Source organism: Furipterus horrens, unplaced genomic scaffold (genome assembly GCF_987537825.1).
Source record: "Furipterus horrens unplaced genomic scaffold, mFurHor1.1.pri manual_scaffold_2, whole genome shotgun sequence".
Lineage (NCBI taxonomy): Eukaryota > Metazoa > Chordata > Mammalia > Chiroptera > Furipteridae > Furipterus > Furipterus horrens.
Window position 1 is genome coordinate 125,796,174 of NW_028327172.1, and position 120,933 is coordinate 125,917,106.

Sequence of the window (120,933 nt, forward strand, 5' to 3'; positions counted from 1 at the left end):
TTGCGGCATACCTCTTCAGGGGAAAGGCTAAGGGAGTAAACCCCGACAGAAAATCCAGAGCCGGAGTCCCTAAGGCGGTTTGACGTTGTAGTCAACACCGGCAACTCCTGCGGCGCACCTGAAGCCAAGCTGTATTGACTCCGTCTTTCCCTTGGACCCTTCAGCTGCGAAGAGAGGGGGGGTCTGCTGCATGGGCAACAGCAGACCCTCCATATCACCCTGCCCAGGCTCTGTAGCTTCAGCTTCACTGGAGAGGACACTCCAGCGCCATCGCAAGATGTCGATTCAACACGGGAGGAGACAGATACCGTGTCACTCCCGAGTCGGACTGCACAACCATTCTCGGCGGTGCAGATAGACTCTTAAGAAGCTACACCATCGTCTCTCGAGACGGACGGCTGCCGACCGGCCGACCTTCCATAAAATGGAATTAATGCCTACTTTTCATAGGAACTAAGATGAAAGCTTTTCTTTCAAATCTTCCTCCTGATAGTGGCTCCTAACTGATGGCAAGCAAAGATAGTTGAGATTTTAGGGAAAAACAAACAAACTGTATTATCTCTTAATTCTACCTCTGGTATTGTGGATTCAATAAAAAACTCCTTATATAATAAAATATTTAGCATGTTTGCAGGATACAGAGTCCAAATGTAAAATTTAATTTTATTTCTATGAAAGAGCAACAAAGAGCTATAAATTAAAATTGAAGAACTATTTATTTATAAGAGCATTAAAAAAATATACAAATAAATGTAACAAAAGATATGTAAAGCTCTACACTGAAAAGTTAAAAACATTGATGAGATTAGGAAGACCTACATAAATGGAAAAAATATATAATGCTCATAGATTTGGAGATTTATTATTGTTAAGATGTCAGTTTGTCTCAAGTTGAACTATATATTTAGAGAAACTATATTTGGAGAAAAATTAGCTTCAACTCCAATCTCATGTAATATATAAACATTAATAAAGATGAATTACAAATTTTAACATAAAAGCTAGAACTCTAAAAGTTTCTAAATATTTTGGAGAATATATTGAGAGAATGCAGTTGGCAACAATTTATTAGGGAGAATGCACACATAAATGTAATCATAAAGATAAAAATTGGTCATCTGGATTTCATCAAAATTATAATATGTTCATCATTAGACACTTTTAAGAAAATGAATAGACAATCCAAGGTCCTGGAGAAAATATTTGAAATACATAGATCTGACGTACATATTTATATATTTCTAATACTTAGATCTGAATCCGTATCCAGAATATATATAAATAATTTTAAAAAGTCAATAAAAAAAAGAAACCCAATATATAGAAATGAGCAAAAGATTCAAATAGACATCTCACAAAAGAAGGTACATGAATGATAAGCTAGCACACGAAAAGCTGGTCAAATGGCAATATTCATCAAGGAATGGCAAATTAAAATTGCAATGTGATATTAAGACACACCTACAAAAATGTTTAAAATTGAAAAGACTGACAATACCAAATGTGAGTGAGGATGTGGAACAACTGGAGTGCACATACATTGCTAGTGAGCATAAAATGGAGTAGATATTTTGGAAAAAAAGTTTTGCAGCTTTTCATGAAGTTAAACAAAACCCACACCCATAGAACCAGCAATTAGACATTAACTGAAGAGAAATGAAAACATTCATTGAACTTAATCTTATTTTTTCATACCAAAGAATACTTTCCAACAACAACAACAACAAAAATAACAATATGATGACTATCAAAAACCATTATGTTGAACAAAAGTCTGACACAAAAGTGAACCTAATCATAATTGCATTTATATAAAGTTAAAGAACAGACAAAACTAATCTACGAAGGTAGAAATCAAGACAATGGTTGCCTGTGGATGTGGGTGAGATTGGAGGGAGCGTAAGGGAAATTTTAGTGGTAATAAAAACATTTTATACCTTGGCCGAGATATTGGTTTAATGCGTATATACATTTACCAAAACTCATCAGATTTTATACTTAAGCTCTGTTCACTTAATATCAAGTTTAAAGTTTATTTTAGTAAACATAAATGAATGCATCTGAGTCCAGTCAGGTTAGGAAAACCAAATGAAAGCAGCTTAATTTATTTTGTTTTCCTGGTATTTGAAATTCATAAATTATATCATTGACTCAAATATTTTCTCTCTACTATCTATTTGATACATCTTTGCAGTTTCAAGTGGTAGACCACGATTATTTTTACTCAAATAATTTCAGTCCTTGAAATTTAGAAAAGAGAAAGAAGATACTATTTCACATTTCTATAAATATAATGAGAGTAAAGGAAGAGTATCAAAGTTTTTACTAATTTCCAGACATAGTTTTAATGATATGAAGTTTATAGCACCTCTTGTCACACCTTCAAATGCTATGTATTTAATGGAATTATGGTTCTTACAGATTCATCAGAATGGACGTTGAGGGGAAAAGTTGCATTGTGGCTGACAGAAAAGCAAGAGTTCTTTCCCTACACATTGACGTCTTTAGAAGTTAAAATACCTGAGGGAATGATGAATGAGGCATTCTTGGAGGACCTGCAGTTGACCTGTGAGCTAAACTCCTGCAATCAGAGGGTCTTCACCACTGCTCCCTGCCCCTATCCTTAAATTGTGCATTCCACTCACCATTTTTACACAAAGAGCTGTTGCAAGGCCACAGCCTTGAGAGAGTAATGTGTTGTTGAGACAATCTGGACAGTAAAAACGACTGAACCTGGATAAGGCCTCTACACAGACTTTTACGATTCTGATGGGTGAGTGCAGAGACCAACTCTTCTTGCAATGGTCAAGCCTTGTCTGTAAGTTCTCTTGATTATTAAACCTGCCAACTACCTAGCTTGTACTAAAATATGTGTAGAAAGTAGGTATTTGTGATAAAATTGTTGTGTGGAGCATGCTTCATGTGGAATTCGGAGGACAACCCATATTCAGTGATTAACAATGCCAAAAAATGCAAGTAACTAGCCATTGTTCAAATGAGTGGCTCTTTTTCTCTTTTGTGGCCTTTTAGACTTCTACTGGCCTAAAATTTTATTTTACTGGGAACCCATTTTCTACCTGGTCATACCTGCCAAGGTTTCGTTTTCTTACTTTAAACAGTTTCTAAATAAAATTCTGTATTTCAAGAGTAAAAAATAAAAACAAAAACAAAACCACCACCTACCAATCTGGGCTGGCCTGCCTCTTTCTCTGGTCTCTCCCTGTCCCCTGGGGGATGGGGGTCAAAGGGTGGGGGCAATTTCAGGTTACACCTGGTGAGAACTCCCAAGGTTGAAAACCCACAGACATGCTAAGATTATGTAAATAAATTCAATGTAGTTTGAAATGCGCTTTAAAAAAAAAGATTTAGTTTTCTTCTTTTTTCGCACTCATCTACTGATGGACACTTGGATTGCTGCCATGTCTTATAAATAACAGTGCAATGAGTATAGGGGTGCTTATGCTTTTTTTTGAATTAGTGTTCTGGGTTTCTTCAGATATATTCCCAGAAGTGGGATAGCTGAGTTCAAAGGCAGATTCATTTTTGAATTTTTTGAGGCATCTCCATACTGCTTTCCACTGTGGCTGCACCAGTCTGCCTTCCCACCAACAGTGCAAAAGGGTTTCCCTTTACCCTTTGAGACAGTATGGATGGACCTGGAGAACATTATGCTAAGTGAAATAAGCCAGTCAGAGCAAGATAAATACCATATGATTTCACTCATATGTGGAATCAAATAAACAAACTGAACTAACAAGGAAAATGGAGACAGACTCAGATGGAGAGCAGAATGACAGCTAAAGGGCCAGGGAGGTTAAGAGGTGGCAGAATTGAGCAAAAAAGGAATAAGGACTCATGAACATGGACAACAGTGTGGCGATTGCTGGAAGGAGCTGGGTATAAGGGGACTAAATGGTAATAAATAAAATACAATAAAAATTAAAGGTTAACAAAATAAAAATAAAAAAGATTTAGATTTTGTGGCTGCTTCATAGAAGTGCACATTATATATTATAAATTATGTCTTCTTTTATGTATCCAGTTTCTGAAGGCTTGTTTCTTCCTCTTGGTCAGAGGAAACTGTCTAGGTACTGGGGGTGGGCAGAGCTGAAAAATGGAGCATGGGCAGGATTCCTCTTCTATGTCTTATTTAGCAAGTGTTTTTAAAAATCTGATTTTATTTGGTAGAAGCATGGTATTACTTAATCTGTGCATTACTTAATTGGACAGTGACTCTCCTTTTAAATAAATTGGTAGACTATTTTTTGTAAAAGCAGTTTTAAGTTTACAGAAAAATTGTGCAAAAAGTACGGAGTCCACAAATATTGCCTCTCCTCCTCCCAACTTTCCCTGTTATCCATACCTGGCATTAGTGTAGTACATTTGTTAATTGATAAGCCAATATAGATGCATTATTAAAGTCTGCATTTACATTGGAACTTACTCACTGCACATTCTATGGGTTTTGATAATTTTTGAACCACTCGTATCCTCTTGTACATACCACACAGGATAGTTTCACTGCCCTAAACATTCTTTGTGTTCTGCCTGTTCATCTCTCCCCAACACCAACTGTCTCCATAGTATTGTTGTTACAGAAACAGGGGAGTCCAAAAATCCCCGGAGTTTGCGGCTGGGGGATGGGGAGAAGGAAGCAGCTTTCAGAAAGCCTCCACATGCCTGAGGCTGGTGGCTGGTGTCTTTCATTATGCAAAATTGCTTGGATGCTTCCAAGGCCTCAGGTGGATGGGAGGAATCTTGAACCAGGGGACGGTATGGAAAGCACACAAGAGCCTACGTGGGGGTTCTGTGAATGGTCAGAACTGTTGGCAACACCCACTGCATCAGAGGACACAGTCAGGGATATATAGGCAGCTGCGAACACTTTAGGGAGGGCGCACTCTGGGGCTGTCTCCCTCGCTGGCGGGTGTTCGCAGGGGTGCTCTGGAGAAGGAGAGGAGATTCACGTGTTTACAGAAAGAAGACAGTTTGCAAGGAAGCTGAGAATCCAGGCGGTTCTGCATTGAGAGCTGAAGGGCACCACAGCACTGAAAGGACCTCCCCAATCAGATTGAATGATTGGCAGCTGCTTGTAAAGCTGAACTGTTTTTGGGAAGTAGGGAAACGGTGTTTCTGACCTTCCTAAAACTGGCTAGGTTTGGTAGGGGGGAGGCAAGGATACGTGTAACTGTTAAATAAACAATTTTCTTTTCACTCAACTGAAGTATTAAGAGTTGTAATTCTGGCGGCAGGCAATCGGACCCCTAACTGAAGAGCCCGTGGGTTTGTTTTCAATTGGAGCAGCCCAGGGGTCCTGTAACATTGTTTTTTTAAGAATGTTAATAGTTTGAATCATACAGTAGATAGTTTTTCAGATTGGCTTCTTTCACTTAGCAATATGCATTTATGATTCTCTCATGTCTTTAGTATCTTGATGGTTCATTTAATTTTATCCTTGAGTGATATGTCATTGTATGGATACCAAAATTTGTTTATCCATTCTTCTATTGAAGGACATCTTGGTTGCTTCCAGTTTTTGCAATTATGGATTAAGCTGCTATAAATATTCATGTATAGGGTTTTTCTTTTAAGTATATTTTATTGATTATGCTGTTACAGTTGTCCCAATTTCTTTTCCCATTGCTCTCTCTGCCCAGTACTCCCCTTCCCTCCAGCAATCCCACCCTCCTTAGTTCATGTCCATGGATTGTGCATATAAGTTCTTTGGCTTCAACCTTTCTTATATTATTCTTAACTTTCCCCTGTCTACTTTGTACCTATCAATTATGCTTCTTAATTCCTGCACCATTTACCCATTTCTTCCCCTCCCCCCTCCCAGCTGATAACTGTCCAAATGGTCCCCATATCTATAATTCTGTTCCTGTCTGGTTGTTTACTTGGCTTGTTTTTGTTTTTTTGTTTCTGCTGTTGATAGTTGTGAGTTTTTTGTCATTTTAATGTTCATAGTTTTGATCCTCTCTTTCTTAAATAAGTCCCTTTGACATTTCATATTATAAGGGCTTGGTGATAGTGAAATACTTTAGCTTTACCTTGTCTGGAGAGCACTTTATCTGCCCTTCCATTCTAAATGATAGCGTTGCTAGGTAAAATAATCTAGTTTGTAGGTCCTTGCTTTTCATCATGTTGAATACTTCTTGCTATTTCCTTCTTGCCTGCAAAGTTTCTTTGGGAAATCAGCTGATAGCCTTAGGAATCCCTTTGTAGGCAACTCTCTTTCCCTGGGTCTAGCTTGTTTGGGACTCTCAGTGCTTCCTGGACTTGTATGTCTATTTCCTTCACCAAATTAGGAAAGTTTTCCTTCATTATTTTTTCACATAGGTTCTCAATTTCTTGCTCTTCCTCTTCTTCTTCTAGAACCCCTATGATTTGGATGCTGGCATGTTTAAAATTGTTCCAGAGATTCCTATGCCTCTCCTCATTTTTTTTCAATTCTTGTTTCTTTATTCTGTACTGTTTGACTGTTTATTTCTTCCTTATATTCCAAATCATTGAGTTGAATCCTGGTTTTCTTCTCTTCACCATTGGTTTCATGTGGATTTTTTCTTCTTTTCACTTAGCATAGCCTTCACTTCTTCCCTTATGAGTTTGCCATACTCAATCATATCTGTCAAGTCTTTGAGTATCTTTATCACCAGTGTTTTGAATTCTGTGTCTGTTAGGTTGGCTATCTCCTCATCTGTTAGGTTGGCTATCTCCTTGTCACTTAGTTCTCCCATTGGAACCTTGATCTGTTCCCTCTTTTGGGCCATACTTCTCTGTCTCCTCAACTTGACAGGCTCCTGTGTTTGCCTCTGTGTCTTATGTAGAGCTGTCACACCTGTTATGTTGTAAGGAGCAGAGCTTTAGGTATTCTTCAGTATAGGATGACCCGTTTCACCATGTTGTGGCCCTATATGTGGGGGAGGGGTCTGAGAGGAAACAATGCCACTTGCTCAGCACTCACCCTTTTTCCAGGAACTTCTCCCACTTCCTGTATGGAACTAGTGTCTCTTAGCTGTTGTCCTGGTCATGTTTCCCAGAGTGGGTGGGTCTCCAGATGTTGTAGAACCATGGGGAGGCGCTCTAAACATGCAGACTCTGCTGAGCATATAGCAGTTTATTCCTCCACCCCAGGCTCCACTGGTTTACACAGTCAGATTCACCAAGACTTCATTTTCCCTGGCACTGGAACTGTGAACTGTGTGGTCTGATCTGGTGCTGGGAGTGCTCCCCAGGTGTCGCTCCCTACTTTTTTAAAATGTGTGAATATGCTTTTTGTTAGCTACAGCCACTGCTGCCACCTCTGCTGCCACATCGCGTCCTTTCCACTCCAGCTCCACCCCTCCTACCTGTCTGGATGAGTATTTCTTCTTTATATCTTTGATTGTTGGACTTCCATGTAGCTCCGATCAGCCTGGGCGCTGGAAACCTGGCTGGTGGCTCAGACCATGTTCAGAATCTTCTTCTTGTCTCCTGTTTTGAGGTAGTTGTATTCTTTCTTAGTTGTGGAGGGAGATGCAGCATGTCTACCTATGCCTTCATATTGGCTGGAAATCTGTGTGTAGGTTTTTTTGTGGACATAAGCTTTTGATTCATTTGGATAAATACCAAGGGGAAAAACTGTCCTTATTTTTTAATAAAACTTTTACATCTGGTATTCATATCTTGATAAATTATAATTTTCCTTTTGTACCTAACTCCTGTGTCCTCCCAATTACTTTCCCTTAGTACCACTGCAGTTTCTGCCACATATGAATGACAGGAATGCCACACACATGTGAACAAGCTTGTCTCTAAAAAACAAGAAAATGTTTGAAAATCTTATAGGAACTGTCCTGGTACACTGGACATTCATTGATAGATGTGGCCTATGAAAACCTGTATACTGCTTTTGCAGGTGGGTATTAATGCTAATAGTTACTCTTACCAAAATGCAGTGCCTTGTCACTTCTGGTTCCTATAGTCATAGCCATATGTATAGTATAAGTTCTGCTATTTTAAATGATGCCCCAGTCTGTTTATTCTGATCAAAAAACACTGCCTAATAAGGAGAGAATAATGACTTCAGAGATCATATGCTTTATAAATATGTTTGATATTGGGAAAATTTATTAGCTTCCTGTGAAATGGGCAATAATATCCACCTTGCAAGGCAGTATAGAGGGTTGGAAGGGATGTGAATAAAACCTGGCACATTGGGGGCAAACTGTTAATGCTGTGATGGTGGTGATGTTCATACAACAAACATATAACTCAGGAGAATAGCGTGCTTTGTGCTTCAAGAGGGAAGTTTTATCTGAATGATAAGAAGGATGATCAAGACACATAAACATGTCTCCCAATAGCCTCCTTTCTATTGATGTCCACTCACAAGGAGAGCTGTCTCCTTGTCATTAGTGTCTAACTCCCTTACTGACCTGCCAGCAGGATTTCCTCCCATCCAGCTGTGTCCCCTTAGAATCTAAGGATATAATAAATAAACATTTCATTTCTTTGTCCATTCCTGATGCACATCCATGGTCTTCTTTCTTCTCCATGATGATGTGAGGCTTCCTAATTATTACATGAAGCTTTGCTGCAAGTTCCAGTCCACAGAATTTGTTGCAATTCCCCCTTCTTTTCTTTCTTTCTTTTTTGAACATTAAAACTTTATTGTATTTCAAATCACCATTATAGAACTTACATTCTGGCTTCTGCCCAGTTTGGGAATAAGATTTATCTATACATTTAGGGAAATGAATCAATTAGGAATTGAAATGAAACTCAGCTACAGTTAATATCATAGTTGGAAAAACCCATTCAGAACTGAACTGGTCTGGTCCTTGATTGTCAGCAGCCACTCTTTTTTAATCAGAAACAATGCCAGCAACAGAATAGAGGATCTAGAGAGTGTATCACAGGACTGACCGGCCCGAAGGCTGGAAACCTGGCTGGTGGCTCAGCCCATGTTCAGGACCTAAGGGGAGAAGCGTGGGCTGGAAATGTCCAGAGGTAGAATGGTTATTTCATTCCTTAATCCCCCTTTTCCAAGCACCTTGGATGCTTTCCTCAAACCGAGTCCCCCTTCTTTTATGACATCCCCAGAATATTTGATGAGTGGCCATTCATTAGCTGGTACTCATAAACTATTTTTTTGCTGTTGTTAATCAACTTGAGCAAACTCTTGAACTTAAGGAACCATGAATTCTACTTCTTGTACTCCTCACAGTGTCCTAGCACATATAACTGTTCCATGAATGAATTCATTAATTTGATTCAACCTCAGAAATTAAAAGGTATTTGGCAACTCAGACCCATAAAGCTATAATAGATTTCTGAGCAACTTTAAAATAAGAAAGATATTCATTTGCCTAGGACAGTTTCAGCTTAATCTGGAAGTAAGAATGTGGACTTATTAGGTATCTCTGGAAGTCCTTTCAAAGAGGATGTTTTTGTCTGTTGATTTGCTATGTGGGTAATCCTGAATTGTTTGTGGATTAGCTGGGATTGATCATTTATATCACCAGGCTCAGCTTCTACCACAGCTGTATTGAGTCCATCATCTCTTGAGGGGCATGTATGACAACATTAGTCCAGGTGACATGTAATTAGTAAATGGTGCCTTTTTACAACCCCAAATAAGAGGAGAGATTTCAGATTCAAACAGAATATAGTTGTGGATTATTTTGTATTTGTGTTCCTGTCATTCTCCTCACTATGGCTTGATGCTTGACTGTCCTCTAAGCCACTTCTATGGCTGTCACCTGTGAAACTGGCAATGACTTTTGCTGAAGGCAAAGATTATTAGCAAGGTTAGTAATGTAGTGCAGGTTATTTGTAGGACACTCATTCTGAGTCTTGAATCTGAGTGAGTCCAGAACGCAATGGAATATTCCATGTGTCCCCCCCCACTCCGCCCACATGACTTCTGCAGCCCCCAGGGTCTGTTTCTCCTATAGGGGCTGGAAGCTGACTGGCAGAGGCTGGCTGAAATCATATAAATCCTGACACTAGCTGTTTCAGAAACGTGACCCCAGTATTTGAGGAATGATGAGGGCAGAATTAAATATGAGTAAAAGGCTTGGAGTGGTTCCCGTTTTCCTCCATAATGGGTGTTTACTGGTGTGACTGTTATTTTTGTGACTATCACTCTATCTGCGTTTTGACCAGTACTTGGAACACTACCTCTGGGAAACTTAAATGAAAGGTTGTTTTCCAGGATGAAGTAAACTGGCAGAAATTTCCATTGGTCATCAAATCTGGTGCCAGTGGTTAGCCTGAGCTAGATATTTTGGGGTCCTGGGTGTACTTTTGAAGAAATAAGTGTGTGACTTGCTCCAAGTAAGAAGGTGGTCATGGAGACAGATAATCAATACTGCAAGCTTTTATTTTCTGTCACCATGTGAAAAGATAGCCTACATTGTTTGGAAAGGAATAGCAGTCAGCGCTGCTGGATTTCCAATGCTTCCTAAATTTTGCACTATTAGCTTATTTTTTCCAACACGGTTCTATAATAACAATCCACTGCTTCCCTTGCACTCCTGGCCCCTCATGGCATTTTATTATGCACATGGTGAAAGAAAAGGTGTCTGTGTATACTGTGCCTCTTCATTTGGCTCCAGGGATTTCCCTTTGATTTGGAAAGAATAATCTCTCAAATTCCGCTATAAAATATACAGCAGAGAAAAAAAAAGATTAAGCTCCAGGAATGAGCACCAGTGTTGACATTTAGTTCAAAAAATAAACTGAAGGTACATTTTCTTTGCTATTGCTCTAGTGAATGATCAATGACCGTAAATCTGAATTATCAGCAGTGTTGCTCACCACTGACTTATACAGCATGGTTTCACTTTGTCTCATCCTTCAAGATACTAAAACACAGCTAAAACTCAGCAGGTGCCTACAGGACACCAGGAGCAACTCCACAGCGCCCTAATTGCTCTCTCCCTGGTTCTGCCCAGAATATTTATGGTGAGTAGCCAGTTATCTCTTCTTTGGCAGCCGGCCCTGCTTTCCTGTCGGGTGGAATTGCCTGCATTCGCATTTGCAAACAGAGGCTCACTCAAGTGTCACTAAAGGAAGAGGAGGTGGAGCCAGAAGGACTTTAAAAAGGAAAGGGGAGTCATTCCAGTTTTCAAAAAGAGAAACTGTGTTTGGGGAGGAATCGGATCTCCATTTTTCTTCTGTTTGCTTCATCGAGGGTCGTGGTTGGAACTTTCCAATTTCTTTCCTTTTTTTCTCTCTCAACCCTTTAGCCCCTGCTCTCTCCATCTGTCACAGAGAGGTCAGCAGCAGGCCTCCAGGGTGTGTGGATGAGATTGCGAAATGTGCCCTAAGAGTGTCAGGTATTTCTTACTGGTCTCCCAAAAACTTAGATAAAGAAATCTTTCCTAGAGTGTCCCTTTCAGTTTGCATTTGGACACTGTCTTGAGTTGAAGCAGAAGGAGGTGGAGGGCAACAGCAGAGAGCCCAGGAAAAAATGCCCCAGGGCTGCAGGCCGCGTGGGGTGCGCACGCCTGGGGTCAGACAGACCCACCTTGCTATGGTCCACCAAAGTCAAGTTATTTTCTATTGAAGTTCAAGCCCATCAAGATCATGCTGCTCTTCCCTGCCATTCTGTTGCTGATAGTTTTTAAATTTGGTTTTGTCAGTCTCTCAGCACTCCAGCGCTGGAACTGTCCCTCAGGAAATGGGGAGTCTACTTGTGTGGGTAAGTAATTCCACTAAAAGGAATTCACATCTTCCTGGAAACTGCCCTCAGCTACCTGTTCATTTTGTCTTGTAAAGTTGTTTTTTTTTTTTTTTCCTTTCCTGATTTGTCTTTGAGTGTGTATATTTGCTTAATTTTTGTTTTCTAATGCTTGTATAGTTTCTTATTGGCTGTTAGAGTTAATCTGCCACTGGCTATAAACATTCTTGGTTCTCAGATTATCCTACCATGTGGTGGTGAATGTGTATCATTTTAAATTAGCTAAACATTTTTTTCATGTCTTTATTCTGACATAAAGAGTAACTAAACAGTTGATCAGCTTTTTATTGGAAACTAGGGAAACAGACGGTGCTTTATTTTAAAACTGTCTCTTTAAGGCATAAAGAAAAACATCCTCTAATAACTTTGTAAGAACGGAGAAGCTGCTAAAAAGTCAGTGAAAAAAATGGATGAGAATTGGGAACAAACGTGATTCTATTATGAAAGCCGAGCTAAGTTCCACCTTACACCTCCTTCCCTTCCTCCCCACGCTTTCCTTTCTGAAGCTCTGACCCAGCTCCGCGGTTTTAGTAACAGGTGCATTGAAACTTTTGAGAGCTGCTAAGAAATGGCAATATGCCACATGACCCTCCCATATTAAGTGGGTTTTTAGTTTAGGAGAAGTGGAAATTTTACTGAATGAAGAAGAAAAATCCTGCTCAAGGACGTTGCCTGAAAAAACCTCTCTCTCTCTCACTTTTGATTCATTTTATTTAGCTCTGGGTGGGGTCTCCAACCTGCACTTTAAACCAGGCAGCTATTTTCACCCATTACCGGAGCATGGACTGCCCTTACATTCCTTTCTTGCCACTTTGCCCTTTTGAGAAGGGATCTGGCTCTCAAAAAGAGATAAATTGAGGAAATTATAGCGAAATTTCCAGGAGAGATAACTCTGGAAGACAGCACAAAGCAGAGGGAATAAAGAGAACAGTTCTGAGCCAGACTGCTGATGTTGGGCTCCTGCCTGGGCTCCCTCGTGAAGGAAGCTACCGGTGAGGAAGTCAGGTGCTCTTGCTCTGAATCTCAGGCCTTTGTCTCCAGGTCATATTCCAGTGCTTGTACAGTGTTTTACTGGCTGTTAGATCAGACCATGTGAGCAGAACCCTAGGGCATTGGAAGAAAGGGTTAATTCTTACGATCTCAAGGACCACAGCACCCGGAACATTTCCACGTTTGGGTTATGTACTCAGTAAAGGCTTGCTGAATGAATGAGGAGTCTTTCCTTGACCTGCTGGTTAGAGTTTTAGAGAACAGCAACAAAAGGGAGTGACTTAAGACAAAAATGTCCTCCCAAGCCTGCTGCTCAGCAGTTGGAGGCAGAAGTAAAAGCTTTTGGACCCATTATGTGGAATGGACTGGACCCTGCCTGGGGTGGGTGAACTGTTCCAGGAGTAGCTGGCAAATGACTAGAATCAGGCACTGCCATTTGCATGGAACATGAGATGAGATGTGGGAGCCAACAAGGAGTAGAGCTTGAGAGGGAAAAAACCCAGAGAAATAAACTTTTTTACACATAGCTTTAGAGTCTCTGGGAACAACCTGATTCCTGCTAGCAAGCAAACCTGTGCTCCCTGCCACTCCTGCCCATGGCTCAGAAGTGCCCTTATGGGGCTGAATGTCCCAAATAAACTTGAAGGCCAAGACAGAGATAAGGAATTCATGGGACTGTGTCAGAGTGGAAGGAACACAGGTTTTTAGAAGCAAATACATGTCATTTCAAATCCATGCTACCTACTTAATACTTGAGTTATACTGGAATATTATGGGGAATATTAACATCCCCACCCTTTTAGGATTGTTGCAGGGATCACATGAAATACCACGTGAAGTGCACCTAGCACAGAGGCTAACAGACTGTGCTCAATAAATGTCCTCTTGGCTCCATGTCTTGGCCACATTTCTTTGATCAAACCACACCCTGAGATGCCTCATTTGAACAGTGCAGGGACATTGCACAGACCTCACGTGGTGTGGAATGTCTGGATGCCATGTTGTGACTCAGCTTCTTTGCTCCCTTGATCCTTTCATGTCACTGGTTTAACCCCCCTACTTTACACTCCACGTCTCATGTTAGCTGATAACTGCCTGGGTCATACCCTGTGCCCCTTGCATTTCAGAGGATAGTATTTCTCCTTTTTAAAAAGATATGGTGCCATCACCGCCCCCCCCCGCCCCACTCCTTCCTGCCCCCCCACCCCACTACCATTAAATTCGACTTGCCTTATTTCTTGCCCTTGCCATTGAGACAGACCACCTCTGGCCGGCCTGACCCAGCAGAAAGAATGCTTTGTGGTCTGACAAGATTCAGGTAACTTTATGCAAGGTTGTCACTCATGTGACTGCTAGCCAGATAAACCAAGTGATAACACAGAATTGGGTTTTCTTTTCATTACCCTCCTCCCTGCCCCTCCTGCTTAAAAAAAAAAAAAAAAAAAAAAAAAAATCAACTGAGTATTCTGTTAGCTTCTATTTGAGCTACAGTAGGCAAGGGGAGCAGTAAAGAAAACTGCTGGCAAGTGGCTTTAGAACTAAGCCTATTTGCCCTGGAGGAGAAATAACAGTTGTAAAAAGGAACTGTTCCTGTTTACTGTCTTTACCTGCATTATTTAAATGAACTTTCTTGGTAAAATAAAGGGCGAAGAAGAAGTTCAGGCCAAGCCTCAGAGAGCTGGTTGCAGGAGGGATTGTGGGGCACTAAGTTCACCAACTGACAGGCCTCTGTGGTCCAACACTTCCCCTGTGCCCCACAACAATCCAGTACTGGAAGGGAAAGGGAGGCGTGTTAATGCCCTTGGTGGAGCAATGCTATGATTGATCCTCCAGGGTGTTAAGCTGTAGCTTCCTGATGGAGCAAACAGGCTCATGCTCCCCAGTGCATTAAGCTCAATGTCTAAGTCCCTTTGCTCCCCTTTCCTATTAATAATTAGTTAAATACTGACCATAACACATCTGGGTCAGAGTCTCTCCTAGGGATGGAATCCAGGCATCATTTTCTCTGTTATCCTTCCTTGATGTTTCTAATGGGCATAATGGGCAGCCTCAGTTTCAGACCACTAAGCTAATACAAGTAGAGTACATAAAACAGAGCCTGGCACCGAATAGGCACTCAGTAAGTCTTAGCTGCTATTAGCATTTTTATCAGTGTTAAAATTATTTTTATTGGTGGTAATTGTATGAGTATTTTTTAAATGTAGCTTGGTTTCTTTGATAATAATTGAATTTTTAAATACCTTTGTGGAACTACAGCTCCAATGTTTGTCTTTCTGTGACATCAACTGATAAAAAATTCCACTCACTGCAAATTAAATATTCTTGTTAGATTTCTTACCTATAATAATTTTATTTGACAACAACAGCAAAAACAAGGCACTTGATAGTGATAATTTAAATTTCATATGTATTTTGCTTTATATTTGGAACCAATTTCTCTAAGATGTTATAAAGATGTCGCAGGCATATAAAATAATTCTTTAAGTGAATTTATATTTTGCAGCTAGTTGGGAGTTTTTCAAATATATGGCATTCAATTTAGTAGTCAGGAGGTGAAAATTCTTTGTTTGTATTCAGAGTAGAGCAAGTAACTGTTTCCCATCAAAATAAATGAACTAGTACTTCGGTTTAAAATTTGCCTTCATGAATATTCATTTGAAATACTTTTTTGTTTAGTATAAGTGGTTTTTATTTTTATATCAGTAGTCTCCAAACTCCATTCCATTTATAAAAAATTAAAGTGTGAACATGTGCTTTCAATATGTGTGTTTATCAGTTACATGTTATATATACTAATATTATGAACATTATACTACACAAAATATTTCTAATATTTTCTTTCCATACAACAGTGAATCTTCTTACAGCCTATACGTGGTACACATCCTACTTGGGAGAGACTGTTCTAGAGAAGTAATAAAATAATGGAATAAATGCTCTCTCTTTCTTAGCTCCTTTCACTTAGGGATGAAGAGATAAGCAAAAGGATTGCTTTTTTTTTTTCAAAGTAAAGGGGAGTTCTTCCTAGCGAATTAATTTTCTCAGAGTGTATAATGGAAGAAATAAAAAGGTGCTGAGATTCTTTCATAAGGAGCAGAAGGAGAGATCACACTCTTAAAGATAGGCTGGAGTTTCAGAAAGTTCAAGACTCCATGGTGCTGGAGTCACTATATCTTAGGATCTTTAAATAAAATGCTCTTGCCTTCATGCTGTGTCCTGAGGAAACCCAGTGACCCTCCTAAGACAGAGGATTTCTGGGCGAGGGAATGCTGACATGGAAGGGAAGGCTTTCATGTTCCTGCTGGCCCTTCCACCGAATTACCGGCCTATCGCGTGCCTCGCTTCCGTCCTGCGCTGTCCCTTCCCTGCACTTCATAACCTCACGCCCACACCTCCCTGGTTTACTTCTCAAAAGAGCCAGTGCTGTGAACCATAAGGAGACAGACTTTAACCCAAAGTTTGGGGCCAAAAAAAAAAAAAAGTCCTGGCCTGATCCAACACATCAATCAACTAAAACTATTTTTCATTCCTGTTCTTGGATTTTAAGAGGTATGCTCTCTGTGGGAAGACTTACTGGCCATCTCTCTCGGGTGCCAGCTGTCTGCCATCTCGGCTGACTTCTGTGAGGTTGACCTGCACTGAGCTGTCTTTTCTGAGCCCCCTTAATCTGTTTCACATGACCTATATACTTGTGCTAAACATTTTAGAATTTTATCTTCTTCCTCCAATTGTTTTCCTGATCATATCCTGGGCCTCCTTTTTTAAATTAAAACAGAAAAACAACAAACCTAAAATTTACAGAATAGCATACTGAAGTATTTTAATAAACAAAACAATTGTTTCTTCGAAGAAAATTCTGGCCACAGGTTTTAAATCAAATTTTTCTTTTTTATCTCCACAATGGGAGAATCCTAATTTTGAGACAGAAGCAAAGCTTTTGAAGGTAGGTCCCAGGTGGTGGGAAGTTATCTGGAGAGAAGGCATGAAGACATTTTTCTGTATGCTCAGGCTATGAAGGAGTTCCACAGTTGGGGAGGGGTAATCTTTGGCCCCCTGCACACATGTCAGAAGTGAGGCAGGACGCTGGCATCGAAGTAGACAGTCACAGATCTGGCGTTAGCTGGAGATTGTAAGGTATTCTATGTGTTGTTCTTTCCCATTATACCCGTCCCTTATAGAGGGTCTTATTAAAAGCTAGAGATTGATCCTGTACTGAGGAAAATGAGGAGGCCAGTCCATGTTTTAGGTGAAATGGTACAATGAATGGCAGGCAGGAGGGACCATCTCTCAGAAGCACTGTGGCCTTGCAGTGGTGTGGCTGAAGGTGGAGGAGGTCAGATGAAAGCCACCAATGGGAGAGGATGAGAGAGGCAGAATATTCCTCAATCAGAGGTCAGCTACTAGGAGTATCAAACAGTTTGGACTGGGAATCACGTACTAATCCCCTCTCTTATTTTTGTCATTGACTTGTAGATCTCATTGCATTAGTTTATTTAGATTGATTTATATGTTCTCTCTAAATCCAGATAGTTAAAAATCAAACATTAGCCTTCAGACAAAAGGTAACAAAAATGTCTTACCTGCAAAATAAGCCTTCTAAAATCTGTTTAACATTCTTAACATTTTAGTCACTTTGATTAGAGTGGAAAAACTAGGAGAAGAAACTAGTAACTTTCCAATATGTGTAAATTACCTGATCTAAGATATTTCAGCAATTATTTTAATAAGGTAGTTTTTGTAAACTTTATGAACAAAAAGATTTAAAGACTCTACAACTAACTTCAACAGATGGGAACTACTGTGCTGGAGAGCTTTTTCAGAATGTCCAGCTTAGTTTTAAAGAAGGTATTTTCTTTCAAAGAATTTCTAAATATTTTTCAAGAAATTCTCAAATTTTATGTAGCAGCTTAAGGTTGAGTTTATTTTAGTTATTACTCCAAATTTGAGAAATTCTAGAGCTAGAGAACAAAATGTTAGTTTAATTATGTTATAGTTTCTAATGTTAGAATTATAATTAATCTTAAGAAGGAACCAAGAACAACAGCAACAGAACAACAACAATAACCTTGACAATTGGAACGTAATTGTCCCCACTGTCTATTTCTTTCTTGCCCTCACATCAAGACTGATCCAGAATGATAACACTACTCACCATGAAGGAAACATTACCTGGGTTTTAGGTGAACCAAGAATGCAGATTCATTTTGCAAAGATTCTTTATTAATAATAATGCTAATAAATAATGGCTTTGCACCAGACCATTCCAGTCCCATTCCCAGCTGTCAAACTTGCTGGGATCCACAACAAGACTATGACTAAGATCCAGGCCTCAAAGAATTAGCAATGTTTTTGTCAGCTGCAGGAAAAGAAAAAAAGTTACATTAAATAGAAGAGACTTTTACACTTCTTGAAATATCTCACTGTATTTGAAAAGACATTTCTATTTTATGTGGACAATGTTACTAACCTTTGAAAGCAATTTTGGAATGATGCATGTAAATGTCTTTCTTTAGAAGGTTTTTTTTTTTCCTTTATGTTATCATTCAAAGTTTGCCTTTGATGCTGAAATTAGTAATGTATAGAAACTTCAGTCATTTAGCCAAATATAAGGTAGACTCTTCTACTCTCATCACCTTTGACCTTCTTTCTAAGCCTAGGGTCTGAATTGGTGTGTGAGTCTTTCCCACATATGACCTTGATTTTCTGATCCTCCCAAACTTGGCCACCCATACTAATGTCTCTCAGTGTCCAGGCTTTCTAAGTATTTCCCAGGATACTTAGTACACTGGAATTTGTGTGAGTGTGAAGGCATTTGAGAACCAGCAGGATTTTGTGACAGTGATCCATGGTATGCACTGATTTGCAAAACCTCCTCTCAGTGGCAGGAGAGAAAAGGCTTTTCAGAGAGGAGGCCTGCCTTCTTCTTCCATTCAGAACAGCCTGTCATGGTGCTACAGACCCCCTTTGTGTGTAGTAAGTGGATTTCATCATGAGGTGGTTCTTTCTGTGAGTAGGTGGTTGCTAGGATACAGAGTGTTCTAACAACATCATGGCAGCTGCCTTGTTCTTCAGCACATGGTGTGTCAGTGGAGAAAGTGCTTTATTTCATTCACTTCAACACTCTTCTGGTTAAAGTTTCTAATGTTTGAAGGAGGATCTTTTTTCTTCCTAGACTCCATTCTTGTATAAACAGATCAAAGACAAAAGGTAAATGAAACTCAGCACTGTTGTAGTATATGACTATTGACACCAATCCTGTGTATTTTGGGCAATTCCCTTATGAATTTAAAAATATGCCCAGAGGCAGAAGCTACCACACATCTTGTGGTGTTTTCTGCCTCCTCTGAAGCATGCAATTATTCTGTTCATTATAAATTTTCAAAACAAAGGAATTTAAACTCTACTTGTTGTGCAGGGAAGTTGTGATGGTTACTGTTATTAATGTTAATTTACCCAGTAGATAGAAATGTATATCTTTTAGACTTAAGCAACATCGTTGAGAAATTTAAAAACTGCAAACGGATTAAAAGGCTTAGGTTTGAAAACAGATCTGAAAAATTGACTGAAACTTATAGTTCTTGGTTATTCTAATGAATTGTGGTGAAGATAACATGTAAGAGGGAAAAAAGTTATATGACAAAAACTTCAGTCTAGAATCTCAATGCCTTTAAAAAGTGCCCAACAATATTCAAGAGAGAATGATAGGTAATTGTCTTTCAATATTGATATACAGGGGTGGGCAAAAGGAGGTTAATTAGTGATAGAAGAAAGAAAGAAAGAAAGAAAGAAAGAAAGAAAGAAAGAAAGAAAGAAAGAAAGAAAGAAAGAAAGAAAGAAAGAAAGAAGGAAGGAAGGAAGGAAGGAAGGAAGGAAGGAAGGAAGGAAGGAAGGAAGAAAGAAAGGAAGGAAGGAAGGAAGGAAGGAACAAGGAAACAAAGAAACAAAGAAAGAAACAAGGAAACAAAGAAACGAAGAAAGAAAGAAAACAAAGACAAACTGTGTTTTGTGTACTTAGAACTGTAAACCTACTTTTTCCTGCCCCTGTATTATCTTCTGGAACAGAAAGCTAAACAGAAGCACACTGTGAATGGATCTCTTTCTGTGACATAAGCTATGTTGATACATATGAAATGACCAGGTTTTATTACTTCCAGCAGAGAGGATGAAATGTCATTTTTGAAACAAAGGATACATTTTAAACAGAATAAACTGTGTTTTGTACTTTACGTAAATGGATTGATCTTGTAACAGGAAAAAGTGGAGCAGTTCTGGGCAAGTGGTTCTAATGTCACACTTACTTGTTACTTTAACTTTGCATGAAAGAGTCCTCTCACCCTTAGGTGAAGCACTATGCTCAGCAGGTTGTGCTAGGCTTCAGCTTCTCAAATTAATCAGGTCCAATTATATAGCTGATATGAGTTGCTAGTTCATAGGATTGGTATGAAGATTAAATAAATTAATTCATGTAAGGTGCTTAGAATCTTATCTGACACACTGAGTTCCCAGTAAATATTAGCTGATTTTCTCCACCAAATTTCATAAACTGAGATATTCAAAACACCTCTGTTTTGTGTAATTTTTCTAACCTTACTTTTCAAATTTCAATGATGCTTAGAAAGATTGGTTTATTGAGATAAGGCAAGTCCTAACAATCATCTTACCTAGGGTGTTCTCTGTGACTTGTTATTATCCTTTTTTATTTTTATGTGGGTATGTATGTACTTATTTATTTGTTATTTTTATTGGGGGTGACATCTGTTAATAAAATTGTATATGTTTCAGGTGTACTGTTATTATCGTTGATGATAAACTATGGCACTATGATAAACTTCAATTAATTAGTTTTTCTAAGTAATTATTTTTACTATTTATCACATTTGCTCTCAATATTTCAAGAAAATTATATGAAATAGTTTTTTTGATATTTATATAGCTATACATACAGTTGGGGCACAGAATTCAACACTAGTCAGGGTGGGATTAATGAGAACAATGGAATTGGATTCAGCAAACATCTAAACTCCAACAATTCTTTTTCCTTTCTTTTTTGTCTATTTGTGTAGGAATACTCAGAATGTGGTATTTATATACAAATATTTATTTGTTTAACCTTTCAATTTCAGCAACATTATTGTAAAGTTAGTAAAAGGAGAAGATAATCGTGGTAATTACAAATGAGACTCACACCAAGTTTTGAAACTCTAAGAAATTCTTTACAGATTTAATCAACTTATTAATATTTTCAGACTTCCTTCAGGGAGTTGAGCTTTCACTGTCACTTGGAGGGGGTTGTTTGTTTTACGTTATTGTTTTATTTCCCTTAGCAGAGCTCATATTGACCCTATTTTTTTTTTATGTGTATGTATGTATCTTTTATTTATTTTTTTAAGTATATTTTATTGATTATATTGTTACAATAGTTCCAATTTTTTCCCCTTTGCTCCCCTCCGCCCAGCACCCCCCTTCCCCGACAATCCCCTCCCCAAGTCATATTGACCCGATTGATTTGGTATTTGAAGTTTAGAGAAGCAGAGAGAAGAAAACATTTCATAGGAAATAGGAGTTAGGATAAGTAACATCTGTTTATGAATTTACCACAAGCTTAGGCTTCTTTACAAAGTGCCACAAACAAAGAAACTATTGAAGTCGGTAAGATAGGCAGGATAGGAATTGACTTGATAGACGTTAGATTAGAAAGGACCTTCAAGATCATTTAACCCAACTGCCTCATGTTACAGATGACAGGCTGAGATCCAGGGTGATGAAGTAAGTCATCAGGATCCTATGTTACCCATAACTCCAGACTCTGGACTCCTATTTTACAAAATTTATAATACATGTCACCTCCCATGATTGACTGTTGAAAGTTTACCCATGTAATGATTAGTCCTTTCTACTGAAAAGTATTAATAATATTAAGTTGGGAAAGTCTCGTATTATATCGAGTTCTTTATATTGAAAGCACTTTGTAAATAGGACCGAGATTTCCTTTTACATAAATTATATATTAATTCAAATCAATTTAAAAAATTTTATTCAACATCAATTATGTGTTTGGACTGACAGTGGTGATTTGCCTGACCCAGATGCCCATGGTACCCTAAGGGGACAGACAGGGAGGCTCCTGGCTCAGAGGCCCAGGTCAGGGGGATGCTGCAGTTTACCTGATGACTTATGAACCATGCACTGGCTGGATTTATCAGAATTAACTCTTACAAAATCCAAAAAGTGGCTTAAAACCCTTCTTTCAAAGACACTAGATTGCAGCTAATAATGCAAGTCCAAGAGAATGATAAGAAAAGAACCATAATGACCCTTCTCTTCCTCCTAGTATAAGCTCTTTGTTGACTGCATAAGAGGTAAAGGCAATGTAAACCTCTTTAGAGTTGACCAAAAAATTAGGAAAAAGAGACATTCAAAACATAGCCTTAAAAATGGACCTATGTTGATTATCAGTAGTAATGAACCTCACAGCAAGACTACAATTTGCCTCAAAACTTCAGTTAATGGTAATATGAGGCCATCAGGACAAGCAAGCTGTTGAAAACAAGTATTCAGAATGTGAAGCAAGTTTTATGATTTTTACAGCGGTGTTCAAATTTATGATATTTAAGACTATGCTTACTATGATAACAAGTTAGAAGGCTCTTTTCAGGCATTATAACAAAAATGGAAAAGCCTTGTACTATTAGCAGAATACGTGTTCCTTTTGCTTCCTGCTGCGGTAAAGCAGAGTTAAAAGAATATGTAGAAAACCACATGACAACTGATTAAAATGTGTTCTTTTGTCAGCAAATACTGTTGAAAACTTTCCAGAAAGCATCACTAAAATTTTCAAATAATAAACATTAGAAAATTGCACAGCTGAGTGGAAGTAAAGGTGTATTCTAATATATCTCAGTTTATGGTATTTTCTAGAAACTAATAGTTAATATTAATGAGGAATAATTCTAAGCACTTGGCATGAATGAATTTAGTTAGTCTTCATAATAATTCTGTGAGGTAAGTACTCTATCATCTCCATTTAAAAAAACAAGAAACTGGTGCACAGAGAGGTTAAGTAATGAGCTGAAGATCTGTAGGAAAAGGGAAAAATTTCCCCTTCCTTCCTCTGCTTCTTTTGGCTGGTTGAATAATCAAATTGACATGAGATAGATTTACATGGGAAAATAAAATTTAATTGCATGTACATGGGAACCCCGTGTACACAAGAGGTTTAGAGACAGAAAGTTAAATGAGATACATATAACATTCTGAGCTAGAGAAGAGGTAAGTCACCTTCAAGCATCAGAGGGTAATTGCAGGATGATAAGAAGAGCAGATGTTCAGTAATTAGTAGTTTGCCCTGCCCTACAGATAGGCCAGAAAAGGTTATTTATGATAATCTCCTATGGGCAAGGCCCCTAATTCAAATTCTTCTAGGTAGTTAAGATGAGGCAGAGTTTCCTTTGAGCCTGCAGGATTTCAGTTGCCTTTAGCTGAAAAATGATCTGCACAGCACAGAGGCACATCTTGGGATGCCTTGTTCTGAACTCCTCCAGTCACTCAGCTAATAAGTAGGAAAGCCAGTAAAGTCAGTGTTGGTATATTCTGTGTCCAGTGCCAGTGATCTTTGCCACTCTTGTATTTGCCAGTGATACTTTTTCATTAGCCAGTTTTAAAAAATGCATCAGAGAAGAAATTTTCTCCATGGTCAATGACGTCTTTGCATATTAACAAACGTATTACAAATGCAGTGGTGACTGTGAGAAATGCTCACAATAAAAACCGGGACACAGGACTTGAGCAGCGAAGTGAGGCATTTATTCACGAGTCTGCAGAGTCGGGTGCACCTGCAACCAGGAGAATGTGCATGCAAAGTAGATAAAGAAAACTGGTTTTATAGTAATGCGATTAGCTCCCCCTACCCTCTCCTTCTCCCCCGTTTCTCCATTACTGGTTAATCCGAGTTCACAATCTAACGTGATTAACTACTTAACTCAGAGTGTGATTAACTAAGGGTAATCTAGTTATAGGTCTATCTCCAACTTATTTGCAAAGTTGTCTAGCTACATCTTCCCATTTCTCTGTGTTTGATGATGACTATCTTTCTACTGGTTTGGGAGTCACTATTTCCTTGTTTCTTACATGATGGAGCCACAGCATTTACTGAAACATCAACAGAAGGGTTCTCTTGGGTGAGCTCACAATGGGCCCTAAACTGCAGTTCGCTGCAGTCTTGCAGGGAAGCAGTGCAGGGAGGAAGTGGAAACTGGAATTGCACCAAGTCCAGTGGGACCTATTGATGTCATTACTCCTATAAAAATAACAATAGAATGGATTCTTAATAATACTTCATATTGGATGGGGAACAACCATGAACATATTTGTCCCACATGCTTCCCACAAAGTATCTTGAATTAAGGCACTTAAAAGAGCAATAAAATATTACAAGTTTTCTTTTTTAAAAAGCAGAAGTATTTCAATTTTTTGGACCTTTTCTATGATAACAAATAGATGTCACTAGCACGGTATTCAAAAAATAAATAGAGCAACAGAACTTTCTCCAAGTTAAAGGTGATATTCTAACAATGAGTGAGAAAGCAATTGCTGATTGTGAGAAATTTGTGTGTGAAGAGAACAGGTAGAAAACAGATGTTGGAAATATTTCCATTGTTATGAGATAAGGTTGTTCAACAATCTCAACATATCACCTATTAAAAACTCTCATGTGTACAGTTCTTTAAAAAAAACACCCAGTAAATAGAATTTTCCAAACTATTTTTAACTTTTAATCTATTTTTGAAAAATATATAAAATATACAACACTTGCTGCACACTCCACATCGATTTTTCCAAGTTCATCAGCCTCAACTGTTGAGAGCAACCAGGACAAGAACAGAGACTACACCTGCTCCCCTGTGACAGCCAGCCGTCGCTGGACCAGCCCACTGCCTCCGCCTTCAGTGCACTTGGTATAAGGTCAGTCTCTTCCTATGCAGGAGCTGGTTTCCCTCCCACCTTTGCAATTCCTCAAGCTGCATGCCTCTGTTCCCAGTGTGCACAGGTCCTGGTCCCTTTGGCCGTCCCATTGGCGGCAGCAGCTGATCACCATCCTAGGCCTAGCAAGGGCTGGAAATTCTGTCCTGCTGGCCAGCAGTCTTGATCCTGCGACAGTCATACCCCAAAGCCTTTTTATCCTTTTTGTGTATGTTGATGTGTAGCGGGTGAAGATTTTGTTCAATAAGAAGGAGAATGGCCTGGTGCAGATGGCCAACAGGAGGCAGGTCCAGCTGGCCATGAGCCACCTCGACAGGCACAATCTGCACTAGAAGCCAGTGTGCATCACACTCTCCAAGCACCAGAACATGCAGCTAAGGACTATGGGAGCTCACCCCTGCACTGCTTCAAGAAGCCAAGCTCCAAGAACTTCCAGAACATCTTCCCGCCCTCAGCTACCCTGCACCTCTCCAACATCCCGCCCTCCATAACCAAGTACTACAACAAGATCCTCTTCTCCAGCTATGGCAGAGTTGCCAAAGGGTTCAAGTTCTTTCACAGGGTCTGCAAGATGGAGCTGATCCAGACAGGTTCAGTGGAGGAGGCCATCCAAAAGATTATCAACCTACACAACTGTATTCTGGGCAAGAACCACCACCTGTGGGTACCCTTCTCCAAGTCCACCATGTAGGCCCCACTACCAAGGACCAGTCTACTGGAAGGTCCTAGTGACAACTTCCATCATTCCAGAAAATAGTCACTTTAAAAGCAGCTCAAGTGACCTTAAAAGATGAGAGATTTTATTTTTTAAAAGAGAAATCAGTTTACCTTTTTAAAAAAAAAATTACATTTAATTCACCTTGCTCACCTGGGTCGGTGGAGTGCCAGCCTCAGGTTCTTGGTGACATGGGGACAGTATGCCTACTCCTCCTTGGCCCCTTCCCGGTGCCTTCTGCAGCCTGCGGGGTGGGCGTCCCAAACCTCCACTTGGCTTTCTTGTGCCTTAAAACCCACTGCCCTGGCAGAGCCTCCTTGCCGTGGCAGATGCTTACAGGTTTGGGGACTGAGGGGACAGCCTCCCACAGGGACCATGTGCCTGGCATGGCAGGAGGCTGCCAGCTGCAGGGTCTGCTGACACCCCAACCCTTTATTTAATTGAGTGTGTGATTCTCCCCACTCCTGGCTTGAGGTGCCCCTCCTGGGACAAGACCCCAAGGGTGTGTCCCTGGGGTTTCTTCAGTTGAAAGCATTGTTTCATCGTAAATCTCCGTATTGTCCTCTGATGCAGCTGCAGACGGCTGTGCCTAGCAATACTTCGGTTGACCAATTTATATGCAAAAGAAATAGTTTGAGTAATCTTTTACATAACAAGATGATAAAACTCGTATGAGGATAATCTTAATTTTCTCCTTACATGATCTTGTGTACTGTACTTTTACTTTTATTCCTTATACTTAAGTTGTAGGGCAGGGTCTAGTTTCTAGGCCAGACACAGTGGTGGCCACTGAGGAGCTGGGTTCTTCCTAGCAAGCCCCAGGCCTGAAACCTCCAGATGCCTTACACCTAACCTGTCCTCTGTCTGGGAGGACAGGGCCTCTTAAATTTTGGACCAAAGTTTTTAGATTTTGGGCTGCCTTAATGTGCAACAACAGCCACTGAGTTTTAATGTCTCCCTCACCTTGTGTAGTCCTGCACTCACGGGTCCAAGGGGCTTCTGTGTGCACAGACCTTGTGCGGGCCAGCCCCTCTTCCTAGGGCCTCGACCCCTGAGTGTTTGTGTTGGGGAAGGACAGGGGTGTAAATATTTATTACTTTTATACCTGTTGTAAGAGCGCGCAGCAAACGTAGTTTTTTACAGTGTCACAGATGCATACTTTGATATCAGCAATTTCAGGCTCAGTTTTGTAATGTGGAGCATGGCACATCCCACTGCCTGACTGACACCTTGTAATGTGGAGAGAAATGAATTAAAACTATTAAAAAAAAATAAAAATATAAAATACAATACTTTCTGGTTAGTTTGCATTTACTGATTAAAATCTAGAAAGATAGAAATTTGCTAGTCTAAATCAACAAAACTTGTGAGTAATTGATGGATTTAATTAAAGAGTATATTTTGAGATTTTTATACATACAGCCAGTGAAACATTTTTTCACTTGATGTAGATATAATTGTGAAATGCTTTTTTTTTTTTTTTTTTTTTTGTCTATAACATCTATCAAAGACTAAGTAATCGAAACAGATGGAACTTTCAACCAGGTTTTTTAAAAAGTTATACTGAACTGTGTTATTAGTCAGGAGATAGACACATAAGTTAATGAGATGCCCTAGAATGTCCAGAAATGGACTTATACGAATATGGTTATTTGATCTTTGATGAAGGTGCAAAAGCAATTCAATGGAGAAAGGATAGTCATTTCAACTAATGATGTTGGATCAATTAGGTATCCATGAACAAAATAATGAACCTCAAACTAAATTGCACACCTAATACAAAGATTAACTCAAAATGGACCACAGATCTAAATTGAAGATGTAAAACTACAAAACTTTTAAAAGAAAACATAAGAAGAATCTATGTCCTGGGATTAAGTAAGAGTTCTTAGTTCTTAGGAATGACACCAAAAACATGATATTTAAAAAACTGATAAATTGTACCTCATCAAAATGAATGCATTTGCTCTGCCAAAGGCAATGTCAGATGTTGAAAAGACAGGCTACATGTTGGAAGAAAACATCTGCAAATTACATATCTGACAAAGGGCTTGTATCCAAAATATATTTTTAAAAAATTCTTTCAAATGCAACAAGAAGAAAATAAATAACCTAGTTAAAAGTGGGCAAAGGATTTAAGCACATGCTTCACCAAAGAGGATACACAGATGGTAAAGAAGTCTATGGAGAGATGCTGAACATCTTTAACAGTTGTAGGCTGAATGTAGCCTCCAAATATGTCTATGTCTTAGTTTCTGAAACCTGTCAATGTTACCTTACATAATAAAAGGGACTTCCCAAAAGCTGTCTGAGATGGGATCATTATCCCGGATTATCTAGGTGGATCCTAAATGTCCTTATAAGAGGAAGGCAATAGTGTCAAAGGAGGAAGAAGGCAAGGGAAGCAGAGAGAGAATTGAAGATGATACGCTGCTGGTTTTGAAGATGGAGAAAGGGGCCATTAGCCAAGCAACGCAAGGAATACATTGTATTGGGATGCAATATATTATGGAATTAGATACAAAATTATCCAGGTTGATGTAATTATAAGAAATTCCACTTAAAGGGACCCACTTTCTAATCAGTTCCTGGAACATGGGTAGGATGAACATGGCTAGAACAGGGTTTCCTGAATGGGGTTCCTTGACACAGTTGAAGTACAAGATGCTAAACAGTAACAGCTTCAGGTGAATTCAATTTGTGACATGTAACATGGTGTTTAAAAGCTAGAATCTGTAATCAGAAAGACATGACTTTAAACTTTCACTTTGTTACTTATTGGCCATGTGACTCTAGCAATTAACTGCTCTAAATGTCAGTTTCTTCTTCCGTAAAATGAAGATGCTGAGAGCCTCAACCTCCTATAGTTTACCCAATGAAATAAAATAACACTTTCAACATGTGACCCCAGAGATAACACACAAACGTTGGCTATTACTCTTCTGATGCCATTCACCACCCACCTTTTTTTGAGAGTCAAAATGTGTAAGAGCCTGTTAAAGCCTCTGAGAAGTCCTGTTGAAAAAAAGCAGTTGTGTAGAACCTGCTAGTCTCAGTTACTGTCCTGAGAACCTGGGAGCAGGCCTCTTATTAAGCTTGAGAATGAGGATGCAGTTGATATGAAGGCCAGGTAGGGGCTAATTCTGCTTCAAATGACACATTTCTACCACTCCAGGACTAGGGTAGCAATCTTCATTCACAATTTTCAGGAAACAAAATTGAGCACCAGAGCTTGTTTTATGGAATTAAGATTTAAATGTACATTTCCTGCCTCCCCTTTCTGAACGTACTATTTCTGAGTCACCTGGTATCTTTCTTTCTCACCTGCCTGAATTTTGGCACTCGTGAATAAGCTGAGAAGAAGGGTATGATTGTTCAAGAAGCAAATGTGTTCCCTTCTAAGTATCATAATTGAAAAAAGGAAATGGAGATAGTCTTTTAGAGTGAAATAAAACTTTCTGCATTTCATAAAACCCAAGATATCATTTGTGTCAGCCCCTTGAGAGGAAGGAGGGCCTTCTTGTAGGAGCAGTGTGAAGAGGCATCAGGCTTTCTTCTATCAGGTCCATCTGTTTTAAGTCTACATTCTTTTTTCGTGAGGTCATTGACTCCTCTTCAGGAGTCCATTTTCTTTTCTTTTTTAGTGTTTTTTAATCCTCACCTGAGAATATAATTACTGGTTTTAGACAGAGATGTGAGAAAAAAACATCCATCAGTTGCCTCCCATAGGTGCCCCTTCCGGGGATCCAACCTGCAACGTAGGCACATGCCCTGACCAGGAGTCAAACCCGCAACCTTTTGGTGTCCGGGATGATGCTCCAGCCAACTGAGCTTCCCGGCCAGGGCCAGAGCTCCCTTTTTACTCTGTTCCGTGAGCCTTCAGCCTGTCTCCAGATTTAAATCAGGAACCTGTGCTGGTGAGGGTAGGTGGCAGTGTCAGCCTGAGAGAAGACTAAGATTTCTTGTTAATCTGGTTGTCAGTACCACTTATGTGTTAACTATGTCCAATGAGCCTTTGCCCCCAGGCCTGCAGAAGACGGTCTATTTCCTTTCCCACTCCCATAGACTCAGAGCAGATGAAGAAGGGCCTGTTGTGAAATAGTCTGTGTCTGCCCTCCACTTCAATCAAAGCCTGCTTTTTTGTAACCGACCTCTGAGCCATGGAGGCTCCAGTTCTTGGTAGTCACTAATAAGAATCTTCACTTTGCTCCAAACATTCTGGGCTCCATTGTATTTCCTGAAGATCTCCTCCTAAACCCTAGGTTGAGAAGTCAGAAGTTCCAAATGGTTTCCTGTGACCTGTCTGCTGTCTTTGGGGTTGTATTCCTTAGGAATAATGTTTTATTTTCTATGTACTTTCCTCTTGCTGAACTGCACCCAAAATAAGTGCTGCAGGTTTTGATGTGGGAAAGTTTCGCTGTTCAAACATGCACACCCTCCTGGCATTCAAATCCCCACATGTACCACACACCATTGTTTATAGTCTTTGACAGGTCTGAGAAAAATACTAACTTGTTTATCATTTCCAGTGATGTACAGAATAGTGATTATTTCACCAAGCCTAATTCACAGTCTTTAATTTTCTTTTAGATCATATTGCATTTCATGTCTACAAATATTGATACTCAGTCCAGGTCCTGGTTTACATAAAATGATGCTGACAATGCAGGAAAAATGAACAATGTTTCAATGGAGATGGAATTAAAATCAGTTACATAAATAAATGAAAATGGTAGCATCTTGACATATGACAGCCCAGACCAAAGCAGGAAGAGTGCTGGATTGGGAGCTTGGTATCTGGGTTCTAATTCCAACTCTACTACTAACTAGCAGTGGGACTTGGGGGAGTTTTATTAAATTTTCTCATCTGAACTAGATCTATGATATCCAAATTCACCAAAATGTAAGAATCCTCCTGGAGTGTCTATTCAAAAAATAGATTCTTAGCCCTTAGCCTAGCCACACTGAATTGGACTCTCAAGGGAAGGGATCTATAAAAGACACACACACAAGCACACACACACACACAGTACCCTGTGAGACTCTTTTGAAGAAATAATTTGGGGAAACACTTAATTAGGTAATAACTAGGAGCTTCCAGTTCTAAGAGGCTATGATAAAGCCTAGATGCTATGATTCACTGTGAATAGGAAAAATCTGAGGATAGAATTTGTTAATTCACACTTACTATTTTATAAATAGTCTTTATTCATTTTTTGAAAAGTTACTGAAGTTAATGCTATGGTTTGCATTTTAATGGATCGAAGTATTCTTCAGATTTTTCTTTTCTCTTTTACTTATTGGCAGTCAAATCTGGCCTATTTAGCTCATGGTGTTATATTAAAGATAAAGGAGACCAGGAGGGGAAAGTCTGTTGTTGCTGTTATGTTAGTAAAATAACTACCATAGGATAAACTTTGCTCTTATTAATTTGCTAGATCTGCTAGTGTCTTTGGTTTTGTTTTGTTTGGTAAAAGCCCAGGCAAATAAACAAAATACAATTATTTCTTCATTAGTTACTTTGTTTATTTAAAAAAATTGAGTGTCTATTACGTACTGCTATCTTCTGACTAAAATGTTTAGAGTACCTTTCCTTTCTCCTTTATTTTAACCTGGAAATCTCCTATTTAGTTATACTTTTAAATCAATGTAGCAATGTATTAGGAAATTAATAATATATGTTGGGAACATTTATTTAGTTTATAGAGAATGCCTGATACTCATTTCAAAGAGAGGACTCCACAGCAATTTGTAGCCCACAAATTAGCTCTTGGTCAAGGATGTCTTTTCCTGTCGCCTTCCCTTTCTCCATGACACATTGCTATGGGAGAGAGGAGCTATGCTAATATTCTAGTCCATAGGTTCAAATCTGAACTGTAGCACAAGCCTATATAGTGAGAATTTGGCTGTGGGAATAAGCAATGACGAATCACATTTGTGTAGTGCTCCACAATTAATTAAATATTTTCACACCTGTGATTTTATTTGTTTTCCCCAATAATTCTTTGATACAGGCACAGAGGTCCTGTGAGATGCCCTGAGAAACTAATGGAGCTTGCTGGCTCTCAGCCCAATGCCCTTTCCATTTCCTTTAGGATTCCTCTGATTTTACTGTTGGGATGGCAATGAGCAAAGGGCTCTCCTACACATCTGGGCGGGGTAGGGGGGTGTTATGCAAAAGATACAAGAAGAGTGATTTGAACTAATTCTCTTAGAAATTTATGCTGGCACCTATTTCAAACTCTAATAATCTTCTTTCTTCCTCTTGTGTCTCTATTCTGACATACCCTTTAAAATAGAGTTCTTATTTTCTGACTGTAGAACATAATCCCTTAGTAAAATGTTGTTAATCCATCATCTTAATACTTGGAACAATAAATACATATATCATGTCATATAAAGGTATTAAACTCTAATGTGAAAACAGAATGGAGTATGCCCAGCAGGGAAGCAAGAATATGTTGGAATTGTCTCCAATCCCCCACTCATCCTAGTGGTTCCATAATTATCTAAAGGCAGAGTGGCAGGAGTCTCCTCACCTTCAGAGGGAAGAGACCAAGGAAACTAACCTGGCTGCAGGAGGTTAAACTACTCCCTGGCAGCATCTTGCAGCATCAAAGGCAAGCTTTCTGTGGAATCAGCCAGTAATTTATACTGCAGTTTCCAAAGAGAGGTGTCAGGTTCTCAGAAAGGTAGTAAGTGCTTGGGAGTCAGAGTGGGTAGGTGGCCACCACCTGAAGTAGGACAGGACCCCCCTTATACCTGGGGTCCTGTCCTATAAAAGCTTTCATGGGACAGCACTTCAATTTTTCCTGCTTCCACTGAAGACTGCTAGTTTTCACCACCTTGTTCCATGTCATTACCCTGAAGGCTCTGTTCATGAGTAAGATTAAAGGTGTGAGGGGGTACTTTTCGGAAGTGATAATATCTGTAATATTATTTCTAATTTACATAATTAACTTTTACATTCATATAGACCCTTTCCACAATAGACTACTGTAGGTTGTTTCTTTTGAATCTAAAGTGTCATTTTATATATAAGGGAAGAAAGTGCTTTTCTCTTCAAATAGTTCTTTCTTCATAATTGAGCAATGTTCATCTTTTACTATTTGTGGAGAAGATAACTTACAAAGTTAATTGTGAACAAGTATAGAAACTTTTTGTTCTCTATATAATAGTCTTCATTTAAAATATAAAAAAACCAAGACTTAAAAATTAATAATACGGTGTTAGTTGTTATGGAGAAGTATTTTGTCTATATCAGATAAAATAGCATTAAAAGTACACAGTTTGGTTTCTTTCTTCCCACTCAGGTCCTGTACCCTTCTTAATCTTTTCTCATGGAAATAGTATCTTAAGAATTGACCTGGAAGGAACCAATCATGGCAAATTGGTGACAGATGCTGGCATGTCAGTGATCATGGATTTTCATTACAACCAGGAAAGAATCTATTGGGTAGATCTAGAAAGACAACTTTTGCAAAGAGTTTTTCTGAATGGGACAAGGCAAGAGGTAAAGTACCAATTCCCAAAGTATTTGATGAACTTTTATATAAGCTGAAAAACATGATATAGTTAATTAGTAACATACAGATAAATGAAAGTTATATCATAATTTGAATGTGTGTGTGGCATTTGTAGGTATTTATTTAATCTGCATCTGTGGCATATTATTAAATAAGTCCATGAATATGGTATTGATATTCAGAAGCTCCCAAAACTAGAAAGTGAGGATGTCAATGTAATTTTGAAAATATGTCTGTTAATTGTCATATCATTTTATGGTTAAAGCAGATTATTTATGTAACTATTTTTTACTCCCATGGTTGTCAGCTGGGGAAAATTTTGCCCCTCGGGAGTTATTTGGCAATGTCTCGCAACATTTCTGGTTGTCATAACTGGACTGGGGCGAAGGGAAGACATGTGGCTGGCATCTAGTGAGCAGAGGCCAGGGATGATGTTAAACATCCTACCATATGCAAGACAATCCCTACGACAAAAAGTTATTCAGCCCCAAATGTCCATCATGCTGAGGTTGAGAAACCTTGTTTAATCTATCTAAAATATCTGTTGGGGGTTTTGGCACCTTATATTTATGAAGAAAAACATTTTTCTTTGTATTCTCAAGGTGCTTGCATTCTCAAAAAAATAATAAAGCAGATAGATGTAAAGTATTTTGCTTCAAGTACACAGAAAAGATCTTTAATCTTTTTTTTTAACTGGTAGAACACTTAAATAAGTCCCAGGAGGAATGTTCTTTCTATTCCTGAGAGATAGATTACAAAGAGCGTGTGACTTGAGAAACCTTAAGCTTTTAGTCCCAGCACAAAGTGCCCACTGTTTGTTTTTTTTTAAACCAAACCTTCTCTTTTCAGTTATTCTGAAAAACTTCAATTAGGTGCTAATCTGTTTTATCATATCTTTAATACTTGCTAATCTCACTTTTAACAAGGACAGCTACTCATTATTCTCTAGCCATCTGTAGAATTGTTTCAAAATCTTAAATCTAAGAATCTGGATGGTTTCCTGTCACAGACTATGAAAAAGAAGTTAAACATTTGTGAATTTATGTCAAGTCATTAGGAAAGGATTGGCTCAATGCCTAAAATCCACTATGATATTCCTGCCTTTGGGTTAAAACCTTGTTTATAAAGGACAGCTGTTAAAATGTAAACAACTTACTTGCGTGAGCTATATATTAATATATTAGCAATTGGTTAAATGGACTGCCCAGATTACTCTGTTTGAGATGTAGGCATAGTATAGGCTCATGAGAATGTTAGATCTCTACCCAGACGTGTTCAGTGCAGTCAGGTCAGTAGCTGGAAATCAGTAATGATGGGAATATTTACACCGTGGATATCTGCAACCATACAGATCAGGGCTTCTCCCCATCTCCCACACTCCACCCTCGAAGAAGACCGGTTTACCTGCACACATGGAATTAGGAGATAACAGATTTTTGTCGGGTTGTTTTCAAATGAGAGAGCAAGAAACACTGCCCAAGAGACAGAAAGAGAAGCCTTGCTCTTTGGGTCAGAGGGTCATACTGCAAGGGCATTGGAGAGTGTAGAAAGGGTGGGGCCTGATGGAGAAAGTGGGGCCAGAGGAAAAGCAGGGCCCTAATGAGAAACTCATCTAAGTCAGAGCTCTGTGCAGACTCCATGGGAATCTTGCCAGAATTTAATAAAGCTTGGAACTGGATTCAGGTGAGAATCTGGGCAATTCCATTAGCAAGCGGATTTGAATAAACTAGTTTTAAGGTAGCATCAAAATTCCACTGTTAACTATAGTTGAAATTATTACTAAATCATGGCTGGTTGCCTAATTTTAATAAGTATAGAATAACTTTCCACTTCAAAGCTGTGCTATTAATACTATGCTTAGAAGGATTCACATGGGAAGGTTAACACTACTGTGTCAAAACAATGGCACTGTAGCTATGGTTATTTTATCATTAAAATAATTTGGGGAATGCACAATAATGACAAGTATTTAAAAGAACAGGCTTTTATAGAAACAACTTTGTTGTGAATGGGGAAATATTAATAACAATTTTGAAATTTGATTTTTACAGAGAGTATGCAATATAGAGAAAAATGTTTCAGGAATGGCAATAAATTGGATAAATGAAGAACTTATCTGGTCAAATCAACAGGAAGGAATCATTACAGTAACAGATATGAAAGGAAACAATTCCCGTGTTCTCTTAAGCACCTTAAAATGTCCTGCAAATGTAGCAGTTGATCCAGTCGAAAGGTAAATTCTGCCGTTTTCAGATGAAAGTTCATAGAATCACAACATTTGACCTAAAGGGACTTTCTTATTGAGACCGAGGCCCTCTTTTATAGTACAAAACACTGTTTCTAATAGGACGTTTACCTGGATTTGAATCACAGCAGACTCCCTCTACAAATAGCGCTCCCGACTACCATGGCTCCCTGCTCTAGAAGCATAATTCTCCTCTCACTTGAAATCACATTGAAAATCTATAACAGGGCAATAAGTATTTGTTGAATTGGATTTTCATTCAAAATAGTCAAACTTGTCCTGTGCAGACACCTGGGGACTGTGGAAACACGGAGAGAGTTGGCCATTCGAGTGACCTTACATTCATTTATGTGTCTAATTAAGGTGTTTGCCCACAGGTTTATATTTTGGTCTTCAGAGGTGGCCGGAAGCCTTCACAGAGCAGATCTCAATGGTGTTGAAGTGAAGATTTTGTTAGAGACGTCAGAGAAAATAGCAGCTATGTCGTTGGATGTGCTCGATAAACGGCTCTTTTGGATTCAGTACAACACAGAGGGAAGCAATTCTCGTATTTGTTCATGTGATTATGCTGGAGGTTCTGTCCATTTCAGCAAACACCTTACACAGTAAGTTTTGTTTGGGGTGTAAAACAAAGCAATTGCCATTTGAAGTTCGTGTGATAGATAAGTTAATTGTACTTTTCCCAGTTAAACCAATATAGTGGTTTAGTACAAATTTTGGACCCTTGAGTCCAAGTCCCAGATTTACTGTTTATACACAAATCACTGTGGGCAGATTTCATGACTTCTCTTATCCTCAGTTTTTATAATATGGGGATAATAATAGTACCTATTTCTTGAGGTTATTGTGAAAGTTAAGTAAATAAACAAAAATCATTAACAGAGTATTTGGCATATAATGAATTTTCACATGTTGGTTATAGTTATTCTTTTTGGAATTGTTATGCATGCACATGTGAAGTCGTCCACATTTGATTTGTTATCGTGCCAGTAACAGACTCCCCAGCCTTTGACAAGAGGCAGAAATTAGTCATGTGTGAAATGGACAAAGTCACAAGTCCTGTTCCAATTTTCTTCCCTATTTTCTATTTTCTTTCCATTTCTCTTGTTTGCTGATTAGCAAAAGAATGAGACAATGAATCTGTAGCTAGAAATTAGATCCTATTAATTCAGATTATGACTACATAAATAAAATGTTAAACTTAATAGTTGTTTCTAAACCTAAAAGAAAAACAATCGAAAAGGTAGGTGATTACAATTCAGCCAATAAATTGAAATGAAGTGAAACTTTAATAAGCCCAGGAAGATATATTCTGCCATACTTTATGCTTTTTTTTCCTGTTTGTTTTTTTTTTTTTTTTAGGCACAATTTGTTTGCAATGTCCCTTTTTGGTGACCGTATCTTCTATTCAACATGGAGAAAGAAGACAATTTGGATAGCTAACAAATACACTGGGAAGAATATGGTTAGAATTAACCTCAATTCATCCTTTGCACCACCTGCTGGAATTAGAGTAGTGCACCCATTCCTGCAGCCCAAGGTGGAGCATGATGCTTGGGCATCTGGTGAGTAATCTTTGACCTTGAACAGGATCTGGCACTTAGTTGCCCCCTGTCCATTTGCTCAAGCCAGGCACATTGGAGTTATTCTTGATTTCTCCCACTGCCTCATCCTTAATTTCCCATCTACCTTGAAGTCCTCTCCACCACTTCTCTCCTCCACTGCCACCCCGACAGTCCAGACAACCGGCATTTCTGTCCTATTGTAGTAGCCACTCAGTTAATTCTTCTCTTTTCTCCTCTTGTATTTAAATAGTTCGTCAGATCTCAAATGCTTCCCTTTGCATTTAGATTGAAATGTAATATTTTGCCAGGCCTATCAATATTTGACCACCCTGATCTAGCACTCTCCTCCTCCTCTGCTGGCTGGACTCTAAGTCGGGTCTTCCCCTAGCTCCTCAGAATGCCTGGCTCCTTCAAGCCTTTATGCTTTTGCAGTCACTCTTCTCTCTGCCTAGACTTCTCTTCAGCTCTGAGCTTAAATGTCATGTCTTCAGATAGGCCTTCTCTGGGCATCCAATCAAAGTGGGCCCCTCCCTTCCTATTTTTTTTTTCAGTACAACTGTCATTGAACTCATTGCAAGGTGTAATTACATATTACTTTGCTTTCTTTTTAATTTTCCTTCCACTTAATTATAAATACCGTGTAGGCAGGGACCATGTTACTTATTTATTTGTTTGTTTAAACCATCCCATATTCAGTAGTTTTCTATTTATTATAAATTATTTTTAGATAATGTTAGTAAAATGAATGGATTGACTGAATCTTGTTACAGTCTCAAATTTCTATCTTTAAATGTAGTCTTCTACATTTGAATTCTTTAACATGTACTTTTTTTTTTAAAGGTAGACTCAATATGACTTACATAACACAAAAATGATGTTACACTAACATTTACTTTATGTAAAAGTTTTATTTTAAGAAGGTTTTCAAATATATTTAATTTTATCCCCGCTGGCCATGTGAGGTTTTGAAGCAGAGATGGAAACGTTTGCTTTCTCTTCTTCCTAACTGTTGGATGCCACTGGGAAATGGACTCTGAGTCTCTGACACAGTTTGTACATAAATGTGTTCATACCTGTCCTGAAGAGAGCTGTGGGGACTGAATAGGAGAACAGGTGTGCAGTTTCTGAAGGAAGGATAGAATCTAGGGAAAACTGACATTATTATTTCTTATATCCTTACGAAGGTAACTAATAGTGTGAATGTGTTTTATCTGATAATGACTATGCTTTTCATGCAAGTAATAAGGAATTGCCAACAATAAAATAAATTCCAAGTGATGAAGCACTTATTCAAATAAGGTAATCTTAAAAATTAATTTACTTGAATTTAGAAAACAAGAGTTGTAGGAAATAATTCCACTCTGGGTTAGAGAACAACATTAAATAGCAACAACCTTGTGGCAACACTATAAAATAGGTGGTGACCTTACACCAGATACCTTCCAGGGGAAATTTTGACTCACGTTGTCATCAGATTCATTGCCCAAGTGGTGATGACTCATAACAAAATGAGAACCAACGACTACTTTGACTGAATAAATAACCATGAGTCTCATTCATAGTAGTTACAAATGTGTCCAGCCTCATCCTCATCACCATCTCTTATATTTATATGTAACCTCAGAGTCTCCGAAGCTTTTTTTTATGGGCGTTATCTTGTTGGTTTGTCACGGCAACACTGTGAGACAAAATGTCAGCAATTATTGTACTCATTGCATAGCTGAGAAATCTGAAGACTGGAGAAATAGAGTGACTTTTCTAGGATTTCACAGCTTGTTAATGATGGAGTTGGGAAAAATTCCTGGTGATCAATCTGTCAGTTTAGTGTTCTTTCTCCCATCAACACTTCAGCTCTTCAGAGTCCTTCACTATTACTCAGCCTCCTTGATGGGGAGTTCCAATAGGATAATTAAAAGCATGAATTTCAAAAGAAAATCTATAATGATTCATTACAGAACAGCTTCAAATAATGTGGCAAATAATGCAGTAGCATTTGGTTGGAATGTCAATGCTGGCTGCAGAACTACAGGCAAACCTGAATCCAGAAGGCAGTTGGCAGTGGAGCTCCTGTCTCCCGTTACTGACCAAGGGATGTAATTCACAGATGCTCCAAAATAAAAAGGACTTTTGATTTCAAAGCACTGTTACTTTGGCCATTATGAAATAGGTTTAAATTGTTTTTCGTGCCTTTTAGAGCAGGAATTCTTCACCTGGGACTTATCATCTGTGAATCTCTTGATTGTATGTGGTAGATAAAAATATGTAATTGTCCCCCTAGGGATATGGTATATAACTCTCATCAGCTTCTAAAGTACCTGAAATCCTTCACATTTATAAACATACTTCTCTAGAGGAGGGTGAGTTCCTCCCAATGGCAGGCCTACAACTGGAGCTCCTTTCCTGAGGTGGAAGGTAGCAGTGTTTGGTTTGCAAGGCATTTAGTAGCAAAACTGCTTTAACAAGGAGATAACAAAAAAATCATGTACCCTGGTTGATATTCTTTTTGCTATAAAATGTAAGTATTTAAACACCTAAGAATATCAGTAAACTTTGTACAACATGCCTAAACTGTCATTTATCAAAGCATTCTACAAAACACTATCTCTGTGGGATTTAATGAAGTTATTTGGGAAAAAAACATTTCAGGATCAAATGATTTAGACAGACTGGATTAAATAAAGTTAAAAAAAATTTTTTTTTCCTCAAGTGATTTCTCAGAACCACTTATACGGTTAGGTGCACTGTTAATCTCTAAGGGCGATACAACCTGGGCATTTTCCTATTTTATTTCCTGTGCAGCAGCCCACTTGACTCCCAATATATTTCTAGCCTGAGCCTCTTTCTTAACATCTAGGACTTTTCTTTTTTCTTTTTTTTTTTTTTAAACTGAGGCATGATAAAAGTTTAGTTGCAAAGATTCACTTCAGAGTTAAGCTGCAGAGACAAGTGATTAAAAACACTGGGGATTTATTCAGAATATACAAAAGGGAGCAGCCAGGTAAAGCGGGTTTCCAAAGGTAAAATCACAGGCTTCACTAGGGAGCTTCATTTGTTGGTTTCAACAATGCCTGGTTTTGTGGATGCAGATTGGCTGGTTAGCAAGGAGCTCCTCACAGCCTGCTGTTGAGCCCAAGTCTCGGTGGTGGAGTCACAGTTTCACTGTCAGGCTGGTTTCCTGAGTGCTGTCACTCTCCCTCCTCTGGGCCACACCTGCCTGCCCCTGTCCCCTCCAAGCTCAGGGCCCTGCAGTGGGCATGTCATAAGTATGCGGTCAGGCTCAGCAAATATCAAGGCCCAAATGTATACCTGCTTTCTAAGCAGTCCTACTTGAATTTCTTACAAGTGCTTCAGGTGCAAAGGGCATAACTGGCCAATCGGCTTTGTGTCCCTTCTCCCCAGCTCCTCTCTGTAACCAGTGCACCTACCTCAGTGGGTGGCATCTCACTTCCATCTCCCACAGCAGAAATCTAGGAGTTGCCCTTTCCTCTCTCCTTCCCACTCTCACCCCAAGAAGGTGATCTGCGGGTCCTGAGAATTCTACCATGCGCAGTCTAACCAGTGGTCCTCCCACGGCAGCAATTCCCTCCCAATGTCCCCTTAATTTGTATCCTGCCTCCCTTTTCAATCCTGCAGGGAGCATAACTCTTTAAAAATGAGAACCCAATGATGTCATCCCTTGGTTGAAACTGAATGACAATCCTCAATTGCCCCTTTATTCAACCTGTTCGCTGGGTCCTCTGCTCGTTTCTCAACTTTACCTCTTATTTTCTGCCTTACATTCTGTGCCGCAGCCAAGGCAGGCTGTTCTCCTCCTAGTCTCTCAGCAGGCGCAGGAACACTCTGGGACAATAACGGATTTCCTCTGTCACATGGTCCTTGATCACGCTTTGCCATAAATGTCTGCCTTCCTAAACTTCCTTAGTTCGATGAGGACAGGGAATACAACTCTCCATGGTACTCCCAGTGCCCAGAGGACATTTAATAGTAGTTGGAAAAACCCTACTTATAAAAACAAAACAAAACTCTGTTTGGCCCTATCCCCTAAATAATATCAAAAGGAACAGGTTCTAAAGATGTTTACTATCTAAGTACATGTTGCCTTCCTTACATGTTGTAAGCCCTGCTTTTGCCTCGGTCAGACAGTCTTCACCGGGGCTGCTTCCCTTTGTATATTCTGAATTAATCCCCAATGTTTTAAATGGTTTTCTCTGCAGAAGCTTATCTCTGTAGCAGGTCTTTGCAGCTTCATTCTCATGATGTCCGAGTCTTTTTCTTTTAAAAAAAAATTGGTCTAGATCTCAAGAAACAGGTCTGAGCTAGAAATGATAGATTTGGGAGTCACATGGGCTGCTGCACAGAAAATAAAACAGAAGAGCACCACCGGTGGTCTCGCTCTTAGAAATAATAGAAAGAGCCATAACTATTGAGATATATACAGAATTATCCACTCTGGACTTTACCTATATTATCTCCTTTACTCTTCATGAAAACTCTGTGAATTAGGTGTGATTGTTCATGGTCACACTAGGGTGGAATTGAGATTTGAACCCAAGCCAAGCAACACCATGCTGACTCCCCAGCTTATTAAAATACTTCTGTTATTTTCTGTCATTTGATAGATTTTGTCTTATTTTTTATTTGGGGAAAGGCTGTAACTTGATATTACTGTCTATCGGTGGCTTTTTGGTGGTTAAATGTTTCATTTGCACAGATGAGGGGCCAAATCTCATTTCTCCTTAAAATTATTTTTTCCATTTCAGGAACTCAGAAAATCTCTGACTCTCTCTCTCTCTCTCTCTCTCTCTCTCTCTCTCTCTCTTAACACACATAAACACACACTCTCACACTCTCACACTCACACTTCTCCCCTGGGTGGCAGAAAATAGACACAGAATTGACCTCACATTTTTGTTGGCATGGTTCAACCAATTAGGCGGCAGTGCTCTCCTGGCTGCCTTGACACTCATACTGTTGGACGAATTGCAGAGCCAGTGTGAGAATGCTATTTATTTGTTTGTTTGTTTTGTTTGTTTTTATTACATTATTTTTGTTTCTATCATATTTTTATTCCCTTTTTCTTTTTTAAAAATTGTTCTATTACAGTTGTCCCATTTTTTTCAATGAGAACATTTCTGTATACAATCTGAATGACATTATTTCAAGCTCAACTTTTGGTGATGTTACAGCTAGTTTTACTGCTCACAGACATTATTTTTTATTAAGGTGCAAATATTTTTGCTTTCTTCTGTATTTCCTTAAGTGTAGATTCAAGTTTTAAGCTCATAAGAGAGTTTCAAAAGCATATCGTTTGGAAAATGGAAGGTATCTATCATCAACATTGGTGTAAAATACTTCACATCCATTTTAGGCACAATTTCCTTAATTCTGAGAGTTCATGAAGGAGAATTTCCTTCACCTGGAGATGTACCTGCTTTTGGAAGTGATGACTGTAGTGGAGTAAAACTTCCCAGGTGAGACTCTGATTCATTTTCGTTAGGTTATTGCTGAAGTGTCTACTGTAAACCTTTGGTAATTCGGAAAAGAATCTTCCTAGATATGTGAATATTTTTTCCACATAATTTTTTCTAACTTTTTATTGTTGTAAACTACATATAACATGAAATTTATCATCTTAGTCATCTTAAGTGCACAGTTCAGTGGCATGAAGGACATTCACATTGTTACGCAGCTGTCACCACCATCTTCTCCAGAGCACTTTTCATCGTGTAAAACTGAAACTCCATACCCATTTAACTATAATGGCTCCTAGCCCCTGGCAACCACAATTCTACTTTCTGTCTCTATTATTTTGACTACTCTAATTATCTCATTTAGTGAAACCAAACAGTATTTGTCTGTTGTAACTGGCTTATTTCATTTAGCCTGATTTCCTCAAGGTTCAATCATGTCGTAGCGTGTGTTGGAACTTTCTTTCTCTTCAAGGAAAAATAATACCCTATTTTATGCATAGACCACAGTTTACTAGTTCACTAATCTGTTGATAAATACTTGAGTTGCTTCCATTTTTAGCTATTGTAGATGATGTTTCTATGAATATGTGCATTCTGCTTGTGATGTTTAAGATTCATCAACAGTATGGGCCTTGCCAACCTGGTCCATCCATTTGAGACCCTGCTCTCAGTTCTTTTGAAGTTAATTTCGGAATCATATGACAATTCTGTTTTTAATTTTTTGAGAAATTTCCATACTGTTTCTCACAGTGGCTGTGTCATTTTACATTCCCACCAACAGTACACAGAATTCCAATCTTTTTTTTTATATACTTAAAACATTAATTCAAACTCCCAAAGCTCCTTATTTTTCATAGAAATCTTAGTAAAATATGAATTGCTAAATATTTCTAACATATTTATAGATATTTATTGACATTTTCTTAATGACTAGGATCACATTTACAAAGATACATGCCACTGGGGCAAGCATAGAAGGGGTTTGAGGCGAACCTGGATTTTTAATGCAGGTTTCCCCTGACACCAAACGGCTGCCACTTGAAATGCCTTTTCAATGGCTGAAGTGGCTCTTTATTATTTTTCTGTCTTCTTTCTTGCCGTCAGCTCTGACTGCTTGCTGGTTTTCACATGCCTGGCTGTGACCCCACTTTAGCTTCTAAGCCAGGACTTTTTCTTGCCATTTGTTTATTGAGGAAACCAGATTCTTTGTTTTGTAGAATTGTTCACATTCTGGATTTTGCAGATTATATTGCCATGGTGTCATTTAATGTGATCCTACATTTCCTTGAACAGGTAGTTTAGACCTAGAAATCTGATCAGATTCAGATTTTTTTTGCAAGAACACTGAATATGTACTACTACCCACCATAGCAGGGGGCATGTGGTGGCTGGTTCTTGTTCTTTTTGTGATGCTTAAGATTCCTCAGCAGGGCCAGTGGAAGCTGGGCTGAGGCAATGTCTGGGCTGAGCAAGAAAGACCACTGGTCCATCCATTATGAAGTTTCCCATCAGCTTTTGTACAATGACTTTAGAAGCTATTGTTTATCATTGCCTTGACCCATTTTTTGGTTAGTGCTTCAAAGTGAGGACATTCAAGTCTATCATCATGTATGCATTTATTAGCTGAAGATTTAAAAAAATTATTGTATTTCTTTCCATTACCATTTATTCCCCTTATACCCTCTTTTACGTCCATCCATCCCCTCCCCCTGCTCCCTGCAATCACCACACTGTTGTCCATATCCATGAGTCCTTTTTCTTTTTAGCTCAATCCCTCCATCACTTAACCTCTGCCCCAAGGGCTGTCAGCCTGCTTCTCAATCTGTCTGTCTCTATTTTGCTTGTTAGTTCAGTTTTTTCATTAGATTCCACATAGGAGTGAAATCACATGGTATTTGTCTTTTTCTGACTGGCTTATTTCACGTAGCATAATGTCCTCAAGGTCCATCCATGTTGTCACAAATGGTAAAATTTTCTCATTTTTTTATGGCTGAGTAGTATTCCATTGTGTAAACTGGGCCATCGTTTTATCCACTCATCTACTGATGGGCACTTGGGCTGCTTCCGAATCTTGACTATTGTAAATAATGCTGCAATGAACATAGGGGCACTTGTATTCTTTTGAATTAGTGTTTCAGATTTCCTCAGATAAATTCCCAGAAGTGAAATTGTTGATTCATAAGGCAACCCATTTTTAATTTTTTGAGGTAATTCTATACAGCTTTCCACAGTGGCTGTACCAATCTGCATTCCCATCAACACTGCATAAGGGTTTCCTTTTCTCTACATCCTCATCAGCACTTGTTTGTTGATTTATTGATAGCCATTCTGACAGGTGTAAGGTGGTAGCTCATTGTGGTTTTAATTTGCATTTCTTTGATGATTAGTGACATTGAGGATATTTTCTCTTTTTTTTTGTATGTTTTATTGATTATGCTGTTATAGTTGTCCCAATTTCTTTTCCCTTTGTTTCCATTCACCCAGCAGCCCCTCTACCTCCAGCAGTATCCCCCCCAGTCCATGTCCATGGGTTGTGCATATAAGCTCTTCTCAATATACCCTTGTCCATTCTGCACCCTCCTATTATGCCTTTTAATTCCTGCACCATTTCCCTCCCTCTCTCCCTTCTGCCTCCCAGATGACCTCCCCCCACATGCTTCCCACACCTATGATTCTGTTCCCTTTCTCGTCTGCTTAGTTTGCCTTTGTTTCCATTCCCTAGCTTCTGTTTTTGATAGTTGTGGTACTGTTTTCTTTTTAATGTTCATCATTCTGATCTTCTTTTTCTTAAATAACTCTCTTTAAGATTTTTATTAATAATGGCTTGGTGATGATGAACTCCTTTAGCTTTACTTTGTCTGGGAAGCACTTTCTCTGCCCTTCCATGCTGAATGATAGCCTTGCTGGATAGAGTAATCTTGATTGTAAGTCTTTGCTTTTCATCACTTTGAATATTTCCTGCCAGTTCCTTCTTACCTGCAAAGTTTCTTTTGAGAAAGCAGCTGACAGTCTAATAGGTACCCCTTTGTAGGTAATTCTCCTCTTCTCTCTTGCTGCTTTTAAGATTCTCTCTTTATTCCTAACCTTTGGCGTTTTGATTATGATGTGTCTTGGTGTGGTCCTTCCTGGGTCTAGTTTGTTTGGGACTCTCTGTGCTTCCTGGACCTATATGTCCATTTTCTTCCCCAAATTAGGGAAGTTTTCCTTCATTATTTTTTCACATAAGTTCTCAATTTCTTGCTCTCCCTCTTCACCTTCTGGCACCCCCATGATTCAGATGTTAGCACGTTTAAAGCTATCCTGAGGTTTCTAAGCCTCCCCTCATTATTTTCAATTCTCATTCCCTCCTTCTGTACTGGTTGACTGTTTATTTCTTCCTTATGTTCGAATTTGTTGATTTGAACCCTTGTTTCCTTTCCTTCACCACTTGTTTCATGTGGATTTTTCTTCATTTCACCCAGGATAGCCTTCCCCATCCTGTTTAACCTTTTCTGTCAAGCCTGTGAGCATCTTTATCACCAGTGCCTTAAACTGTGCATCTGTTAGGTTTGCTCTCTGCTTGTTGCTTAGTTGTGTCACTGGGATCTTGATTCGTGCGCCCACCCCACCCCCACCCCTTTCTGGGCCATACTTCTCTGTCTCCTCATCTTGACAGCTTTCTGTGTTTACCTCTGTGATTTGGGTAGGGCTGTTGCACCTGTTATGTTACAGGGGACAAAGCCTTAGGTACTTATTCATTACTGCTGGTGACCCGTTTCACTGCGTTTTGGTGCTGTATGTTGGGGAGGGGTCTGAGAGGAAACACTGCCAGTTGTCACTGTTTTTCCAGGCACTTCTCCCCATTCCCACACTAAGCAAGCTGCCTCCTTTTTGAGACTGGTAACTTCTTCCTCCACCCCAACCCTTACTGACTTTCACAGTTGGAAGCAACACTGTTCTATTTTACCTGGCCCTGGTACTGCAAGCTACACGGTCTGGTCTGGGGATGGGATCCATCCAGTTTGGGTCTGGGATTGCTTCTCGGGTTTAAACTGTATGACTGTTTTTAGCCACCGCTACTGCTAGCTGCTCCGCCTCTAGCTGTGCTGCCTGCCAAGCACCACCCCTGCAGCAGCTGCTCCACTCCTCTTCCTCTCCATCCCAGCTCCGCCCCTACCTTTCTGGCTGATTATTTCTTCTTTATTTCTTTGCTGAACTTCCCTGTAGTTTTGATTTTCTGGACTTTCTGGTTTTCTTTTAGTTTTGAAGTGATTGTAAATTCCTTCTTAGTTGTGAGGAGATGAAACATGTGTATTTACAATGCCATCTTGACCAGAAGTTAAGATAGTAGTGGGGCATATTTTCTTAAGTCTATTGGCCTCCTTGCGTGTCCTCTTTGGAGAAGTGTCTATTTAGGTCCTTTGCCCATTTTTTAGTTGGATTGTTTGTTTTGTTTTTGTTTTTGGTGTTGAGTTTTATAAATTCTTTATAAGTTTGGATAGTAATCCCTTATTAGATGTATTAATGAATATGTTCTTCCATTGAAGAATTTTTTTACATTAACTATACGACTTCCCTGAGGAGAATCTTCTCTAGGCATTGTAAATGCTTGATTCTTTTCCTAATCCATCTGTTTTCAGAATAAGCATTAGTATAGCCTCAATGGTGATCTTTTTTTTTTTTTTAAGCATCTTTATAAACTCATGGATTTAAAAAATATTTGACATTCATTGCACTTATTATCATTTGGACACTCCAATTGTACTATTTCTCTAGGAGGATCTCTGACTTGAGGCTGCTAGTCTTCATGAAAGAGATGGCCATAGGGTCGGTCATCTCACCTACACTCTCCCAGTAACTGCCCTAGGAGGTCTGGAAGCTGGGCTGAGGCTATGTCTGGGCTCAGCAAGAAAGACCTCTGAAATCATGTAGCTACTTCTGCTGTCAGGAAATGCAGTGGTCATTGGGGTGGTAACATGGGAGTGAAGTATACACATCTTGCATTTTTGTTTTGATACTATGGGCTGGTCAAACTTGTCAGAAAAGGGTATGAAATATAAATGATTGAGTGGGCCTGAGGGGCTAATCTTCTTCTTTTTTTAAATATTTTTATTTATTTATTTTTAGAGAGACAGGAAGGGAGGGAAAAAGAGAGGGAGAGAAACATCGATGTGTGGTTGCCTCTCATACATCCCCAACTGGGGACCTGGCCCAAAACCCAGACATGTGCCCTGACTGGGAATCAGACTAGAGACCCTTTGGTTGGCAGGCCAGTGCTCAGTCCACTGAGCCACACCAGCCAGGGCATGGGCCCTTCTAAGAGCAGAAAACATTTTTTTGAACTGTTTGGAGGCTGTTGATTTGTTTACTTTCTGATTTTTTGAGAGGTTTAGATGATAAAGGAACCAAGTAGATGAATTCTGGCCAAATGATATTTTTAAACTGTAATTAAGATAGATTTCCAGTAGCATAAAGTGATTATTCTTGTATTTTTTCCTTGTTATTTTCTATTAACAAAAAAAGAGTAAACTTTTATGTTATAAAGTTTAGGAAGTTTTTGAGGAAGTCATTTATTCAGGAACTCACTAATGAGAAAAACAATAAATAAATAAAACAAAAAATATAACTCTGGGTTTTATAAAAAATATATTATTTATATGTGTAATAATTTTTATGTTTATATATTATTTATAATACATTGTATTTAATGTATGAGGTCTGTCCAGAAGGTACCTAGTCATGTAAAATAGAGACATTTATTGAAGAAGATACAAGATGCAGTAAACATTGTACACAGGACAATGATGCCTCAGTCCCCTTCAAAGTAGGCACCTTGGGACCTCACACAGTTCTCCCAATCACCATCAACTGCTCCATCGTATTTTTTCTGAATCTTATTCAATGTCTGAAATCTCTTCCCTTTCAAAGGTGATTTTAGTTTGGGAAAAAAACAGAAATCACAGGGCACCAAATCTGGGCCATAAGGGGAGCCAAGTCACCTGGGTTATTTAATATTCTGCCAAAAAATCTACACAAGACCTGAGGCATGAGGAGGCATGTGGTTGTGCTGAAGCTGCTGATCATCAGTTGCCCATAGCTGCATCCTTCTGAATCATCTAAATAGTTTCCATGGAGGACTGTTCAAGCTTAGTGCAAAATTTGATGCAGATTTGTTGCTCTACTTGCTCAGTTATTTTGAATGCAATGGCCACACAGTACACATGCTCACTCAAAGGCATCTACTGCCCCCAATGACTAGTACAGCGAAGTCACCTCTCTTCACACATGCACATCCCAGTCCATTCTCCTTTGCTGCCAGGTTACATCACTATCATGCAAATCATTCTCATTATATTAATAACGGCTGAACTTCTTCCGGATAGGCTTTGTATATACAGGAACACCTAAGGGATATTGTGCATTCAGTTCTAGGCCACTGCAATAAAGCAAATATCATGATAAAGCGAATCACACAAATTTTTGTTTTCCAATGCATATAAAAGATTGTTTGCACTATACTGTGGTCTCTTAAGTATGCAATAGCATTATGTCTAAAGAAACAATGTATATAACTTAATTTAAAGTATTTTATTGATAAAGCTAACCATCATCTGAGCCCTTAGTAAGTCATAATCTTTTTACTGATGAAAGGTCTTGCCTCGATGCTGACAGCTGCTGACTGAGCAGGGTGTTGGCTGCTGAGGGTTGGAGTGGATGCAAAAGCAGCGCACTCCAAGATACATTATAATTAAAATGCTAAAGGTTAAAGATAAAGAGAGAATCTTAAAAGCAGCAAGAGAAAAGCAGTGGGGTAGTTCCCATAAGACTGTCAGCTGATATCTCAAAAGAAACTTCGTGGGCTAGAAAGGATTGGCAAGAAATATTCAAAGTCATGAAAAGCAGGGACCTACAGCTAAGATTGCTTTGCTTGGTTGAGCAAAGCAATCGTAGAATTGAAAGGCAGATAAAGAGCTTCCCAGACAAAATGAACACACCAACAAAAAACCTAAAGGAGTTCATCATCACCAAACCACTATTACAGGAAATGTTAAGAGCCTTACTTAAGAAAAAGAAGATCAAAACTATGAACAATAAAATGGCAATGAATACATATCTATCAACAATTGAATTTAAAACACAAACTAAACAAACAAGGAGAACAGAGAATCATGGATACAGAGAGCATTTTGATGGTTGCTGGTTGGGAGGGGGATGTTGGGGAATGGGTGAAGAGGAGAGGGGATTAAAAAGTACAAATAGGTAGTTACAGAATAGCCATGGGGACATAAAGTACAGTATAGGAAATGAATTAGACAAAGAACTTATATGCACGACCTATGGACATGAACAATGATGAGGGGATTGCTTGAGGGAATGGGGGGTGCTGTGTGTGAGGGGGACAAAGGGGGGAAATTGGGCCAACTTTAGTAGCATAATCAATAAAATATAATTTTAAAAAGGAACTTTTCCTTTGCATTCATAACCTGACTATTTGGAACAAGATGCCTAGCTTTTGACCTATCTCAGCTTTTGACATACCTTCCTCACTAAGGTAATCATTTCTAGCTTTTTTTTTTTTTTTATCTTAGTTCTTATTTATTTGTTACTCTTAGAAAACCTCATTTTTGACTGGACTCAGACTTAGAAGTAGAAGCACTCAGAGAGGACAGCCTGCGTCTCTTGGCAATCTGTTCCTGGCGTTTTTCTTTGGCCTCCTTCATCCTCTTAGCCAAAAGTTTAGCATATTCTGCAGCCTCTTCCTCATTTTTCTTAGTACGTTGTTTCTTCAGAGCTATGCGCCGACGTTTGTGTTGCAGGACACGTGGAGTAATGAGTCGCTGAATCTTAGGTGCTTTAGTCCTAGGTTTCTTACCTTCTTTGTTCAGGGGCTTTCTCACAACATATTGGCGGACATCATCTTCTTTAGAGAGGTTGAAAAGCTTGCGGATCCTGCTAGCTCTTTTCGGTCCCAGGCACCGAGGCACAGTAGTATCAGTGAGACCAGGAATATCTTTCTCCCCTTTTTTCACAATGACCAAGTTGAGAACGCTGAGGTTGGCGTCCACAATGCAACCCCGAACAGATTTGCGCTTTCGCTCTCCAGTCCTCCTGGGTCTGTAACAGGAATGGCCCTTGCTCAGCAGCAGGCGGACGCAGCCGTGGGTCAAGACCCCCTGCTTCATGGGGAAACCTTGTTTGTCGTTCCCACCACTGATTCGAACCACATAACCCTTCCATTCTTCACCCAGAGCGTCAGCGGCAACTTCTGTGGCCATACGCTTCTCATAAAATGTCCGAAGTTTGCGTTCATCGTCCACTTCAATGAGTTTCTGGCAGCCAGTGGCTGGGAAAGAGATGTTCAGCTTCATCCTGAGGCACCCCCATTTCTAGCTTTTGATATAAAGTGATAGGTGTGAAATTTTCCTTTCATTTGAACACTTAGAGGCCATGGTAGGGTTATTAATTGGTCTAATTTTAATATTGTTGTGCCTCAGGGAACAGGGAGGACCAAGGAGAGGGAGGGATATGAACAACAGCCAGTCGGTCAGACAGTCAGAACACATGCAACTTTTATCATTAAGTTCACTGTCTTATTGTAAATAATTATAATAGTAACTTCAAAGATCACAAATCATATAACATATACAATTATAATGAAAAACTTTGAAATATTGTGAGAAGTATCAAAATGTGACAAAGAGGCGTGAAGTGAGCAATTGTTGTTGAAAAAAAACAGCACTGATAGGCTTGCTCTACACAGGGTTGCCACAAACCTTTAATTCATAAAAAGCCCCATAAAATGAAGTATATATGTTAAGGAGATGGGTCTACAATAAGAAAGCTTAACCTCGAGTCCAAGTCCTACTCCCTACTACCTGTACATGATCCTTAAGATTCTCTTTTCTCATCTGTAAAATGGAAGTTAATACTTGCTCTGCATGGCTCAAGGGCTCATTATGAAAATTAACTGTGATAATGCAAATGCTTTATAAATGTTCAAATTTGTTATCGAATATGCTATATATTGAGGGTGCTAAATATTTAGTTATGAGGATAATTAAAGTGAATGGGTTTAAATGAAAGAGACTAGCAAGGCTTTGTCAATGAGGCAAGTAGAAAGAAGGTGTGATCAGTGGGAAAAAAGCAGGATAAGGAATCCCATGAGCATTATTTCAGAAATGGGCCAGGGTAAAATCTACAGATTTATTTGGCTGTAGTAAAGCTCCTAACAGTCTCTGTGTTAGCCAGACAGTTATTGAAGGAACAGTTGGTAGTGAACACTAAACTCCATGATTAGGAGATTTAATTTGATCTCAAAGCTAATTAAGCCTCACTGCTGGGCTCTGGGAAGGGGTATTATCTGAGGTCAGCAACAGCATTCTGAGTGCTAGCTTCAGCCTAATTTCAAGCTAAAGAACAGCAGAAGATTAAGAAGATTAAACAAAAATATAGCCCTCAATCCTCTGTTTTGCCATTTCCTAAAATGACCTTTTAAAGTGTTTAGTGTCTGAATTCAGGTCACATCATCAGCACATCCAGAGGGAAAGAGTGATTGCTTTCCTGCTTATGCTCATCTTTGAGGAGTGATGTATGGTATTGATAAGGCCATTAAAACCATCAGCAGCATGGTATAGTGGAAAGGGTACCAGGCTAGCACAGTCTGGCCATCTGTTTGAGCTCTAGCTCTAAGGTTGACTGGAAACTGAAGGAGAAACCAAATAAAGAAATTAAGTTGCAGATGACACAATCACAGGTTTGTGCATGTGTCCCAGGTGTCTGTAGTACTCCTGTGTTGTAAAAGGCACCACATTAATTGGGACTATACATGTGAATGGAATATATATATGTCTTATCCTCAGAACTTTGATTAATGGAAAAAAGACAAATATACATGATTGTGATGATGATGGTGATGATGATGATGATGATGATGATGATGATGATAAAAACACACATAAAGGCAAGTGAGAGGTAGTAAAAAAAAAAATAGTCCCTTAAAAAAAAATTGGATCTGAATGAAGGAAAGAGCATTTCCTGCACCCTGGACACTAATTATTTTCTTCATTTGTCAGTTTGAATCTCCATTAATGTATTATAAGTAGTAATTAAGGTTTGAGAATCTTTACAGGTGTAAATTTAGAGAAATGTACCACAGATATCTGATTCTGTATATAACCATAAATCTTTTTTTTTTTTTTTTTAAGTGAGAGATCCCTGACAATATCTACCTCAACACTTCAATTTCATGGATTAGGAAACTGAGGTCAAAAAGAAAAGTGATATCAATGTAAAAGGTAGAGCCAAGGAAGAACTCAGTTTTCCTCATTCTTAATCCAGTGGTCATCTATCATGCTGGGTTTGGAAAGATTTTTATAGGAGATATTTACAGGAAACATAATACAATTATCACGGGTATTATGTTCTAGACCCCCCTGCGATAGGTGAAAATTCATGAAGTAGGAACCTTACATTTATTTTAGTAATTATATATATTTTAAGGCTTTATAAACCCTTCCCACACACTTATAAACTGTTCCCAGTCCCTTAGTAACTTTTCCCACACCCTTATTAATCTTTTCCACACTTTTATAAACACTACTTATGTTCCTAAACATACTATACACTCTTAAACCTACGTAACTTTAACAACATATGTATACAGTACCACAAAATCCCGCAATATAGCAAAAAATCCGCGATAAATACTTGAATATAATATTTTTTAAAATCCCCCGATACAGTGAGGCCATGATAAATGAACTGTAATATAGAGAAGGGCTACTGTAGTTCAATTTTTTGTTACCTCAAGAAAACAGTAACACTTTGGTGCCATTAAAAGTTCAAATGAGACTTTTTGGATTTTTGTTGTTATTTACTTGAAAACTTTGTAAAAATTAAAGTTAAAAAATTTCATGCTTTAAAAAAAATGAAGTTTTCAGTGGGCCTATTTTGTCTCCAATAAATTTACAAGTTTCTAATTTTAATCATTTACTTTAACCCTTTGAGTGCCAACGTCGCTGTGAGTGAAGCTGACAAATTTTCCCATAAGTGCCAGTGTTGCTTCCAGCGACTCTTTTTTCAATGGCTATCAATGTAACTAACAATGGAATAATTCATATTTTATGTTTGTTCTCTTTTCTTGTACCTCAGGTTATATATTGATATAATTTTTTCTCATGTTGATCCAAATTTAGAATTACGCATGGCACTCAAAGGGTTAAATTTTGGGGTCATTTTATCTTTAATTTTGCTTAATTAAAATTTTAATATTTGAAGCCTGTGAGAACATGAAAAACAATGCAACTATACATTTTTAATTGGCACAAAAATACTTGAACAAGAAACAAAATTCCAGAATAAATATCCAACAACACTATTCAATGCAAGTCTTAACTGACTTAGTACTTATTGCAACAGTATTGAATAATTGGCAAAATTATTTTTTGATTTAATTCCGTAAAGAGTTCTGAATAAACAAGTTTACAATAAGTAAGGAAATAATACAAACTAGGTAAAAGGAGGTATTGGTAACTGAGATGAAGGAGAGATATTTCATTAGAACATTAGGCTGGTGTTTCTCAGAGTATGATGTGAGGATTCCCAGCTTCAGAATCACTGATATGGTGAAAAAAAAATGCTGATTCCTGAGCCATTCCCTTGACTTACCAAATCAGAATCTCTAGAGTGCGACATACCCGTTAGGAGGTCTCAGTGCACACTAGGGACATTTTCAAGGGGCAAGAGTATGTTTCTACTGTGTCATGCTGGTGTTGGTCAAGAAAAGTGTTTAATAATTTAAAATAGAAGGAAACAGGTAGAGTGAGAATAAGGAGACATTCACAAGTAGATAAACAGAGGCCATGGAGATGGTCTCAGCCCTTTGCACTGCTGTGCTCAGGCTCTCCTGGTTTGTTTCTTGTGCCTTTCACAGCAAGGCTGTTTCCAGCAGTCCGGCCCCTAGGTGTTTGGTTCTTCTCATGACTCACAGGTTCTTGCTGACCTCAGCCATGTGTGACTCAGGGTCACCTCTGAAGTCACCTGAGGTCACCTCTTGCCAGAGCTCTGGCCTCCATATCTGCCTGCATCCTGGGATCAGCCCCCAGACTCAAGCTTTTCTCAGTAATTTATAGAGCATTTTTACGAAGATCTTGTCATTGTTAAAATTAGCAAAGAATAAGAAGGCGTGCAATTGGAACAGAGATATAGGTGTTATTAGTTTAGCCCTTGACTTTGGCCCTGATAATCAAATATAATTCATTGGCCATACGTTATTCATTATATTTGGTTAATTCAATCTAAGAACCTACCTCATTGAGCAGATTTTACTATGTACGCTGGGCTAGTTTGTAACATGGAATGCTGAAAGCCATAAACTCAAAAATTTGGAGGTAAGGCATATGACAATGGTACTTATTAAGTCTGAAAGATGTTGTTCTTGAAATAATGATCCAAAACCAGCTAAATATATAGATCTGGCCCATAAATGTTATACTTAAGAAATGATGTTATTCTTAGGTTTGAAGTTTTGTTTTTTTTTTGTAAAGAGATATTTCATTTTCATAGTTCTTATTTATGTACTTAATTTTTTGTGTGTGTGTCCATTTTTTCTTTTCTTTTATTGATTATGCTGTTACAGTTGTCGCAATTTCTTTTCCCCCCGCTCCCCTCCACTCTGTGACCCCCCCCTCCAATTGTCCCCCCCATAGTCCATGCCCATTGGTTGTGCATATAGTTCTTCTCACCATTTTCCTGTCTACTCCACTCCCTCCTACTATGCTTCTTAATTCCTGCATCATCTCCCTCCCTCTTCCCCTTTCCACATCCCCGCTGACCTCCCCCCAATATGTTCCCCGTACCTATAATTCTTTTTCCCCTCTCGTTGCCTACTTAGTTTGCCTTTGTTTCAATTCCCTAGCTTCTGTTGTTGGTTGTTGTGATGCAGTTTCATTCTAATGTCCATAGTTTTGATCCTCTTTCTCCTAAACAAGTCCCTTTAACATCTTATATAACAGTGGTTTGGATCTGACAAACTCCTTCAGTTTTACTTTGTCCTGAAAACACTTTCTCTGCCCTTCTATTCTGAATGACAGCTTCGCTGGATAGAGTAACCGTGGTTGTAGGTTTTTGCTTTTCATTACTTTGAATATTTCTTGCCAGTCCCTTCTTGCCTGTAAAATCTCCTTTGAGAAATCTGCTGATAGTCTAGTTGGGACCCCTTTGTACATAATTCTTCTCTTCTCTCTTGCTGCTTTTAAGATTCTCTCTTTATCTTTAATTTTTGACATTTTGATGATAATGTGTCTTGGTGTGGTTCTCCCTGGGTCCAGCCTATCCAGAACTCTCTGTGTTTCCTGGACCTGTAAGTTCATTTCCTTCCCCAAGTTAGGGAAGTTCTGCTTCATTATTTTTTCACATAATTTTTCAATTTCTAGTTCTTCTTCACCCTATGGCAATCCTATAATTTGAATGTTTGTTCGCTTATAGCTGTCCCAGAGGTTTCTGAGCCTCTCCTCATATTCCTCATTTTTTGTTTCCTCTTTCTGCACTGGTTGACTGTTTGTTCCTTCCCTATGTTTTGATTTGTTGATTTGATCCATGGCTTTCCCTTCCTCACCACTTGTCTTGTGGTATTTTTATTCATTTCAGCAGGACTAGCCTTCATTTCTTCCCTGGCTTGATTAAGTCCCGCTGTTAGGTCTGTAAGCTGCCTTATGACTATAGCTCTGAACAGAGCCTCAGGAAGATTCGCTGTTTGTTCATTGGTCAAGGCCTTTATTTGTTTTTTCGTTAGCTGTGTGATTGGTATTTCAATAATTAATTCTGCCATTCTGACCATTTTGTTTATCTTTCCTTCTTGGGCGGGGCGCTGTCACGCCTCCTACGTTATATTGGGCTTAGCCCCCCTTTGCTCGTCACAACCTGGTGACCTTTCTCACCACCCTGTGGTGCTTTGCGTGGGGGCGGGGGTCCAAGATGGGTTTCCGCTGTTACTCTCCGCTGAGGAACCGGGAGCCTCCTTCGTCCCCACAGTCTGAGACAATCAGGTCTGCCTTCCCCGGCATTGGAATCACGAGCTGACGGGTCTGGTCTGCAGCCAGAGCCGGCTCCCAGGCACTTCTCTCCTCCCCCCAGATATGGGTATCTGCTTACGGGGTCCCACTGTTCGCTGCTTCGGCTGCTGCCTCCAGCACAGTTCGTTCAGCCCCAGCTCCGCCCCTCCTACTCATCCAGACGAGCACCACTTGTTTATGACTTCATATGTTAGACTTCCATGTAGCTTTATTTTCTGGAACTTCTTATTATTTTTGGTTTTGCGGTAGTTGTAGTCCTTCTTAGTTGTGGAGGGGGACATAGCTTGTCAGTCTAGGCCTCCATCTTGGTCGGAAGTCCCCTATGTACTTAATTTTTTAATAAAATAAATCAGAATGGAAAAAGCTAAGTTGTGCTTAGCTTTTGTAACCCAAGGAACAACATCTCTAGCTAATTAGCATTCCTTATCCTGAAAACTTTTGTAGGAGTAATACAATTAGAAAAATAAATGGGTTTGGGAGTGCTTCGGAATCCGACTATAGCCATCTGACCCTGGAGCAGCTCTCTGCCCTGAAGCAGCCCTCCGCCGTGAAAGACAATGCTCCTGCTGCTCTCACAGGGAGATTAGACATCTTAAGAACTAGGGAGGGGGAAGGGTCTAGTCGAGGAACATGTATAAATGACCCATGGACACGGACACAGGGTGAAGATTGACTGTGGGAGCTGGGGGTGGGAGGAGAGGCAGTGGAGACCAACAGGGGAAAAATTGGGACAACTGTAATAGAACAATAAAAATAATTTTAAAAAGCTTCACGATGGGAAAAAAAAAAAAGAACCATGAAGGAGTCGTGCATTTTCTCCTGTCAAAACACACCTCTACTTCAAATAAACCTCTTCTCTTTCAGACGAGAACCTCTGCAAACTGAGGAAAGGTAACTGCAGAGGCAGCGTGTGTGGGCAAGACCCTGGGTCCCGTTCGTGCACGTGTGCGCAGGGATATGCTTTAAGCCAGGACGGAAAGTACTGCGAAGGTAACATGCTCCGGCTCCTGCGGCAACAATGACAGGCATCTGATCAGCCTGCGGCTGCTCTTCCATGGCCCATCCAGAGCCTCAATGAGAAACTGGTTTTACTCCCTCGCTTTCCCCAGAAAACAAATTTATTCTTCCCCCTACCTCCGTTTTTAACGCTTTTATAATACTTTCAGGTCTTCTTAATTAGAGTTGGTTCTCTGAATGGACTCCGTGGACCTCCATGGGTTTGACTGTGTGCAGAGTGACAGTATTTTCAAATATTTTAGGGAAGTAGTACCATAGCTGTCAAGATTCTCAAAGAGTGTGTGACTCCAGATCTCATCCCAGGGAGGTCTAGTGAGAATCTAGAGAAGCTGTGAAGCAGGCTGTCGTCTAGGGCTCCTCCTATTTGAGAATTCAGGCCACATTTCATAAACCCAGGAGAAGGACTGGTCCTTTCTCCAGTGAGCTACTGATGAAAAGAATCCAGTGGAAGTAACTGGGATGAGACATTAGATAAACGTGACACCTACACGTTAAGTATAGTCCCCTGATTCCCTGGGACTAGTCGGAGGGAGCCAGCCCATGGAACAGTGACCTGGGAGGCTGAGTGTCACCCGAGAGATGTTGCTGAGTGTGCCCACCTTCAGGTAAGGGCTCCTGTCAGCTTTGAGAGGCTGAAAAGCAGAGCAGGAATGTTCTGTCTTTGTCCTGCCTTAGCTGGTTTTAAGTTGCTATATCTTTTCAGGGGAAATTGTACTATTTTTTTCCCCCAAGGGTAATTCTATATTTGAAAGTGTACTTCATGATAATCGAACTGACTTCTCTCACCCTTTGCTAGAGTAGCAAACACAGTTTGTCCATGGTCAGGTACAGCAGATATACGTGAGAGGCTATTTTGGGATGACTTATTAGGGTTACTACAGTTTATTTTCTAAAGTGACCACCTGTGTTTTGTTGTTGTCATTGTGTAGATGTCAATGAATGTGCCTTTTGGAATCATGGCTGTACTCTTGGGTGTGAAAACGTGGCTGGATCCTATTATTGCACATGCCCTGTAGGATTTGTTCTGCTCCCTGATGGAAAACGGTGTCACCGTAAGTCACAAGTATTTATTGCATCATTTCCTTCATGTTCGCTGATGTTTCTGAGGTGGCTATGATCTAGGTTGATGGTTCTGGATCAGCAGTATGCATCAGAAGTACCTTGGAGTTTTATTTTCTTAAAACATGAATGACTGGACTCTACCCTAGATGTGTTAAATCAAAATTTCCAAGGTTGGGGAACAAGTTTCTTCATCCATATTGTATGATATTTTATTATACAGAGTAGAACAAAAGTAGGTTTACATTTGTTCATGTGGAAAATAATACATTCTTGACTGGTGTGCCTCAGTTTTTGGACATCATCGCACGGAGAAAAAGGTCACTAGTTCAATTCCTAGTCAGGGCACATGCCTGAGTTGTAGGCCTTGACCCCAGTTGGAGTGCATTCAAGGGGCAAGTGATTGATGTTTTTCTCACATCGATATTTCTCTCCCTCTCTTTCTCCCTCTCTTTCCTTCTTTCTAAAGATAAAGAAATAAAATATTTTTTTAAATTAAGAAGAAAATAATGCAATAATTGATAAATAATGATACAAGAAAGATCTCATGTTTCGTGTACTCACAACTATAAACACACTTTTGCCCCACCCTGTATATAACTAAAAGATAAGAATATAAAAAACATAATCATAATATTTTATCTAAAAAACTAGTTGCAATCTTGATTATCATCTAATATACAGTCAATTTTCAGATATAACCACAATACCATTATCACACCTAAAAATAATAATTTCTTAATGATATCAACTATCTAGTCAGTTTTCAAATTATCTTTAAAATGTTGGCAAGTTCCATGTGTTGTGTTAGGTTGATACACTCCTCTTTTTATTCTACAGATTCTCTCACCTCCTTTTTGCCCCTTGCAAATATTTGTTTAAGTCACCTCTTTTTATTCTGCAGAGTTTCTCACATTTTGGATTTTACTGATGGCACTTCTGTGATCTTCCTTTTCTTCTACAAACTTACAGTTAGAGCTAAAAGCTTGATTAGACTTGGCTTTGGCATTTTTGGCGAGAATACTTGATAGGTGTGGTTGTATTTCCATCAGAAGACACATGTTAAACTTCCCCAATAGTCTTTTTTTTTTCCTTTTTCTTTTTTTCATTCTTTTTTTAAGAAACAAGCTCTGGGCTGTTTTACTAAAGAAAAATGTCACATGATTTGCTTTTCACTAGTCTGTTTTGGCATGCTTCTAATGACATAGAATAGAATCACCTGAATCAATGGTAACCATTGTGCATGTTCTGTGATATTTTCCACACACTGTGCCCGATTCAATATTATTGTTATTTTTCTCTTTTTAAAAATTAAACTTATTGGGGTGACATTAATAAAATTATATGTTATAGGTTTCAAGTGTGCAGTTCTCCGATCCAATATTATTGCCACTGTCATGAGGGACATACATAGTGAAGTACTCAATTTCAGATTGCCACAGCACTGGGAAGTTGTTGATAAGGATGAGCAGCTTCCCTTTGCCCTGTCTGATCATTTTCAGGGTCTCCTTGTACCTACAGTACTTACTTTCCACTTTTTTAACCTTTATCTTCTATTTTTTGTTTACTTATTTTTTATTTAATTTATTGATGTGACATTGGTTAACAGGATAGGTTTCATGTGTACATTACTATGAATGGATGAATGGTAATAAAGTTCTTGGAAATTACTTATTACCTCTGTGCCTTGCCCTTCTTCTAAAACCACGTGGTTTACCTGTTGGCAAATACACTCAAGTATATGGCGTTTTATGCTGTGGAGTCCACTGTGTACCAAGCACGACACACACAATCTTACTTGATTGTCCAACTTGTAAAACTTCTATAGTGTCTATCTTACATTAGAATGTTTGATTTCCTTGAATTTATTTTGATGTATATTATAGAGTAGGAATTTAACTTTTGCTCCAAGTCATTACTCAGTTATTTCTCTACCATTTATTGGATCATCTTTCACATGCTCAATTATTTAAAATATTGAGTTGGCCAAAATATTTGTTTAGTTTTTTCTGTAAAAAAAACACATTTTTTGTTTTCATCAATGACTTTATTGATTTGGATATTTGAGTATGTTGGCTATTGACTTCTAGTTGGTAGAGGCCAGGGGTGATGCTAAACATCTTCCAATGCATAAGACAGCCTCACGACAAAGAATTACTTGGCCAAAATGTTAATAGTAAGTACCCAGAAACTTCAGAAACCACTTTTGACACATTCAGTCAGTCACAGCATCTTCTCCATACACTGCGCAAATCCTTTTTTGCATTTCAGTTGCATTTTTACCTTTCTTGAGATAATAAAGCATAATATACCAAAAATGTTGCATATCTTCTTCCATCTACAATATTAAAATAAGTGCACAAAAATTCACCAATTTTGGACTTTTTTAAATGCACACTTATATGACAGCTATCACAATACAATCCATCAAAGTTGTTTTGAATGAAGTTAAAGACAACTAAGCACTACTAGGGCCATTGTATGGAAAAAACATAATGAGTCTTTTGGCCAACCCAATACCTTTATCACATGCTGTATTCTTATGTGTACTTGAGTCTTTTCTAAAATAAGCTTTCTGCCTGGTCCTAATATCATTTCTTTCTCTTTCCATACTCATTACCCACCACTTTAACTATTGTTCCTTTATTATACATTTTGGCATTTGTTAAGAGCCTCTCATTCTCTTCCTACACTTTACCACAGTCATACAATGTTCTTAGTTTTCCCTCCACATACAATTTGTTTTCCAGATGAACTTGAGAACCATTCACCCAAGTTCCATTTAAAATATTTTTGAACTTGATGACTAATAACTTTAAAAATATTATTTGACATAAAAACAATTTAGAGGAAGCTAGTCACTTTCCAAAATGAAAGGTTTTTAAAAGTGTTTTTTAGATTTGAAGTGTTTTCTTTCTTTTTATATCTTCATTACCACAGTAATTTATAACTATTTAATTTTCATTTAACTTACTCTTTTTAGGATATAATAGTTTAGTGTCAACTATATTTACTCAATTTCCAAAATCTGATTTAACACTAACTTGACCTTATTCTTCATTAATTAGAATTAATTTCCTGTCCAAGCAATGTATCTGAATGCAGCCATGACTGTGTTCTGACGTCAGATGGCCCCATATGTTTCTGTCCAGAAGGCTCAATGCTTGAGACAGATGGAAAAACATGTAGTGGTAAGTTTATTTACCTTTTGTTTGAAAATATTCATTTTCTAAGTGAAACTTAAAATTTGCATGTTACTGGCAAAGAAGAATAGATTTTCCAACATTACACACTGAAAGATATTTATACAATGGATTAGCATAGATTTAAATGATATATATATATATTTTTGTCTGTTTGTTTTTAGATAGCATAGTTGGAGGTTATAATAGCAAGGGCTTTGAAATTAGACAGCCCTGAGGTAACATTACCAATTACTAGTAGTATTATTTTGGACTAGTCAGTACTCTCTCTGGGACTCAGTTTCCTCTTCTGGAGAGGTTAGTGATACCAGCCTTCTGGGTTTGTAGCCAGAATTAAGCAGTTGGTAGATGCAAAGTGCTTCACCCATTCATCACACCTATAAATACCTCTCTACTTTTATCTGCATAGACTTCAGCATATTGTGGGATAGGTGTTACTCTAAATTAGCAGAAGACTTAGGCGTGGCTTTAAAAAAAAAAAAGCAAAAGAGGTCAAGAGGCCAAAAATGTGAGAGAGGAAAAAAAAAATCACTGACTAAGGATAGTTAGAGCAGTTGCCAAACTCATCAAAATGTATTTTATATTACAACCAGCTGCCAATGCACATATTCTTTTTTTTAAATTATTTATTTGTTTGTTTGTTTGTTTTATTTTTTTATTTTGAGAGAGAGGGGGAAGGAGAAAGAGAGGGACAGAAACATCACTATATGGTTGCCTCTCACTCAGGCCCCCAACTGGGGACCTGACGTGCAACCTGTAATGTGCCCTGACTGGGAATCCAACCAGCGACACTTGGCTCACAGGCTGACGCTCAATTCACTGAGCCACAGCAGCCAGGGTTTGCACATATTATCAAACTCAGTGGTAGAACAAGAAGACAAAGGCCACTGGGATGTGAAGGGTTAACCTCATGATGTTAGGTTATAAGGAAGTGGAGAGTGGTGACATTTTGCTTCTAGCTTCTGAAAAACAAACAAGTGCAGCAGTATGAATGATTGTGGAAGTGGTTTTAAAAATCAACATATATGTGGCTTATCTCAATGTTTTGATGGAAACGTTGTATTTTTGAGTGATATAGCATCATTACCTAACGATTGTTTTTTGTAGGCTGTTCATCACCTGATAATGGTGGATGTAGCCAACTCTGCCTTGCTCTCAGCCCAGTATCCTGGGAATGTGGTTGCCTTCCTGGGTATGACCTACAACTGGACAAAAAAAGCTGTGTAGCTTCAGGTTAGTGCTGTGGGTGTCTCTGCAAAAGTACATGAAAACAACATTGCATTTAGAAAGACAGAGCATTAAACTGCTTTTGGCCTCTGGGTAGAACATCTGATTTTTTTTTTAATGGAAAACAAATTACATTATAAGTATAAATTAGATATATAATAATCATGTTTTTGAGGAATATTCAGAAGTTAATTAGTATTCAGCAAAGATTTGCTATAACATCAAATGTGGTATTCCGGTATATGTTAAAGTCATGACCAAAATAGGTTTCAGCACTTTATAATTAAGAGGAATTGAATAAATATTTGTTGATTGATTTGATTTTTCAACTCTCTAGTGAATGTAATAATAATAATATTTCAACAAATTCTGCTTTTTTATGTTAAAATTTAATATGCTTCAACTACTTTTTCATCTGCTGATATTACATCTCTTGCATCCTCAATAGCCTTGGAAATCCTAGATTTATACCAAATTGATTTCATCTCTCGTGAGGTTCATCATGCTTGTAATCTGGTATAACATTAATATAATGATGAGCCTGCAGAGCTTGCCTTAGTCAGATCTCAATATGTACTCTTAACTTACCTGGGCCTTAGTTAATATAGCATAATCTGAGCTCTGAAAATTAACAAGGGTCTTGTTATTAACTCAAATAATCATGCTTTCCTTTTAGAAGTGCTCCATCCAGAGAAGGGTCTTTATTTGGACATGAATTAATACAGTCTGCTAATATTAATATGTTTCAGTGTATGTGAATCAGGGAGATTACAGCACTAAAATATGTATCATTTTGTTATGGTGTTACTTAGTGTTGGTTATTTAATGCTGGCTCTTTCTCTAAGTAATTTGCATTTTAAAAGCAGGCCTCTAGACAGGGAGGAATCCAGTGATGAAATTCTGGCAAAATGTCACCTCATGGAAGAGAAACTCTTCTTGCCTGTCTTAACCTACTGGTGGGAAAGTAAGAAAACAACTACTGCAGAAATTAAGGAAGAGGGCTCAATGAAAGGGAAGAGTCAGAAGTGCCTCTTGGCTTTCAAGGCATATTTTAAATGGAGCCATATTTGAATTTGGTTATCAGGACCACAACCTTATTTGCTGTTTGCCAATTCTCAAGATATTCGACACATGCATTTTGATGGAACAGACTATGAAACCCTGCTCAGTCAACAAATGGGAACAGTTTTCGCCCTAGATTATGACCCTGTGGAAAAGAAGGTATGGTTTTGTAACTTGAACAGATGTGGCTGTGCTTTAAGAACGGAGTAGACAATATCTTAACAGAGGACCTGGGTTATTGAATATCCTCTGCTATGCTCAAGATCATTAGGCACAGAGAAATTTAAATATAGACATTGAAACATCATTTGAGAAATTTTAAGTATTTTCTGTTATCATAGCCTTGGTTCTTGATGTGATTCAGTCATTTTACTGGAGATGAGTGAGCAGGGTCTCAAGTTTAGTTATGTTTCTGGACATGAGGATGGGAGCCTAGTACAGTGCCATACTTATAGTGAGAAGCCCATAAATTGGTTTTTGATTATTTGCTGGTAGTGAGAAGAATGGGAGGTTGGGTAGGGCTTAGGAAGTATGCGTTAGTAATTTGCACTTGATATATGTTATTGAGGGAAGGAATTCAGTGACCTCTTAACCACAAAGATCAGGAAAGGTCAGGAAACGTAAGTTTTATGGCTCATGTGGGAATGGCAGTCTAACTCATGAAATTATTTATACAATAATCAATTTTTTCATGAAAGTTTTGTATAAAACTTAGAATTTTTGTATTTTCAACCCAATCAGTTGACCATTTGATCTTCATTAGTTGTATTTGTGCTAAGTTAGAATGTACTTGAAGTAATACATTACAGCATCTTTTGGGGATTTATCACTCATATTTATAAATTTACATAGTTAATAACGTCCCTCCATAATTATTTAGTTATTACTAGATTAATTCTTAGAACTTTAAACTCTGTGCTTTTGTTTTTTTCCTGATTTGAAGCAGTTTGGTAAACGGCAAAAAAAGAGTGAAACAAACTGATTCTGTGTTTAATTGGTATGGACTGATGGCCAAATATAACTACTTTTGCAAAAAGAAGTTTAGTAATTAAACATTAGTGAACAAGTCATTTTTCCTTTCCCTGAGCTGAATCTATATGACTTCATGGAAGAATTATATTAACAGAAAAAAATAATTAATAGAAAAAAATCAGTTCAGAATTCACTTATTACCAAACTAGTCTTTTTTCTGCACAGTCAGTATTTTTACGGCTGGGTAAATAAAAAGGCCCTCAGTTAACTTTCAGTCATGTGACTGTTTTTACTTTCTCCAGTCAATGCTCTTATTTTCTTGCTTCTCAAATGGTGCTCCTTGGACCAGCAGTGTTAATATCATCTGAAGCTTGTTAGAACTGCAGACTCTCAGGCTCCACCTCTACTGCTGAATCAGAGTCTGCATCTTAACAAGATCCCTGGGGGATTTGTGTGTCCGTTCCAATTTGAGAAGCAGCACTCTAGTGGACTGTTTTTGAATATGAGAATTACCCTTTTTGTATTATAAAATAGAACCTTTTCTATTTTATCTAGAAAGGTTATATCCCATTATTTAATGCATTACCATTTTATGAATATTCTTATTGATTATAGGTTTATGTACATTTGTGTACTCACAGTTAAAACCCCACATATGCTATTATTAAATTGTAAGTTGACCCATAGCAGTTTTTAACATTCTCATGAAGTACTTCTCCCTGTTTGATAGTCTGCATACTAGACTGAAAAAATACTTTGTACCTGCAAGGCATGTTCTGTTGGACAATATCCAGTATGGATTAATTAAAATCCAATTATATAAAGTTAGAGATGAAAAAAACTTTAGCAAATATTTAGTCTAACTTCATTATTTTTTTATAATTTATTTATTTGTTTATTTGTTTGTTTATTAACTTCATTATTTTTATAGTTTAAAAACTTGAGGTTCAGCGACTTGGCCAAGGTAATCAAACAAATAAGGGGCAAAATTGGGAGAAGCCTGCGTCCCCTGGCTTGAAGTGAAGCAGAGGGCTGTGGACTGTGCAGTGGAAGACACAGCCCAGCGTGCCATTCCCCTTAAGCTGAAAATTGTTGCTCCCTTTCAGGCTGTAGAAGCTTAGGGTTTAAGTTCAATGGCTTTGTTATTGACCAATGATCAAAGATGAATAAATTCCCAGTTGCAATAGAACTATGTGCCAGACACAGCGCTAAGGAGGGTTTTGTTTGTTTGTTTGTTTGTTTTGTTTGCCTCTTTTTTTTGTTGACACTATTACAGATGGTTTCCATCCCCCCCACTTCCACTCTAGACCAATCCCCCAAACCCCACCCTGGCCTTCATCACATTGTTGTCTGTGTCTGTAGGCCATGCATATATGCATATATGTTCTTTGGCTAATCTCTTATAGTTCCCCCCTAAGGAGTTTTATACATATAACTAACGTACTTGGTATTATTATCCCCACTTTACCAATGAGGAGACTGAGATTCTGTGCCAATGACTAACTTGCTGAGTTTACAAGTGCCTGGGAAACAGCATAGTGGAAGTTCAGTTGCAGGTGTAGCGATGTCCAGAGCCAAGCTCTTAACAATTCCACTGTATGATACTCAGCCCATTTACATATATTCCATATTCATTTTTTAAAACAAATCCTTCAGAAATGCCTGTGTTCTCTTTCATAGGTATACTTTGCCCATGTGGCCCTGAAGTGGATAGAGAGAGCCAACCTAGATGGTTCCCAGCGAGAAAGGCTTATTGAGGAAGCAGTGGATGTTCCAGAAGGTCTCGCTATAGACTGGATTGACCGTAAACTCTACTGGACAGACAGAGGGTATGTTCTCTGTAGCCATGTGGGACTGGAGTGATGGGCTAGGCCATGTCACTGGCTTCTTCCTCCACTTTTTACCCAGGAAAATGCTCCTGGGGACCTGTCTGGGATTGGAGGAAATATGCCCCCAACGCTGTCCACACTCCCCCCACTCCGCCCAACCACCAAGCAGATGTTTCTCTCTTCATCAAGATTAGATCTGTATCTGCAGGAGCATTTTGAGGACCAATTAAGTAGCACATGTTTTTGCACTTCAGGCTAGAAATGCAAAACCTATGAAAATACAGTCACCGAAGCATTCTTTGGTCTTCTGCTATGGATGGGGTGCTCTACCAGGAAACATGGGAGATATAAAGGAGCTTGAGGAGCATTTCATCTTTTCAGTCAGCTCACAGTTTAGCCAGGGGATAAGGAACTTATACAGGAAACACTTCTACAAATGCTTGGTCTAAATTTTAGTACAAGAAATGTCATAAGGCCATGACTAAATAATTGCCAAGTGAGGGGTGTGCCTTCCCAGTGGGAGTGGTAGAAGGGGCTTCAGAGATCAACTGGCCCAGTGCCCTCATTTTACAGATGGGGCTCAGAAAGGTGAAGTGATTTATTCAAGGTTACACAACATACAAGTGACAAATCTTGGCCTAGAATCCATGATGGCTCTCTAAGTGACATGAAGGAGGGAGACAGAGCTTCAGCTAGAGTTGCAAGGAAAGTCCTCATGAGATCAGAGAAATGGTCTGCGTTCACTTCGGTAGAAAATAACGGAGTCAGAGAGAAGCTTTAGGCTGCAGGAAGGGCTGCTGCGCTTGGCGAGGTCGGGGGGAGTGTGAGGCCCTTATGCGTGCTGTGAGAGCCCGCTCCCATCCCCTGCTTCAGAGAGGGAGAGGAAGCTAACCACAGAGCACCTCACAGCGTAGTGTCAGAGATGGTCTGTGCTGGCATGATATTTGCCCAGAGTCACTTAAAGCCATAAAGTGAAATGGTGGCTGACCTGAACATCTGGTACCTATGCAATCATGGTAAGTTAAAAGAAAGGAGAATCAATTGGGGTTTCGCATCTGTGAAATCAGCAATGCCAATGTTGAGGGAGAAGTCCCAGGAAACACGTTTATATGCTTGGGGGTAGGCTTTCTATGTTCCAGAAATTCTCTTTTGGTCTGGATACCCCCTGAGAAACAAGTGCATTTTTTAAAAAGAGCCAGATGTATGTTATGATGTACTTCTATCAATAATATGGCACATCTATGCCAGAGTGAGTATATTTTCATTCATTCATTTAACTATACCTTCACTCTTTTATACTTTGGGTGTTTATTTATTAACTGAAATGTTCCAGATACTGCACTAAGAACTTTATATTCATGCCACCATTCAGTTCCCAAAAGTTAAGTTTTCTTATCTCCAAATTAAATATTAAAAAAATTGAGAATCAAAGAGATAAAATAACTTGACTGAAGTCAAACAGCCTGCAAGTGTTGGATCTGGAATTTGAACTTAAGGGCAACAACGTCCAAAGCTTATGCTTTTAATAATCATAGCTAGGTACTGCCTCCCCCAATCGCAGTTGATTAAAATGCACTCAACCCAGATCCTATGACAAATGAAAGTCAGCTTTCATTGTAAGAATGGTAAAAATCATAATAATGGCTTCCTCTGTGTTGAACCTACTTGAAAGGACATTTAAAATGTCAGCTGTGCATAATAACAGAGCTGTGCACAGCTGTTCTCAGAAGTGTAAACATTGATCAGGACAGCAGATGTCAGCCACTGTCGACCCCTCTAAGGATACTGAGTCTCCTCATATTTCCCATGTTTTCCTGGCACCTGTAATTTTAACAGTGTTTGATTAATAGCACCGTGGGACCTACTGCCAAGGTGATGCCTTCAGGACACAGACAGGCACCGTATCCTGGAGAAGCAGACCTCAGAGCCCCTAGTTCACTGACTTTAGTAATAACATGCCCTTCTTAAGTCCTCTTTCCTCCAAAGGCAGCTGCTAAAAGAAAACCTTTAATTTGTCTGGAAATGAAAGGTTTATAGTTTGAAAACCTTGATATTAGCTAGAAATTGGATTTAAATAATTGGGATTCCAAGCTTGTGATATTAGATTACATGGTACCTCTTAACCAATAAAAGAACCAGAGTGGATGCTTCTAGTTTATATTGGCTTTGGAAAAGACGGATTCAAATTAACACCTAACAATAGGAAGGAGGCTAATAGATAATTTCAGTGACAATGCTATTATTTGATATTAAGTAACGCTGATTTCCAAAGTCAATTGCCCAGTAAAAAAGAACCAAGAGGGTGAAAATATATATCTATTTGCTCATTGTTTTGAGATAAAAACTACCCTGAGGTAAAATCACTTTTCTAGGTTTCTGGATGGCCAACCATTGCCCCAGAAGGAGTGTGGGTCCTAGAGGATCCCAGTGACACTAGGACCAGTTAGGCAGCGGATGTAAAGAGAAAGAGGCTCCTCTAGATAAGGGTTATGCTTGAACTCAGGTGCGCCCAGTGTCCACACTGCTCTTCGCTTCCTCATGACCCACACTGGAGTTTGAGCTTTGCTGTCTATCTGAATCAAATGGAAATGCAGTACTGAGCTAACAGCTCCAGAGTCAGGGGTTTATGTTGGTTTCAACTCTCATCACCTCACTCCTGCTCAAAACAGTGAGAGTTTAGAGACCATGTAACAACGAGCACAGAACTGACAGTCACAAGGAAGTGGAACAGGCATAGCGACAGTTGTGGCTGAGTAACTTTGACACATTGAGTTCAAAAATACCTTCTACTCAGCAGTACCCTTCTGAGGACCATGTCATCTGGGAATAAAATTATCTTTTAAAAGTGGCACTGGACTATAAATGGTTTAAAACTTATCCACTGCCCTGAGTTAGAAGTTTGTAAGGCATATTTGACCCAACACAGGTCCTGCACCAGTTTTACCTTTACCTCCCTCACCACGTAGCCTGTGAGGAGGAATTTATTAAACCCCTTTTCCACCCAGTGGCTAGAAAGTGTGCTCTAATAAGCCACCTGCAGAAGATCTCCTTAGCACTTTGTAGAAACAGAAGGAGAGAATGGTCCTGCCTTGTGTTTCCGAACAGGCCAGCCTCATGCAGACATTACTTACAAGAACAAGGGGCTACACCCTTCCCCGATGTTGGCTGAATGAAGACAAGATAGTTATATTTTCTCATTTGCAGTAGGGAAGCATGGCCAGCAGGCAGCACACAAGAACTAGGTGGTAGGCCCTTACCAGATGTTTGCTGAATGTGTTTAAAAAATAGTTACGCTCTCTAGTTTCTATAGGGAAACGGGAACAGGCAGCGGCTGGTGGGAAGGGGGTGCGCCTCTTCTTCCTCTGCCTGTGGTCCTGTCTGCCCCAGAAGCTGCTCAGAAGTCCAGTGACAGGGCAGGGCTTCACAGGACAGGCTTCAGCATTGGATTCCACCCCGTTTTCTCCATCCCACTGCCACTGCCCTAGCTCACTCACCATCGTGTCTTGCCCACCTTGTCTCACCACACTAACGCTGCAGCAAGCTTTCTAAGTCAAGATTATGACTGTTCGACACTGTTTTGCGTCTCCCGTACTTGGCACTTGCTGAAGCCTCTGCCTAGCACGCACCCACCTTCCCTCTCCCACCCCTCCCTGGCTCTCCTGCTCAGCCAGAGCTCCGTAAGGACAGAGGCAGGCTATTGTGTCTCCAGTGCCTCAGCCGCCCCCGGCATATACAGCCGTGGTTGCTCAGGAACTATTTGTTTGATCGTAAAGCGTTGTTTGACACATACATCAAAACGTTAGGAAACAAGAATTTTCTTCTCTTCTAGATTCCAGATGGTTTTTTTAAATGTAAAGTTTAGCAAATAATAGTTTAACACTCTCATTTTTCTAAGTATTCTGTGGAAGTAAGTCTTCTTTACTGCCCTTGTGCTGGCTGTCTCTGTGGCCCTTGGAGGTGTGCGTTCCCTCTCTCCCTCCTGGGCTCTGTGACCGCGAGGCCAGCACCTTCTCCCATTGGCTGCCATTGGCTCCAGAGGAGATGGGAGCTCGTGAAGAGAAAGGGATGGTGGCATTTACACTACTGGCTTTGTCCCTGCCAGGTTACTGACACAATTCCCTCTCACCTTACCCTTTCACTGTGTGTTTTAATTGGCATGCTAATGAAAAGACTATGTTTTAAAAAATTAGAGCTTGTGGGCATTCAGTCCTGACGTGTGCTCGAGTGAGCATGTATGTGTGTGTGTGCACACAACACAGAAGGGGTAGTGAGAATGCCTGTCTTTGCATTCAGTAAGAAACAGGGAAAAGGAATATTTCTGTTCAAAAAGTAAAGTTAATGTAATAAACTTCTTTATGTGACATACATTTTAGGAAATCTGTCATTGAAGGCAGTGATTTAAATGGAAAACATCGTGAAATAATCATTAAGGAAGACATCTCTCAGCCGCGAGGAATTGCTGTTCATCCAATGGCCAAGTAGGTACTTGTGAAATTCAGGTGCCTTTTTGCAGCAGTCACATCTGAAATGTTAATGTCCAAAATATGTACTAAGACCTCAGGTGGTCAGTGGTATCAGAAACCAGGAAAATCCACTAGCCTTGTCCACATTTTCAGAAAGTATGTGGCTATCACAATATCCTCATTTTAAAATGTCTTTTCATTTTCTATATGCAAATTTTATTTTTTAGATACCCTTTAATTTTAATTAAATTTAATTTCTTTCTGAAAATAAATGGGCTGTAGTTCATTAATCAATTAGACATAAGCCCAATAAACTGCTTTCCTTAAAATGCTGCATTATTGCTTTCCTAAGCAGAAGATGACATTTAGATTGTTTGACTTTATTAATTCTATTTGGAAAAATCATGATTTCAAATGATGGGTTGTTCCTAGATTTAGACAAGAGGAAATAAAAATTATGAAAGATTAGAAGATTCTATGTTGTTAAATATAAATTAGTAATGAATGTTGTTTTAGGTTCAGAGAATTAAGGAGAATTACCAATTTCTTCCTAGGTTAAAAAAAAAAGGATAAAAACTAACTATTTTAATTGTGATGGTCTATGGAAAATAATATATTGGTAATAATTGATAATTGATTTGGAACCAGGCACATGATTAAAAGATTGAGGATATAACCATCTCTAAGCAGGCCAGAGAAAAGATATTGACCTCAAAAAATGTTTCTCAGCACAGTTAAAGAATTTGATAGGCAGAACTTAAAATTAACCAAGTTAACTGAGTACACCGTATAAATCTGGATATTAGATAAATATGCTCTCCCCTTTATGTTGTAATTTTACATATATGGTGAATTTTACATATGCATAGCAGAGAGACAAGCTAGAAAGATTTCATTGCCTTTTGCAGCATGAAACACTAATGTAAGAATATGCACTTGAATATACTTTCAATTAGTAATATTCTGTAATTTTTAAATTAATAATTCATTTTTTATCTATGACACAAGTCTTAATTCAGCATTTCCTGTCCAAGATGCTCTACCTAGAAAAGATAAGTTTCTGCTTTTGAAAAATTATTTGTTCAATATACAGTGCTATACTTCTTTCTTCTGTATTTCTTAGTTTATCCTAAAGTGACTCACATTGACGTTCCCAATGATGAGAGAATAGGCGAATTTTTGTGCAAAGTTTATTTGTTGTATGCTTTCTTGATTAAAGGAGATTATTCTGGACTGATATGGGGATTAATCCACGAATTGAAAGTTCTTCCCTTCAAGGCATTGGTCGACTGGTTATCGCTAGCTCTGATCTGGTCTGGCCCAGTGGAATAACAATTGATTTCTTAACTGACAAGTTGTATTGGTGCGATGCCAAGCAGTCTGTGATTGAAATGGCCAATCTGGATGGTTCAAAACGCCAAAGACTTGCCCAGAACGATGTAGGTGAGGCTTTTGGATGGGTGATTTCTTTATCTTGACTGAGAGTTGATGAGTGTTAAATACAAAATGTGCTTATACACACATGCACATGTGCACACACACACACACTCTTAACCACATGGTGAGAAAGGAATAGATTGATAGACTTCTCCAGGGATTTACGAGCTCCAAGTATTACCTGAACGTTGGATTATTGGATGAAAACAATGATGTATAATCACTCCTCTTTGCCAAGAGTTCCAAAAATCAGAACAAAAATATTAAAATTTTTACAGCTTCTTTAAGAATAAGATCTTGGTTCAGCTGTTATCATTAGAAAATGCCGTTATCACAACAGTGATAATATCACCTTCAGAGATTAATGAATATTTATTGATAATGTGCAGAGATTAATACAGTTTTCCTCTTTCTATATTTTCAGATTTTACATGAGTTATCATGTATATACTTTCTTAAATATCTTTAAACACTGCATTTATGGTAACTATTAAAAAAGAAGTACAAATGACTCTGAGATTCATGGAGAGATTCATTTTGACTCAGGGAATCTGCAAAGACAATGTTTGAACTGGGCTATGTGGTAATAGATGGTGATAAAGCTTTTTCATTTGAAATAAGGCTGCAAAATTAGTATTTATATGTTAGTATTGCCAAGATATGTTGATGAACTTAATTCTGGATGTACTAGAGAGCCATTGCATATTCTTGAGCAGGAAATGTATATAAGATTGGTATTTCAGGATTGCCATTTAGGTTATCAACAGTATGAGGGTAGGACTGGAAATTTGGAGAGAAGGAAATTAGGAAACTACAAGGTGGTCCAGACAACAGCTAATGAAGGCCTGAACTAGAATATTACCATTTAACAGTAAAATGGAGGACTAGAGTTTTTTAAAAAAATCACTGTGAATACAAAAAATTGAGAGCATTTACTAACAGATTGGATATAGAAATAAGGGCCAAGCAGATGCTAAAAATGCTTCTGAGATTTACAAACTGGTTGGTTGGGAAGATGAAACACATGGTTTATTTTCTGAGGAAGAAACTAACAAATTAATAATCTGTATATTTATTTTTCCCATTCTCTGATTTTAGAGGCAATGAATTTCTAGATTTGCATTATATATTAAGTAGATCAAGATAAATATGACTGAAAATTTTACATACTTCTAAGTTTCTTAAAAAATTAAAGAGATGCTTCACAATACACCAATACAATTCTAGATTTTATTCATTTATGAACTTAACAGACATATATTGAATTATTGTATGAAGCAGATATACAGTGGAGAGTTATACAAATATTGTTCCTGTGAAGTCATGGGTCTATTTAAAAAAACATGTTTCCCAGATTAATGTGAAATTATAACTTTGATATATGAGGGTACTGAGGGATTTGAAAATTTCTAACCAGAATGTAAAGACATAATATTCTAAACCAAAACTCAAAGCAGATATATATTTTTAAATAATTCATATTGTTAATCAAATCTGTAACTAATGCAACTTCTTATTAAAGGCCATTATCAAATAATTGAGAATTTAAAATGTCTAAATAACTATTCCCATCACTACAGTGCCATCTACAGGTATGTAAGTGGTGACTTCTCAACTGCCAGTTCAGAATTCTTAATTTTTAATATAAAAATTGAAGGGATTTATTCTTCATATAAATGCAATTGTGGCTCTCCCCTAACCAAAAAACAAGAACTATTATGTCTAGTATGGGGGTATTTGTTGAAAAACTGTAGCTAATTCTGACATATGTTATAACATGGATGAACCCAGAGGACATTATGCTAAATGAAATAAACCAGTCATGAAAGATAAATATTTTGTGATTTCACTTACTGGGGTATCTAGAATAGTCAAATTCATAGAACAGAAGGTTGACTTCATCGGGGACAAGGGGGAGGGAGAAATGAGAAGTTGTTTAATAGGTATAGAGTTTTAGTTTTACAAAATAAAAAGTTTCTGGTATTTGGTTGCCTAACAATGTGAATGTACTTAATTTAACACTACTGAACTAAACACGCTAAGTTGGTAAATATTGTGTCTTGTGTTTTTTTACCCAAATAAGAAACCTAACATATATATATATATATATATATATATATATATATATATGAAGACTTATTGTCACCAGGAGAAAGTATATTTGCATTTGCTGCCAGAAGAGGGAGATATTCATTTTAATCCACCAAATTCCTCACTTATTTGCAAAGACTAGCCTGGGGAATGTGACTGGATGTGATTAAAGCTTCCAAACTTGGGCCTCCTTAACTTTAGTCTCTAATTACTTGACACGGTCTATTACAACATTTCCCTGCTTACTAAATCTTATCAGAGCAATTTCAATGGCAGGAAGAGGTGGGTTTAGTTGAGGTGGGGTCAAAAGGGCCCACCTAGGGGTCAATAGCTATGAAAATGGCAGCAGCAGATAATAAATGACTTTCAAAAAAGTTGACTAAAAATGGAAGGAGACAAAAGAAGCCGGGGGCAGGGTCAAGGGGATGGCAAAAATAAGATGGGAGAAACCTGAAGCTATTTATCCATTAGTTACAGGAAAGAATCTAGTAGAATGAAAAGAATGAAGATGTAGACAAAGAGGGTAATTGACTGAACAATGGCCTACAGAAGGCAGGATAGAGGACACCAAGAGCACAGGTCAATGGATTAATATTAGATAAGAGGCCAGATAGGAAAGGAGGTGGCCATCCAATGCAGGGAAATGTGTTGATGCAGTTGGGCATTTGGGAAGACTGTTATTCAGTTACCTTAAATTTTTAAATATCCTTCAGCAACCTGTGAGTGAGTGTACTACTTATTCTTGCCATTCAAAAGATGGGGAACTGAAGGCAAAGAGGGGTAAGATTATTTGTTCCAAGTTCAGTCTATAAGTAGTGACAGAATCACTGAACACAAACGTTCCTCTCTGGCCTCCTTCATCTTGATTGTATTATAGGGTGAGACAAAAGTAGGTGTACAGTTGTTCATAGGGAAAATAATCTTATAATTAATAAATAATACAAGAATAAACTCTGTAATTTGCGTACTCACAACTGTAAATCTACTTTTGCCCAACCCTATATGTCAATGAGCCCACATTCGCCAGTTCTCCAAATGTTGGTGACAATGGGCTTTGCTAGGACTTCGTATCATTAGGCTTACATTCTAAGATGAGATTGCCCCATCAGGTGGTGTGACTTGTACCTTGCTTAGCAATTATAAAGAATTGATTTAGTGTAGGGATGGTATGTATGTTTGAAGCCTTGTCCTTTTAAACATATTCATGACAAAGACAACATGTATGTAATGGATTGGAACTGCTTCCAGGTCACCCATTTGCTGTGGCTGTGTTTGAGGATCACGTGTGGTTCTCTGACTGGACTGTGCCATCGGTAATAAGGGTGAACAAGAGGACTGGCAAAAATAGGGTACGTCTCCGAGGCAGCATGCTGAAGCCCTCATCACTGGTTGTAGTTCATCCATTGGCAAAACCAGGTACACTGGACATGTTTCACAGTCTTTCTTTGACTGGAATCTGCAACTATTTTAACTGTTTGATAACAAGGGAGGAAGGGGTATTGCAGTTCTCAGTAATCTAGGTAGATGTTCAGATTTCCTGAGATTTCAATTTTGTTTAAACTAAAACTGTCTGGTATTGAATTTGGGCTTTAGTCTTCCAATCTCATTTTTCCCCCTCCTGGACAGCTTTCACTTATGTGGTCCTTTTAAAAGACTCTTGGGTTAAAGGCACTAAGGGTGGGGGCAGGGGAGAGACAATTTAGAAACCTGCAGTGGAAGCTTCTATCTACACCGGGGCCTTTCTCCACCACCTGAGAGTGCCAGGGAGTGAGCAAATAGAAAAGGCATCTAGTGACCTACAGTAACTCTTCTTTCCTTGTTGCCCTTTGTCAGTTGGACTAGATCATAAGATAGGAAATAGGAACCTCATCTGCCTAAAGAACTTCTTGGATAAATGTACTGGGTTATACTCAAATAACTCATAAGGTAATAATATTCTGAGCTAATCTTAGTGGCTCCTTATAGGAACTCTTCTGAAATAGCTCTTGCTATAGGCTCTACTTAGATACACTGAGTTCCTTTCCCCAAAGGCTGTACACTGTGATTTGTGTCAAGGGCACCATTTTGATCTCCAAGCCCATCTGTGAATGCACCTCTTTCCCCCAACCAGGAGCAGATCCCTGCTTATATCAAAATGGAGGCTGTGAACATATTTGCAAAGAGAAGTTTGGAACTGCTCAGTGTTCATGTCGTGAAGGTTTTGTGAAAGCCTCAGATGGGAAAATGTGTCTGGATGGAAATGGTCATCAGATATCGACAGGTAACATCATTAATATAATAACTTATATGGCTAAATTATCTTACCTTGGCTCAGGAATATAGTTCTATTCTATATTGAACCTTGTGCATTTGCTGATTTTTAATATTTTGTATAATTAAAAGCTCCTCCGATTTTAGGGATGCCAAGAATTTTTTGGTTTTTTTTGTTTTTTTCCTTCTTCTATTGAGGATGGGTTTCTTTTTAAAATTTTACCACAATTTTTTAATTATATTTTTTCTATTACCACTTATCCCCTTATACACCCTTCCCCCTATAATCACCGCACTGTTGTCCATGTCCATGAGTTTTTTTTCCTTTTTGCTAAATCCCTCTACCCCTTAACTCACCCACCCCCATAGCTGTCATCCTGCTATCTATAAGTTTGTCTCAATTTTGCTTGTTAGTTCAGTTTGTTCATTAGATTCCACATATGAGAGAAATCACATGGTATTTGTCTTTCTCTTACTGGCTTATTTCACCTAGCATAATGCTCTCCAGGTCCATCCATGCTGTCACAAAGGGTAAAATTTTCTTCCTTTTTCATGGCTGAGTAGTATCCTGTTGTATAAATGTGCCCTGGTTGTTTTATCCACTTATCTACTGATCAACACTCGGGCTGCTTCCACATCTTGGCGATTGTAAATAATGCTGCAATGAACATAGGGGCGCTTATGTTCTTTCAAATTAGTGTTTTGAGTTTCTTCAGATATATTTGTAGAAGTAGGATCGGTCAGAAGACAGATCCATTTTTAAATTTTTTGAGGTATCTCCATGCTGCTTTCCACAGTGGCTGCACCAATCTGCATTCCCACCAAAAATACAAAAGACTTCCCCTTTCTCCACATCTTTGCCAGCACTTATTGTTTATTGATTTATTGATGGTAGCCATTCTGACTGGTATGAGATGATGTCTCATCATGGTTTTAATTTGCATTTTCTGATGATTAGTGATGTTGAGCATCTTTTCATACATCTATTGGCCATCTGTCCTCTTTGGAGTAGTGTTTATTCAGGTCCTTTGGAGTACAGGCTTCTTATTAAAGACTAAATTCATTTGATCTCCTCTTGTAAAGTTAGTGAACAAAAGAGACTATTCAAAGCCCAGTCTTCCAGACCTCTATTTATGGTGGAATAGCCCAACCTTAGAAATAAATACCAATATTTTACCACATCAGGTAATGTTCAGAGACATTTAGTTTAGAAATTTTATGGCCTCGATATTAGAGGTGGTCATATACAATCCCCCTGCCACATGACTGGTCTTAGTAAAGAAGGCAAATCCTTTCTAATAAATAACTTTAAGATATCCAACAAGTGTGGGGAATCCAACCTGAGAAGGCTGTGATCACCTGTTTAAAAACTATCACTTTGAGGAAGAGGAAGGAAGAAGAGTGGGTCAAATGTGATGTAAGTCAGTAGTCCTGACTTGTGCCTCTTAAACGTGCATCTAAACAATGATGGCATATTTGGATTCATCTTGATATCTTTGTACCAAAGAGAATTTAAATGTTATTAAAACTGTTTTTTAAAAAATTATATGCACATGATAGGCATGGTATAAGTTAGGTGACAGATGGATCAATCTATCCATGGACCAGAATTGGATATTTTGGATTTTCAGAACTTTTTATTAATTGTCACCTTAGGACAACAGTTCTCAATATTTTGGTTTCAGGTGCCTTGTACATTCTTAAAAATGATTGAGAATCCCAAAGAGTTTTTGTTTTTGTAAGCTGCTTCTATCAATATTTATATTAGAAATTAAAACTAAAATTTTCAAAAAATATATCTATTAAAATTATACTAATACTCCATTATATATGAACATAACATACTTTTATAGAAATAAATGAAGTAATTTTATTTTCCAAAAAAATAAAAAATGTAGTAAGAAGAGTGGCATTGATCTACCTTTGTATCTTTAATGTCTGGCTTAATAGAGGGCAGCTGGATTCTTGAGCCTGCTTGTAAGTTAAATCTGTTGCTGTGTTGTTTTGTCCTCACGGAGACATGGAGTTGGAAAGGGAAGAAGGAATCTTTAATATCTTTTTCAGATGTCTTTTTTGTTGTTGTTGTATTTTTTATTTGATACTATATCAGAACTATACATTTGGTAGTTTCTTAGAGTTTAGTTGCAATGTAGAATCTGAAGCCATATCTATGAACTTTTTTTGTCTTCTGACACATTAAAATCTAGTGGTCTATTTTGTACTTTGAGTGACTCTTTTACCTTGCATGATTTGGTAGCATCATGTTTTGGTAATTGGAAAATTTGGTTGAGTTATGCAGATCTTCCAATTGTCACATTAATATACAGAGATCACATTTATTAATTATCTTCATCAAACTCATCAGAAAATTTTTGAGTATTGCGATTTTGTCAAGTTCATTGTAGTGGAGAAAATTTTCTATAATAGAATTCTATTTTTCACTTGAAAGCTCAAATTGTATTACAGTAACAAGTACTGTGAGTTGTTTTCCTTGAAGTGACAGGCTCACTTCATTCATATTTTTCCAAAAAAATGCTTGCCAAATCCCCAAGTGTTAATAACATAGTTTATCAGTCATTCTTTGAAGTAAAAATCATGTTCAGTGAAAAAAGAGACTAGTTTTAACTTGCAACTCAAAGAGCAAACGAGTGGTTTTCCTTCAGACAACTATCATAATTCAGTATCTTCACAGATAACAGTGTTTTATGTATACTTCCCATTTTATTATATAGACTGTCACAAAGATAAATATCCATGATCAAGATCTAAAAGAATTAATAATTCTTGCTTTAAAAAAAATCCTTACGCAAGGACATTTTTCTTTACTTTTTAGAGAGGAAGAGAGATTGATTGATTGATTAATTGCTTGTACATGTCATGATGAACACAACAACTAGTGGAGTTTGTGCCATGGCCTTGATTCATGCTAAGACACTTCAGTTCCACCCATCATTGCTTTTGCCAATCAGTATCAATCCAGACACCAAAGTTATTTGCCTTTTATGAAAATAGTTTGACCTTAGAACTCATGCAGTGGGACCCCAGGTATCCATGCACCATACTTAGAGAACACACTCCGTGTTTAGAGGATCCATTTCTCCCATGTCTGGGAAGTTGCATAGGTCCCATGCCTATGTAGAGTTATGGCTTGTTTATGCCTCTCCACCTATCTAAATATATGTAAAATCAGGCTAAAATAAGTGTTGAAACAGCCTAAAGGAAGAGTGTATATGGAAGGCAAGTTGGGGACATCATCTCACTAATTTTCCCTTGTAATGGCAGTCTGTGATTATAAGCTGGTTATACTTATAAGGATTCTAGTATTTTACCTTATTATTTTTTTACCAGTACCTAAAAATACCCTGCCTTTTTTCCCTGCTGGCTCCCCCACCCTCAACCGTTAAGTTGCATGAAGTAAAGCTGGGATGGTGTGGTATAGCCGGTGAGGTTTTGTAAGCCATCAATACTCTGAAACTTTCTTTGAATGCTGTTACTGTAAGAATTAATCTGGATTCTCAATCAACAAACAACCATAAATATAAATTAAATAAAACTTTTCTTGAATCATAAAAGATAAATTATATCCATTCAACTTCCATAGGTAGTGAAGCAGATCTAAGTAATCAAGAAATGACATCGGACATCTTATCCAGCACTCAAGGGTTTGAAGATAACATTACAGAATCTCAGCATATGCTAGTGGCTGAAATCATGGTGTCAGGTATGAATAATGAGTTTTTAGTGTTTCTAGTACAGCTTTCATCCCAACAATTTTCATCCTACCAATTAGAAATTCTGAATTATCTTTCTAATTTAATGTTGGCTAAATTACACAAAGCTAGTGAAGCCACACTTTAAATTCCAATGTTGGTCCTTCTCATCTGAACTGTGTGCCTGAGGAAGATGACTCCAGATTAGACTAGATGTGAACTTGATTCATTGAGACTCTTTGGACTTGATTGAACCTTCTTGGAATAAACCTAACTTGGAAATAAAGGTAAAAAATAAGACAGAGCAGACTTTAGTGTATCCCTCCACACCTAGTATTTTTGGTGTTTGGCCCATCTAGCTGTACTCCCATTAGTGTAAAAGTAGATAATAATTGATAAGAAAATGTAGGTTGTTTGCTTCAGCTGCTCCAAAAGATCCACAAATAGAAAATATTAGATTTTTTCTTCTATATGGTGTCTTTATCACTAAAATGCTAAGTTATTTGTTCAGTACGTGAAAATTTTAGGGAACATAATTCTTTTATATTCTATATTCACTCATGATGCCAGTGGTTTTCCAGTTGGATTTAGCTGAGTCTGAGGTTTTCTGCAAACCCCAGCCCTTCTCACTCTAGGTCTCTGACCTTCAATCAGTGCAGCTGAGTAAGATTTTAACAAAGTGCCTGTGACTAAAAATCAGTTTGGAAATGCCACAGTAGGACATTACATACACTTAACAAAGCACTCATCCAACTTTTGTAATCTGCAGACTACTTTGTCAGTGTACACATCCCTGGGACCTCATATCCCTCCTTATAAAAACTTATCAGTGTGATTTTTGAGAAAAATACAAAAAAAAGAGGTGGATATTTTTAGTAATGACAATTTGCATGGAGCTTTGGAGTTTACCATGTACTTTATCCTCTAATTTGATCCTTATCACAACACATTACTTTTCAGATTTGAAAACTGAGACTAAGATATATGAAGTTAGTAACTTCGCCAAAGATTTTTTTTTTTTAATTAGGACCAAATAATTAATTCATGTCAAGAAAAGAAGTACTGAGAAACATTATCACATTAGGGATATTATTCACTTAACAACTATTTATTTACCACGCACCATTCTGAGTACTGGGGATGCTGTGATGAGATAAATATAGACCCAGTCTCCAAGGTCACAGTCTGATGTGGAGACAAACAATATGATGAAATGAAACAATATGAATATTAGCAGTATAGAGAAAGTCACTAGAGCTCCCTAGAGGTTCACAGAGCTTATTTTGAAAGACTAATGTTTGGGAGACTCGAAGACCAAGACGAATGACAGTAAATTAGGCACATGGGTGAGATGGGGGAGTGATCAAATGGCCAGAGGTTTGGAATACATACATCATAGGCTGTGTTTGGTTTTATGCTTAGAGCTTATACTCTGCCTTGTGCAGAATAGATGGAATTGATAGTCTTGGTAAAAAAACTACCTTATCTTTTCATATCTGGATTGTGTTCTATTTTGTCTTTGGTTTTAAAGTTGTAGTTTTACCTGTATTAGGCTAAGTTGTCTTATTTATGAGTGAGATTTCATTTCAACAAAGTCTCTATACTTAAAAAAATTTGAAAACCCTATACTGGATCTTAGGTCAATATATTCTTATTCCCCAAAGACACACAGACTGACATGTAGCAAGTAGATCTGCATGCAATATGACAAAGAGATTTAATCATAAAAAATTTCATTGTCAAATTTACTAAAATCATAATTTATTCTAAATTCATGAATAAGCCCTGGCTGCTGTGGCTCAGTGGATTGAGCATTGGCCTGCGAGCCAAGTGTCACTGGTTCAATTCCTAGTCAGGGCACATGACTAGGTTGCACGTCAGGGCCCCAGTTGGGGACGCAAGTGAGAGGCAACCACACAGTGATGTTTCTCTCCCTCTCTTTCTCCTTTCCCCTCTCTCTAAAAATAAATAAATAAACAAATTAATTAAAAATAAATAAATAAATAAATAAATAAATTCATGAATAAAATTTAATATTCTTAATGTGGCCTGCTGGGCCTTGGTCGAACTAGCCCTTCTACACTTCACCCGCCTAACTGCGTGCCTTTCTGTGGCCTGCTTCAGTTATCCTGACCTTACCCATAACATGCAGATGCTGCGTTTCTGGCTCATCCAAATCCTGTGAATACTTCAGATTTCATCTTTATATGCTCTTACTCAGAAAGCCTTTTCTAGTCTCCTGTCCAGGTGAGGTGAGAGCTATTTCAGTTCTCTTAGAACTATAATAGGTATTGTTTCACGAATAGTGCTTATCATACCTGTTCTTCAATACAGGGAGGTAAAGCCTTTGTCTAGATTCTCCACTACTGTATTTTTGGCCTTTGTTAGGACCTAGCCATGCATTAGATACTTTTGAATAAAATTATTAATTTTACGAACAGGTCCTAGAACCTTTTCTAGTGCGATAGGCTAATTCTGATTCAGGCTGTCACAACATCCTTCTTTTTTCTCAGCCTTATTTAGAGATGCATAATATTTTATAATTCTCAAAGGATTTTTTAAAAAATCACTTTTTTTTTCAAATTCTTACAACAATCATGTGAAGTAGACTGGACATAAGTTGTCACCTGTATTTTAGAGAAGAGGAATATGGAACCCAAGCATTGCTTCCTTCCAGAGCTAGTTTGTGGCAGAAAGAACTTGGGCTAAAGCCTACCCCTCCAACAACTGCATATCCATTGCTTTTCATTATGCAAGCAGCCTTAGGGTTTGCAAGTTGCCAAATAAATCCTGAATCATATTCTAATGTAAGATAATTGTACAAGTGATTTTAAATGTCTTGGGTAATTGGATACTGTCCACCATGCACCCTGAACAGCCTTGTGATTTCGAAGCTAGCCCTCCAAATAAATGGTGAATCAAATGGGTAATTGATTTAGTCTGAAGTTATCCATCTTTAAGAGTCATGAGTGACACATTACCAAGGAAGCCTGAAAGGCTTGTTTTCCCACAGGAGAAATCTTACTCAAATAGCCAAGCAAATCAAACACAATTACCCAATGTTGGCATGCACATGGCATCAAATCCTACTTTTATCATTTAACTTTCTTTAAATTTATGGGTAAGTTTGACCTCTTCTGTACTCAGATAAGCAAACTTACTGTGAGTAGACAGATGACAGTTTATATCCTCCTGTGGTATGTCAAATCCCCCCAACTCCAGAAGGGAGGAGTCACTTGGAGAGTGATTACATACTAAAGTAGTTAAAGGGAAAAAAAACTTGCTCATGTTTATGGCTCAGCATGCAACTCTGTCCCCTGGGGCATTTGCATTTCAATGGAGTATGAAATGAATTGATCCATTTACAGCATTTACTTTACATGGTTCATGAATTTGTAAAAGTGCCTTGAGGTTTGCAAGTCACTGCATAAATCTTGATAATAAACATACATTGTGACACACATATTCTATTATATATAAAACATAATTTTAGTAAATTGACAATAAATCTTTATGACTGAATCTCTTTGCCATGTTAGTACACAAAACTACTTGCTATATATTACTCCGTGTGTCTTTGAGGGATAAGAACATATTGACCCCTTTTGTATGTTATAATGGTTGGGAATTCTCAAATAAGCAATAAACCTTTTAAAATTTGAATTCATTTACTCATAGCAATTTTATAAATCAAATTTTAAATGCTTTTAAAAATTGTGAATTAACTTCACACAGGGCTGTTGGAACACCACAGTTCTTTAAAACTAAACATTTGTTGATGGCATGTAAATGGAAACATATGGCTTACAGATCCTTTCCTATGGATATAGCTTCCAGGTCAATAGTGTTTCTCTTTGGAGTTTAACTTGTCCAAGAGCTTGGAAAAGGATGTGCTGGAATATTCTGTAGAACCCAGAACATGAAAGCCCATTTTTTCCTCTGAGGTCTGGAAATAATCTGATGGGGTTCTTGCTGTTCGCAGATGAAGATGACTGTGGTCCCATGGGATGTGGTACACACTCTCAATGTGTTTCCGAGGGAGAGGTTGCCATATGTCAGTGTTTGAGAGGATTTGCTGGGGATGGAAAAGTATGTTCTGGTAAGAGCAAACGCCAATGTGGAAATTGTGGAAAACAGTGAACCAGAAACATTCAGATCATATGGATTTAAAATCTCCAGAAGGACTTATGTAATCAACAGGATTGGATAAATTGTTTGGTGTCAGCTAAAAAGATAATGGATAGCATGCATAGAAAATATGAAACATGTAATATGTTGTTACATTACATTGAGTTTTATGTTAGAGTTATAAGATATATACAGTTAACATTAAGGAGAAGAATTTATTACTTTCAGAAGCATAAATTTGAGTTCAAGCCAAATTTATCAATTCAACACTTCCAATAAAAAGACAATCTTTTTTTCCCCCAAAAGCTTAGGTCATAAGTTTTAGTTTAGTAAATAGATTGCGATGGATAGGCTTCTATTTTGTATTGGTAGCCTCAAAATAATTTGGCGATTGTTGTAAAAATCTCAGTACTTAAGGTCTGAAACTCTGGCACAAAGTGATTTATTTACATACTTAGCTAGTCAAACTGAGAAATCTGTAAAAATGGATTAAGACATGAACTTTATGGATTTGCATTGCATTTGCAAACACTCTCTGTAAACAGCTGAATGATTGTGTATAAGATTATACTTATCTTTTTTCTAGTGCACTCATTTATATCAGGATTTCCTACATATTTCATTAGTTTCTCATTTGCTCACAGATATAGATGAATGTGAGATGGATATCACAGCTTGCCTGCACCCCTCCTCCAAGTGCATCAATACTGAATGTGGCTATGTTTGCCAGTGCTCAGAAGGCTACCAAGGAAATGGAACTCATTGTCTTGGTGAGAGTGTGTGTGCCACCGTGGGTGGGTGGAGGCAGGGCTGAGGAATCACGAAACGCTCTGGGTGTGCTGGGCCAGGAAAACGCAAGCTCTCACTGGGGTGACCTCCATGTTAAGATTAAAAGAGGAGTTGTGTGACCTGTTCAAGCTGACGTATTTTAGTTCCCGGTACACAGTCAAGTTTGTGCCCTTGTGTTGTTCTTGCACTAGTCAGCAACAACACCTTGTAGAGCCAATTTATCCCTCTGCCTTTCCAGTTCTTTTCTCTGGGTTTCAGTGACACCAGTGCCTCATCAATACTCTATACTTTGAGCCATCATGAGGGGAATTGAATAACATTTTCTTTGTCACCAAATTTGGCAACTGAACAGTGGTGAACTGCAGAGCTGATACAGGTTTTCCTGTGTGTGTGTGTGTGTGTGTGTGTGTGATGGAAAGGTGGTGTGGTTCTGTGAAAGGGCTCCTCCCATGGCTCTTGATAAGTTCAGTAGATGAAAGACTCAAGCTACTGTCATTTAGATACAAATAGAGAATGATTAAGACCTCTTTCATAATCACCATCCTCTGCCAAGGTCTGGGTGTGGCTTGTTGGACGGGGTTCACTTAGTGAATGCCTTGTCCCAGTCCAGGTGTCAGTAGTAGAGCATCACCAGGCAAGTGAAGACCTGCCTGAAGCCATCGTAGCCCAGTGAAGTGGTTATCTGAAATTTTATGGGGCTTTAAATTGTCTCTTTGAGTATTTTCTTTTCTTTCTAAACACAAAAATCTTTCACAGTGAGGGGCAGATACCCTGCCTGATAAGAAGCTATGGTACTGCTTTCTCCTACATGTTGAGGTTAAAGATGAAATCTCAGTCAATTTTTCTGGATCTGCTTGGTTTAAAGCAGACCTTTATCAGATTAGTTTTGTGGCGTCCATAGACATCTGTAAATGCTATTTTAAGCACATATTTGGCTCTTAGTCAGGAAAATGTCACTGCTCTAATTAAGCAGGCTCATAGATAAGTTAGACAAATAGGCTTTATATTTAATTTACTTTGAAGAGAAAGGAAGGCATATTTTCTTGGACTTCAGATTTTCACTGTTGCTAACCCACCTCCTTCCAGTAGCAAACATGCCATGGGGAGTCATGGCCCAGCCTGCCCCATAGAAGTGGTGCGCTTATTCCCATCCTCTCCCCCGCCCTCTCCTTTTCCCTCTCTCACCTTCCTTTCCTCTCTCTATATGCATATGTATGATAGATAGGGTGATAGAGAGATATAGATACAGTGCTATGTAAAAGTATTATTGTTATTCTTACTGTAAACAGTAATTGTGTTTCTTGGCTGAGAGTGTATCTTTGTTTTTGTTTCTTGCAAAAGCTGTCTCTCGCTCTTAAGGTGATATTTCACAGAGATAATAACAGAAAGTCAGTTTTTTGAAGAAGACTCAATGTGAGCAATTCAGGATAGCAATACAATGGGACAGATATTTGATTGGCCTCTATTAGTGCAAAGACACAGTACTAGGAACTCTGAGGAACGCCAAGATGATGAAGTCAGACCTTGCCTGCTGGTAGAATGTGATCTAAAACAAAATAGCTACAGCTGTGATCATTGGCGAAGAAAGGTGTGCATTATAAAAGAAGTAAAAACTACAGTGGAAGTTCAGAATTGGAAGAAATATCTGTTTGAAGTCTTGGGAGAGACTTCATGGAGGCAGTGTTATTTTAGATGGACACGAGGCATAAGTAAATTTTTATAATGCAGAAATGTGAAGGGGTAGAAAATAGCCTAATTGAGCATTAAGTGTAAGTTGTATATGAGAGAAAGCAGAAACTGAGGCTGTTAAGGTGGTGTCCTTGTGTTGTACAGACTGGGTGGCCTAATCAAGACATTTGTTTTCTCACAGTTCTGGAGGCTAGATGTTCCAGATCAAGGTGCTGGTTTATTCAGTTCTGGGTCAGGACTCCCTTTGGCTTACAAATGGCTGCCTTCTTGTTGCATACATGCATTTCCTCTTCTTTGTGGCTCATGAAGAGAGAGAGAGAGAGAGAGAGAGAGAGAGAGAGAGAGAGAGAGAGAGAGAGAGAGAGAGAGAGAGAGAGAGAGAGAAGGGGAGAGGAGAGGAGAGAGGATTTGATGTCTCTTCTTATAACGACACCAATCCTATTGGGTCAGGGTCCCATTCTTATGACCTCATTTAACCTTAATTACTTCCTTACAGGCCTTTTCTCCAAATATAGTCTCATTGGAGGGTCAGGGATTCAACGTATGAATTTAGTGGGATACAATTTAAAATCTAACAGGCGGGTTGGGCTACATTTGTGGAAGACTAGCATCTGAGGGTTAGTCATTGCAGTTTTACTTCTGTAGATCAGCACTGTCAACAGAAACGTAATATCAGTCATCACATATATAATTTAAAATTTTGTAGTAGCCACATTAGAAAAAGTAAGAAGAAATAGGCAAAATTAATCTTAACTATGTTTTATTTATTCCAATATATTCAAAATATTAACATTTTAAAATATACTCAATATAAAATTATTAAGCTAAGTTTACATTCATTCTTATTTTGGTACTAAGTCTTCCCAATCTGGCATGTGTTTTACACACCTGGCACAAAATGGATTAGCTGCGGTTCAGGTGCTCAATGCCCACGTATGGCAATGGCTGCCATATTGGGCAGCACCGTTCTAGGCAGCAGAGAGCACTGCAGTATTTGAATCAAGTGGAGCACTGAGGGGAGATGTGGATCAGGAAGATTAATATGGCACTGGTGTTCAGGAGTGGAGTGGAGGAGAGGGCGATTCAGGGAATGAATTAAGGCTCTTCTTATAGTAATGTAAAATCGAAGAGAGGAGGGACCTCAATGTTAGGGTGGTGGTAACTGAAAAAGAAAAAGGTGGGTAGTTTGAAAAGAAAATGATGACTTAGTTTATATTTATGTTAAAAATCAACAATGTTTTATTTGGTATGATCTGAACTTCTAAATATTTGCTTAGAGATTGCTTACCTATCTCCAACTCTCCCATTGAGCTACTTGTGTTGGGAAGTTTCCTTTCCTTCTAAGCAGTAGGAAAAGTCTTAGCTTTGTGTCAGGGCTCTACATGAATGGGCATGCAGCCGAGCACCCAGTTCACCTTGCTCACCAACATCCATGATAAAATTTTTGAATCTGGAAATGTGTGGAGCTCTGAGAACATGCAGCATAACAAAAGTCAAAGATGCTCCCCTTCCAGAATGTTGGGTTTTCCAATTGACCCTCTTTTCCTCTTTACACTCACTTCTTTCTTCCCTACTCCCCTTTTTTTTCTGGCAGATATTGATGAATGCCAACTGGGCATGCATACCTGCAGGGAAAATACCACCTGTGCAAATAGAGAGGGAAGCTACACTTGTGCCAGTGGCCTGCCTGAACCTGGATGGGATGTCCCTGGTAGGTTGGTGGGGGATCTAGATCCAAGAGGAGGAACTTGATTCTGGAAAATTCCACACCCAAGTGTATTTGCTTTTGAGATTCTAGAAGTTATTTGATTTAATCAGGCTGGTGGGTTTGCTTTCCTGAGTAGGTTGATTCTGGGTCTGAGAATGTGAAATGGTCTTTTTAAAAAAATTTGATAGCATCCGAAATAAACCCATTTTCATTGCTCACAGTTCAATAAAGGTGGCAACACAGGCAGTTGTCTTTAATTATGCAACGCTGGTTTGCAATGTTGGTTTCTCAGGCTGCTGGAAAAGCTGCAAGGCTAGAAAGGGCAGGGAGGCTGTCTGGACTTTGAGCATTTTAAATCACTTTCAGGAATTTAAAAATATTACTTTAAAAAGTCTTTTTTAAAAAATTACCTGAATTAGAGCTTCAGCTCTTTCTTATTTCTTTAAAAATATTTATAATGCTCTTCTCCTGCTTCTGGAGCCCTCTCCTCATAACCCAGAATCTTTTCACCATCTGCAGCCCAGCAGGGGACTGGCTCCCACACTCTGGACACTGGGGGCAGGGCTCCCCCCTGCCAGCTGTTTATCTGCCTCATCCCTGCAAGCAGAAAATATCCTAATAAAAGAAAGTTCTGTGCTTGCTTGAGCCTTTTTTCTCTCAAATAATTTGCTCTTCTTAAAGGTATTGGGAGACTGCTAATATTTACCCAGTCAGCTACACATCCTAATGTTTTCCTTTTACAGTGTAGTGAACCATTCAATGGAAGGGACTTTCCCACTTTGGCATTTTCTACGTATGGTAACATTTCCTTTCTCTCAACATGACTAGTCTTGTCTTTGAGGTTTCCCCTAAAAGTTAAATAGTTTTAAGAAGAAATCCTTGTGTGGGAGAAATTTTTGAGACTCCCGGGGTACGGAGATAATGGACTGTGTATTGGTGGGTGGTTTATAAGTCATAAAGAGATACTGTGGTTCAGTGAAACCCTCTTAAAGCTAGCTGTCATTTCACACAGTGTGTGTTTATAGATGACAGATGTGCTTTTATAATTAGATCAGTGACTCTGCATTCATTCAGTGTCTTAGGATTGACCATTCTCTTATTTGCCTCCAATATGCTTTATGTCAAAAAAATACTGAACCAAAAGAAAGAAGGGCTCTCTTCATGGTGAAGAACGTAAAGTCTGCTTTGATAGTTCTACTGTCACTAAAAGACACTAGATCACAAATTGTTCACAGCAACTAGGTCTTGATATTGATAAAGGTTTCCCCTGCTAGCCAAAAGCTGAATTGAAGTAAAGTGAAAGAGCACTTACTACCTTTAATTTATATGAAAAAAATTTTGAGCATTCCTAGATCCCCAAAATAGCCTATCAATTCATACCAAATATACTTAATTACGTCCAGTTTTACACTACGGGTTAACACCATCATGAGCTCTTAAGATACCTTAGAATACACCTTGCTAACAGGTGCACAAAATAAATGGAGATGAAGCGCAGATACTCACAGAGTTCAAAGCGATGGCAGCTTGATGCTGAGATGGCTCAGTGTGGTTCCGGGGGAAGAAGATTGACTGTTCTCACTGCTGGGGAGCCGCTCTCTCTCTAAGGGCTCATGCAAAACAAATGCTGAAAGTTGTTTTCACTTTTTGCCTTTCTTCATAAAAGCAAAAGTCCTCTTCAAATTTGTTTTGGTTAATAAAATCATGCACTAATGCAGGTCTTTCATAATGTAGAGTAAAGCATACTTCCGAGAAGCGGGAGGATGCCTGTACCTGAAAGACGCTGATCGCTTCAGAAAATAAAAGGATCATCTTTGCTTCTTCTAGACTCAACTCCAGCCTCTCATCCCAGGGAGGATGGCCGCTCTTCTGTGAGAAATAGTTACCCAGAGTGCCCCCCCTCGCACGCTGGGTTCTGCCTTCACGGCGGTGTGTGTATGTACATTGAAACCGTGGACAGCTACGCATGCAAGTAAGTCCAGCTGTCTCTCTGAGGCACAGAGATGTGATATTGCAGCCCATAACTTTCAGCTAATTTGTAAAATTTATATTAAGGAAAATTTTCCATAATTGGGTTTTTCCTTAGGAAAAAAAGATATAAATGTGCATATATAAATTGTGTGTCTCACCTCCACCTCTGCTCACCCTTTCACCCCCACAGCTGCCAAAGCTCAATATAAATGGAAGAAATTGGTGGTTTTACTTTTACTTAAATAACTTGATGTTACTACTGGTGCAGTCTGAGACTTAAACTTCTCATTCTGGTTAAAAGCTTAGGTTTGTGAGAGAATTCCTTAAAACTTTGATTTATTTTCTGCCAAATATATGGAGAATATCCATAAAATGTTTCTGAATTTACTAAAGTATGGCATATATTCACATTGGACTTTTTGCTTTCAATTCTCAAAACTCAAATATATACACATCTTTTCCTTAATTTCCTAATAACTGATGTTTACATTTTGTTTAGTGACAAATGCTGGATGCAGCCGCTACTGTCTTTTGCTGCTTTTTTGTCCCCACGATGATTTCACAGAGGGCAGTGTCAACCTGAAGCCAGAAAACCATGAGGGTCTCTTGCTGTTCTCACTCAGAAATCCTCCCCCTGGGGCCTTTCATAGAAGGACACTCACAGTGTCTAGTTCTGCATCCATTTTACTTTTGTTGCTTTCATACTTTAAAGGCAATATGAGGGGATTCATAGATACCGAAAAATAAATAGGCTTCCCAATGCTAGATGCCTGACTCACTGATAATTTTCTCTGTGCCGAAGGAAAGAGTGATAAAATATTCTTTTTCTCTCAAATAGATGCTATATGTTTAAAGGCTTTCATTATTTTATCAATGGTAAGCAGGAAAAACAGTCTAAATTATTAGAAGGCTTAAGTTATATTCTATAACTTACATTATAAATCATGTCAGCCTGACAAAAATAATGAAAAATACTCAAGAATATTAACAAAAATGACTCAGTTCTAATAAAAATCTGCTTTGACATTCATATTTGCATGCTGTAATTTTCTTACCTAAGATAGTAAAATTTTGATAATAAAATCAAGTTGTTTTACCTGTTCATGGTTTATTATTATCCCAAATAATGAAATTATGAAAACAAATGTCCCAGTTTATTAGGTCATCTTTTGTTTTTATAAAAGGCTTTATGATAATATGAAGGTACTGCAGGGTTAGGTATTGCAATTGGTATATGCTATTTTCATTTGGAACTGGTAGTGTCAATTAATTAAGTGGTTTATAAACTCTGGCACATTACTTTTCTTTCTGTCATTAATTCCTGATGAAAATATCATATTCCTCTCATAATGTTTTAAACAGGAGTTGTTATAAAATGACTAACTGGAGATAACACTCAAATTTAAGGACTTTTAATCAAAAGCAATATTGAAAATATAACGAGTTCCCATTAACTTGGATCATGACTTTATTTTTGAATTCTGCACTTAATATAACTGTGGTTTAATCAAACATTCAACCCTTCCCTCTTCCTGCTTGATGACCTCATCTTGTATTTTATTAATTCCATATTAACGCATCTATAAGGAGCTTACTCCTTCAACTTTCATTAGAAACACTCCATGGACAGCATTCCACAGAGTGTTCCTAATGCTGCAAGCAGACTTATAAGGGGCACTATTCTTTCTTTGCTTGGAAGACAGGGACCTCCAGTTGCCAGGGGATGCAGGGATGTGAAAACTGGAGTCTCCATGCTGAGGGGCTACTTCAGAGGTTCCCTAGACTGGAGATTCTCAGAAGACTCCAAACCTCCTGAGCTCAGAGAGGTCCTCACTTATTCTGGTTTGACTCCGAACCAACCCGCACCCTCCTGGGCAGGTCTTATTCAGACCATGATCCCCCAGCACTGGTGCTGTGATGTGCTTCATAAAAAATGGGTCATGTGATCAAATCATTTGGAAAAATGCTGCACATTCCAGCCTTCAATTCTTGATTCACAGTATACCATAATGTGTGAAAGTCATGTTGACCTTTATTTAGTCTAGAATTTCTTGAAGTTATTTGACCTTAGAAAATAAAATTTATTTGGCCAGGGAACCTTTCATTTCATTTAACAGAAGAACTCAATAACCCAGAGAACTAGTGGCATGCAGCCGACCCTTATGACCTTGTGAGATGCTGACTGACTCCTCTGGTCTCATTAAGCTCACAGAGGCTCTGACATTACAGCATGCTATGGCCTCCAGAACTCTCACCATGGGATTGGTATACTCCTTGAGACCCTAAAAATCTCTGAGAAAATCGAGGTGTGGCCCACTAATATCCAGCTTTTTAAAAGTGTGTGCTAGGCATTGATTGTAAATATCTATAACCAAAGGTAGCTTGAATTAAAACAGTATCCAGGAAAGCATGGAATCACTTGATAGTCCTTTATGATTCCTGCAACTCAGATCCTGCCATCTCTTGCCTGGTCAGTTCTAGAATAGCTTTCAGAAGTGCATGTTGCTTAAACCCCCTTTGAGAAGCAGACTAGTGTAGTAGGAAGAACATAGGCTTTGAAATCAGGGAAGCATCTGAATGGAACCTGCTATTCACTAGCTGAGCAACCTGGCACAAAGTACCTAACCCTATCTGAGGTTCTTTCTCATCTATAAAAGGGGACTCTGCCATCGAAAATAAAATAAGCAAAAGTGTCCAGCACAGTGTCAAACACATAAGGCACTTAACAGTTGCTAGGTCCTTTCCCTCCTGTCTCTGAAAGTGATGCACCAAAGCTCCTATGATCAACTCAAGGTCGAACTAGGGCAGAAGCTAGATCTTGTGGGACTTCGACTTAACATTTTTTCCCTGCTATCGTTCCCACCATGTGGTCTGGTATCAGTTCTCTGAGCATTCGTTCCTTCAAGTCCTTTTGGAAGAAGGTGGCGGCCTGAATAGATAGATAGTTGGTCCAGGGCCAAGGGGAAGAAATTCCTAACAATTGAGCCTCACAAAACATTTAATAGGATATGTTTAAAATGTATGCTTTCATGAAAAATAATAAACTATACTACCCAGGATCCCAATAGTTTCTGGAAGCATACATTCCCAGTAGATGGCAGCATTGTTTCATTTACTTTCATCTGAAAGTTCACAATGTGTGCTGGCTGTTGGTAACTCTAGTTCAACAATTTTACTAATGAAATAGCAGGATGTTTTTTTCCTTCCTTTTAGTTTTTTCCCCCTTGAAGAAAGTAGGCAAATGCTTGTGTGTTGCCACTGAGGGCTTTTCTCTTGAGCCTGTGGCGATTAAAAAAATGTCTCCTCTATAGAGTAGGCTGTGCTTTCTTCTTCACATTATTTATAGTCTTGTCTAAAGTGAAGGACTCTGCTTTCACCTTCTTCCTTTCCTTAGAATTTAGAATTCACTGCATTTGGGCCAAGCGTGTGTTCGAAAACTCTCTTGGCTCTTAGGGCAAAGCTGCTTTGTGTTGGTCTTAAAGGTAGCTCCTCAGGATTTCAGCCTAAGAGTAATTGATCTTTAATCAATGTTCTGCAGTGCCTCACTGGGGCAGTGTGCAAACAGACAAAAGGCGAAGCCCACGCAGCCTCACCTTGTAAAGGGGAGTGCTTTCAGCTGACCCCCGATAGATTTGCCATGTGCTCCCAAAAAGCTGAGTCCGGAAATGCAGAGATTGAGAGACAGCTGGCAATGGAGTCTGCAAAATATAAGCATTTTCATATGGGCCTACAGCTGACCTCTGTTTGTGTGTCCTCACAGCTGCGTTGTTGGCTACGTTGGGGAGCGATGTCAGCACCGAGACTTGAAATGGTGGGAACTGCGCCATGCTGGCCACGGGCAGCAGCGGAACATCACCGTGGTGGCTGTCTGCGTGGTGGCGCTTGTTCTGATGCTGCTCCTGGGGCTGTGGGGCGCTCACTACTGCAGGTGACACTCTCTTTCCATCGGTACTTTCAGCCTCTAACAAGCCCCTCTGGGAACACCTGCCTCACAGAGGAACTTCTACATCTTTAATACATTTCAAAATGGAGTAACAGTAACAGACAACGGCAAACGGTATAGGAGTTCCCTGCCCTTAAGCAGCAGTGGTCTTACTTTTCCTTGTCCATTCTACTCCTTGTCCCACACCTGTGCAGTTCGTAGGGCTGTTATTTAATGATGCATTTTTGGATTCCACTTTTTTCTTGTACTTGCTTTCTTCCCCCACCCCAACTCCACAGCCTGCATAACTGTAATTTTTTTCATAGCTGCCTTCCATTGAGTTGATTTCCCACAAAATGTTAACTTTTGTTCAAGAAAATCAGTTTTGCCTCAGCTGGTGTGGCTCAGTGGGTTGAGTGCCGGCCTGCGAAAGAAAGGTAGCTGGTTTGATTCCTAGTCAGGGTACATGCCTGGGGCATGTAAGCAACCGGTTGATGTTTTTCTCCTTCCCTTCCCCTCTCGCTAAAAAAATTTAATTAAATGTTTAAAAAAAAATTAGTATCTTCCCAATCTTGGAAGTTTCTGGCACTTGGATTTTGTGTTTTCAATAATTTCAAGTTTAAAACTGTGAACTAATTTTTGTACATTTAATTTTTAAAAATTGACTAACCATGGCTGGATGGCCCAGTTGGTTGAAGCATCCTCCTAGATACCAAAAGGTTGTGGGTTCAATTCCTGGTGAGGAACAGATGGGTCTTCTGATACGCCAGGGTATCAACTGTCAATTAAAGCAAAACTGAATAGAGAAAAATCTAAATTAACTAGGGAAAAGGGTCATGCTAATTATTTAACTAATATGTTATCCTCTCCATCACCAAATTTTTACCAAAATTTCTAAGAGGTATCCACAGAAGAGATGTACTTCAATTCATTTTTAATGCACACTTCTGCTATAACCAAAGTCCAAGGAATTGAAGAAAAATGAAAGAAAAGTGGAACAAAGAGACCAGTTAATGCAGGAACTAAACAATCCAAAGTCTGAACAATCCCCAGTTCCTGTATCAGGTTATATAAATTATAGTAACAATGCCTAATGATAGTTATTTAGAACACCATGTGAAAACTTATAAAGTTAAAGAAATTTCAATTTTTTTTAATAAAGAATAATAATAGCAAGCTTGGTGAATCACTTTGATTCAACTGTAACCAGGTGTACAATAAATAAAATGTTTATATTTTATGGCGATTTTATTTAAATAATTAGAAGAAATCGATTGCTGTTCATAATGAAAATAAATCTAGCAATTTGCTTACAAGCTCACATTTGAAAATAAGTGAAAATTCTGTGCAAACACATCAGAAAATTTACCAATTTCATTAGAAAAAAAACTGAGGGGAAAAGGATAACAGTAACTGAGAAACACTGATGTCTCTTAGGTAATGTTTTAAAAATGTTTTCATTCAAAGATTTTAAAATAGAAAAACTAAGTCATCTAATTCTGAAGTGAGGTTCTAAATGAGTACATCTTTCATTAATTCATCTTAATATATTTCTCAAAATTACTAGCATGGATAAGTTAAATGATAAGTGATAAATTAAATGCCTGCAATTTATCATAACAGTAATTTTTTATTCTAACCATTTCATGAGATTGAGCTAAATGTTCTTATTCTGTGTACGATGGCGTAGTAAGTATGTTTTATGTTCTGTTGATGTTCTTCAGAGCTCTGGATTGAAAGCCAATGGGAGATCGCTGGCTTTTCTTACTTAGAATTCAACGACCAGCTCAGCTGAAAGAGGACTGTAGACTTGACACAAATAAGAATGTCTTTAGCCTTTGATGCCTGTATACCTAAAGTCAAAAGTGATAAGAACTACTTCTTCAAAAAGAAAACTCATCAGCCCTAGCTGTTGTGACTCAATTGGTTGGAATGTAGTTCTGTAGATCCTAGGGTCGAGGGTTCAGTTCCAGTCATGGCACGTAACCAGGTTGTGGGTTCAGTCCCCAGTCAGGGCATGTATGAGAAGGCAACCAGTTGATGTTTCTCTCTCTCTCTCTCTCTCTCTGTCTCTCTCTCTCTCTCTCTCTCCTTCCCTGAAAGCAATGAAAAAAATGTCCTCGGGTGAGGATTAAAAAAAGAATACTCATCTGAATTCTTTTTTTTTTTTTTTCTTCTGAAATGCATCCAGAGTTTGGAAGATTTTTCTGAACAAATCTATGGTTGTTTACCAAGCAGTTCTGCCAGAGGAGCTGCTTACCCCACCACAAATTTCCAGCTATGTTCTTGACTGCATTTGTACCGGAGCTGTATCGATTCTGATAAGATCAAATTAAAACTGCCAGTCTCAATATTGCTGTGTCACTAAAATATGCAAATAAATAACCTCTAACTAGATTGAGTTTTTAAGTTAGGCATGCTAAGTGACTTTATTTAGAATTAGGGTCAGTTATTCCTTACTTTGTATCAGTTCTTGCCTGTCTTGTCTAGATTGTTTGACACTATTTATCTTATATAGCTCTCAAAAGATTGTGAAACTAAGTTTTAAAATATTGTAATACTATTACTTCATAAATCTAGATTTCTTGAAACAACAGGGATTGTTCCATCACAAACTATAACACTGCAACTTTAGAACTGATTACATTAGCCACTTGCTTCAGTTTCCTGGAATTAGCCACATCATTTCTTGGAAACATTCGTTACATTAAATTTGCAGATTCTGAGATGGGGCTTTCGCAGCAGCTCCTGCCTTCCTGATGCCCTTACTCAGGTGTCCAGACAGGCCTACTGGACACAGGGCTGCCATCCTACAGGGAGTTGGGCTGCTGGGGACCCAAGACAGCAGTGCCTTTTGCGAGTCTGGAGGCAGACTGGTGGTCTTCACATTTTCTTCCTTGCCAGCGCCCTACGACTGCTCCACACATTACACACCTCTCTGTCTCCCTCTAGAGGCCCCTGCTTTGAGGACAGGGATATTACCTTAACGCTAGATCTCCCTCTCTTTCACCACCCCGCCCACCCCCCAGTGCATGACACCATGCATTGCATAGACTTAGTGCTTAATGTTTATCAACCAAATCAGTATTTATACAAGTGAATTCGGAGGCGGGAGATCTAGCCTATTTCCTTGCTTGGCAACTATGAGACAGTTTGCTCTTGGGCCTTCCACTCCTCGTGTTCTTGCCTGTAAGGCCTGCGAGCAGAGCAGAGCACAGCAAGCCCGGGAAAGGGCCTGGGCGTTGTTTCATCATGACCCAGCTTCTTGGCTGCCCTAGTTAGCTGTGTGCCTTGCGTGAGTCATTGCTATCTTCCAGCCCCACTGGCTTCACTTGTAGAATGGAGCTAATATAGTGAGTGTGGCACAATGGCTGTGATTATTTCCATAGCCCGCCCTCCTCCCCACCAAACTGTTAAGTTCATTAAGGTAGAGATTTTGGTTGTTGTTATTTGGTTGCTGTATCCTCAGTACTAGGACAGTGTCTGGGATATAGTTAGTACTTGATAGATACATCCGTGAATGAATGAATGCATGGCTCCTCACATAACCCCCACTTTCCTGCCCTCCACCCCCAATCTCACGGAACGTTGGAAAAAGTGAAATATTATCTGGAAAGTTCTACAGAAAATAATGTTGTAAAAACCCACAGCTGTGTTTCTATATAGTTTTCTTTTCTTTCTTTTTTTTCCTTCTTACTTTTTAAAAAAGAGTTTATTTTCAGACAGAGGGAAATGGAGGGAGAAAAAGAGAGAAGCATCACTGTGTGGTTGCCTCCTGTGCCTTCCCAACTTGGGGAGCTGGCCCACAACCCAGGCATGTACTCTGACTTGGAATTGAACTGGCGACCTTTGGTTTGCAGGCTGGCACTCAATCCACTGAGCCACACCAGCCTGGGCTATATAGTTTTCTTAATATTTATTCTCTCCCATGCATTTTAAGTACCTAAATTTCAGTAGCAAACGTGGTTGTTGTTCCTGACTATCACTGAGCGGCTACCCTTTTGTTTTGAGATTGTCTCACATTTTGGTTTTATTACAGGACTCAGAAGCTTCTATCAAAAAATCTGAAAAACCCTTATGAAGAGTCAAACAGAGATGTGAGCGTCAGCAGGCCTGCAGACAGACAGGCTGGGATGTCCTCTTGTCCCCAGCCTTGGGTAATGTGACCAAAGTACATAAAGCAAGAAATTGGCTTTATATTAATCCCGGTTCATTTTTTCTTGCTCTTTTGAGTCCAGAGAGATTGGAAGCTGTTAGAGCTTCCAGTGCGTGTTAATGTTAGCAGACACCACAGTAACTGGGGCAGAACTGGGTGGGTGCTGGGGGTTGGGAACTCTGCCCTAAATTACAGTCATCCAACAGGCTACAGTAGTGCCATAATTTAATGGCTCAAGGAACTTATGGAGTCTTTTCTTCTATCATGTAGTTTCTTCCTATAACTTAGATTTTGATGTGTCTGTAAAAATCTTTCCCCATTGTTAGGTGAGCTCCTTCAGATGGATGTCTTAAAAACTCAAGGTTATTCTCCTAATTGTCTTCACATTTCTTTTATCACAAACATTTTAAATCCCTGAACTTCAGCAGCAAAATAGTTACCAGATTTAGCAAATCAAAAATACAGGATACTTAGTTCAATTCATACTAATACCGGGAGTTTAGGTTTAAATTCAAATTTAACCAGGTGTCCTGTATTTTATCTGGCATCCCTATGTGTTCAAGTTCAAAATGCTTCACAGATCACCCTCTTCAGTAACTGATCTTTGAACACTAGAGGGCAGACCTAGGGCAAGCTAAACACTTGAAACTTGAAATTTTTGTTTCCAGAAACCTGTCAGAGATAACTTGACTGGTTGGTTCACTGTGTGCTATTGGTATTATTTGTAGGATATGTCATGGAACAGGCTGGACTATATGGCAGGTCCATGGGGGACTGAAACCTGTGGTAAAACAAGGAAAGGTTATCAAGAAGAGGTTGTGAAGGGGCAAAGGCACATTTTTGGGTCCTTCCCACATCATTTTGCCCATTTTCCAGCCTCTACCTCATGTGCATTCCCAGAGAATAGCTTCCCTGTAGGTATGCTTTTGACTAACAAGTGATCATCTGTCCTGCCTGTTATAGGTATTCAGCATATACTTATTTTATGGTTGAATTTGAGTATAGAAATACAGTAAGAAATATGAATTCTAGCCTTCCCCTTCCACCAGTTGCCTAATTTTCAGCAGGTCATTCAACTCCTGCTTCCTCTTCAGGACACCAAGGGGCTTGGATTAGATCAGCTCTCAGATTCCTCTGTCTCTAGAGATTCCGTAAATGTGTGATTCTGGGTGGGCTTAGCTATAGAACGTCCTCAGTTCTTTGAGGCCTTATGACTTAGTAGACTTCTCAATTATCTCTAGATTGAGTTTGTTAGTCTATGCTGTGTTTCATTCAGGTTTTGGGTAGCAAGTTTAGTTCATCTGACTTAAATTATGGGAGAGAAGGAGGTGCACAGTCTATGTATATCTTGTTTTTTAAAGAAATCAAAAACCCTTGCTGTTGTCATGAGCAGGTTGTTGGCTCAGAGCTGTGGTTGGTGGACTGGGGCTCTCAAACTCAGTCCCCCTCATTGTCCTAAGTGTTGCCAGTGCTAACTGCTGCTTCAGATATCAATGAGAGTGGGAGAGAGCTGAGCACCCAGACTAGGAGGAGAAGCAGCCCAAACAAGTCTGGTTCTATCAGCGGCTGTCTCATTTCAGCCTAGAATTCAGGAACTTATGTTCTTCTCACAGAGAGACGGGTGGTTGGAAATTTGCAGTTCAGAGGGCTGAGTTTTGACTTGAGTCATAAATAATAGGCATGTGCCCATAAACAGTGGGTCATGTATTGATTTTTCAAAAGAGGAGGGTGGTTAGTGCGGGAAATAAGAAAATGAAAACATGTGTTCAGCGAATCCACTCTTCCATGATCAACATTTCTCCCCCTAATCGACTCCACTCATCATTCCTTTCTACATTTTTCTGAAAGAGAAATATGAACAGGGTTTTTGTCCATTCCCTTTTCCTCATTGTGTTTCTGAATTATGGGCCCCTTCCTATGGGGGGCCCATTTCTGAACGAATCGATCTTGATCAGCCAAAACCTTGGCAGTCCCTGCTCTGAGTCACTGACCAGCAAGGAAGGACTTCGCCAAACTGCATCTTTTATCCTGGGGTCACTGCTTTTCCTTTATCATTTATCTATCTTAATATCTAATTTATCTGGTGTGAATGTGAGCCAGTGAATTCTAGTTAGCCCCCATTGCAAGTGCCACCTCAATTGTGAATAATACAAATAATAATAATCATTTTGTTGACCAAAGAGAAATGTTTTGGGGGCCTTCATTTTAGAATTTTGGTTCCCATGCTGTTCAACTATGAAAAAGCATTTGGTGGATCCCTGCAAATAGTAGTTGCACTATTAATTATTACTACCCAGGCATAACCCCAATTACTCAGAACTTGGCAGCATGTTTAAATGGATTTTTACTAACCGAATACATGCACATTAGAAAATCTAGAGTACATGCATATATGAGATACTATTTTTTCCGGCTCATTGGCAATGCTTACAACACTTATGGATTCTTGGATTGCTTAAAGTAAAACAGTACATGACCCAAAAGTTGGGATTCTAGAATTAGGATAGATTGTTCAGTAAAGATATTGATAGGGACTGGTTGCTTTAATAAAGAATAAATTAAATTTCCCAGTTGAAACTAAAATTTTGTTAGAGAAATAAATTTGACAGGGCCTTTCTTTCAGCTTTCACCTTCCATAGGATGAACATGAGGTAATCATAGACTCTAATTTCATGTATGTGGAGGTAATTTACAAATTATACAATGTTCTCTCTCTCCCTCACTTTTATTCTCTGTAGTTTGTGGTTATAGAGGAACACCAGAATCTCAGGAATGGGAATCAACCTGTGGCCCTCCAAGACAGCCAGGCACAAGATGTTGGCCATTGTTTCTCCCTGGAGCCTGGTAAACGGTTATCTTTACCTTCATCCTGAATGTTAAAGGTCTCATTTAAGCACAGAAACAACAGTTAAATGGGGCAAGCTATGTGAGCAGCTGGGCACTATTGAAATGCCATTGAGCTTCAGAGAAAGATATTCTGTCTCATGTGAGGTCACTGTGTTCGTTCAAAGCGCTAAGCAAACACACAGTGAGCTGAGTTGGGTTGGGTTTTGTGGTTATTCTTGGGGTTTGGGTTTATATTGGTGGCTGTAGGAATAATTCCAGGGAAATTGTCAATGGCTCCAAAAATACGTATTTCATGTTATAGTAGGAAAGGTTCCTGTAAATTTAAGTTGATCAGGGGGTTCTTCTAGGGATCGGGGAGTATTCAAGTCTTACCAGGGGCTAACCCTCAGCTGGATGCCTGAGCCTCTGTGAAGTCCGGCCAAGCTGCTGGGAGAGGGGCCACAAAATCAATCTAGGTCCTCAGGCTGTTCTGGAGCTCACTCTGCCTCAGCTAGAAATGGAGTTAGATGCGCTTTGACACAATACCTTTGACAAAGTTGTGTTATGATAAGTTCTTGGGCTTCATTCAGTCTCAGATATCAAAGTTCTATTTCATAACTTAGAGAACAGGTTGAACACGCTTTGTATCAGCCTTGAGAAAGGTTCAGAGAAACTTTGAGCCAAGAAACAGTTCCTCTGCTACTGTTTTTGCCGCACTTGTATTTTCTGATTTTTGCTCATCACAGATATGCTCACTACCATACCCTCCTCCTCCAATTTCCTTGTAGAGAACATAAGCTTCTTATTTTAAAAACTTACTCTAAATTTACTCATCATCTATATATTGCCATGGAATCCAGTTCACTAGAACTTCACTTCCTAATTTGAGGAAGACCCTGGATATTAAGGTACACTTGAGGACTGACTATTAAAATTAGAGTAAATATTAGAGTATTATATATACTGTTACCTATGTTGTTACCTAGATAATGAAAACATTCAACATTTTCAAAAGTTGTTTGGATTTTGTTGTTATTAGTAGCATTATTACAAAGTAATGGATTATCTTATAATTACATACTACTTTTTCTTGAAAATCTGAAAACACATAATTCTTTCTTATAAAGGTAATCCACTTTAGAGGCACATATAGTATACTTTTTCAAATTAACCAATAGTACAGTGATTTGACCAGAATATGGTTAAATTCAGAAAAGAACTAAGGACTCAGCTGAGTACTCAGGAAGAGATTAGACTATTTCTCTGCTCACTCTACTACAAACAGTTTGATCCATTCCCTGCAGGCCACTCATGTAACTCTCCTAATATGAGTGATCACATCCCCAATCATGTCCAGCTGTCTCATAAATGCCACTGGTGAAAATGCACATAGGGATTGGAGGTGGGGAGAGAGAGTGGAGAATGAGATAAGAGATCACAATTGGCTCTTTGCCAATTCCTCCTCTGCTCCTGGAAACCTATTAAAACGCAGGTTGTATTATTGGTGGACCCGTAGAACCGCATTCGTTGACCTCAGCCACATCAGTTGGTGCAGGTTAAGTGCAAAGCACCATGAGAGGGGCAGAGCACCATGTTGGGGAACAGGAATGCAAGAGTGTTTAAAACCTGTGCTCTGTTCTGAAGTCATTATGGTCGAGAGAGAGAGAGAGAGAGAGAGAGAGAGAGAGAGAGAGAGAGAGAGGAGATACACAGGGAATGCTACAGAGCAATGTCAGGCAGCACAGTCCTTTGAGTCATCTCAACCAACCAAACTATTTTAACTTTTAAAAAATTGAGTCTAGAGTGAATGGGTTCGTTTTGTGCCACATATTTCAGGCCTATTTTTCAGCCACTACTATTAGGGTCTCCCTTGTTAGAGATTGGGATTGATGTGAATTCTAAAATTTTCTTTCTTTGCTTTTTTTCTAATATATAGGGTCAGTGCAATCGACATCATGGAAGAAGGAGCCACAGATGTGTATAGGCACAGAGCACAGCTGCAACATTCCACCATCCAGTGATAATGGCCCTGGTCTCCAGAGAATGGAGTCTAGCTTTCCTCTCGCCTCCTATGGGGCACAGCCCATCACTGTGGGGGTTGAGAAGCCCCATTCTCTTTGGTCAGCTAACCCATTATGGAAACAAAGGGCCCCGGATCCAGCACATCAAATGCAACTGACTCAGTGAAAACTGGAAGTTGGAGAACAAACTGTATGTGTGGACGGTAATATTTTTTTTTCAGAAAGTAGAAGGAAAATACAAATTTTGACTCCACAATCATTACAACTAATCACATGCTGAACATCCTGGAAACAAACATGAATTGTTTTTTTGCTTCTTCCTTCAAGCAGTCAGATTATACTTTCAAGTCAGAGTAACTGGGAGAACCACTAGATAACTCATTAGAAACCAAATGGGGACATTTGTGCTTTAGAAATTGTGTTGTCTTCAATAATCAATACAAAGAGCTTTTTGTTTTTCCCCTGCAGGCCCAGAAGCAATCTGGGATTAAAGTAGGCAGTCATACTGGTTTAGTCAGTTATAAAGTATTTTCTTTTATCAGGCTAGAACATTTAGCTTAATCTCAAAAAATGATTAGAATATTAAAATTATTGTTATGACACATTGCAGGCATTTAATTTATCACTTATCATTTAACTTATCCATGCTGGTAATTTTGAGGAATGTATTGTGATAAATTAATGAAAGATGTACTCATTTAGAACCTCACTTCTTCAGAATTAGATGACTTAGTTTTTCTATTTTAAAATCTTTGAATGAAAACATTTTTAAAACATTACCCAGGAGACTTCAGTGTTTCTCAGTTACTGCTATCCTTTCCCCCTCAGTTTTTTTCCTAATGAAATTGGTAAATTTTCCCTTGATGGGTTTGCACAGAATTTTCACTTATTTTCAAATGTGAGCTTGTAAGCAAATTGCTAGATTTATTTTCATTATGAACAGCAATCGATTTCTTCTAATTATTTAAATAAAATCACCATAAAATATAAATATTTTATTTATTGTACACCTGATTAAAGTTGAATTAAACTGATTCACCAAGCTTGCTATTGTTACTCCTTTAAAAAATGAAATTTCTTTAACTTTATAAATTTTCACATGGTGTCCTAAATAACTATCATTAGTACAGCCCAGGCATTGTTACTACAATTTACATAACCTGACACAAGAACAGGGGATTGTTTAGGCTTTGCATTGTTTAGTTCCTGCATTAACTGGTCTCTTTGTTCCCCTTTTCTTTCATTTTTCTTCAATTCCTTGGACTTTGGTTATAACAGAAGTCTGCATTAAAAATGAATTGAAGTACATCTCTTCCGTAGATACCTCTTAGAAATTTCGGTAAAAATTTGGTCGTGGAGAGGATAACATATTAGTTAAATAATCAGCATGACCCTTTTCCCTAGTTAATTTAGATTTTTCTCTATTCAGTTTTGCTTTAATTGACAGTTGATACCCTGGCATATCAGAAGACCCATCTATTATTTCTCTTTTTTAAATTACATTTCATTGATTATGCTATTACCATTGTCCTAATTTTCCTCCCTTTGCCCCCATCCACCTAGCACCCCCATTCCCTCAGGCAATCCCACACAATTGTTCATGTCCATGGGTCATGCATGTAAGTTCTTTGGCTGCTCTATTTTTTATACTGTACTTTTTACGTCCCCATGGCTATTCTGTGACTACCTATTTGCCCTTTTTAATCCCCTCACCTCTTCACTCATTTGCCCATATCCCCCTCCCATCTGGCAACCATCAAAACGATCTTCATATCCATGATTCTATCTCTCTTCTTCTTGTTTGCTTAGTTTGTTTTTTAGATTCAAATGTTGATACATATGTATTTACTTCTCTTCACAGTTTCGATCTCCATTTTTTTTTTTTTTTTGTAAATGAGTTCCTTTAACATTTCATATAATAATGGTTTGGTGATGATGAACTCCTTTTATTATTTTTTTTTGTCTGAGAAGCCCCCCTTTTTTTTGTTAAGATTGTATTTATTTATTTTTAGAGAAAGGGGAAGGGAGGAAGAAAGAGAGGGAGAGAAACATTAATATGTGGTTGCCTCTCCTGTGCCCCTAGCTGGGAATGTGGCTTACAACCTAGACATGTGCCCTCACTGGGAATCAAACCAGTAACCCTTTGGTTCACAGGTCAGCACTTAATTCACTGAGCCACACCAGCCAGGGCTGAGAAACACTTCAGCTGCCCTTCAATTCTAAATGGTATCTTTGCTGAGTGGAACATTCTTAGCTGTAGATCTCTGCTTTTCATGACTTTGTGTATTTCTTACTAATCCCTTCTTGCCTGCAAAGTTTCTTTTGAGAAATCAGTTGACAGTCTTATGGGAATGCCCATGTAGGTACATAACTGCTTTTCTCTTGCTGCTTTTAAGATTCCCTCTTTATCTTTAACCTTTGGCATTTTAATGATGATGTGTCTTGGAGTGGGCCTCTTTGCATTGATCTTGTTTGGGACTCTCTGTGCTTCCTCGACTTACATGTCCATTTTCTTCACCAAACTGAGAAAGTTTTCTTTCATTATTTTTTCAAATAGATTTCCAATATCTTGCTCTTTCTCTTCTTCCTCTGGCACCCCTATGATGTGAATGTTAGACTTCTTGAAGCTATCCCAGAGGCTGCTTACATTATCCTCATTTTTGGGGGTGGGTGGGTTCTTTTTTCTTCTTGTTGTTCTGCGTGGTTACGTTTTGCTTCATTATGTTCCAAATGATTGATTTGATTCTCAGCTTCATCCACTCTACTGTTGTTTCTCTGTAAATTGTTCTTCATTTCAGTTAGTGTATCATTTGTTTGTGACTGAATCTTTTTTATGCTGCTGAAGTCCTCACTAAGTTCCTTGACCATCCTTATAACCAGTGTTTTGAACTCTGCATCTCATAGATTGCTTATATCCATTTTGTTTAGCCCTTTTTCTGGAGTTTTGATCTGTTCTTTCATTTGAGCCATGTTTCTTTGTCTCCTCATTTTGGCAGCCTCCCTGTGTTTGTTTCTATGTATTAAGTAGAGCTACTTTGACTCCCTGTCTTGGTAGTGTGGCCTAATGTAGTAGGTGTCCTGTAGCATCCCATGGCACAACCTTCCCTGTCACCCTAGCTGGTTATTGGAGGTGCACCCTCCACGTGGGCTGAGCACACCCTCCTCTTGTAGTTGAGTCTTGGTTGTTGTTGGTAGGTCAATGGGAGGGATTTACCCAGGCCAGTCAGCTGCAAGGACTGACTTGACCACTGCTGACCAACTTCCGCTCTCCATGGAGGATCAGCTGTACAATGGCAGGGTGGTAGTGCTCCAGTGTGGTCTGTAGCTCTCCACTGGGTGCACAGTCTCTAGTGTTTCCTGGGTAGTGCAGGCCAAGGTCAGTTCCCACCTGTGTTCTGCCTGAGGCCACCCTGCATGGCTATAAAGCAATCTGAGATGGCTGCTACTTGTGCTTGGCTTGGAGATTCCCAGGAGAAGCTAAAATGTGAATCTAGGCTGGTTGCTGCTAGGGCTGGGCCTGTGGCCACTTAGAAGAGGTATGGGAGATGGGGGCTCACAGAAGCCAGCTGTTAACTTGTTTGAGAGGATTTAGACAGTGTGAAGCATGAGCCAAGACCAGCCATTCATAGATCCATCTATTATTTCTAAGTGAACTGACCTCAGAAGAATAACAGTCATAATTTTCCCGATTATAGAAAAATTATATTCCTAAATGTGAATGTTTTTCTTTCAAAAGTGAGCATTTTTGAAGCTTTAAGGGTTTAGATTATATTTTTGTATTTTAGCACTTCATTCTTTTACAACTTCAAAGAAAACCAAAGAGATGACATGAGACCATAATAGCCCATAACAAAGCATCTTTAAACCAGAAATTTTCTGTTTCCTTCAAGCTTTTCAGTGCATCTGATATTTCATAAACTGGAATCATTTTAAGAGCTTGATCAGGCTCTAACATCAGCTCCCTTTATGGTCAGAGTAAAGAAAAAACTGCTTTGTATTCTTTAGTCAGCAAGTCACCAAAGAGGAAGCTTTCTTGCCTCTGGCTCCTTTTCTCTACCAGAAATACCCACCTTTAAAGGTTTGTTTTTAGAAAGAGCATTTTCATCTAAGATATTTGATTTACATTTTTTCCAGACTGAATATTCTTAGGTCCTAACTCTCAAGATCTCATTGTGCATAATGCCTGATTGTAGTTCTATTTGACTAAATATCAGCCACTGCATTTAAAATGAGCCTTCTGCCCACTTTTCTAGCACCTAAAGAAGGCTTAGTACACTGCATTCTTTTGTAACCCTATGGTTCTAGTTCCACCTATTAGTCTTGATTTCTAACTGATTTTTTTTTCTGTGAATAAATGATTATTGTGTGATAATTGAAAATATGTTAAAAGTACTAAATAATAAACTTTTTAAAAAAACAAATCAAACAAAAAGTGGGAGAAAGGGAAAATAACTAGTCCATTAAAGTACATGTGACAGGCAAGATTGTATTTTTTTGTTTTCCTTTTTCTGTCTTCATTTTGAGTTCTTAATTAAGAAATGCTTCTCTTCATTGTTTAATCTTTAGCTCTTTCACTCCAGGCACTTCTGAAGCAGAGTGCTTTTCTGTTTGGAAGTTGACCAGGGTTTCTACACCTAGTAGTCATATAGTTGGAACAACATAGCTCAATAGGAAAATATGTGAATAATTAACATAAGATTAAATATCCATCATACATCTGAAACAGAGACTTTAGGAAGCATATTAGTTTCTCAACAGAAAAATTTCCTAGTTGATGATCATTTCCTATGCTCCCTACCCGCCCTACAGTGAATACTTGGCCCTTCTACGTGGTTCAGTTTCCATCTCTGGTGGACCAGAAAAAAGTTGAGATGTGCCTCACTCAACAATTAAGCCTTCAGGAGGCATTCAAAACTAAAAGCTGGAAATCCCAGATCAATGCCTAAATTATTTAGATAATTATTTTTTCACTTATACTATTTATCTGCCAAATCAATGGAAGTATAGTAAAATTGTTATTATTCAGAATATTTACAGGACCATTTTGGACAGTGATTCAAGTGGTTGCACCTTGGTTCTTTAGTTTTAAAGAAACCTTTGCGTGAAACAACTTAGAGTCACAGCAAGCATCAATACAAACTAAGGTGTTTCTTCTACCACTGAGATATTGAGATACTCAAGGCCTTACTGATTTAAACTCCAAATATTCTTTTATCAATTTAGGATCACCTTCTTTCTCTACCATTGTATAAAACATGCTGAGCATAATTATACATTTTCTTGATAACATAAGAGCTTCATTACACATCAACCATAAAAGCATTCTATTATTTTGTGATGATCAGAGCTCCTTCAATGCACACCTTGAACCCAAATATTTTAACCTATTATTTTTATTACTTTTCTTGTGGACGATCAAGCTGTCAGCTCTCATGCCACTGTCAATGACCTTCCACAGAAGTTCATCATCACCTTCCTTATTGCTTCTGTTTCGTAAAGTTGGCATTCAGACAACCAAGAAAATTTGCATTACCAGTAAAATGAGAGTAAATGTATATTGAAGAAGAGCTTAAAAACATTTCCTGAGTAAACTATGTAAGTTTTAGGCCTTTAATTTTTCTCACATTGCATCTTTTTTTCCCTATAGCATTCTGGAAAGATTCCAGCATAAAGTAGTGGTTAAGATGGTTCCTGAAGTCAACAGAACTGGATTTGAATGATATTGTGTCACTTTATTCAATCTACTTGCTTTCTTGAAGCACCAGTTTCCTCATCTGTAAAATGGGAAGAATAACATTATTGTTGTCATAGGACTGTTGTGGTTTTTCAATGAAGTAATGCACACAGAGTGGTGCTTAGTATAATCCTTATCATAAAATCAAATGATATATATATATATATATATATATATATATATATATATATATATATATCGTCGTCGTCATCGTCGGCAGCCGTCCGTCTCGAGAGACGATGGTGTAGCTTCTTAAGAGTCTATCTGCACCGCCAAGAATGGTTGTGCAGTCCGATTCGGGAGTGACACGGTATCTGTCTCCTCCCATGTTGAATCGACATCTTGCGATGACGCTGGAGTGTCCTCTCCAGTGAAGCTGAAGCTACAGAGCCTGGGCAGGGTGATATGGAGGGTCTGCTGTTGCCCCTGCAGCAGACCCCCCCTCTCTTCGCAGCTGAAGGGCCCAAGGGAAAGACGGAGTCAATACAGCTTGGCTTCAGGTGCGCCGCAGGAGTTGCCGGTGTTGACTACAACGTCAAACCGCCTTAGGGACTCCGGCTCCGTCGGGGTTTACTCCCTTAGCCTTTCCCCTGAAGAGGTATGCCGCAAGGCAGTGGAGGTTTTTTGGAGTCAGAGTTTTCCTTCTCTGATGTGCCCTGACTGGAAGATCGAACCAGCGACACTTAGCTCGCAGGCCGACGCTCAATCCACTGAGCCAAACCAGCCAGGGTAATATATATATATATTTTAAATCCTCATCTGTGGACATTTTTTCATTGCTTGTCAGAGAGAAAAGAAGGGTCACGGGGGATTGAATCCATGACCTTTAGTTTATGGGGCAATGCTCCAATCAGCCGAGCGACACCAGGCAGGGCTAGATATCACTGTCTTAATAGTATCAGTTTACATTATGATGAGATCTTTTTGTACTGCTTCTAACCCAGGCAAGTGGCACATGAAGACAGGCAAAGGGCAGAGCCCAAAACCCTTGGATCAGAATTTTAAGACACTATGCATAAAATCAAGAAAGATTAAACATTCAATTTGATTTTTACATTAGAATGACAACCATAGACATGTTTGGGACATGTGGTCATTTGTCAACTTTTATACATTGGATAATGAAAATTAATGAGAACATTAATTAATGACTATTTGTATGAGACAACACTGTGCAGGTTATCTATGTCTACACAGAAATGGAAAAAGTATTTTTTGCTTTTATCTATTTCTTTTTTTGTAAAGCAGGGTGCTTATAAGCAGAAGAAATCCTTGAGAAACAAACCATCATAAGGCTTTTACTGAAAATCTCAGTTCAATTTCTTAATTCAATTAGTAATTAAATATCTCATGTGTTACTAGAATAACCCCTTTGTATATATATTATAGTGAGATAGTTCCATAATGTTTGTTGGTAGCTGTTAAGCGAAGTAGAAATACACTGTGGAATGTGGACATTAGTTTTAAACACTTATTAATTTGTTAGAACTGGAGACAACAGCACAAGAGACACAAGCAGTGGCTTCCAATGATAGGTAAGAAAATATGTAATTAGAGTTCTAGAATCACTAGAACCAGTCGATTTCTATCAACAGTAACTTTCTTAAACTGTTCACTATCATCACCTGCTTTTATTAGTATTTCCACTGTTGCCTCAATGGTAAGGAAACATGACCTAAAACTAATGTAATGACCAGGCTGCAACTGAGCTTTTAAATCTTTATATCCAAATTTCATTTAAGCCTACTTAGTCCTATAGATGTGTGTATATGTGATAGTTTGTATTGGGGTCAAAAAGTCTTTGTATCTATTGAATTAAAAAAAAATTTTTTCCCCAGAGTCCTATCATACATTTGCATTGTGTCCTTTAGTTTACAAAGGATCTTGTATTCATTATTTTATTTGCCCTCATTAATTTTAACATCCAAACAATGAAGTTAGTAAGGCAGATATTCTTCCCATTTTACTTACTGTGAAAGATTGTACCCAAGGCTGAATGAGAGTGAAGATAAATAATAAAATATATTACTAGAGATAATAATTACTTCACAATGATAAAATGTTCCTTTTGAAAGAAATACATTATAATTCTAAAATCATATAAACTTAAAACCTAGCTGCAAATATATAAAGCAAAAAATTGACAACTTACAAAAAGCATTAAAGAAAACACCATCACAACAGGAGATTATACGATACTCTTGGTAATTAATAAACTTAGAAGACAAAGAATCTAGTAAGGATATAGAAGACTTTAAATTAGAATTAGTTGAGTTGGGTATGTAGTATACATAGAAATTCATGAAAATTAATGTGCTGTTCTATAATGTAGCTCCAGTAAGTTCCACAAGACCCCATAAATGTGGTAATATAGGCCATTTTCTTTGACCACAATGAAATTGAGTTAGAGTTAAATAATAAAGCAATAACTGGAATGCTTGGAAATTACAAAACACTTCTAAATGGGTCAAAGAAGAAATCAGAGTAGAAATTAGAAGATACATAGAACTGAACAGTTTTTGAAAATTCTATATGCCACAACTAATGGTGTGTAACTAAAGTGGAATGAGAGGGAATTTTGTAGTTTTGTATTCTTATAAAGCAAAAAGAGATGGAAAATTACTGAGTTGAGAAGCAATCAACTGAAGTTAAAAAGGAATAGTACACTAAATATAAGTAAAGTATAAGTAAAGACATCATAAAGATAAGAACAGAAATTAATGGAATCGGACTCTGGCTGGGTAACTCAGTTGGTTAGAGCATCATCCAGAGATACAAATGTTGTGGGTTTGATTGCTGGTCAGGGCACATACAAGAAGCTACCAATGAATGAATCAATAAGTGGAAAAACAAACTGATGTTTCTCTCTATGTTTCTCCCCCTTCCTCTCTCTCTCTAAAATCAATCACTAAAACTAATTTTAAAGAGAAATTACTAAAATAGGAAAAAGTATAAGAGGGTCAAGAAAGGCAGTAGTTAGTTGTTTGAAGGGTTTAAAAATATTTAGTAATATCAGGAGAAAAAGAAGGAACACTATATAATGTTATGTATGAACAGTTCATAAAACTACAGGTATAGTAGCAATAAAAATAGAATAGTTTGAATAACTTTTTGACAGTGTAATGGACAATTGCCTTAAAAAAACAAACAAACCACTTACCAACACTGACAGAGAAAGAAACAGAAAACTCAAATAGTCCTAAATCCATTAAAGAAATATAAAAATTAAAAAAAATCTTCCCACAGGAAAATACCAAGCTTGACATGTTAGATAGCTTTGTGCTATGTCAGGTTGTTAAATTTTCTCCCAGATTTTATTCATAAGTGTATTTGTGATACAGTTGGTCATCATGGCTAGATACAATGAAAGACAGATGCACAGGTGCCAGTAGACCCTCACTCTTTCCCATAGTGATTGCTGTCAGGTTGCAGATTATTCTTCTCTCTTACTTGGTGTTCATCTCTTTTTCCTGTTGTTGGCACTGCTGCACACCAAGTTCACCAGGAGACATGGTTGCTGCTCCCACTTGATAAGGTGGGAGCGCCTGACTTTGCAGGTTTCTCTGTAAGTTTCAACTTATTCATGTATCCCTCTGCATTAGGAGTGCTACTTTTCTCCAAACCTCCAAATTTCCTGTATGGACCTTAATCTCCCAGCTCCTCCTGCAATTATGTGTGATCCAATTTGTATAATAAATCCTTTATTCTATAAAACGCACTGACTGGCTTACCTGATTAAACCCTGACTGCCACAACAGGCAAATTCAACCAAATATTCAAGGTTTTGATAATTCTCATATAAATCCTTCTAAAGTATTTTTAAAGAAAGAAAACAAGAAGATATACACATGATATATAAGCATATGAAATGATGCTCCACATCATCTTTAACTTGCATTTGAAAATAACAATGAGATACTACCACACACTATTAAAATGGCCAAAATCCAGAACACTAACAACACCAAGTGCTGGCAAGGATGTGGAGTAACAGGAACTTTCATTCATTGCCGTTGGGAATGCAAAATAATATAGCGGGACTTCCAGTCAAGATGGAGGCATAGACAGAAACGCTGCATCTCCCTCCACAACTAAGAAGGAATACAACTACCTCAAAACTAGAAACAATCAGAAGTTCCAGAAAATCAAACTGCATGGAAATCCAGCAAACAAAGATATAAAGAAATACTCATCCAAACAGGTAGGAGGGATGGAGCCGGGACAGAGAGGACGGCTGTGGTGGTGGCAGCAGCGGTGGCAGCGGCAGGCTGTCAGAAAGTGCAGCCACACATTTAAAAAAGTCATGAGGGACACCTGGGGAGCATTCCCAGCTCCTCTCTGGACCTAGCAGTTCACAGTCCCAGCACTGGGGAAAATAAAGCCTCATTGCTTCTGACTGTGCAGACCAGTGGGGGTTGGGGTGGAGGCAGAAACTGCCGGTCTCAGCAGAGTCCGCTTGTTTAAAGGCCCCACATGGTCCTAGAACATCCGCAGGCCCACCCACTCTGTGAATAAAGGTCAGGGCTGCGGCTAGACAGACACCAGTCCAATGCAGAAGTAGGAGAGGTGCCTAGAAAAGGGGCAAGTGCTGGGCAGGTGACATTGTTCCCTCTCAGATTCCTCCCCCACATACAGTGCCACAACGTGGTGAAACAGGTTGCCCTGTACTGACGAATCCCTAAGGCTCTGCCCCTTACAACGTAACAGGAGTGACAGCTCTACCTGGGACACCCGGGCAAAAAAACACAGGAGCCTGTCAGAATGAGGAGACAGAGAAGTATGGCCCAAAACAGGGAAGAGATCAAGGTTCCAGTGGAAGAACTAAGCAACGAGGAGATAGCCAACCTAACAGATACAGAATTCAAAACACTGATGATGGAGATGCTCACAGGCTTGACAGATATGCTTGAGTACAGCATAAGCGAAGAAGTGAAGACTATGCTAAGTGAAACGAAGGAAAATTCACACAAAACCAATGGTGAAGGAAAGGGAAACAGGGGTTCAAATCAATGATTTGGAACACAAAGAAGGAAAAAACAGTCAACCAGTGCAGCATGAGGAAGCAAGAATTGAAAACAATGAGAAAAACTTCCCAAATTTTGCAAACGGATGGACATACAGGTCTGGGAAGCACAGAGGATCCTGGGCGAGCTGGACTCAGAGGGGACCACACTAGGACACATCATGATTGAGATGCCAAAGGTGAAAGATAAAGACAGAGCCCTGGGGACAGCAAGAGAGATGCGGAGAGTTAACTACAGGGGGCTGCTTATAGGACTATCAGCTGATTTCTCAGAGGACATTTTGCAGGCAGGCAGGGACTGGGAAGCAGTATTCAATGTGGTAAAAGGCAACCTGCAACCAGCATTACCCTATCCAGCAAAGCTATCATTTGGAATGGAAGGGCAGATTAAGTGCTTCCCAGACAAGATGAAGCTAAAGGAGTTCATCATCACCAAGCCATTATTATATGATATGTAAAAGGGACTTACTTAAGAAAAGGAAGATCAAAACTATGAACACTAAAATGACAACAAACTCACAACTATCAACAACTGAATCTAAGAATAAAAACAAAATCCAACTAAGCAAATCAGAATAGGAACAGAATCATAGGTATGGGGATCATTTGGAGGATTATCAGCTGGGAGGGGGGAGGAGGAGAAATGGGGAAATGGTGCAGGAACTAAGAAGCATCATTGGTTGGTACAAAATAGACGGGGAAGTTAAGAATAATATAGGAAAGGGTGAAGCCAAAGAGCTTATATGCAAGACCCATGGACATGAACTAAGTGGGGTGGGGTTGCTGGAGGGAAGGAGGGTACTGGGCAGAAGGGAGCAAAGGGGGAAAAAATTGGAACCACTATGACAACATAATTAATAAAATATACTTTAAAAAAATAGCCTCTCTGGAAGACTTTGGTGTTGTTTTTATTTTTTTAAGATTTTATTTAGTTTTATAAAGAAGGGAAGGGAGGGAGAAAGAACAGGAGAGAAACATCAATGTGTGAGAGAAACAATCAGTTGCCTCTTGCAGGCCCCCAACTGGGGACCTGGCCCACAACCCAGGTATGTGTCCTGATAGGGAATTGAACCAGTGACTTTTTGGCTCGCAGGCCAGCATTCAATGCATTGGACCACACCAGCCAGGGCAGGTCAACCTTCTGGCTTGTAGGCTGACACTCAATCCTCTGAGCCACACCAGCCAAGGCTGGTTTTCCTTTCTTTCTTTCTTTCTTTCTTTTTTTTTACAAGAAAATATACTCTTACTATATGATCTAGCAATCAATTTCTTGGTATTTACCCAAAGGATCTGAAAACTTATGTCCACACAAATATCTGTACATAGACAGTTGTAGTAGTTTTATTCATAATTTCCAAAAGTTGGAAGCAAACAAGATGTCCATTAGTAGGTGAATAGGTAAATAAATGATGGTACGGACAATGCAATATTACTTAGAGCTAAAACGAAATGAGCTGTCAAGCCATGAAAAGACATGTAGAAACCATAAATGTATAATCCTAAGTGAAAGGAGCCAATATGAAAAGGCTACATATTGTCTGATTCCAACCCTATGACATTTTGGAAAAGACAAAACTATGGAAACGATAAAAAGATCAGTAGTTGTCAGGGGCTAAGGGGGAGTGATAAATAGGTGGAGGACAGAGGAATTTTATGGCAGTGAAAATACTGTATGATACTGTAATGATGGGTACATGTCATACATTTGTTCAAACCCAGAGAATATGCAACAGCAAGAGTGAACCCTAAGGTAAACTATGGGCTTTGGGTGGTTATGATGTGTCAGTGTTGCTTCATCAATTGTAACATATCACCCTGGTGGGTAATGTCTATAATGAGGGAGGCTATATATGTGTGAAGGCAAGAGGTATATGGGAAATCTCTCTGTCTTTTTCTCAATTATTGCTATGAACCTAAAGAGCTCTAAAAAAGTCTTTTTTCAAAGGAAAATACCCCCTACCTCATTTTATGGGGCTACTATAACCATTATTTCTAGAGTAGACAAGTATAGTGCAAGAAAGGGAGCTTACAGACCAAACTCAGTTATGAGTAATTATGCAAAAATCTGAATAAAATGAATTCAGCAATATGTGAAAAAAATAACAGATCATGATCAGTGGCAATTATATAATAAATACACAGTTGATTAAATAATTACAACAAGGGGTTGGTGGTGGGGCTAAAAATATTTAAAATCATAACTATAACTCAACACAGGAACAAATTGAAAAAGAAAAAAACGTTTAATAAATGCAGAAAAAGTTTTCAATAAAATTCAACATCTATTCATGGCAGAATCTTAGCAAACTCAGAGGAAAAGGAAAATTTTTAACTTGGTGAAGAAAAATCTACCAAAAAATCCCCGTAACAAACATTATATTAAATGATGCAATGTTGAAGATCAGCAGCAAGACAAGGATGCCCTACTATCATCACTTCCATTCAACATTGCACTAGATGTTGTAGACAGTAATCTGTCAGCACGATAATATTCCCAAAACAATAAGATAAAAGTCGGGAGAGCGGACCCCAGAGAGCTCTGAGCAGCCCCACCGCTGCTGCCGCCGCCCCCGCCAACCGAGTTACCATCACACCCCAGGAGGAGCCGCAGCTGCCACAGCCGGCCCCAGTCACCATCACCGCAACCAGAGGCAGTGAGGCCGAGACCCAGCAGCCGCCTGCTGACCTCCACCCTGCTTCCCCCGCCCTCTCCCCCCCACCTTCAGCGCTGCTGTCACCGAGCCCTGCACCAAGCCGGGCACCATGGGCAGCAGTGCAGGAAGCTGCTGCCAGGTGGCTTCACATCAGCAGCACCTGTGGGCGGGGACAAAAAGGTCATCAAAACGAAGGTTTTGGGAACAGTAAAATAGTTCAATGTAATAAACAGTTATGGTTTCATCAACAGGAATGACACCAAGGAAGATGTATTTGTACAGGGGACTGCCATAAAGAAGAATAATCCCAGGAAGTGCCTTCGCAGTGTAAGAGATGGAGAGACTGTGGAGTCTGATGTTGAAGGAGAAAAGGGTGCAGAGGCAGCAAATGTTATAGGCCCTGGTGGAGTCCCCGAGCAAGGCAGTAAATATGCAGCGAACTGTAACCATTATAGACACTATCCACATCACAGGGGTCCTCCACCAGCAGAATTACCAGAATAGTGAGAGTGGGGAAAGGTACAAGGGATGGGAGAGTGCTCCTGAAGGCTAGGCCCAACAGCGCCAACCCTATCACAGGCGAGTTCCCACCTTACTACATGTGGAGACCCTACGGGTGTAGACCACAATATTCCAACCCTTGTGTGCAGAGAGAAGTGATGGAGGGCGCTGATAACCAGGGTGCAGGAGAACAAGGTAGACCAGTGAGACATAGTAAGTATGGGGCTACAGATCATGATTTCGTAGGGGCCTTCCTTGCCAAAGAGAGGCTAGAGGGGACGGCAATGAAGAAAAGGAAAATCAAGAAGATGAGACCCAAGGTCAGCAGCTATCTCAACGTTGGTACCTCAGCAACTTCAATTACCAATGCAGATGCCCAGAAAACCCTAAACCAGAAGATGGCAAAGAGACAAAAGCAGCCTATCCACCAGCTGAGAAATTGCTGGCTCCCAAGGCTGAGCAGGGAGAGGCTGAGTAAATGTCGGCTTACTATCTCTACCATCATCTGGTTTAGTCATCTAATAAGAAGAAATGGGTATGAAATTCCAGCAATAAAAAGTGAACAAAAGATTGGAACTGAAGACCTGAATTGCTTGCTTTTTTGCCGGTTGACCAGATGCCTAGAACTATCTACATTATCTATGCAGCATAAGGTTTTTATTATTTTTATCTAAAGACATATATTTTTGGTAATGCCAAATGTGTGTGTGTTTTTTTAAATAAGCCTGATTTTTATCCATATACCTTTAAAGGTTTTAAAATTGTTTCATATCTGGTCAAGTTGAAATTTTTAAGAACCTCATCTTTAATTTGTAATAAAAGCGTACAATTTGAGTTTTTCAAAAAAGTCAACAAATTGCAAGCATCTGTTAATAAAGGTCTTAAATAATTTTTGAAAAGATAAAAATTATTAAAATATGTAAAGATTGGAAACAAGGAAATTAAACTCATTTATAGATGACAGAGTTATTTATAGAAAACACAAAAAAATCTCAATTAAATTACAAGAACACAAAATCATTATATCTTAGTGACACTAGCTAAAAATGTAGTTAAAATATGTATCAACTGCAATAGTATTATAGATATGAAGTAACTGTAAGTTAATCTAACAAGGCCTAGGCCCATTATGGAAAAAGTTAAAAAGACTTAAAAGATATGAAAGATGGCCTAAAAGAAGATGCACCATATTCATGGATCAGAAGTCTTAATATTATAAACTTGTCAATTCTCTCCCACAATATATTTAGATTCAATAAAAGTTTAATAAAACTTTGATGTTTTAAAAATAAAACTTGACAAGCTGACTCTAAAATTTAATTGGAAAGCTGGGTGAAAGAGAAACAACAATTCATTTAAAGGCATCAATTCTCACTAGGACAGTAAGAATTTGAAGGGTTAAAATCCTATAGAGAAGAAATGGAAAATGCACAGATGAAACTGACATTTAGTGTCACTTTTCTTCTTGAGGCACATGACTATTTGTAAACAGTGGAATGAAAAATTAAGAAAAGAATTGCAGTAAAATGGAAGAGAAGTTGAACAGAGATTTTGTCAATGTTAGGAGTTGTAAAAGATATAAATCAGAATTTAGGGCCTGCCAAAGAGGAGCATCTCTGATAGCCAATTCAAGCTTAATAGTTGAATGGCTATAATCTAGGCAGAAGATCAAATTAGAGACAGTCTAGCTCTCACAAAGAAACAGATTCAAATTAGCTCATTCCCAATAGGTGTAAGGTGATCTGACCTCATCTTTAACTTTGCTACAACCACAAGTGTACCCTATCTAAAGGATCATAACATCATACACAAATCTCTGATTGTATTTTCAATTATTTTATATGCAATGCCTGGCATTAAATAAAAACATTACCAGGGAAACCATGAAATGAGACAATTGATTGAAAACCGAGGGTAAAAAACAGGCAAAATAAGTGAGTAGATCTCAGGATGTTCAATTATTGAAGTGATCAGACCTTGGTTTTAAAATAACTTTGATTTGACTTCTGGTCAAGACGGTGACATAGGCATACATGGCTTGCCCCTTTGCTACACCACATCAAAATTAAAACTAAAATATAGAACATCATCACTTGGAACCATCAGAAATCAGGTTGAATGGAAGTCTGACAACTACAGAATTAAAGAAACCACGTCCATCCAGACTGGTAGAAGGGGCACAGTTGTGGAAGGGTCTGGTCCCACACCCACATGCGGTGGATAAAAATCTGGGATGGATATCTTGGGAGCAAGGAGACCCAGCCCCACATCAGGCCCCCAGCCCAGAGTTCCAGTGCAAGGAAGATAAGTCCCCACAACTTCTGGCTGCAAAAGCCAGCAGGGATTGAGTCAGTGGAAGAAACTGCTGGAGCCCCAAGCAGTTCCTCTTAAAAACCCACACATAGACTCACCTACTCAGACTCACTCCCTCTGAGCTCCAGCACTGGGGTAGCAGGCTTGAAAGGCACCCGTGGTATACAGGGAGAAGCAAATGTCTGGCATCAAGGCCAGCAGAGACCATTGTCCTTTTTCTAAACCTGCCCTCCACAGAGCCACAGAGCCACAGAGCCAACAAATTGGTGCCATATCTGAGACTCTATCAACCTGGCTAACACCGTTTGACCAGACTTGGAGATCCCTAGAGACTCCGCCCCACACAACTTATGGGCCTACCCAAGCTATTTTTTCATATTAATGGCTGGTCTTTGCTCACAACTTCCTAAATCTTCTTGTAAAAGCAACAGCTGGCCTCAGTGCGTCCCAAGCCCAGCACTAGCAAAAGCCAGCTTAAATTCACAGTTTGACTATGCATGGGAATCTCCAAGCCCAGCATAGTAGCAGCCATCTCAGATTGCTTTATAGCTCAGGCATGGTGGCCCCGGGAAAACACAGGTAGGGGATGATCTTGGCCTGCCCCTGTGGAAAATCTGCAGGGCCATCTTACCCAGTAAAGAGCTACAGACCATGTCAGAGCACCACCACTCTGCCCCTGCATAGCTGATCCTCCATAGCTGATCCTCCATAGAGGTTGGAGGTTGGTGATAAGTGGTCATAGCCAATCCTTGCAGCTGACTGGCCTGGGTAAATCCCTGCCATTGATCTCCAACAGAAACTAAGGCACAACTACAAGAGGAGGGTATACTCAGCCCAAGCAAGGGGACACCTCAAGTACCCAGCTTGGGTGGTAGGGAAGGCTGTACCATGGGACCCTACAGGACAAC

General features: G+C 38.7%; 1 protein-coding gene and 3 pseudogenes across 1 annotated transcript; 3 read left to right on the forward strand and 1 right to left on the reverse strand.

The window, feature by feature from the left end:
• The first annotated feature begins 11,105 nt into the window (after positions 1–11,105).
• On the forward strand, positions 11,106–104,834 carry EGF (epidermal growth factor). Its single transcript, XM_090266415.1, has 24 exons — positions 11,106–11,689; positions 32,726–32,925; positions 34,990–35,171; positions 35,561–35,788; positions 36,546–36,748; positions 57,135–57,260; positions 58,217–58,339; positions 61,415–61,537; positions 62,657–62,782; positions 63,861–63,997; positions 66,491–66,639; positions 71,013–71,117; positions 72,322–72,545; positions 75,879–76,046; positions 76,741–76,890; positions 80,482–80,601; positions 84,573–84,689; positions 85,363–85,488; positions 88,791–88,907; positions 90,732–90,876; positions 94,636–94,803; positions 98,837–98,954; positions 101,692–101,797; positions 103,716–104,834. The coding sequence occupies exons 1-24, from the start codon at positions 11,575–11,577 to the stop codon at positions 103,964–103,966; spliced, it is 3,627 nt and encodes a 1,208-aa protein (XP_090122541.1). The 5' UTR covers positions 11,106–11,574; the 3' UTR covers positions 103,967–104,834.
• LOC150019443 (polypyrimidine tract-binding protein 1 pseudogene) lies at positions 24,519–25,388 on the forward strand (annotated as a pseudogene).
• Positions 49,794–50,573, reverse strand: LOC150019444 (small ribosomal subunit protein eS6 pseudogene; annotated as a pseudogene).
• Positions 104,835–115,978: 11,144 nt separating the features above from the next.
• LOC150019445 (Y-box-binding protein 1 pseudogene) lies at positions 115,979–118,190 on the forward strand (annotated as a pseudogene).
• The last annotated feature ends 2,743 nt before the right edge of the window (positions 118,191–120,933 follow it).

Coding starts and splice junctions, on each gene's coding strand:
- EGF (XM_090266415.1), top strand. CDS start 11,575: ATGCTGCTCTTCCCTGCCATTCTGTTGCTGATAGTTTTTAAATTTGGT. Junction 32,926..34,989: donor TGAATGGGACAAGGCAAGAG/GTAAAGTACCAA, acceptor TGATTTTTACAG/AGAGTATGCAATATAGAGAA. Junction 85,489..88,790: donor AAATGGAACTCATTGTCTTG/GTGAGAGTGTGT, acceptor TTTTTCTGGCAG/ATATTGATGAATGCCAACTG.